Source organism: Gallinula chloropus, assembly GCF_964237585.1.
Source record: "Gallinula chloropus genome assembly, chromosome: 8".
Classification (NCBI taxonomy): Eukaryota; Metazoa; Chordata; class Aves; order Gruiformes; family Rallidae; genus Gallinula; species Gallinula chloropus.
Genome location: NC_140093.1, coordinates 140,012 through 282,203, shown reverse-complemented (window position 1 = coordinate 282,203; position 142,192 = coordinate 140,012). Strand labels below are relative to the sequence as shown.

Below are 142,192 nucleotides of genomic sequence, written 5' to 3'. Positions count from 1 at the left end.
TCCATGTTTTTCACCGCCAAGATGGCGCACTGCCATTGATTCCTCCCTCCCTCCCCTCCCCCGCCCCTGCCCGTCCTTCGCCCCCGCCGCCGCCCCGCTCCCGCCGGCCCCGCTCCCGTCGCCCGCCCGGGCGCCCGCACCGGCGTTACGTAAGGGCCGAGCGGGGCGGCCGGCGCGCTGCGGCGCGGCCTCGGGCCCGGCCGACCCGCCGGCCGGTGCCGAGCCCCGCCCCGGGCGCGGCGGGGCCGGGGCAGAGCGGGGCTGGGGCCGGGCCCGCGGCGGCGGCGGCCTGGGCAGGGCCGGGCCGGCGGCGGCCGCGCAGTGCCGGGCCGTGATTGGGGCGGCCGGGCCCGCCGTGACGCTGCACTTTGAGGCCGCCGCGGCGCGGCCGGGCCCACCGCCCCCCCCACTTCCCCCCCCCCCTCCCGCCCCGCCTCAGCGGGCCGCGCTCCCCGCCCGGGCCCCGCACTGTCCCTCTCTCAGGGATGAATGGCGGCGCGGCCGCCCGCCGCCTCCCAGCCTGGGCCGTGCGCCCTGTGCCATGCCGCGGCCGGGCCGCCGCGTGTCGGGGCGGCCCCGAGCGCTGCGGGGGCCGGCGCCCGGCCGGGGGCGGTCAGGGCCGGGGGCTGGCGGGCTCGTCGCGTCTGCGAAGCCGGCGCCCCTGCGCGCAGCCTCGGGCCGCCTTCGGCGGGGATCCGCGGGCTGGGGCGGCGGAGCGCTCCGAGGCGGCGGTGGGCCCGGGCAGCGTGAGCTGGACTAACAAAGGCCTGCTCGGTGGAGCGCTTCCCGGTGGGAGCCGGGGGAGTTGCTGTCCCGCCCTCTCGGCGTGAGTCGGGACGCTCTCTAAATAGGAATTAAGCGATGCCATTCTGCCCTGCTAACTCTGGACTCTTTTCTTTGACAGCCAGTAGAAATAGATATGATTGTAGGAAAAGACCGGGAGGGTTTCTTCACCAATGGTCTGACCCTTGGTGCAAAGAAGTGCTCTGTGATCAGAGATAGCCTGTATGTTGACGGTGACTGCACAATGGACATCAGGACAAAGAGTCAAGGTGGTGAGCCGACATACAATGTTGCTGTAGGCAGAGCTGGCCGAGGTAAGCATGACTTTCTTCCCTTTCAGATCACTGAGGTAAGAATGTGTCCATGAGCATAGACTCTGGCCATTAAGAAAACCAGGCTCCTGCATTTAATGGTCATGAAGTGATGTGTGGGGGTGGCTGGCAGTGGCCCTGCTCACTAACGGGGTTTCTGCCCAGGAATCACAGTGGTTTCAGTGATTGCAGCTGGGTGGGAAATGGTTAAACTGATGACTGACAAGCAGGAAAGGGCAGACGATGGCTCCAAGCTTGCCAAGTGCAAGATAACTTGGTGCCTAAAGCTTAGGGTAGGGTACCACAGGTCAGTAGTGAAACTAGCTTTTTCCTTGTAAACCTCTCAGTGGACAGTTTGTTCTGCAAAGACAAACTCCTCGTGCGAGCGGCTCCTGTTTGCCTTTTAACAAGTTCTACACTAACTCTTCTTGCACTTCCTATTGAGCTCTCTGAAGTCTGGCTGAAGGCAAAAGAGCCTGTCAGACACTTGCTTCACGCTGGTACGCCAGCTCCTTGTGCTCCTCATGTAATTCTAGTGAAGCATTCTGTGGGGGAGGCACTCAATAATGGAAGTAGAGTTGTGGCTGGAAATACCGGCCACGAGTCGTTCGCTGTGCTGTCAGCAAGCCTGGCCTGGTGTTTTCAGCTGGCTGTGGAACAAACGGGTGAGCAATGGCTTCAGCCTCCAAGAGCAGAAACAAAGCTAGAGGAAACCTGCCTGCGGGCCGAAGCCGGGCAGCGGGGCCACGGGACGAGCGCTCGCGGCTCCGCAGCCAGGCGAGCGGAGGTGCGGCTCAGCCGCAGGCCGCTGCGGGCCGGGGGCACCGGCTGCTGGGGGGGCTGAGGGCGCTGACCCCCGCTCCTTCCCTGCGCCTCCCTGGCCGGTGGGCACCGGGCCTGTGGGTGCCTGGAGCCTCCTGCTGACATCTGCTGGCAGCCAGCGGGGCGGCCCGTGAGCCTCAGCTGGTCTGGGTGGGGGCAGCCGGGCACCTCACCAAAACTAGGGGGTGAGAGAGGGGGCGGGCGTTGGAGCCCTCCCTGTGCTATGTCCTGCGTGAAAGGCAGCTTCGCAGTTGGAACGTTTTGGCCTGAGTCTGACCCCCTGGGGATTTTTCTGGTAGGGAGGCAGCTACGGGGGCTCTTGTGCCAGGGGTGACTGCTACAGAGGAGAACGTAAGAGAGTTCCCTCTGCTGCCCTTCAGAGTCACAGCCCTACGTGTACTGCTGCTTTTGTCCCCAAGGCAGCTTCTTGCCTTGCTGTTGGTTTCTTTTGGTTTAAGGTGCAGCCAGGGTGGGTTTCCTGGCTGGGCGATGGAGGGTGGTGCTGGGGCTGGAGAAGCACCATAATGCTTTTTTGGGACAGTTGGTGGCATTTTTCCTAGTGGGGAACTCTTCAACTCAACATCATGTTGTGTGACACCCCGGGGATAGCCTGTGCCTTCTCCCAGCCCTGCCTACACCTGTGTTTTCCCCAGAACTCCTGTTGAGCTAGCTTAGTACCCAGACACTGCATCTGGAATGTGAGTGTGTTTATTGCGCTGCCTCAGACTTGCATTATTTCCTTGTCTAACACACTCTTTTTAAAACTTTTTTTTCTTTTCTCTTTCAGTCTTGGTCTTTGTAATGGGCAAAGAAGGGGTCCATGGAGGCGGATTGAATAAGAAGGCATACTCAATGGCAAAATACTTGAGAGACTCTGGGTTCTAGTTGCTAGGCAGACTGTTAAGTATTAGGGGAAGATTGCTATTAAACTTTCCTGGCGGTGAGCTTTAAACCTTACATTCTGGAAACTTTACTAGCAATGCAGGGTGATGGGGTATGAACCTGTGTCTCCTTTGTATCCCTTTGTTGGTGGGGAAAGGTGTTTTGGTTTTTTTTTTTTCTTTAATTCTGTTCATTTCTGTTTTGTTTCCTTGTGTACTCCAGCATTGGTTATAGTCATGGGAAAGGAAGGTGTCCATGGAGGGACACTCAACAAGAAAGCATATGAACTGGCTTTATACCTGAGGAGGTCTGACGTCTAAGCAGCCTCTCCCCATCCACCTAGCAACTGTCTTCACCACCACCCAGTTGTGTTCAGTGCTACCAGACTGTAGATGGTAGTTTGTGTTTTTTATTTACCCATCTCCTTATGTCACGATTCCAGTTCCCCCTTGTCCACGTGTATGTTAACCACTGTGTAACCCAGCCCCATACCTGGCACCATTACCGCACCACGGAGATGATATGCATGATACCTTGACAAACTCTTGGGAGTGGAATATGCCAAGCATAGGCTTTGCTTTGTCTTAGCAATTAGTGTGATATTGACAACTAAAACAACTTTAATACTAAACAAGGTGCCGATTGTACAATCTAATTTGATCAATGCCTCTTCAGCACTTTGAGCAACGACGCAGCTCACTAGTCTTCCTTTCACAGAGCATGGTTGGGAGGAAAAAGTGCATGCATATCTTTACTTCTGTCCCTCACTTTCTTTGTTTTTTAAATCCACATTTGTTGGCTTACACCCATTTTTATAGTGCCTGGTTTGTTTAACCAATTTGCCACTCAAGAGCTATTAATGTCGATTAGTTTTGTCGTTGCACTTCACTGTAGGCTCAAGTCTTGTGTCTCCTCCACGACGTCTGAAGCTCGTACTGCTTTACAAGTGCAATCACAAAACTAGGAAAGGGTACAGATGCACTTCCTCCCATGACCTTAAAGCCACCGTCCCGCCCCGCCCCGAGCGAGCCCCCAGAGACATTCCATCCTTGCAGTAGCTCAGGCACTTTGTTTTTCTTTTTTTTTTTCTTTTTTTTGTTTGCCAGCTCCTGTTCTGTAGTTGAAGGGCGAAAGGCTGCCGTGCGGACATCAGACATCCCAGCGTAGCCATCTGGAGTGTGTCTGGTCTCAGTTTTTCATAGGACCAATTTTACTTTGCAGCTTGGGGGTCGTGGGGTTTTTGATTTGGGGTATTTGTTTTGTTGTTGTTGTTTTGGTTTTTTAATATGAAACTGCAATGTCATTGTGGGAAACTGCCACCTTCAGCTACACTGGGAGCTCTGGCTGACTCCAGTCTCTGCCAGAGCACTCGCTGGTAAAGAGTTTTGCTGCTCTGAAGCCACTGTTTGGGTGAAGGTTGGCAGTTTGAAAGCTCAACTGTCAAAATGATGCCATTTCAAATTTAAAATCTCATTTGGCCTGTCACGCCCTTGCTGCAGAAATCATGGAGTGAGCTGCCTTGTGCGCCCGCCACCCGACATGTCTGTAACCAAGCTCTCCGTTCAGGCACGGTACTAACCTGTGTGTCCATGTAGAGGGAACTGCAGAACTCTGTGTACAAAATAAAGGGGAGGTGGTATTGGTTGGAATAACTGACTTGGCTGTCTTGTGATGAATTTTTTAATATGTATTCTGTGCCATACTATTGTTTAAAAAAAAATGAACTGTTGCTATTGTGAGATGGATTTTAACCGACTAGGAGGGTTTCTTTGGAATGGCACTACCTTAGGGACGTTCTAGTATTGCTTCTGTTGTTGGGCCTTGTGGATAATGTACAGATTTAAACAAATTCTTGTTGCTGATTTGTCCATTTCTTTCCCTGCACTTTGTTACATCTGGGATACAGTCTAACTCATCTGATTTAATATGCATTTCAAAAAATGCCATAACTATTAAAAACACCTTGTTTACAGACAGATGAAATAAATTTATTCCAACCAAACAAAATCCGGCTCCTGGTAGTTTTTTCACCCCCACAGGACTCTCTTGAGGCCCTTGGGCACACGAGGCTGGGGTAGCACGGGGTGTGCGTGCAGGTGAGAGTGCTGCCAGGTCAGGGGTCTCTTAACTCCCTGTGTGGGGGTGTCCCTGTGCATGAACACCCCCCTGCAGTCCCTCAGACAGCAGCAGGAGGAGACCTTTGCCATGGGATCTGTTTGGTGGGGGCAGAGCGTGCTCGCCTCAAGTAGGGGAGGGAGAGATGTCAGGTCTCTTTACCTCAAAAGAATTCCACTGTGCTCCCAAAGCCAGGGGGTTAAACAGCAGTGGGGAGTTGGGGGGGACAAACAATGGGAGCTGGGGAGGGAGAGGAGCCCAAACTGGGGCAGGTTCATCTTCAGCTGTGGCTCTGCTGGATACACCCTGCTTGGGCACCCCTGTCACACCACCTGCCTCACCCCTTCTTCCCCCACACTTCAGGGTCAGCATTGCACCTGTGCCTTAGTGTGTCACTTGCTCCCCCTCTGACTGAGACCTTTACAAAGCACTGCTGCCAGCCTGAACTGCAAGTGCTAAGGCTGGAACAGCCTAGAAAAAGCCCATAGCCCTGAGCAAGATTACACTTCGTAGTAACCAGTAGAGAGGATACAAACACCTGAGTTCCCCTGCAGTTGGTGTGTGAGTCTCTGTACCTCCACTTTGCCGCCCTCGCTGCAGGCCTGACTGCAGGATGAGTTCTTCCTGGCTGTGGGGTGTTTCCTGGCCCCAAAGCTCAGCTGCACAGCCAGAGTTTACTGGGGGCAGCTCAGGGCACCAAGTACCTGCCATCCCATTCCTTCTTGATTTTAACAATCTCTTTCCCCATTGCTCCCCCCCCCAGCAGCTGTCGGCAGGGCTGGTGCGTGGGGCCCATGTGCTTTTTCATGTTAGGAATCAACAGTTGCTCACATTATGTTTTCAAATGCATTTGTTGTCCTGTTCCCACAGCAGGATGGTGCCTGACATGCTCACGCAGACCTGGATAACCTGCACACTCAACACCTTTCAGTGTTTAAATCCCATTTCCAGGTGACTGGAGAACTTTAAACCCAGAGTTTATTTTCCTCTGCTAAAGATTTGAATGCTGAAATTGGCACCTAGGTCAGAGCAGTGCTGGGTTTTTTCTCTTTCCTTGCAAAAAGTTACTAGCAGAGATACAGTGAAACTTCCAGGGAAGGGGATGGGGGCTGGAGCCAGACCATCCTTAGGGTCCCTTCTACCCCCCAGCCTCTGTGCTTCTATGAGACACTTTGTCTCAGACTTCCCAAAGAAGTGATGTAGCTGATTTTATCTGCCCACTGGCCCTGTGCAGGGCTGCACAGCTCTTACCCCCTCCTGCACCTCTTGCCCCCTCTGGCCCTTCAGGTTCCAGCTGCTGCCCACACTGCGTCATGGCTCGGTGCCGTTCCAGCCCTTCCCACAGATGCAGAGTGTGTGAGGCTGTTAATCCACTCACAGCTTCTCCCCTCAGGGAAGATCCCTGACCCACACTGTTCTCTGGGGGTTGTGCTCATGGCTTTTTCCCTTTTACCCATGAAAACGCCGTGGGCTGCAGAGGCTCCGCTTGCACACAGCTCCCTGCGATGGCTCTGCGGCTCCCACTGTGGCTCCCGGTGCCTGCCATCTTATGGAGACCTCCGGCTCACTTACAGGCTGGAGAATTATTGCGTCATTGCCATGGCAGCACTTCCCCACCATAAGGAACAGAACACCTGCCCCCCCCCCCCCCATCTTTTTGTTGTGTTTCAGTTTCTCTCCTGTAATCTGATTAAAAGACCAGAACTCAGAACAGAGCTCACGTGTTTTACAGAACCTGAGGGAGGAGGAAGGGCACAGAAACCAAGCACGATAGAGAGAGGCAGAATTCCTTCAAAGGCTGATATTTTTAAGGGTGGTTCTCAAGTTATCAGACTGGGGAAGATGATTCACTACAGCCTGAACTGCTTTGCTCTCTGAAGGTTTACTTCTACTCCCCATTCCTTAGGGCTCTTCCCTTGCAAGGCAGGAGCTGGAGAATGGTGAGGGCTGCAGCTGCTGGCAGTCGGGGCTTTAAGAGTTTCCCATGCTGACTTCCAGACCATTCCAATCAGCCCCATCTAACAGTTAATTGTCAGGGTGCTTATTTTTTGCACCATAGCAATTCAGGGACAGATTTTAATTGTACCAGCCATCATTACCCAGCCTTCCAAAGGCTCTTACCTTCTATAATAAACATGTTCCTTAGAATCTTGCTACGACTCAGTACAAACACCGAATGGTTCTGACCTGCTGATCCTGTTGCTTTTATAGGCAGCTGATTTTTAATACTGACAATACTGTTTTCTATGTAGGCACCTGTTACTGTCCAGACACTGGGCCCATCCCACTCCGAACACTGTGCTATCAAGGGGGTGAAGAAAGTTGTTTGGTTGGTTGTTGAAGCTTTTTCTGCTCCTCAATTACTGACCTCCCAACACTTATCAGACCCACCATTTCTGCCCGTTGCTGTTTACTGGACTGCATCCCCAACACCCCCCACTGAAAGCTTACCTTCCCCTTCGAGGGCAGGTTTTAATCTCTGTCCACTTCTGGCTCCTTTTCCAAGGAGTTTGTTCTCACCATGCAAGGAAAGGTTCGTTGCAAGCTTGTTCTGTAAGGAGGCATTTGCACTGGTCACACGAACGCTGATTTGAGATGCTTCGGAGGTGCCATGAAACACTCTGAAGTTCAGGCACCAGTTAAAACTGCTTAGAAGTTATTTTCAACTAGGCAGTTGAGAACGAACCTCTTTATAGCACTGACATCCTCTTCTTGGACAGCTGGAGCCTGAGGTCGGACAGACTGATGTATGCCACCAAGAGTGTTCTGCTTACGGTCGGGAAGCAGCAAGTGCCGCTTCGTGTGGGTCACAGCCCAGAGGAAAATCCGTACCCATCTCTCCCCGTGGGTATGAGCAGCCTGTATGCTCTGAGGCAGAGGATTTACTCAGCAAGTTTTAATGAAACATGCAAGTTCTACTTAGAAACATGAGGAGACACTTCACCTTCTGAACTATTTCTAATAATAAAGTGCTAACCTTTAATTTTCATTTTCGTTCTCACTGGCAATGGCAGCTGACAAGTGAACTCTGATCTGTGGCATCACTACAGCACTGACCGCGGAGGCCTGTCGAGATAAAGCTGCATCAGTACCATCAGGAAGTTCAGAATTCTGTGAAACAAAGGTACAGCAGATATGGAATGGAACAGGGTATCCTTTGCTACAGGCATCTGTCTGTATATCTGGAGAATAGGAGGCGAGAAGCCCATCAGAAGAGCAGAACATTACTTGTCACTGCAGCGAGCGACCACCAGTTACACACAGCTCACGTTAAGGAAGCTCTCTCCAGTTCTCAGCTCTGGGTCTTTCTAAGGTTTGGGGTGCCTGAAACACAATTAGGAATAAGCAGGTGCACTGGGAGCATACCAGCAGCAGGAACCTATGGTAAGACACATCCTTCACTCAGTAGGTTTTCAGAAACCAGTTCTCACATTTGGATGTGCCAGACACGAGCACCAGGAAGGGGAGTTTCACACAGCACACCCCTCCTGCGCTGCTCACCGTTACCCCACCATCGCTGACAGCAGCAGGCTGGAGAGGAATTGCTCGTTATTACCCTTCTGCCATGCTGCACTCTGAACAATCAGCTGTCTCTGCCCACAGTCAGTCCCCCAAGGAGCCTTTCCACTGCCAGGCTGAGGGTGCAGCCCAGACGCAGGGTGGGAACCACAGGCCTCAGCCCAGGCCTGGCAGCTCCCACCCGCTGCACAGGCTGCAGGGATATCGACAGCGCTCTGGTCTGCCTCCCCTCTCCCCCACCAAGGTACACACACAGACCCAGACTGACCCAAACTCCTCAGCTGAAGGCAAATGAAGACGCAGGTTCCCCCTGTAGCCCTGCGCTCCCTCCCCAGCGGCACCGGGCTCTGCACGGTGACGTGAGTTAATGTTTCCTGAGGGATGGTTACAGTCCCCTCCTGGAGCCACAGTAACACATACAGGGTACACACTGGGTGTGAGTGGTACTGAAGTTCAATGAGTTCCTTTGGATACTTAAAGTGGAAAACATGTTTATTAACATTCTTTCAAGCTTTCCTTATTCGAGGCCATATAAAAAATCTCGCGTTTTGATGATACGTCCGTTTCACCTTTCTACATAGTTACAGAGGTATTACAGATCCTGTACTCCTCCTTGATACACCGGTAAGTACTGAGTTCTGTTAAACAGTTATAAGCACTTGTTTTCAAATCAGGTATCTGAGAAGAACAATTTCTCTATGTACATAGTTTAGCAGACTAATGCAGCATAAAATGCTCTTTAGTAGGAGGTATACGAGTTGAGGATCAAGAGAATACTTACCTAAAATTATTCTTCTACATGGAACAAAACCTCTGTTCTGGTCACCCCCAACTCCCACATCATCACTGGAAACCAGGCTGCATGGCAGTAGCAGGAAGGGATAACTGATGTGTTTAAGGTGGACCTTACCTCGTGAACTGCTCAAACTAAACATATATTCTAAATTCTGTTATCCCAGGATTTGCTCAATGAAACTGCTTAAACTCAGCTACCGTGGCAAATTCCAAAGGATCATTTGGAATCGCTGCTTGGAGAAAGAAGTGGAATTTCTTCTGCTTTGTTTTGATACACCAGCAGATAGAATACTGATCTGTTCTACGTTTTTCTCTCAGTGGTGGCAAGGTTTTTTAGGAAAACTCTTACACAAACATGCAAATACATTTTTTGTTGGGCTTAAGGGGTAACACATACCATACATGTAATAAATATTGCTATCAGTATGACCCAGCTGTAGCTACAGAACTGAAAAGAAATTACTTCCAGATAAATCCCATTTTAACAAGGTACAAGTAGAATCTGTGTCATGTTGCTACTGAAATAAACTATTAACATTACCCATTAGCATCGTGAAGTCCAGTTAGACTGCTCATCCGGAGAGGACAGAACGTGTGACCGAATACCCGAATCAAAAATAAATCTATCTGTAACGATTTAACCATAGAATACTACATGAACTGCTGCTCCTACTGAAGAAACCAAACGGATTACAGGTTAAAATATATTCCCTACATAAAGGTGTGTGAAGCATAGTCTTAGGAACCCTTTTGTTCATACACTATTCATCACGAGTCGTCTCAAACCGTGTTTGCCACTCTGTACTCCCTCTCCTCACTGGGCTGTAGCTGCACCACTACGCTCTCTTCGGCCCCTCCGGTCTCGGCGTCGCTGCTGTCAGTGTTGTCATTCTCATCTTCCTCGTACTCGGAGGACTCAGTCACGTTCTGATGGGAATGAGACTCTGACAGAGCCCCGAACGACTGCGTGCTACCTGAGGCTAACGGCCTAAGCAAGGGGGTATTTTCAGAGACTTCGTTCTCCTCTTGGCTACTGTCTGTTTCAGAGTCAGAGTCCCCCTGAGAAGGGACCACTTTCTGCTTACACACGGGACAGGTTTTTTTGGTTTTTGTCAGCCAGGGGTCCACACACTTGCAGTGATAGGCTGTGAGAAGAGAAGAGACAAACACAGCATTACTGATGTGAAAGGAGAATGAAACCTGCTCAAGTGGTTTTATGTTTGTTAGTGCAGGAGCGATTCAGAATTAACTCACAGAATGCGTAGCTACCAGCTTGCTGGCACACAGACTGCCTGTCCTCACGTACACAGCTCCTCAGGATCTCCAGCCATGGGGTTATACCCAATAAATACCTGTTTTCCTTGATGAGTGGCTCTGAACAGTCCCACAATGGGCCACGCCTGACAGTTTAAAAGCTTCCTGAGGAATTACAGCTGCCTGGCAGCTGATGTGCCCACCATCATCATCCCTCAAACGCCTCCAACCTCCAGCATCACCACAGCATTGTGCAGATTTCAATCAGGCCCACAGCTGGCACTGCAGCTACACTGGTCTTGTTCAGGAAAAACAAGTGAAAGTTCCTCCTCCCAGTATTGAAAGCTTTGCTCTATTTATGAGCAGACCTGTACCTGGCAGAGAGCGAGGTATTTAGGTGGGCACGCACGTTGTGCTTAGTGCCTGTCCAAGCAGGCCAGCAGCATGTTCCCCAAGGGAGCCAACGGTGGGGTTTTGGTTTATCTGTCACCAATCTCTGACACTGCCCATGGGGTTTAGGTAACTCCACAGTCCCAAGCTGGGACAGGTGCCACATGTCCCTGTTCTCCTCTGAGAGCTCCCTGTTTGTCAGCCTGTTCCAAAGTTACTGTTTATATCAAGGAGCTGCAAAGCTCAGCCTGTCATTTGCTGTGCTCCCTGGGGATGTAAGGTCGTAACATCAGCTGCCTCAAGCTGGGCAAAACCATGCCCAGCCCAGACAGCTGAGATGCAGCTCATGCACCAGGGAGGAGAAAGGGGGTCTCAAGCTAAGAAGGGTGAATTCTCTCTGACAGGTTTTATACAGCTTTTGTAAAGAAAAAAAAAGAAAAAAGTGTAAATTCAGGGACACTCTTGGGCCCAGACCCCTTCCAGATCTCTAGGTGTAAGTGCTTTAGGTACCTGTATGCAGCTAAGAGCAGTCTTGTCTCCTGGACAGATGCACATACAGATGTACCTCACCTCCTGCAGTGGGCTCTATCTGGGAAAGCCTGTTTCGACAGCACACAGCTTGTCCCAGAAAAATACTCCACTCAGTTTTGCACTGACAACACTGACTTCCAAGGGCAGAGGTCTGATTGGCTTCAGGCCACAGACACACTGCATCCCTTCATCACATCGCTGTCACTCAGACCCAAATTAGGATTCATGGTCTCGGAGAAAAATCAAGCTGCTGGGTTTTTGTGGTGGGTTTGTTTTGGGTTTTTTTTTAACGGAGAAGGTAACTCTGGAATGCATTTGCCTATTAAACACAGACAGTTAAGGGACAGCATCCAGCCTGCGTTTTCTTTCATGGGTACCTCCAAAGCAAAATTCAAGTGGGCATGCAAGCCCTTGTTGCTTTCAAGAAGAGGACAAAACCTTTGCTTTCCCCCGATCTGCGTGTGCACTCCTCAGAAATAGCAAAAATACATTTTACAAATCAGCCAACAAACATACTCACTGTGATTTACAGCTACGGTGCTTCAGAGAGCCCTTCAATGCAAGCACCAAAGCTGAGGCACGGGCGCTTACCGTGGGAACAGGGGAGGATTCTGAGCTTGTCTCCATCCTCGTACTCGTCCAGACAAATGGCACACACGTCGTACTCATCTCCTGCAGCGCGTAAGTGACAATCGGGTTAACTTGAACAGGTTTGAGGCAGACTTTTCCAAACACCTGCATACAGGTTCCCCTGGTCAGCGTCACAGGATGGAGAAACCCCTGCCTGGCTGACCTGGCTGTTCCCCTCCTTATCAGGGACGTTCACTTTCTCTTTGGGTTAATAACAGTGTTTTCACCTGTGTGAAGTGCTATCTCCATAATATTCTACCATCCTTACTGGAACTAAGAATTTAAATTACAGGATTCACTTTACCATACAGAAATTAATAAGTTACTGAGAAAACAGAAAAATAACAAAGGCAACTGTGTAAACCCAGAAAAATAATCCAGAGCAATGACTTGTCAGAGGAGAAAGTTCACATTATTCTCTAATTCAAACCTCACAAGTAAGATGCACGTTACTAAGAGCACAAACATCACATACACTGCTGAGATACATCACATGACAAAGATAACTGCTTTCAGAGGTCAGCGTATTGATGCTTGGTTTTATCAAGGGCTTTTCAGCACAGTCCAAATGGTTCTTTACGATCTCCTGGACGACACCAGCCCTCTCAAGTCTGCAGTTACACCACCAGCCAGATGCAGCCACCATCCCCGTCCCCAGCACGGCGGGGGAGAGAATCGGAAGGGTGAGAGCAAGACAGCTCGTGGGCTGAGATAAAGACAGTTTAACAGGTAAAAAGCAAAGCAAACCCAGGAACTCATGCAACCCTTCCCAGGGGCAGGGAGGGGCTCAGCCACCCCAGGACAGCAGGGCTTCATCACACCTATCAGGGGCTTGGGAAGACAAACGCCATCACCCCAAACATGTTCCTCCCCATCCCATTTCTTTGGAGAAATAGGTAACAAACACCAAGGAGCATATCAGTCACACTGGTATGAGATGCAATTAAGGAGGCATCACCTGAGACAGCACAGAAGAGGCTGTGAACCTGCAATAATGGTGCGTGAATGAAGCTCAGTGCTGCAACATGTGAGAGCATCCACTTAGGGATTACAGCCTGGGAATTTTTATCTGAGATTTCGTGTTATACACTGGGAGGAAACAGAGCGTACTGGCTGATCACTACAGCATTCCAAACACAGTACAACTGGGAAAAAGGGAAACACAACAGTCGGCAGCACCAAGGGAAGTCTTTCCAGAAGCACCAAGTACCACTCAGGAGTCGAGCATGGCCACCTGCGAGGATGAGCTCAGCAGAAGCAGAAGAACATGACGATCGCATGACACACAACTACCATGCAAGGACAAGGGGAAAACAGCCCGATGATTTTAACCCAACGATCCGAAGGCTGACAGGGGACTTGGCTGCCTCCCCAGAGAAGGAATACCACAGGCAGAGGAGAGAAGGGGAGAGAAAAGCCATCATCTGACCAGGAATCACAAGGCTGGGAATGAAAGCTCAGCCGCCGGTGTGGTGATGTTCCGCACCACCCTTCCAGGGCCGAAAGCAGTCACAGTAAAGGGCCAAACTCCCCCAACCCAAACCTGGTTCTAGGCCAGGACTTCAGCTACAGTGCTCTTTACGTGACCAAACAGCAGCATACCAGGAGGACACAATAAAAGCTGCCTGCCTGAGCCCACCTCTCCACCCCCCCGCAGTGCCCCCGTCACACAGCTAGGAGCACGTGTCCCAGCAGCCCACACTGATCCATGCACACATTTGGTTGGGGGACAGGATGGTTGCAGGGTGAAGTGACGTGCTATGTGTTTGGCCATCCTGTCACCCAGGCAGTCACCTGCTCGCCATGTGGCACCAGGCTGCCTGCACCCTGATTCAGTGCCCTGTCGGCAAAGGCACCAGCACCAGCGCCGCACAGGAAGGAGACCATACAGCTCACCTTGCCCAGGGGATGGGCACCCCAGACACAGCACGCAGCATCCTGGGGTGGCACAAAGGACAGCACCCATCTCTGCCTGTGTGGGCTAAGGATTACAGCAGCAGTCCCAGGGCTCTAAGCCTGACTCTTCCTAACCCACACAGCTGCTGCTTAACTTCCCTGTGCTCATTTGCACCATCTTCAGGGCTAGCTACAGCTGTGGGATTTACCATGCAGCAGAGGAGCCACGGAAGTAAGGAGACTTAGTTCCCATCAGAACGCAGAGCTGGCTCACTCCTACACCAACAGACACATGGGAAAAGGCACACAGTAAAGCAGAGAACCCCTAAGAAAACGAGGCCCCCATGATCTGGTTGCCTCAAGGTAACAGAAGGAAGGGTTGAGATGGTGTATCTTGCTCCCCGCGCCCCTCGGGGCAGTTCTCCCCATCTCCTCTCAACCTCTTACACTTCCTTCCAAATCCCACCTAATCTGAGTACATCCATCCCACGAGTGCTACCTCATCACTCATCCTCACAACTCAATTCCCCACTGTGTCACCTTAATCCAGACTAACTGTGGTACTATAACTTCAGCTGGGTCTGGAGAACAGGTCTCCTAAGGGGCAGCTGATGGAGCTGGGGCTGCTCAGCCTGCAAGGGTGCCCTTATTGCTCCCTACAGCTACCTGAGAGGAGGTGGTAACGAGGCAAGGGTTGGCCTCTTTTCCCTAGTGACTAGCAATAGTACCAGAGGAAATGGCCTCAAATTGCACCAGGGTGGTTCAGACAGGAGATTAGGAAAAATTTCTTCATGAGGCTGCCCTGGGAGGGGATGGAGCCACCATCCCTGGGGGTGTTCAACAGCCAGATAGACAGGGCACTTGGGGAGATGGTTCAGTGGTTGTGGTGGTGCAAGGCTGATGGCTACAGTTGATGACCTTGAAGATCTTCTCCAGCCCTGATGATTCTATGATTCACTGCTACACGTCACTCCAAGGTTCGATATTGTGGCATGCCAGGACTAGAGTTGACAGCCACAGCAAGAATCTCTTACATCCTAAATTCACCTTTCACCAGACACATACCACACACCATCGTCTCGGTGGCACAAGGCTCTTTAGCGCCAATTTAAATGTTCTTTTCAAATGGCAATTCCAATGTTACATCCCAGAGCGCTGTCCAGATTACATAGTGAGACCTAGTGGGGACCAATCTGAGCCACCATCCACATTCCAAGCTTGTTCAGAAGCGCTGATGTAACACACAAGTTGTTTTGGGGAAAAGGTGGAAAGAATGGGGCAGATTTGTGTGCTGGGTGGCCACAGCAGGCCCACATTTGGGTGCTGAGCTTACCCTGTCCAGCAGCTTGCGAACGAAGGAAGCGGGCAGACTTCGCATTACTCAGAGACATCCTCTCAGCACAGGAGCTAGAAGAGGTCAGAGCTTTCCCTTTACTGTAACAGAACTGCATGGCAGGAGAGAATTTCTGGAAACAGCTCAAAACTTGGTTGGGTACTGTGCTCTTCTACAGATGGCAAAGTTCACTACGTGGGGTACGTGGAGCGAGTGTTCAGAGAAAACTGTCCCCTGATGCCACTCGGCACGGCTGCTCCCTATCTGTGCAGTACCCACAGGGACACCGAGAACATCGCAGTAGGAACATCAAGAGCTGTGCACCAGCCACGAAGGGCCTGAGCTTTCCAAGGAAGATGCAGACAGCTAACAACTAACGCAGCGAAGTTAAGGCACGAAAGACATCAATTGCTATCATCAGCTTGAATTGAGTATCACACAAAACTCCATTTTCAGGGAATAAGAATCAGCAAGACAAAGTTGTTCAGTGGCAGAACAAAGATGTGCTATTTTTTGGTTTATGTGTTCAGAGCAAGACCATTAATAAATACGACATAAATGTTAAAAATTCAAGACTTAAAGTTCCAAAAAGCAACTTGACCAGGATTTTTCACTAACTGGGTAACAATATACTTCATCAAGCAAAATAAACTTTCTCTGCAGATGTAAAAAACCCCAACAAAGCCCCAAACCCTTAAGCATTTTTTATTCCAAAAACTCCAAAGTAAGTGCAGTGCAACAGCAATTTCCATAAACAATCTTTGAATTGCATGACTAGTCTCGATCACGTTTAAATACTTCCTCATTAAAATACAAATCACAAAGCCCAACTGAGTACTTACAGCACTGGCCCAAGAGCACTCGCACATTCACACAGGAACAACTGCAGCTTTGGCTCTGAAGGGAGGACAAAGCTCACACCACCAAAGAGAAGGCAAGCACTCCTCTACCTCGATGCAGGATTTCTGCAAGCCTTCTTTTTCAGACATTAGCAAACACGAGCCAAGAAGTGAAACAGCTCATTACCAACAGGGCATTTAATTAGTCTGAATTTGTGGTTAGCTGGGTTGTTAGCAGGTGCATTTTCCATCATTCCGATGTCGAATACCACTGACTCACATAAACTCATCAAATACAGGGTAGAACTCTGTGGTTCAGAGTTACTTGACCACACAACCCCATATCGTTGTGCAACAAGCCTCTGAAGTCTACAGCAAGTAACAGTGGAGCCTTCAGGATTTTCAGCATCAAGCACGTGAGCACAAATCGTTCTGTTCTGGGGTTTTCTAAAGGTGCTGCCACACGTTTCTCTTTAAACACAGACCTCTCGTGCTGTTTATCCAGACTGTCCCCTCTACAGAGGGGAAATACAGAACAGCATCTGACAGAGGGTTACGACTGTCACATGCTCTGCTAACGTGATTTTTTAAGGACTTCAGTATTTCAGAAGTACACAAAGCAGAAACCTGGCATCTATCAGGGATTAAAACAGAAGGGGCACACAGCACTGAAGGGCTGTCCATTCTGGCACTAGGTACGTATGTGGAAGGTGTCAAGGGAAGTTACTTGCACACAATCCTTTTATCCCCTGTGCAAACCAAACTCCCTAAATAAGCAAAGGAATGCAAAATAAGCACTTCCTTTTTACCAAAGTATCAGTTAGTTATTTTCTCATATTTTGATGGCCATGACAATTTCTACTGAATCTATCTCTTGCCTGTGCCTGACAAAACATCTAACCTTCCTCCCTTCCACAGGTATAAAACCAAGAGAGTATTTTAAATCGTACTTAATTAGGGAGCAGACACGAAACGAAGGCACACATGATATCCTTAGAAGGTGGGCTCTTCACATTATTAAAAGGGTTTCTCTATCTGTGGGTATACGATAGATGCTAAAAAGTATTCACATCTATGTACTAACAGACTGATGGCTAATGCAGCAAAGTGGTGTTACCTGCATTGTTACAGATCACACTAAATAAAACAGCTAGCCAGCAGTATGGGTACAATTAGCAGAGACACAGCAATTTGGTTTAATTAGAGGTTTGCTAAAGCTAGTGGTTTGACAGGGATGTAGGAAGGGAGGCAAGACCGCAGAGGTTAATAAAGGAGCAAATGTGCACTACCAAAGTCACATGATGCACATCAGTACACATGTATAAATTACATGGTTTTCATTACATTTTGTTGTGGGTTTTTTAAGCAGAAAGACAACAAAAGGAAGATTAATGAAAAAAAAATCATAGTGTTGATAGAGCATTGCAACATTAACTATTCAACTTATGTAAGAGCACCGCAAAGTAGTAAAACAGTCTCACTTCTATTTTGTAGGGATGCAGAAGAAAGCAGACACATTATAATCATTTTATCTGGGCATGCAGTAAATGAGAGTAAGAGTTGCAATAGTTGATAGGTGTACTCTCCACATAATACAAACCTATGATGGAAAGCAGTCCCTTGAGGGGCTCCAGGAGAGCTGGAGAGGGGCTGGTGCCCAGGCCATGGAGGGCCAGGCCCAGGGGAACGGCCTTCAGCTGCAGGAGGGGGATGGAGAGGGGCTGGGAGGCAGAAATCCTTCCTGGGGAGGGGGGAGACCCTGGCACAGGGTGCCCAGAGAAGCTGGGGCTGCCCTGGGATCCCTGGCAGGGCTCAAGATGGGTTGGATGGGGCTTGGGGCACCCTGGGCTGGGGTGGTATCCCTGACTGTGGCAGTGGGACTCTGGAGGGGCTGAAGGCCCTTCCCACTCAAACCAGGCCGGGGTTCTGTGATAAACCCAAATTCTCTTCTGCTTCCCAAAAGGAAAACTTCCAAGGCTTCTGTGGTGGCACAGAAGGTCTGTAAAGTTTGGTTCATGTAGACTTTGTTAATATATATCATTCAACATAAAAGGCACAGCTGATGACCACCGCTGGAAAGTAACACTGCTGTAATCCGGCATTTCGGAAATAAGCACAGCCGACATGAGAACCACTTACAGACACAAGCGTCCTGGTAGTTACTACACCACACCAGGGTCAGATAAAGGAAAAGCAGGAGAGACAGCAAACCTCAGGGGCAGGTAGGAAAAGTCAGTGGGATTAAATTGAGTCCATCGCTGCCAGATCTATACCACTGAGTGAACACAGTGAAATACTTCACCTATTTTTTTTTTAAGAAACACTTCCTCTTTTGCTACGACACCCCTTTCCTCTGCTGTTCCTATTACTCAAACAATGGAGATTTCTTAGAGGAAAAAGACCAACATTATTTGAACATAAAATCTTTTTTTCCCCACTAAACATACATAACAAAAGTCCTGAAAAATGAGAGCACACTGTACTTGAGTGGGCCCATCTCCCTGTGGCATGCCTAGCGAAGGAACCCGCTGTGCCGCAGCGAGGCCTCGCACCCATTTCTAGGCCGGCTAAATCCCAAGTACTCCAATGCGGAGGTTCTCCAACACGGAGGCCGCAGGCCGGCCAGCAGCACAGTGCCCAGCCACAGAGCTGTCCCCGACCCCTGCCAGGGCCACGCACGCAGGTCTGCGGCACCCAACGCCCAGCTCCGTCCTGCTGCGAGGCGTTCAAGGTGCCCCCAGCCCCGTGGCTTCATCCACACCCTGATCACCAGCTACAGCCCACTGTGCTGCCCCCAGACGCTTGCTGGGCCTGGGGGAGGGAGGCAGGCCCCAGCAGCAGCCAGGGCTGGATACGCCAGCCCCTCAGCTCCAGGACACGGGTGGTTTCCCTGCACCCCAGAGCCGCTGTGACCAGTCTCCATGTCAGTCACCCCCATGACCGCTGCCCCTCCAAGAACAGACGATTCCACAAAAGGGACACTTGGCAGACATCTTTTTCTCATCTTCTACTGTATTTTAGAAGCTGGCTCAGAACCACCAAAGCAATCAGGATAGAAGAAAGGAAGTATGGGAACTGCTGCAAAATATAGTATCTCGCTTAAATCAACTGTCTGTGACAAGCCCTTAGCAAGCAAAGTTTTAATCTACTTGGCACACAGAAATAAACATTTTCAGAAACATGGAATTATCCATCCACACACACATGTACTTGGGAACAATGCAAAAATAGAACTGCTGAGCCTTTGCTAGACCCTGTGACTTGGCTCCTCTGTCAGACTGTAGTCGACTGTGTGGGCAGGCGAACAGGTCCGTAACAGGTGGCAGCTGGATGCTTGTAATCCCAGTTGCGGGTTCAGGGAATAAAACCAGTTTAAGAATATGTACTAAGAGCTGCACTTACTCTGCAGCAGATTTTTACATGCCATTGAAGCAGATGTATTTCCCCATGAGTGCTCAATCCTATGTAATATTTCTGCATAGAAAGATGTGTACACAAACATTCGATACAGAGCTCACTCTTTGTTACATATGTTGGGGTCTTTTTCCATGTGTACACAAAGCATGTCAAAGCTGGCTGCCTGAAGTTAAGCTCCTCTTTCACATTTAAACACCTAACCAAACAGAAAACAACTCCCAAATTGGGAGGTATCTGGTATTCTCTTCAGGTGTCTGGACACTCATTTAAGATCCTAACTTCCAACACTCAATGCAGAAAACAACTGGCTTGTTTATTTTTATTTTCTTAATTTGCTTACACATCTGTCTCTCGCAGCATTCTTTATCTTCACTAAATCCATGGTATTTTCTTTTCCACAGGAGTGAAGGTCACACAGTAATTTCACTACAGTTAAGATCTAAAAATCTTCTCATTCTTGGCCTAGATTCCAGTTTAGTATACAGTTAAGCTAGCTTGGAAACAAAAATATGTGTTTCTGAAAATGAAGTCTACACTACGCACCAATGCAGAAATTTCTAACCTGTACTTGTTCCAAGCTATTGCTCCTCCAAACACTCAGCTTTGCTTATGTGCAAGTTACAGGCACATTAAATAGATTTGTCTTTTCTGCTGTGTATTCACTCCCATCAACTTCTGTGTGACCAAAACATTTTGTAAGGAATCACAACAAAACTATCCAAAAACTCTTTCAGTGTAGAACACGGGCTTTGGCATTGTGTACACTGCATCCTATGGAATCGCTCAATGGCAAGGCTTGTCCATCAGGACTTTGCAAAGACAGTTGGCGCCACATCTTTTGTTACCACATTCTCTCCTCGTGACAGAATTGCAGAGTGCATGATCTAAAGCCTACAGAAATTAGTAAGTAATTCCCATGCATTACAGTGCTCTTTGAATCAAATCCTGTTCAGAGACGGTTCGTGCGTTTTCAGTGTGAATTCTTTAGGTATGACAGAGCGCAGTCACCCCTGTGGAACAATCATCTTCACATCATCATTTGCCTATTAACCTACTGAATTCTAGAAAGCCACAAAAGTACATTTTCCATTAAAACCCCTTGTACAGTACAGTGCAGCTATTTACGAGGCAGCGATTCACAGTATTAAGAACAGTGCAGGAAAGAGAAGCACCAGTGCCAACAGGGTCTTGGCTTCAGTATTTCACTAACGTTATGACCTGTTCCAATTCAAACGAATTTAAGAACACCCAGCATTCCTAAAATCAGGATTATCATCCACGGGAGTTGCAAAAGGTATGACTTGGGGATACATCAGCAAGAAGCCTGAAGTGAGAGGATTTCAGGATACTGCTTTGAGAAATCCTTTCACAAAGAAGCACGAAGCAATACATTTCCATTGTAATTGCCAACAGTAACTGCAAGGGCTGGGGTCAAATTTTGTCCTCTTGGTAAAAGGACTTAAAGTAACGTAAAGGATTAATTTCATAGCAGAACCACCAAAGTGATCATTTGCTTGAAGAAACACAAGTAAAGAAAGAAAAAAGCACCCGTTGTTTGGTTTTCAGGAGCCCCTCATGCAGCAGGTACCGGGATGTTCACAGTGACTGACTGAGCTCCAAACAAACAATTCCTCTTGTGTAAGGTTCAGCAAACGGAGAGAGGAAGGAGAATGAGGGAAACAGCAGTGAGGTACTGTCACACTGGCTACTCAGTCATGTAATCCTGAGGCAGTTATTACAGAGGTACACAGTTAACGGACTTTCTTGAAGCAACCTTTCCTTTGCAAATTTCTCTTTGAAGTACAACATAATTTATACTCCATAGGTAATAAAAACTAGGAAACAAAATTAATACTAGCTTTATTGGCTTATGATAATTTTTTAGAGGCAATTTTGAATCTGTAGCAAGGTTCAGGACAGCCCTGCAGAGGGAAACACTTGTTTCTCCTCTTCCCCACCTCTCCCTGAGGCTGCCTAACATGGCACAGGTACCGCCCCCGCTCAGACTGAACATCTGCTCCGTACGAAGCGAGAGCAGTGTCGTTAATAATGCAGGCTGCTTTATCAAGGGCAAAGAACAGTTAAAGCAGCTCTATCGCTGAATCCCGGCACACACCCCAACATGGGCTCAGTGCCTCTGCAAACACACATGCTCCCGACTCGTGTTACGTAGTAATCCATCATTTCAACTGTTTTCCAACTTTTCTTCCCCTACCTTGCAACAGCTTGTATGAATGAACAATCAGATGGGAAAATGGTAACACATTTAGCAAACAAAATGAAGAAATGTAGCAGGTTGGGATTTTTTTCCTGCTTTTAAGGAACAGACTACAACAGAGAAGGACTTAAGGCAGCTTTTCTGTTTCACTGAATAACTTAGTACAGCTTTATCTCTCATCTTGTCATTAAATTGTTCAGAAAATAAATCACTGAAAGATCACAACAGCAAGTATTCCAGCATTAAATCTGATTCACACTTGGCTTCATAGAGGCACAGTGACTGGATGGAAGGAAAAGCAGGTAAATTATACCCACAAGACAGTTTTGTTTTTATAGTTTCTCCAACATCAGACAATTTATGTGCCACTAGTATTTATCTGTTTCCCGACAAATAATGGGGATAACACTCATTGTTAATGAGCACAACAAGGAAGCTTTGTGGAATTTCTGTACTGATTTTGTGGTATATTAAGTAACATTTAAATTCTCAGCCACAGTCTGCATATAACATCCATTCTGCTCCCATCAAGGAAATGTCAGAACTCTCTATTGCAGCGGGAACAGGGTCAAGTTACACTTTCACTCCAAAATCTATTTCTGGTGTATACTCAAAATTATCTCCAAAACTACAAACCCCCTCAATTTAGAGGCTTTCTTGTTAAAAAAACAACGGGGTTTAATTAGACAGACAAAGAATGATCCACTTGCCTTTCTTAAATTTATGTACAGGAAGTTTCTTAAGCTGATCCTTCCTAAGCCGATTCCTTCTTGCTCTGTGCCTGTCTTGCACGAATTTTGTGATCTGGGAACAGACATAAGACAATAAGCAATAAAAATGCAGTAAGCAAATAAGCAAGCAAGAAGCAATAAAAGAACAAGAGATGTTTCAATTTATGAGTCTTTGCAGTTAGTAGGTCAAAGGGGAATCCCAGCTCAACCTGAATCCCCTATTTCCTTGCCTGGACTCAAGGATGAAGCCAAACAAGTCTTATTTTGAAAATCATTACACCACAGTCCCTTTCACAGCCTTCCTCATTCCATTTTTTAGATAACCAGTATTTTGTTTGAATTTTCAACTTAGGGGCACCATATGCAAACTATCAGCAAAGCTAAAGTTGGAATACAGATGGTCTCAGAATATTATCTCTGGTGACCACTCTCCTTCAGAAATACCACCTTGCCTTACCTCCAGCTGCTGACCTCCAGGATACAATGACAGGGGTATACATTCACCTAATTAACTGAGACCAAGTCCTCTATGATCAAGGTTATCATCAGAAGGTCAGACAAAGCTTTGGTGAATGTTACATCACCTCTAGTTGACCACTTCTGCTGTTTTCAGAGAGCTGCTGTGATGTTCACTGTGCTAAACGTGCCCAGGATTGTCAATGAAATACCTGACTTGCAGTGCCAACACTCTGACACAGAAAGAAATATTTTAAGAAAGTGTTATAGAACACCTGATGAATTAATTGACTTTTATCAACAGGTAAAATAATCAATTGGTCAGAGAACAGCAGAGATTCCAAGAAGCGAGATGCTAAGTATTCTGCAGTAATACATAACTGCTATTCTACTGTTTATAGGAGACACATGCCCAGCTGAGAACCTTGATGGGTAACGTATGTCCTGTAAGATGTATGCTACATGCTGCAGCAGGTTCTGAGACTGCTGACTGGTCACTGCACTGGCAGTAACAAGCAGCGAGACCTGCACTGCGGAAGGGTGGGACTGCACGTATTAAGCAGTAGGAGGTTGAGAAGGTGGGACATACTCAGTGCACAAGAGTGCAAGGACAGGTCATTCTTTATGGAGCAAAACAAGTAAGTGCCTGTGCAATGGAAAAGCAGCAGTGAGGGCAATTCTTTGTAAGCAGTTACATGTCAGGTAGAACATTCTACAGGCTCCCAATATCCCTTTGCCAAAGTTCTGCACCAGTTTACTGTACTGAGAAAAAGGACTACAGACAAGCCTGGTACAGGTACATACAGTACACAAGGCTGTGGCTGCTCCTTTACTTTATCCCTTCATTTAACTTCAGCAAGTGACAGCTTTATGATGGCTTGTTTGAAAGGAAAAAAGTGTTATTAAAAGAAGGAACTTACCATAAATATGACGATGAGAATAAGACAGATCCCTACTATTATTAGGAAAGGGATTAAGTAGTACTCCAAAGGAAGACTGAACTCTGGAATTAACACAACGTGACCACTGTGGGGAGAAAGAGGGAGTATTTCCAAAAAGGTTAGAGCTTAATGAATTAAGTAATAAATATGATTTAAAAAACCCCATGTTTCTAAGAAACAATGTTTCTTCAAACATTTTTGGAGTTAAAACTAGTCCTAACTTCAATCCTAAGTAAATCCAAAGCAACCAGAAAAGAACCTCACAGCTGCTTTGATAGCAGAATGATACAAATATAAACTTTGAAAGATACTGTGAAATCGTTTACTAAAGCATTTTGGGTTATAGTTTCTAGTCACGAAGCATGGTGAAGTGCACCCTTTGTCCTCTGGGCGGTCAATAAATTACAGTACAGCAACCAGAAGTCTTCCTAGAGAACCTGATTCAGATGCTGGTAACTGGTATCTGAGCACTAGGATCTACTGAGCCTTAAGGAAGTAAACCCCGTTATTCTTCTATTGGCCAAGCAGTCAAAAATGCTTAAGAAGTTACAGTGTAAAAATGTGTCAGTAATTCTGTAACCACCACTCATGTGGAGCCACACTTTGCTTATCAAGCAGTCTCATCATCAAGGCACCTACTTAAGAGTGACACAATCTAGTTCTGATTTAGTGAAAGGACAGCAGAGACCTGAAGAAGCAAGATCGTTGGACTGATAATATGAAACACACCTCCTTTTCCATCCTATGGAAGATATGTATTTTAACCTTATTGTTCTCAAAATGCTTTTAAAATTTTAGACTTAAAAGCAAACAGAAGCTGTGCAAACCTAATCATGCATCCCATTAGAATCATCTTAAATGCCTTCTGCAGGTTCAGCCAGCATAGGAAGTCATCTTCAACTTGTTCTAGAACTATTAATAAAGGATGATATTTATTTTTAAAGACCAGCATCTGACTTCAATGGGAACTGACATATATTGCAAAAATAACACACCCTTAGATCAAAAATATGCACTCACAAACATACCAAACTCCTAAGTTGAATGCTCTATCAATGAAAGGAGTAGCATTTGACAAATATATGGTAACTGTCTTGAAGGAAAGCATTTAATAATAATTTCTAAAATGCTTTCTGCCCATTACTCTCAGGCAAAAAGGCCAATAGCCTCCATCATAACAAGATCTTATTTTAAACCCATAAATACTAAAAAGAAGCAATGACTTCATGCAAGGAGCAACACCACTGCCCATGAGGTAACTTACCCCTTTTCATAAGTAAATTCTTCTTTAAGAGAATTGGCTGATGTCTCACCAATGAAGACAGAAGGAATGTCAATCTTCTTTAAAATCTCAACTGTAAGAAACAACAAAAGCAGGAGAATAGAACTATTAATATACAAATGCTCCATGGGCACTCCTAAGGCCTCAAACTGGAACATTACAACATTATCACAGTGTGAACACGTTATTTTAACATAGTGACACACAGACTGATGCACATACATGCTACACCTTCACATCAAATAAGAATTGGTATTACTTTTCCTACTGAATATTTAGGGACTTTATTGCAGGTATAGAAATCAAGATTCTTAATGGAAAATTTAAATAGAGTATAAACCCAAAATATTTTGACAAAAAAACCCAGAAGCATCATCAGAATAAGTTTAACCAGGACATTGAGGCTCTGAGTAAAACTGATGAGGTCGCACAGCTCCATTGATTTCCAGAATTTCTGGCAATTTGTATTATTTTATGATCTGGTACTGTAAGAGTTTTACTTAGTCTTTCTTCCTTCCTTTTCACCCTAAACAAATACATACACACTGGAAACAGCTGTGGCTAGGAAAGGCCAACAAGAAGGAAGAAGAGAATGAACAGATCTCCCATCTTTATTTCAGTCTCAGAAACTGGATGGAACTGTCTCCTCTGCTCACTAAGGCAGGCAATCAACTCAGCAGATGCAGTACAAACGAGAAGTTATTTAAAGAAAAGTCACATTCTAGAAAAATCTCCCTGGCTTCACTTTATATTGATTTGCACCTCTGACTAATGCCTCACATTTAAAGGTCAAAGTATCCTCAGCTTAGTCAATACCAAAGCATTCAGGTCATTTCTCATTTGATTTCTCCACGAAACCTGAAAGTAAGATTCACACAGGCTGGGAATTCATCAGAACCACTCCATGCAGCTCTCCGGGCTACTCAGACGCATTTAGTTTGCTGGAAGTTAATTTCCCAGCTTGCTCAATGGTGCTTCCACTTGTAAAGATGTTTCTGTTCTCATTTACATTGTTTCACATTGAGCAAACTTAGAAACTGGACAAAATAAATGCCACAAAGGAAGTCATAACAGCACTGCTGACAGAAAACACATACCACGAAACACAACCAACACTTTGCCTAGATTACAAGATGCTCTTAACCATATTCCCTCCATGAAAGGTTAAAATCAGAACAGCCAGCATCAGAATCACTCAGAAAATGGCACACTGGGCTGTAAACATTCTTTCCCACTGAAAAACTGAAAACATGTACATGTAACATGTATTCACAGGAAATCAGAATCCATTTGCCCAAGGAACAGAAAAGTGTACACAAGTGCAACAACAAAATGGAATGACTAAGGAATACTAAAAAGTCCTATTTTAAAGTCTGATTTCCATCCAAAAGGAGTTTTTTTTACTTCTATATTTCTACTTAATTAACAACACATCAGCTATTTTCTGCATCAGTCATATAAATCTCCCTAGTAAATTCTACCATTTAACCCAGAAAAGCTGAACTAAAGTTTAAAGGGAAAACCAGAGAAACACATAGAGGATGCCACAAATAATACACGAGTATGCATATGCTCTTACACAAACATCTCCCACTTTAACCTGTTAAAAGCAGGGTGATTTCTCATTGGGGTATGTTTTTTTCTGGGGGCTTTTGTTGTTTGAAGTGAGAAGTCATCATGACACTGATCTCTGCACTGTACAAACCAGTGGGTGAAATGATTTTCAAACAGGAGAGAAGAAGTGATACCTGTACTTACTGTCGTTGGATCCCATGCTTATGAGGTCATCGGAATCAACATTGTGAACTATAGCTGCCTTGTACCCGGCCCTCTGTGCATTTAAAACCTGTAAGGCATACCAAGTACTTATTAGAAACACTGATGCTTCAAAATAGTACTCTAACTGGTCTGGCTTCTCTGAGACAAGGTACAGGAGGTTATAAATGCCATCCCATCTTCATTTGCACTTTGAAAGCAAGTGTCACCTTGCAAAATAAAACCATAACATTATTCTCACACTCACATAATTATTTTTCCAGAAAAATCTTTCAATATTGCCAGCAGACAGCTTTTACATATTTTGAAAACAGGATTAAAATCTTTCTATGGGCAGTTAAAAATAACATTTAATCATGGCTGAAAATTAAGGCACTAACTTTGGTAAGCTAGAGATTGCCACTCAATGGCTCATGAAATCACGCAAGCAGTACCTGTTCTGTGCCTTTGCAGATGTGGAAACATCCTACCTGACAGCCCAGGTATCAGAAGCTTCCTTGTGGAAAAGTACTATAAATACAGACACACAAATGGAAAGATATTGTCTACCAGCTAAGACTGATACATACTGGGGTTTCTGTCAATACAAGCACAGACTAAGATCTATGTAAATGCCATTAGGTGCGGCAGCTATCCCCAAAGTAAACATAACTCTGTTCCAACCACACATCTAGCTGTTGCTTAAGAGGCATACACAGCAGTGTGGAAACTCATCACACGACACGAAAAGCACCAGAGAATCGTGAGGAATATCTGGGTTTCATCCCATATTCAACTCCTGCTTAAAACTACATAAGAAACTTAGCTATAGCTGGACAGAGTTGCTCTGAGTTGATCTAGAAGGCGACATGGTGACAGCTTTTATTTCCACTTAGATGCATGTATTGAAGACACTGTAATGCAAGTAAGTATTTGTGTAACGGGTGAATATACACCCAGTAAGTATAACCAAACAGATGACCACAGCTTTAAGTACCTTTGAAACTGGAAAACATTTGAAGCATTCAGATATTATGGCCTCACAAGTGCTTTATTAATGACCAACACGTGCCCCCCACCCCCAATTTCACTTCTCAAGAGACAAACAAGGAACATGAGTTGTAAAGGTAGAAAACTTCCACTGTCTATTGTTTTAAAAAAAGTTGTCGAGGTTGAGGTATGAAGCCCTCCTGCATGCTGCACAACAGCAGAAACAGGAAAACAGACAGGAGAGGAAAAAAGGCACAAGGATTTTAAACCAGTCCAAAGTGAAAACAAAGAAAGGATTAAAAGCACTGAACATCTTCATATCTCAGCTTGTGTGACAGCACAGCAGTGATGGAGTCACCACTGGTAACGTACACTGCAAGTCACCCAGTGCTGAAACCAAAGAACAGAGTAGAGAAGTCAGAGAACCACAGAACATCCTGAGTCCAAAGGGACCCGCAAGGACTATGAGTCCAACTTGAGCTCCACACCCAGCCAGCCAAGTCAGAGCATGAGACTGAGTGCACTGCCCACCAAGTGATCTGAGCTCTCAAGCTCCATCCCAGGCTCTCGTGTGTACCAAGGCACACTCTGGTCAGCACTGACACTCCTCTGTAGCAGTCTTCTTTTGTCTGTGTGTTTTATTTAAGATCACATGCTGAACAGCCATTCATTGTATGTCCATTACCCACTGAAACGTGTCCTTCAGGGCAGGTACTCAATAGGAAACATTTTGGCTCCCCACATGCTTTTGCCTCTTAATTATAACATAGGGCCTTTGTTTAATTGCTGGATTACAGAATGATGATATTCCTGTAGAACCACACACAAATGCACCTTCAAAATACGCAGTTGGCAGGGAGCAAAGGGTGACATCATCACAACCACAGCCAGGCACCTTCTGCTCGAGCTACCACGAACAGGCTTACCGACACCATCTAGCTGCAACAGGCAGTAACACTTCCCTGTTCAACTACACCGACGAGTTGCAACTTCACAGGGCCCAAAGACAGAAGCATTAACTGTGCCCCGAAACTGAAGCATTAACCCATTTTTCAGACAGACCGAGGCAGGACAGCACTGCTTCAGAGAGCTATTCCTTACTGCACAGTAACCTTCCACTATAACAAAATGATAATCAACTCTTTACTGCCTCAGAGTGCCATCAACTCAGATTCCCTCCCCATATTCCTGACAAATATATTCCAAACAACAGAACAACACTCTTGGAAAATGTGGATGCACTGGGAAATCCCAATAAAATTAGAATAATCCATTTTAGATGTAAACCTAAATGCACAGCTGGCCAATCCTACATCACTACAGAAAACAACCACTGAGCATACATAAAGTGATGTAGTAAGTAATAACACATTTGCTGGCTTCTGTGCCCAGAGGGGCAGTTTTAAAACAGCAAGGTATCATTTATGAGAGCTACACACAGTCCCAGGCCATTGAATGAGGTTTTTCCATAGGAGCAAAATTTTATGTGATATTTTGCTGAACAAACTTTTTATGTAGGCAGAAAAATGTCATTACAACGTCCTTCAGACTCACTCAAGGCCAGACCCTAAATGCAGGCTTGAGAAAGAAGTTCTGCAGGAGCTGAAAGCACGGCACCACCCTCTCCGGATGAGTCCCTTCCCACACTGGCCACCAGAACAAACAGCAGCCAAAACCAGTTGCACAAGGGAGACGCCACTCCCAAAGGCTTCCCCTTGCCTCCAGCCTTTATCCTTTCCCTACCCCTACAGAATTTTTCCTGTAAGAAATCATTAGCTGCTAACAGATGGAAGGAGAGACAGCTTCTGGCCTAGTGAAAATTCACACACAATGAAGTCAAGAAGCAGCTATACACATGTATTTGTAGTCTTCAATGTAAAACAAAGAGAGGTGGGACTTCAAAAATAAACAAGCTCCAGCTTTGGTTAACATCTGCATCCTGCCTGTCAGATAGCTGATGTTCCCTCATCTCCTCCTCTGTGAACCCTAGCAGCAAAGGGTCTAACTGGCAAGAAAAGCTGGTCACTGCTACTGAATGCTTTCTATTGTAACACCGCAGCGCTGCTCATCCTCATTTGCCATAAACTGGATCACAAACAGGAAATCTTAAACTAAACCATATTACAGTACTGCTTTATCTGCCTGTACACAATTCCCTTCACACATCTACACCACTGGTAGCTACACATATTTTTCTGAAGCACCAGTACATTCTTTAAGACCTTGAAACAGGGTGTGTGTGTGTGTAATTGAAGAGAAACATCTTACCTTAATATCAAAGTTGCACTCAAGTCTTCGAATCAACACAATAAAAGCACCAGAGGAGTTGTCTTTCAGAGGAGGTGGGGCTATAGGCTCACATGCATTCTCTGGCTTTGAATTTATTAGGAACCCCTAGAAAACATGAACAGAAATGGGAGTTTCATTTGTCTTTGTCTTAACAAGAGGGTTGCAAGACAAGTATAAGGAAAGAAAACTACATTTATGTACACTAACTACACAAATTCTTATTATCAACTGAGCCCTGTATCATAGCAAGATCTGTGCTACATACCAGACTATCACAACCTTTACATCTGTAAAAAAACACAAAGCTGGAAAGAAAAAGCAGTTTTTCTAATTACATCACCTGAAGTTCATGGCTCAGACCTTGCTGTGTAGTTCAGTGTCAATAGGACTGCAGAAGCTACACAAGGAGACTGAAGTGTAACAGCCCAAGGAGCACTAACAGAAGCTTAGTGCTTGGCAATTAAAAGGGGAAATCAAGGAGAGAGGTGTGTGAAACCAACACTGAACTGGCAAACAAACCCAGTGGTTTCCCATGGGAAGCAGGATACAAATCCAACAAACCTGTTACAGCTGCAAGACTGACAGAAGTAGGAAATTCTGACAATATCAATCTTGAAACAATCTCTGGATTGTTTTTAGGTGACTGAGTTAGTACTCCACCACTGAAAACATTTGGAGCAGCAGCTCTCCTAACCTCGTGCTTTAACATCTGGGGGAAACTGCTGCAGCTTCTGTCAGAGCCAATATGCTCACCCCATCCCAAAGGCACCAGTGCCTCTTCAGGGAGCTGTGATTTCAGGGCTGGTGACTCCCCACAGCCCTCTCCCTACTGCCCCAAGTGCTCTGTGAACTGCTGCAGCAGAAATTTATGCCAGACAAATGCCAAAAGAACATCAAGCCTAATGCACAGCACTATTTGCTCTAGCTCTGAAGAGAGCAGACCCTCCCTCTTTCCTTTACTAGAGTACACCTGCTTCCTTGGTCAAATCTCTAGATTTCCTGAAAAAGGAAATATTAATTAGGTTAATATTAATTAGTTAATACCTCAAGAGTGCACACCTAACCCTTCATTGGAAACACGTCTTTTCAGAACAACTTCCTTCTGACGGTGTGTGTGCAGTAAGGTCACAGGGCAAGAGAGGTTTCGGGCGCTAACGCAACAGCAGAGCACTTAACATGGGAATATTCCTGCAAGATTCAGGCTCATTTAAATCAGTTTTAAAGCAAAAGCAAATTATCATACAGGGAAAGAGTGGTGAACTGCCAGAAAGTAAGAATACAAGCAATTTGTTGCAAACAAAGATCATGAGCTGCTGCACTGCTGTGGGCTGAAGACATTACTGCTACAGCACTCAACACGTATCTAAAGCTGTTGGTGAAAACAGAGTTTAAAGTGGATGTGGAGAGATGTCATCACCTGTGCAGAAACAGTAATTACTATATATATTTGTGTTATACAATGTATAATTATATAGAAATGCACATGTAAACTGGCAGTTTAAATACATAATATATATGTAAGTTTATATATAAACTGACAGTTTAAACATACTTGTTACAAATAATCTTACATTTTATCCATAAATATTTGTTATTCATAAAGTTTAACCTACAACACAGAGCAGCAATTTTGGTTTACAGAATAAATTGTTGCAATGACAATATTCCTTTGGCAGAAAAGCTGTGCCAGCAATCTGTTCTTGGCCATCTTTGTGGTTATAGGCACAACACCTCGCAGTCTGCAGCAATTCAATGCAGTAACCACACACATTCTACATGCATTTACTGACAAATTTAGGTCATAAAATCCCAAGCAGGTTTAGGCAAGGGCCCTCAGACACCCTCAGTGCCCCCTTGCCACAGGCAGGGACACACACCCCAGTCCAGGGTGCCCCAAGCCCCATCCAACCCATCTTGAGCCCTGCCAGGGATCAGCCCCAGCTTCTCTGGGCACCCTGTGCCAGGGCCTCCTCCCTCCCCAGGAAGGATTCCTGCCTCCCAGCCCCTCTCCAGCTGCCCTTTTTCAGACTGCAGGTTCCTGATTCATACACCACACTCTACATACATGGTTTTGCACAAAGCATTGATTCTTTTTTAACTGCATTTGACAGAAGTTTCACACAAACGACACAATGTCCCGTTACAGTCAGACACACACAAAGGCTAACTAGGACTAGACTGGATTTCACTTAATGCATCTTTTCCTAAATATCTTAAGCTGAGGAGTGGTTCTTCTAAGGATGCAGGCACAAATGGTTGACCACTTCATGACTAGAACACACAAAACCCAAACCTATGCTTATACTTTGGCACCAGTTATCACAGAATCTGACAGACTGTGGCTTACAAGTTGTATATCAATAATCTTTAACCATAAGCACTGAAAAGGTGTAACATTTTGATTCTATTTCAACCAAAAGCAAAGCATTTTTGAAAGAATTAAAGTCTTAATGCAAACAAAAGAGTTTTATAATTATGTTCAGGACAAACTCATTTCTACAGAGGTGATGACATCTACCTGAATTAAGACAGGGAGCTGTGTAACAGTTAAAAAGGTCACAATCAAAGCTCCTTACATCTATTTTTGATGTATTAAATGGGCTCACTACTTGGGCAAATCACTTAATCGCCCTCTGTTTCTCAAAATAGTCAGTAAACAACTGTACAGCTCTAACACCACTTGTGCCCACGATAAAACCCACCAGGGGTGAAAACAAAGTCTTACTGAGGTTTCATTTGCAGAGGGGTTCATACAGCAATTTATGCCCCCTTGGGATTAGAAGAACACCATGCAGCTGAAGAGTGATCCAACCTCATACCTTCAAACCAGCTGAGGATTTTGCTTGTTTATTCACAATCACTGTAACACCAACAGTGCTGCAGAGCCAGACTGTGGGACCATACAGGCTACAGAGAGCAGAGGAAAGCAGTGCTCTGCCCTCACAGCCTCCACAGGTGCACTACTGACAGCAGTTCCCCATCACCAGAACGTGGCAGGAGGTCTGCCTGAGTATCTTCACTGCTTGGAATTCATGTACAAAATAAACATAAGTGTTTCAGTCAGAAAATACTCAGTCACACACTGTTCAAAGTGACAAGCCAGGCAAGTCGCTGCCACAACACTGACTCCACATCACCACTGCCACAATAAAACCAACACGATGAAACTTCAGCTGCACACAAGTTGTTTGGATGGATAAACTAAACTGCCTTTCTTGCAGGTGAGCGTTTCAAATACAGAAATTGTACCTGAAATGAACAGAGTTACTGACACTGACTGCAAGAACGTGAACATAAAGTAAGCACTTCCTGTCACTGCACAGGCATCTCATGTCAGACAAGGACCCAAGCACAGCATCCCCTCTGCTCCTGAGCTCAATGCAGCACACCAGCATCAGCTACATCATCCCACCAGCTGCACAACCTCAGCAACTGATTTACCTCAGCTGCTGTGAAGGCCACAACTTCACTGGACATTCACCCAGCTTTTAGATGTTTTTCTGAGCAGCAGGACTGACACCAGTTTACAGCTTTAACATCAGCATATATAGTTTATTGTAAATAAGATGGGGAGGCAGAAAATAAATTATTTTATGCAGATGAAAGTGAATTTTTCTTTACATCAGTTACTGACTACTGTCACCAGAATGTAGGGACAGCTACTACCTTAGCACAAGTCAGAAAAAGCAGAACATGCCTTCTCATCGTTGTGCATGAAGCTGCATTCATTTCACCTTCTTCAGAGTCCTTTCCCATTTCACCTTGAACATAATTTCCCTTCTATTAATTTCACTCAGTTCATGCACAGATCTTGCATCATTCCAAGTGTATGAACCACACTAGACACATGGAGGAGGAATTACCCTGCTGTTCAAAGCATGCCTGCTGCTGTATTTCAGAAGGTATCAGGTCTTCAGAAGTTCTAATCTAGTGCACACTAGTGGTGAAGTCCCACACGTACTGCCAGTCATAGCCATCTTGGACTTTTTTGCACGTTAATCACTCTCCAGAGTATGTCAGCATAGCATTTCCATTTTCAGCTTTGTAAAGTTTGGAAATGCTTACATCTTCTGTTTTCTCTACTATTAGTTGCATTTTACAGTTTAATATGGTATGATATTTACATACTTTTAGTTCTTAAATATCAAAGAAAATTGAATTAAAATAAAAAGTACTTTTTCTACTAATTGAATGTGTTATCACTTACTGGTGCCTCCCCTTAATAGTCCTGCAACCAGCTTCCAAGTCATGTCACAGCACTCCTACCCCAATATCATTTCATCTGCAGCATAAGACACTGTAACAGACAACTAACAGAAACTTGTGTTTACTCTGTTGTTAAGTGGGGAAAATGCAGATAGCACGTACACAGCAGCATTAGTGCAGTGCCTGAGAGAAGCACTGGGAGAACAAGGTACTCCTCATCTGCTGTGGGGTGTGGACTGCAATTAAAAGGCAGCTTTATAAGGAGAGGGTGTGTCATTAATCACCAGCTTCCTGGCACGGCACCCAGTGATGGAAGAACTGCAGCCCTTGAGATACTCCACTCAGCTGCTTAAGAAAGGTGAGGAGGAAGTAAATTGACAGCAGTTCCTGTACTTCCCAAGAAAATTAACTACAGTTCCCTTACACAGCACCCTCACTGCAGGGCACATTCAAAGGAGATAATACCTGCTGCCTTTCCACTTTACAGTGTGAAAGGGCTCACCAATATACAACCCTAGAGACAACAGCATCCACTGATACCTGTGCAAGGTAACTGACATCACATGTTAGTAGTGCCACCAGCTCCAGAGGAAACAATGGTCTGCCAAACTTACTTCTGTAGATTTACATCATTCAGCTATTTTTCTTTTTTTTTTATTAATATATTTAAAGCAATTCTCTCTGATGTACAAAAGGTCAGATTACCAAAACTCTCTTCTCCAGACTCTCCTACTGACAAGCCACAGTTCATATCAGACCCTGTGCTCAAGCAGTAATCAGTTCTGGTTTTATTCTTCCATGGTACTGTATTTTTTTAAGCTTACACAAGTGTTCAGCAGATACAGTCCTCTCTCTCCATACATATATGCATGTATATTCAAGATACATATAATTGTTTTAGGTTGTGGTTTTTGTTTTGTTACCTTCAAGCCTTCAGCTGGCAGTCTGTAGCCAAATCTAGCAGGTAGATCATCGAAGGTCTGCGTTCCATTTTCAAGGTTATACTGAGAAAAATAAATTTTAAAGAAAATTCAGATTTGTAAGGAGAGGAGTAGGTATAGAAATAATCTAGAAATATGCAGTGTTGCTTAAAATATTTATCAGACATAGGCCCTCTTATGAACATGTCAACAAAATCACAAAATTGCTCTTTCCACTTCCGTATCTAGTTATCAAAACAGGAAAGTCAGTAACAGATCTTTTGTGAAATTGCCTGTATGTTAAATCTTTCTTTCCACTGCCTGCAATTCAAATATAATCATATTTATGTAAACCACCCAAGAAACCAAACCTAAAGAGAGGTTTTTTTTGGGGGGGAGGATTTTTGATGATGGTGCTCTTGTTGGGACTTTCTGTTCCATTTTGTTTTGTCTCTTTGAATTCACTTGCACACAGGGAAGAACAGCTTTTAACAGGTGGTGTAGGCAAAGAATATATTACCCCTTCTCAATTCCCCATCTATTGGGTTGGCAGCTGAAAGCTGTCTCTGCAGCAGTGTTTTATACTATGAACTTGCACTTCACAACTGAGGAACGCTATAAAGACCTGTAAATCTGAGAAAGCTTTATCTAACCTTTCCTTGTTCATCATTCATAGTTCTATGGTATGTCTAACCAGTTGGTAAGTTTTACTGAATAGTTCAATGGCTCCAATATTTGTCTATTCATTGTATCATCCAACTGACACACAGAATAGTCACCCAAGGACTGTGTTTACTTCAGAGGCACAAGGCATTTCCTATTAGCCAGACTCTGACCCGCTTCAAAATAAAACACTACCACGATTTATCTCAGCTCTTTCAGAGGAGCTTCCTTCCCACAGGCTGTGATAAAATTGATGGGGAAGAGGTCGGAACAGAGCCAAATTTCAAAGGAGCGTTTCTGTTCCATGTAATCAACCTCTTCTCCTGACCTGCCATCCAACCATCACACCGTACAGCTCCACGACAGTGTGCTGCCCCCCTCCATCCTCACTGCTGCCCCATCTGCCTTCTTCAAACGCCTGCCTGAGCTCGTGCTATTTCAGGTTTTCCTTTGAATCACATAACAAGCCTGGACTTAAACTAGAAACAGACACAAACCTGTTTATTTTTACCCCTTATTTAAAAACCCAAAACAAACCAAATCATCCTTCACATACATGTGACAGTACTTTACACAAGGATAACCCTTCATCTGAGGCTGCAACTAGGCAAGAACACAGAAGCATAGAAAACCAGACAGAAATCAGCACAGAAAACAATTTCTTTTGTTGGCAACCCCAAAACGTCTGCTGGAATTCTGCTCCCTGCCTCTCCTCCCAAGCAGCTCTTAAGTATGTCACTGGCTCCTTTTTGCAGCAAAGTTTTAGTGTCTAGTTCATCTCTTCATTTCTTACTTGAAAGATGTTCCCAGAATAAATCTGCAACTTCCAAATATCCAAGAATAAAAAACACTTCACTTTTAGATTAAATTATTATAAAGTATTGCACAAGGAAGCTTAAATAGAAGAAATTACATTAAACTTCCAAAATGCCCTTTTTTGTTATTTTTTAGGTTGGTGGAGGTGTTTCTAATATCTTTTCTAAGGGAGGAAGTATCAGGAATTAAAATTATGGTTTTTTATGAAAAGAGGAAGCACAGGCTTGGTGAGAGAAGGGGAAATCAGGTTTACAGGAGAAAGCCAGTTTAAAATTTCACAATAGAAGGGTGACATCAGTTCCAGGAAAAGTAATTATTTACCTGCATTGTTTTGTAAAAAAAAAAAGGCCTAGTAAAAAGTAACAGATTAGCAACAACCCAAAGATCCAAAGAACATAATTCAGTATTCATCAACCCCACAGTGCCACAAACTTTTTTGTATCTTTATTTTAATATTTCACTGCAAGGGTTTTTCACTCTCCTCTTCTAAATTAATTAGTGTATCAACAACTCTCTTGGATATCACTGTAACTAGCAGAGAACACAGAGACTACAGTCCTTGGGTTTACTTACTTCGGTGGCTTAAGCTAACACACAAAGACACATGCAGCTTCCTCCTTCAAGCTACACAAAGCCCAGGAACAGCTTTTACCCTGTGTTCCTTACACCATTCAGCCTGATCATTTAAAATCCAGCATTCTTAATGACAGCAGAGATTATCAGCTATTTTAAAAAAATACATTTGGTGTAACACATACAGCAACTCCACTGCAGGGCCTCCAGCACACACATACACTACACTGACCACTGAGAATTATTTCACTTTTATTTTTATACAGTTACCCTAAAAATGGCATCCAGCACTGAAGCTGAAACTGCTGTCTAAACCAAATAACCATGGAGTTATTAACAGGGTTATAAGATGCTCTAGGATATGTGGTCAGACCTGAACTTTCAAAACAGCTAAGAGAATTAAGTCCTTTCACTGTCACGGTGTCTGAACTCACTTCTCCTGTAACCTGAATTGAGAATGTAAAACTAATTTCTTTATTGAACTAAACTGCTGAGGCAACTCCACTCCAAGCAACCTTCTGTAACATTCACTCTACTAGCACATTCATTAATAGAACAGTTTAAAAGGCAATTGAATTTTATACCAATTTTATCTGTGTAGAAAAATATACTTACTGCTAAAATATCTGCCTCCACGGGTAAAAGATTCAGGAAAGCAAATAACTGCACAGTCAAAAGAGTGTATATCTGAGTGGCAGACAACATCAGCATTCCTATTGACAGCAGCATATTTTATTAAATACCTGCAACAACAACAACAAAACAGAGTCAGGCACATAGCAAGTATTTTCTGTCCTTTTACTGGGCCCCACTGGTCAGCTACAGTTTATGCACTGAAGAGGCACAGGAAACATTACTCTGCTCTTGCTTTTGAGAAGCAGGCAATCATCAATTTCTGTCATCACTTCAGAAGCAGGAGTCCCTTTTCCTAGGAGAGTGTAGCCACCATGGGAAGGCAAGCACAAAACACAGCTGTCCCAGCAGGACTTCAAAAAGCTCCACGCAACCCCGAGCGAGGCAAGCAGTACACAGGAATAACCATCACACTTAGACAGTCTTCATTTTAGTCCGCCCTTCCTCAAGCACAAATCCAACCCAGGAAATACACACTTGCAAAACCAAGGTGGCACCAACAGGCAACAAACACAAACCAGTTCTATCGACTCCAGCGACACGCTCGACGCTCGGATGCGACTCGTGGTCTGGACACCAGGCTTAGTCTCCCGTGTGCATTTCTGAGATCTTTGAAAAGAGGAACACGGGTACCCTGCAGTCTTCTGTGCATTTCACAAGCTCGGGACGTTAAAAGGAAGTTAAATCCACTTTGTTAATAATTTCTCATCAAAACCAGCAGCAAAAAGCAACAGTTTGTGTCTGGAAATAGAGGGACATGTTTTCTAACATGAACCCTTCTTTAAAACCGCTGATTTATCATTAATCAAAACAAACCAAACAAAAAAAAAAAGCACACAGGGGAGGGGTTAGTAGGAAGCAAAATAAACTTTCTGTATTTTCCTTTGACACAGAGATGAAAAAAATCCCAAACTCTTAAAACCAACCTGAGGGCCTGAATGCCCTCCTTGCGTGAGCAATGATCCCTGTTACCCTTGCTGCAGTCAGAGTGTATCGTGCTACCCTCAACAAAAAACCCCAAACCCACAGCACAAACCCACCAACACCCTCCCCCAAAACACCAACCCAAAAAAATCCCCAAACAAAATGAACATTTGCACACACAGAGCTCTGAACTCGCTCTCCAATGTAACCCATGGATTAACTGCAATGGTAACAGATTTTATTCCCTAATCTCTCATACCAAAAAAGTCCCATTTTACAATCATACCTATATTGAAGCCAGAAAATTTGGTCCATCAAATACAATACCAAAGTTTTAAGCTGTCATGTTTAAATTCTGAACATTTCTTTCCAGCAAAGACTACATCTAACACTTAAAATAATAATCATCCTCAGTGCTGCTCCTACTGGAGACCCGCAACACACTGAGGGTTACTTCCCACTTCTTTCTTCCAAAGAATTATCTCCCTGGCCCCAGTGAGAATCCCAACGTAGACAACAAACAACTCAGGATTAAACACCATTTCTGCGACCGACAAAGCCTGTTCCTTCGGACCACAGGGTTTACTGAGTGTCTGAGAGATCAGTGTCCTCTCAACGCCCACGTACTATCACACCAACGTGCGTCTGTAACACGTTCCGTACCACCACTCGGATTCACAAAAGCACACTTGATCTGTACAAGCACACGGACATGGGAGATGTTTTCTGAATTTGCACTTTCAGAGGACACCCTTTAACCACTCAGTAACCTTGATTGCTCAATAGCAGCACTTCCCTCCACAGAACCCAGAGACAACAACTACCCTTCCCTCCTGTGTCACGCTCCCACGGTGTGATGGTAGCGCCCAGGTTTGGGGACAGGTACCAACCCCACACAAGCTCGGAGGGGAAATCCTCCATGGATCCACCTGGACAACATCTGCTGGACTGGATTAAAACCCAGTGACAGAACTCTTCACACCAGAAGTTTATTCCAAACAAAACTACTGGGATAACACATACTGTTTAAACAATCCCTTTTTGCCTCTGAAGAGGAACATCTTCACAACTGGCATTCTTGCTCTTCAGAGCAAGCAACAGTAATGGGGTATCACCCTGACTCAGCCTCCCACTTGGGATACAATAAGAGAGGAGCCTACAGCCTGATCAGCACCAACCTCCAGAAAGTCTCTAGCATCAGGAATAGCCTCTGACTGAGCTCTCACTTCCAAATGCCTTTCACTGCAAAAGCAGGACCCAATGCCAAGGATCAGGACCTCTGTCCTCCGCTGACAAGGCACATCTGACCATTTCTCTCTGTATTGTCCAGTTATAATCCTCTTAGAACTATGATCAGCTGTCTGCAGAGGAACTTCAGATTCCTCTTCGGCTTAGTTACAACACAATTACACACAGGCATCTCTTAAGAACACAGGAGTAAAAAATACCTTATAAGAACTCACACCTGAACACGATCAGGCTGCCAAAACCCAACATTCAAAAACCCCGTGAGAACCAGCACACCTCCTATTTCAGAGTACAGGACAAGCAACAACTGGGTCCTACACTTAGCATGAAATCTAACCACTTGCACTGCTGAATCTAAAAGAACAGCTCAGTTCACCAATGGATGATAACTAAGTCTTTCTAGCAATTCTAGCCTCCCAGTAAGAAATTATTTGAAGTGACATTAAAATAGTGGTAGGACAAAACAGCAGCAAATATAACAACATTGGATCCAGTATAACAGCTGAAATAATTCAGGGACAAGTTTCAAACAGTGGACACTACATTGTACCAGAACATCTGGATCTCCTCTAACTTCTTTCATTGGAAGAATTAAAAGTACATCACAAATCACTAAATTCAACTGGGTCATCCAAGCTGTACATAAGATTGTTGAAAAACTACAAAATGAGGCTTCTTATTTAAATGGTTCCATGTGGATTTGTCTTCATCTGACTGTAGAGATTTCACTGTGAAAGTTCTACCTTTGATGACCTTGCCAAGAAGTCACAGCCAAGACTACCCACATCTCTTTCAGAATGGAGAAACACCTAAGAACTCCTGTTTTCTGTCCTGTCCTTCTCAGGTTTTTTAAGCAGAAAGCATTGTCCCATGATCCAAGGTCCCCAAGATTAAATCAAATCTAACTCTACACTACTGGCTTTAATTAAACTGTCACTAACATGAAGATAATTAAAACTCCTTATTCCACATGGGAAGAAACAACTGATATTTTGAAAACCAGTTCTCATGATTCTGACTTGGCCGCTCAGGCATATGATGTTTTGTGAAACATTCAGCTGGTTGGCAGACAGAAGTTACAGTCACAGGAGCCTGTAATGAATTATGAAATGCATGAATTTTTTTTCTAAATTAAGACCTACCAATTCCTGTCATCAGCCTGCCCAAACAAAGAGGACACTGGTGAAACTGGAAGGACAGAAGACCATTCAAAAAATTACAATCACTTTTACTACAACAGAAGCAACAACACGCTTGAAGCTATCAAGATATTTTAACCAATACAGTAAATTCAGCACATAGCTTACAACACAAAGAAAGCATTACAACAGTAGTCAGCAAGGCTAGAAAACACCAGAAATAGTACTGCCCTTGCAAACGACATGCAAAAGTAGGTGCAGTCTTCTCTGTCAGTTACATACACACGGACTCTTCCAGGCCCAAGAGCTATTGTCTCAAACACAGGCAAGAAAGACTCTTCCTGAAACTGCACTGCTCATTTGTACACTTGACTCTCAATTGAAGTGGGGAGCTTACTGTACACAGAAATACACATAAATGTAATTAAAGCCCATGCCATAAACCACACAAAAGAAGTTTGATTTGATTCTGCATTAATATGACTCTTCAACTCTTCACACCTGATTTTCCAGTGTCTACAGACAAAGTTCTTACGTAACTTGAAGCATTTGAGAGTCTTTTTTACCCCTTTCCACTCTGCGTGCTAGAACTCACAAAACAAATTAAGGTCACTAACTGAGGAGGGAAGAGCACGGGGGCTGCTGTTATCACAGCGTACCACGAGCAGCAGGACACACGCTGACCTGGGACACGTCAGACAAGGTACTGCCCATCAACGTAAGGCAGCAGGAGTACTGTATGTGCAACACACACTTTTCAAGGAAGAGGAGGGTAAAATTTCCTCTCTCATGTGAAGATAAGGATGCATAAATAAGCCTGATACAAGAGCCAATGATATGGGACAGATACACCTATCCCCTGTACCAGACACCGGGAATGCCTTGCCTACCTCTCAGCAGGTTACCAGTGTTGTATTGATAAGAAAGAGTTGTGAAGTGCAGGGTGATTTTAACCTCAGCACACCGGCTCACAGATCAGAATGGGCAACCCCTGTGGAGAACGTCCTTCTGGCTGCAGCCCCTGTGTCCCATCACAAGCACCAGCTTCACACTAGCCAATGTGAAGGAGGCTCAGGAGCACATTTAAGACAGATATTGTTAAGAAGTTACATGGCTCAGACACAGAGCAGATAAGAATATTCAGACCTTTTGGCAACCACCCACAAACCAAGCGCCACAAAGCACATATAAACGTGAAAATTTCAGAAGTGCCTCAATCAGCTCAAAACATATTTCATGTTAGAAGACAACCCGGAGTAACTCCTCACACAGCAGCGCTCATGCTTCAACTGTCTGCAAAAAGCAGCTCCCTCCCCTCCCACAGGGAAAAGCCCGACTTGCACAAGGGCATTAAATACATTTAAATTCTCTTTTACTGCCAAACAGGATTACAACGCTCTGAGCACAACGATACAAACACATAAAACCTCCATCCTGCCACAAACTCGGGGAATGCATTCCAAGTATTCTGGGCTGCCACGTCAAAACACACCCAAAGTCCACCTTCCAGGAAAGACCCACCAGCTGGGGACGGGCAGGTGTCCCACAGGCAGCCCCGACCGCTGCCGCGAGTATCCCCCAAGCCCCCCGGTCCCCGGCTTATCTCGCCCTGACGGCACCGCGCCGCACGGACCCGACACTCGCCCCAGGGCTGTGCAGAGCCCGAGAGCCATGTGTGCGGGGCGGGCCGCGGTCCGGGCCCAGCACGACGCAGGAATCGTCGCTCTCAACCCGCGTTCACGTTCCCACCAGCGGTTCGGCTGCCGGACGGGCTCCGAGCTCCCCCTTCCCCCTAAACCAGCACCTCGGCGCCCAGCCCGGCTCGGCAGCGCCGCGCCCAGCGCAGGGACTCGGCTGCCGCCGCCCTGGAAGCGACGCTCGGGGGGCGCTTCACCCGCCTCCTTCGCCCTCCCCCCGCGCAGACCGCGACAGCGGCCGGCGGCAGAGGGGAGCGCGGGGGCACAGCGCGGCGGGACCGGCCGCGGCTCCGCCTGAGCCGGGCGGCGCCGCCTCACGCCTCGAAGGGTGGGGGCAAATAAGCGCTGCGCAACGGAGCGACGGGCCCGGTACCTCCTCAGCCGCCGCGAAGCCAGGGCGCCCGGCGGCAGGGAAGAGACCCCAGGAGACCCGGCGACCGCGCCCCCCGCCCCGGCGGCCCTCACCTGCGGGCCGGCACAGGGCCCGGCGCCGGGAGCCGAGGGCCGCACCTAGGCCGACTCCATGGCGCTCCGACAGCGCTCGGCGGCCACGGCGGAAGTCCCGCCCCGCTGCCGCGCACCGAAGGACAGCGACGGGCCTGGCGCACTATTGCTCGCCCGGGCTGCCACTCAGCCGCCCGCGCGTGACGCGGGGCGCGGCTCTGCAGCCGGCCCCGCCCGCGCGCTGAGGGCGGGCTCGCTGCGCCGGCCCGGCCCGGCCCGTCGCGGCGGGGTCTCCTCCGGGCTCCGCTACCGTGAGGGACGGCCGAGTAGGCCCCGCCGGTACGCAGGCGAGCAGGTGCCGGGGAACAAGCGGGGGCGCCTCTCCCGCCGCTGGCCTAGCGCCGGGCCCCGCCCTGCCGCCGTGAGGGGGTTGGCCGGGCCGGGCGGGGCGGAGGGCGGCGGCTCCTCTGCCTGCCTCAGCCGGGCGGGCTGGGCAGGTAGAACGGAGGGCCGCGGGGAGGCCGCTCGGCAGCTGCTGTGGCGGGCAAGGCAGGCTTAGCGCATCTCGTCTGCAGGCCCGGGCAGGGCAGGACGATGAGACACGAACCCAGGCCTTCATCCCGCCCCGCCCCGCCCCGCCCTCCCTCCTTCCCGGGCCCAGCTCTGTCCCTCAGCGGCACAGGGGAATGGGGTTTGGGCTCAGTCCTCACACTCTTCCCCAGCTCCAGCGTGGGGTGCCACCCACGGCAGACAGTCCTCCACGAACTTCTCCAACGTGAGTCCTTTCCCACGGGGCTTCAGCTCTTCCCCAGCTGCCCCAGTGTGGGTCACTGCTGTGGGTGCAGTCATCAGTCACAGGATGGCTCTCAGTCTCTCAGGCCCAGCCTGCCCCACGGAGTCCCAAGTCCTCCCAGCAAACGTGCTCCGGTGTGGGTCTGTCTCTCTCTCTCACTCATCTCTGTGTCTCTGTCTCTCTCCCCAGGCTGCAGGTCTTGCCAGGGGCTCGCTCCAATGTGGGTCACAGCTTCTTCCATATGTCTCCCCCTGCTCCAGCGTGGGGCCTCTCCACAGGCTGCACATGAGGTCTCGGCCTTTTCCGTGGGGTGTGGCCAGACACCCGATCCACCATGGGTTTCTTTATGGGCTGCAGGGGCATCTTTCCCTCCAGCACCTGGGGTGTCTCCTCACCCCCATCCCTGGCCTTGGTGCCTGCACAGCTCCTCACACCTTCTCATTCCATTCTCTGGGTGCAAAAAGCTGCTGCTTGCAGGGTTTTTTTTTTCTTAAGTGTGATTCCCAGAGGCACTGTGGCTGGTACTGATGGACTTGTCCTTGATCAGCCATGGATACCGCCTTGAGCCCAGCTGATGTTTACTCTGTTGGGCCTGGGGGAAGGCCAGGCTTCTTGCAGAAGCCACCCCTGCAGCACTATCCACCCCCCCTCCCTGCCCCATTAACTTTAGCCCAGCTCTGTGTTTAAAAAAAATCCAATACCAACCAGAAAAAGACACTTCAGAAATGTAAACTAAACAGAAAATGTAAACAGGAGGGGGGAAGAAGGGAGATATTTGTATAATTAGTGTACTTGCTGTGTTATTCCAGTTACCGCTTTTGTATCCTGCAGGGCTTGATAATATCTCATACTTCATAGTCAGTGAAGGTCCTTTCCCTTCAGTGCCTTCACTTTGCTTTAAACAAACAGTATTTATAGAACAAGAATCCCAGCAGTGTTCCTCCAAAGTTCTCTTCTATACAGATTTGTGTCTTCCTTTACTTACTGCTCCCCTTCATGTTGACAATAACATTTTGTCTGGGCAAGATACAGAATGTTCCATCCACGCAGAAAGGATCTGCTGGCTGGAGTGGTGACCACTCAGAAACAGGATGACTTTTTACTCCTTGACCAGATTTGTAACAGGTAAAGCAACTTAATTGTATTTGAGATGTTTTGCTTTTGAACTGGCTGCTGAGTTTCACAGCAGGTGAGGTGGGGAGTGGAGTAAAGAACACGTGAGCAGATATTTCTCAGTTCCATTTTGTTTCATTGTGAAGGAAGGATGTAAAAACCACTGTGATTTCTAAAGGTTTTTTTTTTCCTCCAAAATATGAAACACAGGGGCTCTTAATCAATTTATTAATTGATCATTGCTGTCATACTTGAAAGTCAGATGTACTTTTACCATACATGTTGGATTGGCAGCTTCTGTCAATGTTTGGGTCTGTGTGGCTCTGCAGCGCTCTGAGAGCAGTACCAGAGTGCTGGTAGATGTGGTGACGGAGGAGAGAGGGAGGGAGCTCATGAAAACCACCTGGGATTTTCAACTAACACATTACAGTTTCTAGGTTATGATGCCAATCTTCCCTGTCAGGAGAGGACATTTCAGCAGTGGGAGATGACATCTGGAGTTCCTTCCCCAGGTGCGTGGCGAGGTTACAGGCAGCACTGGCAGTAGGTACAGATCCCTCTAGCAGCTGCAGCCAGTGGAGAGCTAACACCCTTCACATGAGTTACTGGGGACAGTCTCTGCATGTACCTTCTTTCCCCCTCAAATGACTAAGCATTCTGCACCATGGCTGGTTTTCTGAGCTCACTCTTGAGCCTGTTTTTACCTTTCCATAGCTACATCAGGCCGCTTACGTGCTTCGAATGCTGTGTGGCAGAGCTCAGGATTCCCAGGCGCGCTGGGTGGCTGCTGAGGAAGGGATCCCACCTGTCTTGAGGCACTGCAGGACACCACAGTTTTGCAGCTGGATGGTATCTGCCTACTGAGCAAATCCTCCTGCAGAGTCACACCTCTCAGGTAGGTAGGTAGGTAGGTAATACCTTTGTATTGCCTATCAGTTCATTACACCTTTCCACTATTTCAGTGTGCTTAGTTCTTTCTGCTGGCCATGTACACTGTGTATTTCTCTGCTCTACCCCACTGACACTGTTAGGGCACAGAGGAAACGAGCTGCTGTTCTGAGCCAGTTGTCTTAGTTCCTGGAATACTTCACCTGCAGATGTTCAGGGGTTTTCCTCCTTTCTTCATGTGTGTAATCTCCTCCGTCTCATTTCTCTTTTTTCCTCCCCTCACTTTTATACTTGTTTTACAAGCACAAGCTCTGTATTCCTTTCTCCTATTTCTAAACTTATTTTATGGTCACCTTTAACTTATGATTTCACAGAATGCACCTGCACTATGTTCTTGAGATACGCACACTCACATACCCACATGTTTCTTCAAGGTAAACCGTAAGTTTTCTGCTTTCTGGTTTAAAGACATTATCCAAACACAACGGAGATAGAATGTTATGGTAAAGATTAAGAACAGAAGTTGTCCCACCTAGGATTCACTTCTTAGTTTTTGGTGTGTATGGGGGGAAGCCAGAGTTTTTCATTACATGATGTGTATGTTCTGTGGAATCTGGGTAAGAAGTAAAACTTGTCTGTTACTCACAGTTCCCTTTAGGCAGTGCGTTAACTCCTGTGAGGCCGATGGGTCGGCCAGCCTGCGGCAGGAGACGGGCACGTCTGCAGTGGCACCAGCGTACGTACACAGGTGCCGAAGGCTGCGTAACCCAGAGCAGCACAGCCGGGCTGTCGGCCAAGAGAAGAGTAGGCAGAATTCATCTGTTTTACTGAGGTCACTTTGCTGTAAGCACACACAGAGGAAGGTGTCGGTTTCCTGCTCCATCTGGGATGCCCTGTTTTGGCCAGGACAGAGCTAATTTTCTGTCTAGCAGCGGCTGGAATGGCGTGTTTGGGAGCTGGGCTGGTATCAGCAGTGCTGGTAACACAGGGGTGGTTTAGCTGTTGCCAAGCAGTCCAGGACTTTTCAGTTGTTCATCCTGCCCTGCAGACAAGAAGGTGGGGGGCACCCAGGGAGCTGGGGTGGGGGGACAGCAAGGACAGGTGACCCAAACTGGATAAGGAGGGTATTCCATGCCAACTGTGTCATGTGCAGCACAAAGAGGGGCTGGTGGAGGGGGAGCACACAGCCCCAGGACGTGCGGTTTAGGGACAGCCCAGCTTCGAGGAGGCTCTGAGCTGCGCGGCCCGGTGAGACGCTGCGCCGTGCACAGCAGCTCCGTACGTGAAGCTCCGAACTGCCCGGCCCAGCCGCGGGATCTGGGCTCTCCTGGGTGTCTTTTCCCTCTTCCCCCGTGCTGCTCGGCGCTGGTGCCCGGCACGGTTCGGATCGGGGCGGGGCAGCGTCCGTCCCGCAGCGATGCCGCCGCGTGACGTCACGGCGCGGTTCCGGCGGGGACCGAGGGTTCCGCTGCCGGGACGAGGCCCCGAGACCCCCCGCGCCGCTGAGGGCCGGAGCTGGGCGGTGCCCCGGGGGGCCGCCCCGTCTCGGGTCCCGCCCCGCCCGCGCAGGCGCGTCGCGGGCAGGCGGCGCCCCTTCCGGGCGCGCGGGGATGCTGCTGGTGCTGTCGGAGGAGCAGAAGGCTCACCTGGGCTGGCTGCCGCGGCTGGGCGGCGCAGGTCGGGCAGCGCGTCTGGCGGGGGGAGCGCCGGGCCGGGGTGGCGGCGGCAGCGGGGCGCTAGACGGGCGCGTCCGCGCGGGGCCTGTAACGGAGTCGCCTCCTCTCGTTTCAGCCGCCGGCGAGCTGGGGCGCCTGGCCTTGGAGTTGCTGCTGCGGCGGGGCGCGGCGCCGCGGGCCTGCGAGGCAGCCGCCAGTAAGAGCGCGGGGCGGCCCGCGGGCAGCGGGAGGAGCGGTCGGGAGCCGGCTCACCTGGGGGCTGGCGGGGGCCGGGCCGGGCCGCTGGCGGGGGCCGGGCCGGGCCGCTGGCGGGGGCCGGGCCGGGCCGCTGGCGGGGGCCGGGCCGGGCCGCTGGCGGGGGCCGGGCCGGGCCGCTGGCGGGGGCCGGGCCGGGCGGGAGGGGCCGCCGGGCTGCCGCGGAGCTGGCTGGGCGCTCGCCGGGCGCCCCGGGGCGTTTCGCGCGGTACCTGCGGCCCCGTCTGCAGCCCTGGGGCGGTGACTGAGCAGCGCCCTGTGCTTCCTTCAAAGGGAAACTTAACGTTGGCGTTGACGCCGTCCAGCATGGGGTGGAAGGACTGACTTACCTCCTCACTGAGAGCTCCAAGCTCATGGTAAGGACGCCTTTGTGTAAGGGACTCATGGGTGTGCAGGAGGGATGTGTTCTGAGCTCTTCTGGCTCTGAAAGAGACCAGCGTTCTGATGGCACGCATTCTTCTGACTTAAAAACACGTCTCGCACTGTTCTCTTGCTGAAGCAGTGTGCCTGTGTGGCTGGCTGGCTCCTGTGTTCCGTGCCTGAAGATGGAACTTGACAATTTAACAGTGTACAGCAAGAACACACAGTAATTTAGGCTTCAGGATTAAGCTCTGTCTAAATAACAAAACTGGAGTGAGGAAGCTTTTGTTGTTGCTCAGCTCCTGTACAGGCTGTGTGCTGTTCTTGCCCCTGTCAAGCATTCCTTGTGTTCCCTGATAGACTTGTAGGGCCTTTTCAGCTCCTGACAACAGAAGCTTCTTGGGTGGGTGTGTATAAGCAGGTCTCCTTTGGAAAGACTTTTTACTGTAGATACAGGAGAGCATTTGTACAGTGGAGACACAGAGAAGGGATACATGGATGAGTAATTCCAAATTAACCTTGAGCAGGCAGGGAAGGGATTGAAACATTGCTGAATCTGCCCTCCAAGTAAGGTGACCTGCAGATAAGCCGTGGTGTGTTACAGTGGAATAGAGCTGTCCACAGAATGTTTGTGGTACGAATGCACTGAGAAGGTGTGACACTTCCTGCTGAACAAAACTGCTCTCTCAGTGCTGAACTGAGCTGCTCCAGTTCAGCCCAAGGCATTGGCCCACAGGATTTGGCTTCCTGGGGCCATTGTTTCTGTGCCAGGAGCCTGACGCTGTACCTGTGGCTCGCATGCGTGCGTAGATGTTCTGTTCACTTCAGAGTGTTTGTCACTTGAATGTCAGCGTTACACTGACGTGCTGTTGGTAAATTGATGCTCAAGGAACCTGCTTCCTCAGGACAAAGCTCATGTGTTTGGGGCTGTTCTGTGGTGCGTTTTGGTTGAAATGTGAAGATGTTGAGCATTGTTCTGCTTTGAGACTGGTCTGAAACTGTTCCTGAAGCTCATCCAAGCCAGCAGTAATACATGAACAGGTGTTAGCAGCTGAAACCGTGGATGGCTTGGTTCATCCCCTCACGCATTCCCACGAGGAAGCAACTGTGCCATACCATATGTGTAACGCTTGCTAACAGCTCTTCTTGTTTCTCAAGAAATGATCATTCACAGCCCAATATCAAGGCCTGGGTTCTCGTTTCTAGATTTCTGAGACAGACTTCCAAGACTCCATTCAAGTTCTGGGATTCTCAGATGACCTGAACAAGTTACTGCTCCAGCTGTACCTCGAGAACAGGAAAGAGATCAGAAGCATTCTTGGAGAGCTGGCACCAAAGCTTCCCAGCTACCACAATCTTGAATGGAGACTGGATGTGCAGGTGACTTTGTGACATCCTCGGTGTTCTGTATTGTACTTTACGGGGTTTATAACATCGTAGGAACTACTAAAAATAGCTTCTGTTACTCCAGAGTAATTGAAGCAGGAGTTTTTCATGTACTTGATGTAATTTTGTTATCACACTGAAGACAACTCGTTAGGAGATGAGCAGGATGGGTAACGATGCAGAGTGTTGCTGCTTGATGAAAATACAACTTGCAGCTCCATTGACATTTACAAAGTGTTAGTGTATACTAAATCTACTGGGTCTTAAATTATCACCTGATTTTCAGAAATACTATGGAAGCATGAACTGAAGCAGATTAGTGTCACCTAATGTTAAAGCTGAATAACAGCCTGTGTGTGTCCCAGCTGTGGGTGAGAAGGGTTTTTAAGCAGGTCCTGCACACCTGCTGTGCATTGTAAATGTGGAGGTTGATAACTGCCATCTTTTGTTTCCCTGTTCCCTCTTCTTCTGAACTCCCTCTTGCAGCTTGCAAGCAGAAGTTTGAGACAACAGATTAAGCCTGTTGTGACTATGAAGCTGCATCTCCACCAGGATGACGACCAAACTGCCCAGGTGTTGCAAACTGACCCTTCCACCCTCCTCCACCTCATTCAGCAACTGGAGCAAGCGCTGGGGGAGATGAAGACCAACCACTGCAGGAGAATAGTGCGCAACATGAAATAGCTGCTGTGCAGAGTGGTTTGTGAAACAATGAGAGGCAGGGCTCACAAACACATTTTGAGGGGAAATAAACGTCCAGATCAGATAAAATGCTTTCCTGTGCCGGGATCCTGAGGCAGCAGTTCTGGGCTGGGTGTCCTCTGGTGCTGACTCTGCATCCTTCCCTGATGGAGATAGCTGGCTGTTTCTGCTTTACTTGCAAATGTACAAATTCAGCATACAGTGCTGACAATTCCTTTAGCTCTAAGTTAGTATCATCCTACTTTAAAGAGTCAGCTCTACCTGCATTAGAGCTGTCAGTATTACGTGAACCTGTGCATTTACTTGTACATTTATCAAGGAGATTTTTTTCCCTTGGTTTTGCTTCTGATTGGAAACTTTTTTTTTTTTTAATAAAAGCCCTGTCCTGGTGGGATGGTCCTGGGTCCTGAATGTTTCTGCAGTCTAGATGCTGGTACGTGTGAGTACGTGTGGGATGACTGCCCGAAGGCTGTGGGGGGACCTCATTGCAGCCTTCCTGTCCCTGAAGGGAGCAGAGGAACAGGAGGGGAATGGGCTTGTTATAGGGCAGAGACTGGCAGGACAAGGGGGATGGGGTGAAGCTGGAGGAGGGAAGGGTGAGAGGAGATATTAGGGGGAAGAAGTTCTTCGCAGAGAGAGTGGTGAGGGGCTGGAAGGGGCTGCCCAGAGAAGTAGTGGATGCCCCGTCCCTGGGGGTGTTCAAGGCCAGGTTGGATGGGGCCCTGGGCAACCTTGTGTAGCTCCAGGCCTGGAGGTTGGTGTCCCTGCCTGTGGCAGGGGGTTGGGGCTCTGTGACCCTTGTGGTCCCTTCCAACCCAGACCAGTCTGGGATTCTATGATTCTGTTCCTCCTGATGATTTGGTGGCTCAGAGGCTGGGTGTTGTACTGGTGGTTTAGCTCTTCAGGTGTAACTGAGTCTCTGTTTCAACAGGACTCACTGTAAGTCTTGTGCCTCCTGCAGGTAGCAGGTACCACAGAAAACCCAGTGCCCTGATCACAAGTCACTGATTATATGTCGAGGTGATCTCAGAAATCGCAACAGAAAAACCACGGGCTGGGGGCAGATGAAGCGTAGTGCCGAGTCCTGCTAAATCTGAGGGTCAGGTTGAGACGTTCCCCTGTTTGGGTAGTGTGCTTATGAAGGGGAAACGAGCAGCGCTGTGGCATGGATGATGCTTTTCCACTTTTAAGAAAAGTGCTCAACAGGTTGTGTCAGAAGTTGCTTCTCAGTTGTATTCCAGTGCCAGACTGGAGCTTTTGTGACTACAGTGAAATAACTTTACTCATCAGTGTTGTGCTGTTGCTAGTGAGGGTGCATCATGAAGCCCGGAGAGAATATGGGAGAGGCCAGAGAGGTAAGAGACCCTTAACATACAGATTCTGTGTGTTTACACCATACATTTCTGTATCCCTTGTGTTCCCACGTTCACAAATACTTTATTTTCTTACTGGCTTGATGTTTTCCTACCTTTGAGAGGCATTATTTCATGTAACCCAATGGCAAAGCTGCTGTAATCAGCAGTGGTTGCTGCTGCTGCAGGTCTGTTTCCTAGAGCAGGGAGTGATGCCTTAGGGGGTGCTGTGCATGCTGTGGGGCAGTGGTGTGAAGCTGCAGCAGGAGCTGGCAATGTCCTTTGTTTACTGTCCACATGAGAAGTGGTTTTCCATGCAGCTGGACTGGTCTTCAAGGGAAACTGGAGCAGCCTCTCCGCAGGCTGGTGGAGCTTTTCCATCCCTCCTGCCATAGCCTAGAACTTGTGGCAGCAAGGTACAGGTTTTAGATACAAGCCCTGAACGGTCTCCTGTCTTGTCTCACTGCTGCCCTGTGAATCCCAACAGCCCTTTCTGTCTCTTTACAAAGAAGCCCAACAGCTCACTGGCATCATGTGAGCGCTGGCAGTTTGCGTGCTGTGTCCTGCAGCACATGCTAGTGGAGCAGGGGAGGGTTTCCCTCTGTCATCACAAGTAGAACAGAGCGTGCAGGGGATGTTGTGAGGACAGAATGCCAGTTGACAGCTTGTGTTTCCTTTTTGAAGGCTATTTCGATGGTCTTGTTTCCTCTAACAAAGAATGACCCAAACAGAGGATGGAGAAGGTTAAACTTCCAAGCTGGATGAAATGGAGAGAAATTGACACTCTGGCAATGGTCCATGAACAAACTTGAGCAGAGAAGTAAGGATGGAGGTCCTTTGCACCAGGCATGTTGCTTTCGAATTGCAGCTTTCAGTTTGCTCTGGGGAGAGAAGTACTGAGCCTGAAAGAGCAGCTTCTCTGCAGCTAATGATTTTAGCTTAATTAGAAAGGTGGGTTTGCCTTTATGTGAGGTTGGCAGGGACATTTCTACAGCTCTGCACACTCCCCTTTCCCTCTTGCAGTGGTGTGAAGGGCCCTGGAGCCACAGGAGGAGCAGAACTGTGTCTGGGATGCGGGGATGAGCTGAGTGCGCAGCAGTGACCCTGCTGCTGTCAGAGCAGTCGCTCTGCTTTGAGTTACGTGTTGGAACTGTAGTGTTTCTGCAGCTGCTGTGTCCTGTGTCGTAGGGTGGGGGAAGCTGGGCAGTGGAGAAGCACCTTAGGTGTGGGACAGTAAGTATTCACTCCTGGCTGTGACTGTTCAGTGCAAACACTATCCACATTGAAGCTGACACAAATACTGAAGCTGCTTTAATGCAACTTGTTTCCTCCCATGGATTTGCAACTGCTCTATGGAAACACCTGAACAGGACACTGAGGGTACAAAGCATCCACAAGTTCTTAATTAAAAAAAAAAGCAACATTGCTACTTTGGTCCATTTTATTTTTAATTGGCTGCTTAGAATTTGCTCGTATCCAGGTACCAGTGATGCTCAGTCTGAGGCCGTTTGTCTACTGTCCTGTTTTTGCCAGTCTGGGAGAACTCCTTGAGTTTGGAACAGAAAAAAGTGACTTTCCACTTGCCTCTTAACATTTTTCCTCCCAAAGCTGCTAATCCCATTCGATACGTGGGCAGTGCAGCATTTGAATCTTGAAGCAACGGGCAAACATAGTTAAGGTCTGAGTAATCTGTGAGGAAGTGGAGTGTGTTGCCACTTCATCTTTAGAGCATGAATGTAGCCCGGTGCCCTCGGTAACTCCTGTATGGTGTTCTCAGGGCATGGGGCAGCTGGGTGGTGCAGAGCTGCCTCTCCTGTGCCACAGAGTCACCTGGGCTCCTGCAGAACTGACCTGTGCCAGGTCCTGGTGCTCTGCAGACCCCTAAACTCTGGTGAGCTCCGTGCCAGCACGGGGTTCCCAGTGAACAGGTCAGCTAAATATCCAACTAGTTTATGCCTAAACGAGATTGTTTTCCTCCAAGCAGAGCCAGGCTGAGCCCTCAGCTGCGTGCTGCTCAGCAGGGCTGTGCCACTGTTTCTTCCTGGCCAGGCAGCAGAGGGCAGGTTTGTTATCCCATTAGCGACACAATCGCTTTGTGTTTGTCTTCTGTGAAGGACTCTCCACAGTCCCCAGACCTGGAATGTGTTTCACCTCACACTTTCCAAGCGGGTGCTCAGTGTCAAAACAGTAAAACTCCCAGTTCTCAAACACCATGAAACATTGTCTCTTCAATTTGGTAATGTGCTAAGCCATTTGGCAATGAAAAAACCTGATGTAATTTGGCATGTAAAATGTTGATACTCCTCTAAGCAATAAGTAAATCAAGCAGCAGTACCTTTTCCTCTGGTTTTTAAAACCCCATTGCATGAACTCTGTGTCATCCGTGCCCAACCTGTAAAATCCATTAAGTTTCCAATCCGAGTTTTAACCAGTCCCCCACCTCTGAAGTGCATTTAGACTCTCCTACAACTTCATTCCCTTGCAATTTTGCTTGTCCCTGCCACTCTTGCAAGCTCTTACTGTAATAAATACTTTTTAACATCTTACTTTTTAACTCCTTTCTAGTTAATTGAATGTTCTTTGAATTACTTGAGGAAAACTGTTTCCATTTAAACAGCTACAGTGTTAGTTTTAGCCATACCTCTATGTAAGCAAAATCAGCATCTGAATTTTGGATTAGGCCTGGAATTATCATTTAACAGAAATGAACTAAATTCTGTCTGGAGTTTATATTTTGAATGTAAAGTGCTGTTTATGAGATGTGTCCGTGTATAGACTCAAAGGTATGGATGGTGATTTTCATCTAGTTTCTGTGAGAATGCCTGTTTCCTATGCTGACTCTGTGATATTAACAATAGATACTGTGTAGGAAAGGAAGTCCAAGATTAGGAACAACCTGGGAAAGTCCCAGGAGTAAAGCTCTGCTGTTGGTTACTTATCTGGAACAGGGGAAGGAAGTCTCCTGGCGCTGGATGTGGTCAGGGTCAGATACATTGCAGCACAATCTTTTTTTTTTAAATACTTCTGCTGGTTTCATTTTCAAGGCAAGTATAAACTCTGGCAGTTTGCTGCAGTTGTATCTTTAAACCTGACATGTCACTCACCCAGTGAATTACTGGTATCAATCAAAACAGGGCTCTGGGCTTCGATGCCTTTGAGCTGTGGCAGGTTTTAAACGCTGCTGGTGGTTCTGCTGAGGGTGGAGTGGTGAGCAGGCTGCTGCTGTGTGCATCAGAGTGTGGGGTTTACTGTGACTGTGTCATAGAGTTCTAGAACATGTTTTAGGAATCACCGTGACCGTCAGCTCTATGAGTTGCTTATTCTGGGCTCTTTATGACAACTTACTCTAGATGTAAGGACAGGCAATCCTCCAGTCCACCTCTCAAATCCATTAGGTTTGTAAGAGGAAAACCACTCCAAATAACTGCATCCTGGTTGTCCTGAAATGCAGGTGAGTCTGCAGGAGAAAACCCTCTCCATGTATGTGCAGTTTTCATGGTCAGAAAACTGTATCTTTCTGTAAGTTAAATTAACTCTGCCAGGGGAAGTACCTTTCATGCTGGTACAGATATCAGTACCCTACTGCTAAAGTTTACACAGCTATTCCAGAATGTTCTTTCCTTCATAGCTGCTCCTGTGTGCGATGGGCAACATGCAATTCTATATGAATTTTAGGTGAAGCCATTTATTGGCTGAAATCACACAGATTATAGACACTTGTTACTGCAAATGTGACAAGCTAAAAACCTGCTAATTGGTTACACACACTGTTTACACCCCACTGATTGGTTAGTGATTATAAAGAGTTCTGATAAATGTATCTTATAGCTAAACATCGATAGTTTACCTTTGATGCCTAAAAGCATCCACACACCAGCTGTCTGACCATCTTATTATGGCTGGTTCTTAACATGTTCTGTTACTCCCAAGTTCTTTCCATATCTTCTTGGTTTAGGGCAGTCTGTACCCCTGTCATCAAGGCCACTGTGTTTTGAGAATGTGATTATCAAAATCCTCTCAGCATGAGGAACTTTTCTGTCTCATGGGAACACGAGGATATTATCAGGGCCTGTGTCTTGGTGAGGAGGCCAGGCCACTGGCAGGCCTGCTGCCCTCCCTGACACCTGTGTATTTTAGTCTTGTCAGCAGGGTGATTCTTCTGGTACTGTCAGCAGCGTTCATGCAGGGAGCCAGACTGGTGGAACTAGTCCAGAACAGCTCTTACCAGTACTGTGTTAAGGATTTTTTTCTTCTCCTTTTTTTGCAATTCTGGACTCTCATCCTGAAGCACCAGAGCTGATCAGGTCCCAGTTTAATTTTACAGGACTGTTTCAGGACTTAGTTATCCCACAGAACTTGCACAGATATTTTCCAAATCTCTCCCAAGTAACTGAAGGGCTGGAGACTGTCGCCAGCCTTGTCCAAGTAAATTCATTTCCTAATTAATTTACTTCCACAGTGAGCTGCATTAGCAAACTCACCTCTATCAGCAGTTTCAACTACCTGAGCCAGGCTGCCCATGGTGTGCCCATGTGCTCTGCTTCACAGCCTCCCTGGGAGGGGGTACGCCGGCCCCAGTGAAGCAGTCCCGACAGGCAGCTGTGGTGTGGTGGCTTGAGGTGGGTTCAGCTGTTGCAGAGCAGACACCGCAGCTCTGCCCAAACCCCTGCTGCAGACTCTGCAGTGTCAGCTGACTCTGGATGTGGGTGAGTGTCTGCATGTCCCGTGGCGTTGCTGTGAGGGGAACAACCTCTGAGACACAAACACTGCTGCGAGTTCCTAGTCAGCACAGCTGTTTCTGCAATCATGTCGGAGCAGCATCTGCTGTGGATGTTCACATCACTTTCCTGCCAGTAAAATTACATCAACTTACAAAACAACATGAACTGAGCTGACAGAAGTTCTTTCTTTTTAAAATGTATTTATTTTTTCTCCTTTGCTAGCAGACTGTGTCTACATGAGAGGTGCTGCTGGCTTGGAGATGCTGGCTGAGGAGGTATGCTGACACAGCTGCTCTGGTGAGACTTTGTAAAACACACCAGGTCTCTGCATTAAATAAACCACATCACAGCAGCCTACGTGGGACACGCTTTCCATGTGTTCTGAGGTGCCAGAAAAGCCTCAAAGCTGTGAGCTACCTGAGAAACAAATAGCTGTGAAATGCACACAGGTGAAACCCAGAGTCTGAAGCATCGACCCCTGTTAAAAAAAACCACTTGCTGAAGCATACCTTTCCAGAGGTCCTGTGAAAATGAGAACATAGAACCATTAGCGAGAGCACAGTGCACAAAATTACCTATCCAACAGTAATCAACTGCCGCAAGTGCAAGTAAAAATTCATTTTCATGACAAACTGTATGTTTGTTAAAAGTGCAAATGTGTGTGATGCACACGTATACCTTTGTACAGTGAAGCTTCATGCAAGGTGTTTACTTCCATTTTATTCTGTTCTCCAGTACTCATTTTGGAGGAATAGAAACTTTTTAAACATGGCTCTTCATCACTGAAGTACATGAAAGCAAACAGATGCAGCTAATGAGCACATAAAGTCTCTTTGCATAGTGCATGCCCAAGCAGAAGGCAGGAACTGTGCAAGCTCTTCCTGGTCTGCACTGTGTGATTGTTACTCAGTTACCCAGAAAGCAGGAGGTTTTCCCACAGAATCCTGGATGTTCTGTTTCGCAATAAACATCACACGTGCACCTTCACCTGTGTAGGCTTTCTCAGAAAAAACATTATTGTAGGAATACAAGGCAGTCATGGGTCTAGATTAGAGATTACAATGTATGGTGTGGTTTCTTTATACCACTAGATGCTCATTGTGGAAGGGTACTTTTGAAAGTGCCCTTTCTGGTCTGGTTCTTTGGCTTTCCACTGAAGTACAGGCTGAACCTGCTGCTTGAAAATGTGTGACAGTCAGGGTATACTCAAAGCACTGTACTGTTACAACTGCTTCAGCTGAACAAAGACTAACTATACTGCTCCAAGGCGTTTGAACAGCACATGAAATTGAGATAAAATAATGTTACTGTCTTCTTTTTTATAATGTATGATCTGGTAATCAGAAGAAAGAAGTAATGGTAAGGAGGTTTTCTACATCTGTGTTTTGGTTCCTGGATCACTTAATCTGGTCCCATTGTGATGGAAGCGTCATTGTCTTCCACGGACTCCAACATATTGAATCATTTTCTATAAAAGCTGGTGGTCATATCCCTTTTTTTGTGTTCAGAGAAGGAAGTTACCATTTAATAAACAAAGAATAACAATACCATGAGAATTTATTCTTGGGTGTTCTAATCACTTTCTGATTAGCAGAGAAAGATGCTTTAGTTTACACCACGTGATGCAATAGCAGCTAATTACAGTATTGAAAGTGCAGCTGTAATACTAATGTTGCTGAAAAAGATGGTTCTAGCTGTAAAAAATACTGCTTAAGCTCAGAAAAGATGTGTACTTACTCATCAGATGCCACACTGTCTTATGGAAGTGGTCTAATTAATGTAGATGAGATGGCACCACGAGTGAGGTGATCAGAGCCTTGCCTGAAATAGTCATGTCATCTGGAAAGGAATGTAATAGGGAGACGGGTGTGTCTTTACTCAAGGATAGAGAGGCCTGAAGGAATCAAAAAAGCCCTTGTAAAAGGCTGCATGGAAAATCACTCATGTTCAGATCATTATCTGTACGATACCCACATGCACATACACACAGTCATCTAATAGCTAAAGGCTTAAAAAGAAACCCTAAATTGCAGCACAGAATTGTATGTAAGATCTGTGTAACCCTGGAGCAGGTGCTGCAATAGCACGGCTGCCTGAGCTGGTAAAATGCTAGCAAGGGACCCAGTAAGGAAACGGGGGAAGAATGGTACAAAAGATAGCATGGAAATTTTTTAGGGAAGGGAAGCATGAAAAAGTCTCAGGAGGACGGGGTTTCCTGACCAGAAACACAGCAGATGGTGGGGGGGTGGGAACCCAACCCCAAAAAACCCAAAGAGGAGAGCTGCTTAGCCAGTGGAAACATGAACAGGAAATGTAAGGAAAAATAAATGTCAGGGAGTGTTTCTTGAAGCAAGGAGATCAGGAAACGCACGTGCAAGGCCTGCTCCACAGAGCCAGCTGATCCTGATCCAGAGTTCCTGTAAGGCACAAACACAGAACCTCAGAAAGCTGTTACCAATGTTAAATGTAACCCTGACTGGGGACAGAGATTGTTCCAGAGTCAGGTCCCAGTTCCAAGCTGCAGAAACCAAGTTCGGGAGGCTCGTGCTGCTTTCAGGTGCTTCGTTCTTTTGAGTAAGAAACAGGTAAATTCTAGTGGCTCACCTGAGGTTTTCCTAATGTAGACCCAGATTACTGGGGAGGATGGATGTGTGCTTACCCGTCAGCGTAGTCTGGACTCTGCCCAAAACGTAGGATCAAAATGAAGACAGGCGTTATAAACCCCACGCTGAGCGTTGGTGTAGCCGGTGTGTGGGGCCGGTGCAGACCCGGCCCCGCGGCTGCGCAGGGCACAGCTGACACGCTACAGATGTGGCCGCTGAACTGACGCCCGTTCTGGCCCACATCCCCACGCAGAAACTGTTCCAAGTACACACAAAAAGGGGGGGTGTGTAATATCAAAGACAAGATCAAAAAGAAGGCCCGTGTCTCGCCATGGCTCTGTGTTCCAGCACAGCCCGAGGGCGGCCGCGCCGGACCGCACAGACCCGCCCCGGGACTGCGGCAGCTCTGCGGAGCCCGGACCTGCCCGCCGCGGGCCGGCCCTTCCCGCGCTGCAGAAGCGGGGCCGCCGCGGCCCCAACGCGAGGGTCACGGAGCACCTTCTGTCAGCGTCACGCCGCTGCCAGGCGTTAGAGCCTCCGAGCGATGAGGCAAAGCGGGACGGGCCGACAGGCCCGGCGGGAGGGGCAGCGCCCCGCGGCCTCTCGCCGCGCCGCCTGACAGGAGGTGCAGCTGTAGCTGCGCGGGCCCCGGGCCGGCCGCTCCGCCAAGGCGTCGGCACCGCTCTCCGCGGCGGGCAGCGCTCCGTCCCGCGGGGCCGCCTTCGCCCGGCCCCCGCCGGCTTCGTGCCGGGATGGCCGCGAGGACGGGTTCCGGCGGGCTCTGAGGGACGCCCCAGCCCGCGCCCCGCCGCCCCGCGGACCCCTCCGCCGCGCGGGAAAGCCGCCCCGCTGCCGCGACGCCTCCACGGACCCGAAGTTTCCTCGGCAGTTGCGTAACTGCGGGCGGGGCGGGGGCCGGGGCCGGGCCCGGGCGGGAGGGGCCGGCGCGGCGCTCGCCCGGCGCAGCCCGGCCCGGGGGCTGACCCGCCCGCCCCTCGGTCGGCCGGCCGGCCGGGACGCCGACGCGGCCGGCGGGGGCGCAGAGGCAACTCCCCGCGCCGCCCGCCCGCCCCGGCAGAGCCGCTCCGCTCGGCTCCGAAGGGCGCGTCCTCGGCGACGGCCTGTAGCGGGGCCGGCCCGGCCACCGCCTGTCCCGCGGGACGTCCGCGCCCGCCGCCGGGGGGGAAAATGAACCCCGCTCCCGCGCCTCCGCCGCCGGGGCAGCAGGTGATCCACGTCACGCAGGACCTGGACACGGAGCTGGAGGCGCTCTTCAACGCGGTGATGAACCCCAAGCCCAGCTCCTGGAGGAAGAAGATCCTGCCCGAGTCCTTCTTCAAGGAGCCCGACTCGGGCTCGCACTCGCGGCAGTCCAGCACCGACTCGGGCGGCCCGCCGCCCCGGCCCGCGGCCGCGCAGCACGTCCGCTCCCACTCCTCGCCCGCCTCGCTCGTGGGCTCGGGCGCGGCGCCGCAGCACGCGCACCTCCGGCAGCGCTCCTACGACGTGACGGACGAGCTGCCGCTGCCGCCCGGCTGGGAGATGGCGCTCACGCACACGGGACAGCGCTACTTCCTCAAGTGAGTGGGGCGGCCCGGGCCGCGCCGGGACACGGCTGTCGGCCGGGCTTCGCGGCGCCGGCCGCCGGGGCTAGCGCAGGGGGGCGAGGGGAGGGGGCGCCGGCCCGGCCGGACTGGAGCCGCGCCGCGAGGCGGGAGGAGGCGGCAGCGTCGTGAGGCGGCGGTGGGAGGCGGGAGGGAGCGCCCAGGTAGGAGCGCGGTGCCGCGGGGCGCCGCCGGCCGAGTCTGGGGAGCGCGCGGGACGCTCCTTCCCGCTCGCGGGTGCCAGAGGAGGACGGCGGAGGCCAAGCGAGGCGCGGGCTGCGGGGCGGCTTCCAGAGGCGGGCGGAGGAGCGGCCGGCCCCGCGCTTGTGCCCTGCCTGGCCTCGCGCCCGAGGCTCAGGCACCGGTTGGTGAAACCAGCCTGGTGTCAGCTGGCCCGGGGAGCCCCGGCGCGCGGGCGCAGGGCGCGGCGTGCCTGTGGCCTGGCGGCTGCGGGGCTCCCGCCGCGGCACCGCCGCGTCCCGGCCGCGGGCGGCTGAGCGCGGCGGGCGGCTGGGGGCTGCAGTGCAGGCGGTGCCCGTGCCTTCAGGGGCGGCGTCTGATGGAAGGGACAGGTTTTGGGAAGTCTCGTAACGTACCGACCCGTCCCACCGGGCCGGAGCGGTTGTCGGTGACACCCGGAGCTCGATTCTGAGCCGCTTCACAGGCCTCAAAACGCGCAATACCTGTGACAGGCGGTGAGGCAGCGGGTGCTGTGTCTCTGCTCCGCGTTCAGTGCGGAGTAAACGCCGCTGTGTTAATCCGGTGCATATGCAGTGACAAGATGTTGACTAGTGAAATAAAACACTTGCTGATGAAGCATCCGCCTGAGCAGACCGAGAGAGCTGAACCGCCCAGGCTGCGGGAGGTCAGTTGCTCTGTCACTGCAGCCCTCTCCGTCAGCAGAGCGGTGCCTTCAGCCCTGTTAATAAGTGGCACATCGACAGCACATGGTGGGACTCAGGAAAGGCAGAGAACGTTTACTGCTTAGGAAAATGAATAGGTGCAGCATTTCCACGTGTCTGTAATGATTCCTTTGCCTCGTGGCTTTGGGATCTCCAAAGGATTACTCGAGAGGCCGGTCGTTGGATTCTCTGCACAGGGGTCAGGCTCCGGCCTCTGTCACACTCGAGTTACTAGCACAGCACCACAGTACCTGCGGTCTGTTTCTGCCGCTCCGTGTGTCGCTGTGTGGGGGTTATAATCGGGGTTGGGCAGTTACCAGGGTCCCAGACAGCACTTTGTATCCACCTGGTTTATCACCTGAATGAAAAGATCTCGTTGTGCTGCACTTGGCATGTATTTTTCTGAACAGAACAGGGCAGAGAAGCAGCAGCTGACTGACAGGAGTGTGCTGCGGCAGGTATTTAGCAAATAAGTATTTTATATAAGTCCTTGCTAGGGTTTGGCCAGCAAGGTGTTTTCAGATACCCCTGGCTAAAAACTGCATCTTTGCTGTTTGGTTTTTGACTGATATTAAAATGAGCTCATCTGATTTCCCCTTCCTGTCACGCATTTCTGACAAAGAGTTTTCCAAGCAGATAGATTCTTGTAGCTTAGGCCAAATACACAAAAAAAAAAAAAAAAAAGCTATGGATAAAATCACAAAGTGTCTTTAATTTTTTCCCCCAAATCCTATCGGCAGTCATATTCTGATTAATAACATCCTTTTTATATATAAAATAAAACTTTCATTATGTGTGTAATTTATTGCCTTGGGCAGTCTTTGTTTTGTTTCTCCAGTTTTATTTATCCAACAAACTCATTTTTATAACAGTTAATTGGAATAACCTATTTCTCTGTTCCTATAATGTATATATTTATACGGCAGTGCTGTTGGGAGTAATACTTAGCTAAACAATAATTACATATAAATTAGAACATTTTGCAACTGGTGCAGTGTTTTTCATGTGAAAATAAATTTTTCTGCAGGAATGTAAGATGATTTATGGAAAGCAGGATTTGAAACTTAACGCGTGGTAATATGTAGGGTTAAATCAGATGATGTGCTTGAAAATCCTGTTCAGTCACATCAGGCAGAGAAAGTTCCATTCCCCTGTATTCAAGGCCTGTCTGTCAAAAAAAAAACCCTTAAAAAAATAAGCCATTTCCAGGTTAGTGATAAAAATTTCTTTACAGCCATTAGCAAAAGAAACTTGAGGAGATTAAGAGCAAATAACTAAATGATGTCTGTTAAAGCCTTTATGATCTGTTGAAGCTTAGAATGTAATTTGTTGTATTTAAACATGTTTTCAAGCATTATTAAACAGAGGTGGTGACGGGACTTTGAATGAGTGGAGAGAGCCAACCTTGCTGACTGGGAACCAGCTACAACTTGAAACAGTCGCACTCCTGCATGTCAGTTCCTGCAGAAATTTTCTGGCTGTGACTGGGAGAAACATAAGTAGCCTGGGGACCACTCCACCCTGTAATTAAATACTGAGCTGCAGAGGAGGGGGGGATGGAAGACAGGCTAATGAACGCTCACTTAGGGCAATGTTATCTAAGGCATTTTTCTGTGTGTGCATGTGTGGAAAAAAATGCAAGTGTGATAAAGAGGGTTTCTGGAAAGACAGGCAAACTGCCCCATGCAGCTCTTGTGCTGTAAGTGGGACTATCAGTCGCTTACTGACCGGGCTGGGCTGTGTACACATGTTCTGTAAAAAGAATTCTTCAAGTATTGCTTTCCACTGATTTGGGTTTAGATGGTATAGCCTCGTGCTTCAAATGAAGAGTATAAGGTTTTAATGTTTCCTTAGTGCGTGTGTGTGTGCGCAGTGCTGCTTGGGCAGATGCTGATTTCATCCCAGAAGGTAAACAGAATGCAGAGAGTAGGCGTTTGCACCCAACAGGTTTGTGAGGCTGTTACCTTTACCACAGTGTTTTTTAAAACATTTCTGTGAACATTTGCCATTCTAGGATGTATTTGCCAGGAAATCCTGCTGGAGGGGAAAGGGAGCTAATCACTTTCAACATTATACTTGAGGTGTTCAGATGTTTTCCTCCTGGTTCTGTTGGTGGAGAAGCTCGATTTTACACATCATCAGATGCATATTACTGAGCGTGTTCAGAAAGTAATGTAAGCTCTGTGAAAAGACTATTTCTGAAAAGGACCAAGCAAGTAATATTAAGACAGTTGAAGTGCTCTAGTGATTTCCAGGTATGGCCTTTGGTGTTAGCTCTGTGGAGGGTGCTGTTATTTATATTGATGCACATGCAGTATTCCTCCTGGAGATACTTTTCTGCCTCAGAAGTGCAGTTACAAACTAGGAGAAGGGGAAGAGATGGAGAGTGCAGGAGGCAGAGACTCTGTTGAGTTCAGATAAAACCGTGTAAAACATAAACACTTCTGCACTAGTGTTCTATGGTCATGGCCGGAGCTGCTCGTGGGTGTGATGCATCCCTGTAAGGTGGAGCTTACATCCAGCGAGCTTTCTTGTGGCCCTTGTAGAGCACAGGGGCAGAGCAAGAGGCCACACAGCCATGCTGGTTTTGGTGTCAACCATTGGAAAGAGATATTTACAGAGGCATAGGGCTTTAGTATTAGTACAAATGACTTTTATCTGGAATTAATGAATTTATCTACTATTTTGAAGAGTTCCTGGCAGACAGGAAAGCTGTGATACAATGCCAAAGTTTAACTGATGTAAATTCAACTATTGCTCGCCTTTGTAGCTCATTTTACAGATGCTTAGGAAGGTCTGAGCTTGAAGTGCACACATCAAAACTAAATTTGCAAGCTGCAATTGACAGCATTAGAGGTCTGTCTCCTGTAACTGGAGTCTGTAGTTCTGATGCTGCTTGGACAGTGATGTTATAAATCCAGAGAACTTCCTGAATTTTTGTGCAAATGAGAATAGTTTCTTTTCTTCCTGGGATCTGCACAAGGTAAGGAGTGTTTTCAGCCTCTTGATTCTGAGACTGGGCCAGATCTCATTTTGGCAATGGTCAAGTGATGTGCTGTTGTCTAAGGGGGCTCTGGTGTAATCCAACAGGAGAGAGGGTCAGCACGTGAACTCCTCAGACACCTGTAGCTCAGTCACTTAATTCCTACAAATTCAAAATATATTTAACACAGAAATAGGAAAATTAATTTTAGGGTCAGAAATAAATTGTTACGTTCTCTGGATTTAATGATCTCTGGTGCAACGTACAAGCAACAAAGCCGGTGGAAGTCATCCCTCAGAAGGGAGCATTAGATTGCCAGTTAGTTTATTGCAGGTATCCAGCCTAGGTGGGATTTTTGCCCAGTTGAGGACAGAATAAGAATTTCAGACTCACCTTATGTGTTGTTCAGGAATAACTTACATTTCAGTACAAAATATTGTCTAAATGCCTGGTAAGGAAGAGTTGTACAGATAAATTAGGTGTGTACATTTTGTAGTACAGTAGAGACAGCAGGACTGGTAATCATGAGAGTTTTTAGTAAGTTTTATTGAAGTCTTGTTGAAAATTACCACTAGGACACACTAATGGAAGCCACAGGCACCCGGCCACGTTCTCACTGTTACATACCTGGTCGGCTGCTTGGCTGCATTAGAGTCACATACCTGTAACGCCAGTCGGAACTTGCACTTCAGTCGTCATCACAGCTTTAAAGGTTTCTCTGTTTAATATGCATGGGCAGAATGCAATCATATTTCAGATACATCTGTGTGAGCTTAATGACTGCACTTGGCAAGTATGTTCATCAACACCGCCAAAGTATAGCCGTAATTGTTTTGTAATCTGCATGCAAATGAGAATTTGTTTTTACTGTCACATGAAAGGAATGTTGTTTCTCAGTAGTTTTTAGGTACATTTCTGGTTTATAATGTTTTCTTACCTATCTGTTCTACTGAATAATGAGTAAACTCTAATGATTGTATTCAGCTTGATATGTAACTTGATAGGAATGTTCAGACAGAGCAAACAGTGGAGTTCGTGTGATCACCTGAAAGCCTGTGCTGATTTTTTTTGTTTGTTTTCAAAGATTTTTCTTAACTTTACATTTTAGAAGTGCATTTGAGCAGAGCATATATACATGCCTAATAAATTTCTCTATGATTAGCTTGTAAGTACATGGGTAAAACAGTAATGACATGGATCTATTTTGTTTTCTTTATTTGAAAGGTTTAATAGATTAAGTTCCATATTCAGCACTACATTAGAAGTAGAGAATTGAAATAAAACCAGACCAGCATTGGTCTCCACAGGGAAATAAACAAAGAAAAAAGTTTGACTGTAGTTATTTAATGTCTTTGTGCTTCTGTCAGTGCAAAGGAGTATGTGGAAGCAAAACACCAAGAAATAAAGGGCAGTTAAAATAGTATGGAAAATCAGTGCGCAATAAATGTGATCAACAAAGTGCAAGCTTGGGTGGCTTTTTTGTACTGCCACAGGCAGGGACAGTCCCCCTTTGTCCCCCTAGCCCAGGGTGCTCCAAACCCCATCCAACCCAGCCTTGAACCCTGCTGGGGATCCAGGGGCAGCCCCAGCTTCTCCGGGCACCCTTGTTTGAAAACTTGTGTTTTCAAATTAAGTGGTGAAATACCAGGTGCCCTATTTTATGGAAAGGGCTTTGTAATTCAAAGCACTGATTTTTAAAAAACTGGAATTGTCTGAAATACGTTCAGTTTAACGTTATAACGGACCATTTTTTGGTTTGTGAGCTTAAAATTTGGGGTTTGGTTTAACGCACGTTTTTGGAGGTAACTGTGTTTGTGGCACATGAAGTGTTGAGAGTCCAGATTTAGTTACAACAACACTGACCTTACAGCAGGAATCCAGTGACGGTGTTTCCAGGGTCTTTGACTGGTCCTGTTCAGAGCTGTTTCACATCTTACTGACTGATAGGTACCCGCTTCAGATCTCGACTGAAGAGGGCTGGTGGAAGGTGCAGAACGTGGTGGTTGAAGTTAACTGAATTTTAGACTGACTCTTCAGATGGTCTGGAGCTGGAGCACTGAGTCTTGTTCATTGGCACTGGTTCTAAATGAGCTATTTAACAAAGTCGGCTTTGAGGACTAACAGTGGACCTGCCAGGCCTAAGCTTCCAATTTACAGGGAGGTGAAAAAAAAGTTACTCATATCTTTATTCAACGTTGAGGAAATTGAAGTTTTTCTCCACACTGACAATTATAAATATTTGGAGGAGATTACTTTAAAATCAGACTGATTCACTGAAGGAGAAGTTGACCTGGATAGACAAATGGCTTCTTTTGACAGAAATTTATAAAGCACAGCTGAAAAGAAAATGTAAGCTAATTTCTGTGTTGATGTTGGAGTCCCTCTTAAAAAGCTTCAAAACCTGCCAGGGATCTATGAGCTACTTTCTTCCCTCTGAATCTGGTAGTAGTAACGGCCACAGAGTTTCTGATGAAAGCTGATCATTATTCATTTTCTGTTCCAAGAGGGTGTCTTTTCATGACCAATAGACTGTTTTCTTAGAATCTAAAATCACGTCACCTGTGGTTCTTAATAAAATTTGGTGGTTAATTGGCGCTTAAAATACAGTACTTAATAAAATCTGAGGATGAAAGCGGATTTGGAATAAAATTGCTTTGAGGACACCTTCAATTTACAGGATATGATCCAATTCCCGCTCTTGTTGGGTTTTCTGAGTTAAATTTCTGAGTTACCTCTCAAGTGTGAAGAATGCTTTAAGCAGGGCTACACTGACCCTGGAAGTGTTACCAAGAAGGGCTTCCTTTGAGGAAATGCTTAAGAAACTTTCTGTAAAGGGCAGGCTAGACCCAGCAGCGGCACTAAATATCAGCATATGCACTTCTAAAATGACTTGAGGAAATCGATGACACTTCTGTACACACCATTGTGTTGATATAAAATTTGGTATGTTGGACTGACGTGCATTTTGAAGCTCGTAAATAATGTGCACACAGAGAACTGCATCGGTTCAATGAAACTGATCTTTATTTAAAGTGTTAAACCTGATGTCCGGGAGTATTTGTGTATTAGCAGATGACAACTGTCATGCATCCATCTCTTGAAAATGCAAGTGCTTTATGCATTAATCATTACAAAAGCATATCCGTTAGAATACTTTTAGAAAGGTGTGGATAGAATAGGTACAGGTGTTAATTAAGAGTGGTACTATGGAAATGTTTTTCAGGAGCCCTCTGAGAGGGTATGGGCTTTGCCAATGGCCTGGGATGCTCTAAGAAAGAAAAATGAGCCATAGGTTTATTTTTAGTTTTTGTGAGCTGCTGTAGCCAGCAGCAAAAAGATGGTCTGCCTGACCGGCTCGAGTCTGTAACTGGTGAAGAGGTCCAGCTCTGAACCCGTCTGACAGCGAAGGGTCTGTAAAGCCCCTCCAGCTTCTTCCTGCTCGCTTCTTGAAGTCGCGTTGGGAGAGTCAGTGGTTGGGCTCTGACTCGTTTCCTGCTTGGGTGCTTTGGATGAAGTTGAAAATTTGTTTTACCCATAATTCCACCTCTTTGATTAAGGAGGTTATTACAGGACAAGAGCTTCTTTGTATCAGCATATTTAGTGCTCGGGGCCTAGCGTGACTAGCAGATACAAATTGTATGGAAGCAATTAAGTCCAAAGGAAATGTCATGTGGGCTGAATTTCAACATACAGACTTGTGGCATTTTTCCCCTTCATTTTAGAGAGAGAAGGAGGAGAGAGGGGTGGGTGTGATGTGTTGTGGAGGGCAGGGATGTTGGTTTGGGGTTTTTTTTTTTTACATTGATTTAATCAAAGTCCAGACCTAGTGTGAATGCTAATGCCAGTGGCTGTTACAGGGATGTAAGACCTGGGGACTGGGCACTGCATCGCAGTATTCCTTACCCATGGCTGTTTTTAAGGTAGATGTGACTGAACTGCACTGCAGAGACAGATACAGACTTGCGTAGATCTCCAAACAGGAGGCACTGTGCAGAAGCTGAAATAACTCTTAGAGTGTAACCACAGATTACTACAGCGTAAGGGGAGGTGTGAAGGAGGAGTTGGCTCTCCTGCGTGTACTCGCAGCTGAGCACATGCACATCAGCAGTGACAGCCTGAGCACAGCGCAGCAGGACAGCCAGTCCCGTGCCTTGTGTGTCTGCCCGTACCCCTGCAGCACCCGCTGGCCCCTCGCCTGCTCAGGACGCGCCTTTTCCTTCACTGGGCATCGGTCTGTCCCTGTCCCTTCTGGTGGTGGTCGGTATTTTCAGTCCTGCAGGGCTACGAATAGAGTGGGCTGCCCGGGCAGGTGGCTGAGTCGCTGTCCCTGGAAGTGTTTAAAGATGTGTAGATGTGGTGCTCAGGGACGTGGTTCAGGGCTGGACTTGGCAGTGGTGCATTGATGGTGGGCCTTGGTGATCTTGAAGGTCCATTTCAACCCGAAAGATTCTGTGGTTAGGAAAGGAGGACACATTCATGGTGTGCATGAGTTTCAATCAATACCGCAAGTATTGCTTTTTTCCACCTGTGATGGATTTGCCTAGACTATCCACTGTTGGCATTGTAATTAAACGTTCTGTGTTCCTATTGGTCATTAACTGATTGGTGATCAATGGTGTAAGCATCACAAAATGAAGTAAAAGTGTCCTGTCAAGAAATTCTTAAAGGTTAGATTAAAGTGTTTTGTGTTTCCAGAGTCAAGATTTGTGTTTAAACTGTGAGACTTCTGCTCATGTGAGATTCCTAAAGGCCACTAGCAGACCTTGGGTTTTTTTTTACAAGTTCTCAAAGCTCCTTGACTGACGTGTTTCCTTAGGCTTCACCTTCACTGTGAAGCCTGTAAATACAGCAGCATCAGAGAAGGAAGTTGGAGTCATTGGGAAGCTGACCTAGGTTGAAGGAAACAGCAGTGCAGTTCCTGTTGTGCTGCACAGCGTGACTCAGGAAATCACGTAACCTCTCTGCTGCCTTCATGTGTGGTATGTGGCTCTAGAAGAATACATTTTCCCACTTCCTAGTAGCTCCTGTGAGATAGCATGTTTAAAGATTGAAGCCCTAGCATGGAACTCTGAAATCTCTCTATAGTGATACTGATAATGCAGGGCATATGTATGAAAAAACTCATCAGCATCCGTTCTTGTCCAGGTAAAAAAACCCTCTCTGTGTGTTGAAGTGGATTTGCTCTGTGGAAGCTGTGCCTTGCCATCTGAGCTGACACCCTTTGGCAGTGTTACCTTCTCAGTGGATACAATGCTTGTGTTTCCACAGCGTGATCAGACTTGAACCACCACAAGACTGTCCTGGTCCTCGGTGGTTCTTGGCCATTCTGTCAGCAACAGGAGTTCAGAATCTCTGCAGAGGGCTACAGGTGGCTCTTTCATATCCTTCCGCTGCAGGACTGTGTACACAAACTAGCTATAGTTGGTGGAAGCTGCAGCAATGCCCCAAACATGTTTGGAGGTAGGGCAGAATTTTTCATAGCAGCAGATCTCAGTGATGCAGGAGGAAGGAGCTTGCCCAACTGGAGTTTCTTAGATCTACAGACCATATTTCAAAGGCCTCTTTACCTGATAAAGCATTTGGGGCATGTGGGTTTCAAGTCTCCTTTAAAAAAGAAAACAAACCCAAGCTCTTTCGTGTCATTCATTTGCCCAAGCAGCCTTTGTGCACAGTAAGGTGCAATGTTGTTTTCAGAATTTTCTCAAAACAGGGTATTTTCAAAAGCTTCAGGAATAGAAATAATTTCTGCTTGAGAGAGGCTTTGAATTGTCTGCTTAGTTGGGCAGTTTGGACAGAAATAGCTTTCCTGATCTTTGCATCAGTTGAGTAGAATTTCATTTGGAGCCACACGGGACGTTAGGTTGTGTGGATACACTTCTCTGCAGCCTCTTGCCAGTGCCAGTATTCACCTAGATTAGATATCTGGGGACTCAAACAAAGCAGGCTTTGCATCCATCAGTACATGAGTGCAGCCTGCACTGTGTGGTCATCGCTGTGCAGCTTTGTGGGGAATGTAGGAAAAGGTCAACATTTCTGAGCTCGCAAGAGCAGAGTTTAGTGTGGGAGTTCTTCACAAAAGGGTTTTTCATTTCATGTTTGGGTTTGACACTACATTTTCCTAGTCATGTTTGTCATTTTGCTCGTTCTATTGTACATAGTTAAACAGGAATGTAGCTGCTTTTGCCTCAAGAGGTTAGGAAAAAATATCTTTGTTTCAAATGTATATGGCTTAATGACATAACTGCACATATCAAAAACGAGGATTTGATGTGAAAACTGTGTACCAGATTTTAATGGTGAATAAATGTGTGCATGTGCAGTCTGCATCTACCTCCCGCAACTGGCAGGGCAGCCCTGCTAGCGGGAGGGTGATGCCAGCGGTTCCTGCTGCCCCTTCGTGCTGCAGAGGATGCACCGATGTACCTAGTGTAATCTTCTCACAGCCGTTCCCCTACTGAAGACCTTCCCATCATGGGATGATCTTGCAGATGCTGCCTGTCATCACCGTGTCTCAGTCCTGACATCACCTAAATGATAGATTATAATTTGTAGACAAAACTAATCTTTTCTAGAGGTGGCAGAGGGTTGTGCTTCTTCATTCCTATTTTACATTTAGCATTTTGATCTTTATCTGCTACTGAAAGACCTGGCAGTGGGGAACCAATAAACTGTGCCACTGCAGGAGTGGAAAATGTAGAAATGAATAGCTAGAATAAGAGATTTTGGGTGAGACTACAGTTGATTGAAAGTGGAACATTAAATGATATTTAAGGCAATTTAAGGTTTTGCTAAAGATTTAACGTGAGAGTAGACATTAAAGGTATGTCTGTTGTAAAAGGTGTCTTGTCAAAACCGGGAGAGATCCATCTTGGTTTGAGATTTCTGACATTCTCAGGATTAAAAAAGTGTCCTTTCTAATTTTTGCCAAACTCAAAAGCAGAAAAACATTGAATCAGTCATCATATAAAGTGAAAAAGAGCAGCACAATTCCAATTAAAAACCCAACCAAAACAAGCATGACATCTGTTTATGAAAGTTTCTGGAGCTACTGATTTCATTTCACTTTTACTTTGATCATATTCTTTTTACATTTATTTGATTTTTAAATATGATTTTTATTAAGTTCCCTCAAAAAATAGATTAAGAATATACAAAGCTCAAAGTTATTCTGACAACCTTGTTAAGCCCCCCCCAGATAATAGTTGGTACAAAGATTGGAGCCTCAGCTGAAGGTCACCCAGCAAAAATCCTGTAAGTTTTTCCACCACTGAGACCACTTGCTATTGCTCTTTTTGTTTTGCTTTTAATTTACATCTGGAAAGGAAAAATAAGGTTTTCTGGGAAGTCTTGAGGCATTTTTTTCAGCATCACTCAGCCACATGTATTTGGACAAATATTTTAATTCTGAATTGGGAGTTCACTTTGGTGTTTGGAGGTTGGGTTTTCTGGGTTTGGTTTTGGGTTTTTTAAAGACAATTTCAGAATGTTTTCTTGTTGTTTGAGAAGTGCTCTTGGACTTGGGCTTCTATGGGCGTTTATAAGTCAGCAGAAACAACCAAGCTGATGTAATGGGAGGGCAGAAGCTTGGCTGTTGTGATAGGGTTTAAAAGTGACTTTATCACCTCTGCAATCTAAAAAAGTGTCGCAGAACACGGTATTAGATAATCTGGTACAGTGAAACATCTCTTGGAAAAGATGCTCTGCAAAATACAATGGGCGATTGTTGCGCTGATTTTATTTGTTGCACATGAGAAGCTTGATCTCACAAATCATACTTAACAGAGATTGCTCCTGTGGGTAGGAAGTATTTAATGAAGCATTCTCAAGACGGAATCCAGAGGCAGAGCACTCCAACCTCCCTGCCTTGTAAAGGTGTGAAACACAGGGTTTGGAAGACGTGCCTGGCTGCCTGTCAGGGTTTGTCTGCGGTGGTGCCGTGGCTTGGGAAGGCCGCAGTGCCTGGCAGTCGTGGGGATCCCAGCGCCTGACGGCTCTCTGTTCAGCTTGCAGTCCTGCTGGAGACACGCTGAACCGCAGCATGAGCGTCCCGCTGCCACCTCTCCTTTCGGGTCCAGCGATGAGACAGGCCGGTAGATCAGGCAGCCTGACTGCCTGCATTGGTGTGCAGGCCTCCCGGATGGCAGAGCCAGTGGCGTGCAGGTGCCCGAGCTGCTGGGGACACTGAGGCGTGAGTCAGCACTCTGTTCGTGCGTGGAGCTCGGGGTGGTGAGACTGTGTCTTTCAATGTCAGTGGAAGTTCAGTGGAAATGATTGCATCTCTTGTCCTCCCAAAGAGAAAACAGCGTCACAGGAGTTTAATCTAGAACTGATGGGTTTTCTCTTGTGTCCTTACTCAAGAAGGAACGCACGACCCATGCTCCAAACCAAGCAGATCCCGAGTAAGCATGGAGAACCCTAGTGACTCCGGTGTGGGATTTTGTTTTCAGTGTTCCCCTTTGCACTATTAAGAGAACGGTTTGCCTCTCAGTTGGTAGCCAGTGACTGTGATTGTATTTTGGTTCCCTGTCCAAGAGAAGATGACATGAAAGTCAGGAGTGCCCCTAGAGAGCACACATGGAGCAAGTATACAGACACCAAACTTACAGTTTCTTCTTCACAGCCTCTCTTTGTGAGAGCAGCGTTCTTATTTTAGGATAGGCAAGCTACTTGTTTTGATGGAACAACTGTAATTAATGTAGTTACTTAAGGCCACCAAAAAGTGAGTTTCACGAAATGCTTGGTCATTTTCCTATGTTTATTAAATAAGTAAATAGTACATTAAGAAGTACACCATTGGAAAACATGCTCTAATTGACTAATTACCTGATTTTGCTTTAAACAGAATTAATTATTTTGGACTTCTTATGAATATAAGAAGATCTATGGAGAAACACAATTTTAAGCAAGCTTGCAGTGACTGAATGATTCATATCATGATGTTTATTTTCTTCCCATGGTAGACCTCCTCTGAGGACAGAGGGATGATCTGACTTTGATTCAGGGAACCCCAGACTTGTTTGGGTAAGAAAGGACTTGAAAGCTCCCTCCCCAGCACTCCCTTGCCATGGGCAGGGACACCCTCCACCAGCCCAAGTTGCTCAGAGCCCCATCCAGCCTGACCTTGAACCCTGCCAGGGATGGGGCGTTCCTGAAATTCTGTTTAATTATATCAGCAGCTAGATCTACCATTTATTGTGAATTGACAGAAACAGACTTGCCATGACATTTCATTGCCAAATACTTGGGGGAAGTTTCATGCTGCTGTGGTTCGTCACCATCTTGTGTTGCAGCACAGAAGGGTACGGACAGGCTGTGGCACCAGAAGTGGTTTCAGGCGCTGTACATTCCAGGAAGCAGCTCTTGCATGGCCTGGGGTTGTGCTAGGTAGAAGGAATATTCCTATCCATGCCTGATGGTCTGCTTTTTAAAAAACACCACATGTTTTAGAGACCCGGCAGATTGTAATGTGGAGACTCTTGTGTTCATTTTTGTTGTTGTTGTTCAAGTAAGTGGCAGAACTTAAGGCATCGTGATTGATTCCAATATTTGATGCAGTATGTTTATAGTCAAACACTGCTCAGAGCATCCATTAAACTTTGAGGTCTTGACATGCTGGTTTTTAGCAGTTACCCCAGGTCTTTCTTGTAAAAGAGACATATTCCATTGAAATGTGAAAGAGAAGCATAGCCTCGCATATAAAACAAATGGGGATGCAATTAAGACACAGGAGCAATGTTAGTTTCCATTTTGTGCTACTTTTCCTGTAGATGCAGACATATGTTTGCATTTCTTTGAGTAGTTTTGGGGTGCTGTCTGGTTTGCTTTACTGAAAGCCTTTTGTTGAGGATATTGTCTCACAAACGTTTCCTTTTCTGCCCGGATGGCCTCCACTAGAACAATATTTTCAGTAGTCTTTTTTTATCTTGGAGAAACAAATGACTGATTCATTTTTCTAGGAAAAACAGGAAACTGTAAAGAAGACAGCCTGAAAAAAAGAAATGCATACTACTACTTAGAATTGAATTTATAAATGTATAAAGCCAACTGGAAGTAAGTCTTGTTAGGCACTGGGGGATATTACAGCATTATAATATTATCAGAAGCCCGTGTGAAGAGCAGTTTAAGATAAGCTTGAAGCTTGTCAAAAACCAAAAACTACCTGCACATACAAAACCTCCAAATTAAAGCAGCTTCAGCAGAGCAGCATGCGTTCTGAAAGCAGCCAGTGTGCACCCACCCCTGTGTTACCTGTCACAGCGTCCAGTACCGCGCTGCACCGTGGCTGGTGCAGATTGTGACTATAACCACCTGCTTTCCAGAGCAGCAGAAATCACCACGTGGGGAAAGTTGAGTTGAAAGTTCTTTCTGGCCTGGATGAGATTGAGATTTTTTGGAAATGGAATTGCATGATTATTGGATAAAACATTCCAATTCATTTCAGTGGGCTGAAAAAGCCCTGGATACTACTAATCAAGTCACTACTCGTGGCAGGTTTTGCTATAGAAATGCTTAATCCTAAAGGCAAATGCTTTCCCATTTTGCATGTAAATCTGTTGCTGAGGCCTTCCTGTACATGGGAAATACCCACGTTCTGCACCTTCCAGAAGCAGAATGATGGCACTGGAGTGACAGTGGGGGGATAAAAACCACATAGGCAGTAACCACTGCAGTGGGATGGTGGCTATAAGTACACACAATCCTGAGCAGTTACCAAGTGCTGAGGTGTCGGTACTTTGGCGTATCACTGCTGCTGGTCTTGTACTTCCCTTGCGGTGTGTCGCTGGCCTCCTGTACATCACCACTGCTCTTGTTCCCCGGGGTGCAGCCAGTGGTGTGTGTGCTGGTGAAACACAATTGCTTTTACACAAAGACTGTTAAAGATTCAGCCCTCGTGTTTTACTACCCATGACGGTGGAAAGAAGCTTAGAAATCTAACAGGAATGCACCCTTACAAAAAGTTACCAAACTTCTGTTATTCTCATGCTTTTGCCCTCTGGCAGGTATGAGATGAACTCCCTAGAAACTGTAGTGAAGTAGCTGTATTGAAAATACGCAGAGTTCAGGTTTTGCTTCTGCAGATAAATAAAATGCTCTGTGGAAAGATCATCTTGACTGTATTTAAAGAGCACTTGCAGTGCAGAAGCACCAGAAATTAGCCTGACCCCTTGTAGCTGGTCTCTCCCTATGAGGTAGTGCTGGGTGAAGCTGGGGATTTATACCCAACTGTGGAGCAGTGAGCTTAGTTCACAGCCCCCCCAGATTCATTACACAAAACAATTCAAATGTATGCCATAGTTTGTAACTGTTTGATACAAAGAGTTTTGACTTAAATTTCTATGTTTGGAATTAAAAAAATCCACAACATTTTAATGAAAATGAATAGCAAATATTTTAAATAAGTGTTAGTTGGTGTATAAAGTGTCTTTCAATATATTTTGTAATGCACTATTGGTCCAATGTGAAATAATTTCTAATATATTTCAGCATACTGGTTTCCAGGGTTTGAAACAGGACTGAAGCTAGCTGATGGGCGTTCCATTCTAGTCCATCACTGCATGATGGTCAGACACTGCTGGGTTCTGTACCCATGCTCCTTTCTGGTTCTTGGTAAGCCAGGAAACTTTAATGCTAACTGGGATCTGGACATGCCTGAGTCCCAGAGGTATTTAACTGGGAAGTGCTCGGTGAGTGGATTGTTATTGATCACTGTGCCCGAGTTAAGGATCTTTATAGAACTGTCACTGGAATCAGGGGATGTGATTCATTGTTTTTACTTAGTAATTTGGAGAGTTGCCTTTTTCTTTATATTTCATGGCATCTTGGTGAGATCAACATAGCAGCTGGTTTTGTTGACATGACATTAGTCATTGTTGTGATTGCTAGATCGTGTTTTAGTCCTAAATATGTTATCATTATTAAGCTAATTCTACTTTCACTTAATGCTTCTCTACTTAAAACAATCTAAAGCAAGATGATGATCACTTTAAACATAAGGGAGGACTGCATATTTGTTCTTCAGTTCACACAGCTGGTTTGGCTTTCTTTCCTGTGTGAGGTCAAGCCTCAGATATCAAGGCTAATTATGCCATAAAAAGGAACAAAAATTTAAATCCAGAGTTGATAAATGGCCTGATCATATGCATGCAGAGCCCAGGTTCTTTTTGCTGTTGAATAATGCCCTTGTTACAAGAGCCTTCAGAATGTTTTTCTTGAGGTTAGTAAAAAATGGAACGGCTGCAGTGCAAATAATGCCTTTTTCTGTGTCAGTGGGAAAGATGTATCCACGGAGAATATTTGAGTGTAAACGCCTGAAATGGGGGGGAGTGAAAGAAGATCCCTTTTCAGAGATGCCTGCCCACTTCAGTCACTGCTCATGACCTGAGCTCTCCACTTACCGAGTGTTTGAAGGGAGTACAGATTCCTAGCTGAGGTTTGCAGGGGGGTTAAACGCATCTCTGCTGAAATACAAAGTGGCGTCTGCAGTTCTTGCAGTGTTGGGGACTGTGCTGGTGATGTAAATGAATATAAATGCAGCTTTTCTTGAGAGAATGTGGGATTTTCTCAGTTGAGGCACTTCTTACATTTTTACAATACCTTATGTGCATCTTTACAAGAAAATTCTGAAGGGCTCACTAATTTGCAACTCAGAAGATTTCTTGTTTGATTGCTGATCAATGCAGTATTGAATTGTGACACTTTTTGTTTAACTCACTCGTCCATCTTGTTAAAAGCCACACCACTGTTCACTGGTAGCTTTTAGCTAGTGAAAGAACCGTTAATGAAGATTTGGGAAATGTCTCTATTGGAAGTGGATAAATAACAGCCATTTTGGTAAGATTTGTGTAATTCTACTGTGGATGTTTTGTCATTTGCTTCAGTGGATGTAAGACAGGAGGGTTCAGTTGAATCACTATGTCTAGAATATCTTCTTAATACAAATATTAAACATGTTTAATAGGTAAATAAGAGTTGGTGGTTTTGGCTCTCAATAAGCAAAATACTGCCTGGAATCAGTTGGAGTGTTAGATTGAAGTCCAGGGTATTTGGCACCTGCGAGAAAGCAGCTGATCCCTATCTGGAGGGGATTTTGCTTTGTAGAAAGATGAAAGAGAAGTGTAAGTAGTCATCAGAAACTGTTCATACAGCTGGCCACAAACAAAGTAAGCCTTATTAGGGGGTAACGAGTTGATTTCCATACCTGCTGGAGAATACTCTCCCCAAAGTGGTTTGCTGCTGGAGTTTGGCCCTGCTCCTCCCCTCAGCCCCCCTGCTCCTTTCTGCTGGTTCCAGGTGGGAATGTGGAATGGGTTTAATTGAGGAACTGAACAGGCAGCTGAGTATGTAGGAGAGTCTTGGGTTTGGGTCCATCACAGGTGCCAAAAAGAAAGGGATTGCTCTCATACAGAATACAGAGAGAAAATCCTTGCTAGGAGAATTATGTCCTTTGGAAACGTCTCTGGGAACAACCACCATTATTTCTGTGACCACAGAGTTGTAGCCCCATGGTTGGACTGAAATTCAAAGTGTGTGTCTTTCTGCCAAAGACACCTTTCACTTGCTGGGGTTTTTGGCTGGATGCCCCTTCTAGTATCAGTCCTTAAAGCTGGTTGGTGCCCCTCAGTGAGGCACGCAGACGATCCCATCCACAGAGGCAGTGCTCAGGGGCTAGCAAGCTGCCTGCCTGCAGTGAAGCACGGCAGCGGGGAGTGCCTGCCATGGCTGGGCAGAGCTCACTGAGGTTTCCCTTCCCTTGCTGCAAGGTGCAGTGAGTGGCTCTTCACGCTCCTCACCCCGTTACACTTTGAAGATGTGTGTGGGCCTGTTAAGCCTTTTTCACAAACTGGACAGCTGGCAACTCACTTCTTCAGGAGCAGAAGCCAGAGAGGCATTCTGCATGAATAAAGGTTGGGGGACTTGAAACTCATGTCTAGCTTGCAAGCAGTTATAGAGCCTGAACAATTATGAGTACTCATCCCTCTTCTCTGTTCTGCCCTCCCCAGCCCCTTGTCATTCGTGTTTATGGTAACCAGGCCCATTAACCTAATTTCTTCTGGGAAGCCTCCTGCTGCACTAATAGGTCCAGTTGTTATTTCCCTGAAACCTTTATTTTGATCCTTTTATTTTGACAGCTACAGTGGTCTTTACTTAGGGTCCTGCATTTTGTTTCCCTGGCTTGTTGCCTCACTCACTACACAGGATGAAAAGTTGACTGTTAATGAAGAACATCTAGGTGCTTCATCTCCTTCTGTGTCTTCTCCTGCCTCACTGCACATGGCCGAACCCGTTCTGAAGGCAGCAGTGCCCTTTGACAAGCTGTGCCAGCCCTGTGATGGCCTTTCCTGGTCCTTTTCCTAGTAATGGGAGATTGCCTGCGAAACAGTGGCTGGACCTGTAGTTTGCTTCTGGCTTTGAGGCTCCAAGTGTGTCTCTAGTAGAAAAGGAATTGATGATCTGTCTGATTTGTGGGCACAGTCAGGCAACCGTGTACTTAAACATTCCTAAATTAAGATAATGTTTAATTGTGGGTGACTAAACTGCCTTGCAAATTACAGACACAAAACAGTGCTGGGTTTTTATGCCGAGTCTTTCAAAGCCAAGTTCTGTAATCAGATGACCTGTAGAACTGTTAAGTCTAGGGGCTCCCAGAAGAATGTGTTACATGTAATGTGCACTTCACACTGAATATGAAGAAAACTCTGCTTTGTTTCAGTTTTTTCAATGTGTGTTCATTTTTGGTAGAAAAGCGTACACTTGTCTGGTTTTGAATAAGATACCTGTAAGAAATACAGAGTGCAATGAAGAAGATATCTATAAGAGATACAGGGTGCATTGTTGGGGGGTTTGTCTGTCTGTGTCTGCCTAGCATGTTTATACTTTCAGAGTATTGTAGTGGTGTTTCCAGAGAGCATACAGAAGAGCTTGGGGGGAACAGTAATCATGTTGAAATACTAAGTTGTTATTTGTCCCGGGTCATTTATTGACCTCATGTCTTACAGCCTGGAAGGTCCATAGAAGATTGATGGCTTCGCACTTGCCTGGGATCAGCAGTTTGTGGCAGCAGAAAGCAATGAGTTGCCATGAGAAAAAAACCAGCAATTCTGTTTTATCTCTCGTGCTTGGCTGGTTTTATTTATACCCTGTATGTCAGCGAATCGGGACCTAAGATCGTGTTATGGGGTCTGTCCAACTGGAATTTGCATTAGGTACTGATGCTGACTTTAATGGAAACAAGAGCACAGTGATATCCCTGGTAGGGGAAGATACACTGGCGAGTAAGAAATAAAGTATGTACAGTCAGCTGAGTCCAGTACCTGAGTGAGACAAGCGCAGATTTCAAAAGTGAAGCGCAGAAAACAATTTTCCCCTCCTTTTTGGTGGTTCAATTGGCAGCGACCTACTGGCTGCCTCTCAAGTGACTTCGTTCTTCCTCTTAAGCTGCTACTCAGTTTCCTCCAGCTGCTGGTTTTAGGAATGGAGATAAGGGCCTGATGAGCAGCCAGGCGTTGAAGTGTCCTCCTACTCCCCTTGGTCTGGCATGACCCCTGGTGCAGAGGCTGCCTGTGGAGACGAGGGAATAGCTCCATTCTCTTCCCTGCTCTGGCTTTGCTGTATGCAAGAGCACAGACAGCCGCACAAAGCTTTCTGTGCTAAGGACAGTAATGTCATCAGTGTTTAGCCGTCGCGTTAGGGGCAGATATCTGGTTTATATCTCCAGTCAGGATTCCGTTATACCCAGGGAAAAGACTGTGATTTTTGTTTTGGCTGAACAGAAGCTGAACTGGAAACAGTAAGGTAATAATCTGTTTACTTTCATTATGGCAAATTCTGGAAGTGCCAATGTATGGTTAAATTTTACCAGATACATTTCTAAATAGGACTACTTTATTTCTCTCCTCTGAACACAGTGTGCCAATAAACATCACAGATCTTCATTAAGATGGCAGAGCTCCTTGCAGATCATCTTAATTTGCATTCTACCAAGGTTTCTTTTGCCTCCAAGTAGTTTGGTTTTGGTCAAGGGTTCATTTTCATTTACTATGTCACTGAATTTGGATATTACAAATTCTTTGCCTCTTCTTTTTGTAAAGACTGCAACACATTTTAAGGCTGTAAAATCAACGAGACACAGTCTGTTGAAAATACTTACAGTGTGAGATTGTAAAGGAGGTCAAGTGGTGAAAGGAGTAGGGGGCATGACTTGGAGGAGCAGGTGAGGTACGAGGTTTGGGCAGCTTGATGTGGTGCCCTGCCGCTGCCCGCAGCTCCCTCCTGGGGCCAGCCAAGCCAGTGCTGGTCCCTGGGGGTGGTGTAGAGGTGCAGCTCCGGAAAAAGGGACAAACCTCCTTTCTGAGAGGGTGTTCAAACACTGGAACAAGCTCCCCAGGGACGCAGTCATGGCCCCAAACCCGCCGTTCAAGAAGCATTTGCACAACGTGCAGGTATCTGATTTAACTTTCGGGTCGCCCTGTGCGGAGTCAGGAGCTGGACTTGCTCCTCCTGGGTCCCTCCCAGCTCAGGTGTTCTCCGGTTCTCCTCCTGTGGGAGGCTGGTGCTCAGCTGCTGGCTGGGGCTGAGCGACGGCATCAAGAGGTTCCGTGTTTCTGTGAAATAATACCACATTTCTTTAATAAAAAGTTGTGTTTCCAGTTGAAACACAAGGAGACTGTTGTCCAGGTAAGAAGCTGGTCTAAAATACTCCATTCCAACTAGAATTTAAAGACTAGATTTTAGATACCAGCTTTTAAGTGGTTTATCAGGAAGTTCTACAGCATTCTATGACACTGCCATTTCCATGGGGTTTTTCTTCCAATGAATGTCAGCATTTTTGTAGCTATGGTATTCTAGTATTTTAAAAGCCACACCTTTTCTGAGAATAGCAAGACTCTTTCTCTGCCCTCTGCCCTGAAATTGTATTTGTTAGCCAAGTGTAATGTGTTGGTTTAAACACTTCCTGATCAGTCACTCTCTTTTGCATTACTGAATAAATAGGCTTAGGACCTGTGTCTGAACTGCTAATAATGTAATGTGCACAGCTTCTCAAACTTCTACCAGTAATCCCCAAAGGAATGTGGACTCCAACTTCCAATTGACCAGTGCACCCCCACTGCAGGTCGGTGAGATGCACCCATGCTGTTCAATGTCTGGTGTTTCTGTGCATTATTCTCAGCCCAAGGGAAGTCTTGCTCATCGACACTGGCTCTCACACTCTGAAAGGCAGATTTCCTTTCAGACACAGTGTTCGATTGGGATATTGCTCTAGTGTCAGAGCTGACAGCAGTTCCTTACATTCAGATAAATCTTATTTCAAATTCTGGCCTCATTTGAAAACTCTCAGACTGCATCTAGAGAGCACCAGTGCAGAGCTGTCACCCTTCCCCTGTCACCCTTCCCCTGTCACCCTTCCCCTGTCACCCTGCCTCGGCCGAGGTCAGCTGTCAGCTACCAGACATTGTTTCTTTATTTTGGAAAGGTTTTGTTTGGGCAAAGACTTGGTCTTTTAACCAGATCCTGCTTTTCATCTGTTTTTCATGGCAAACGATCTCCTTTCCCAGCCATTGCAAGCAGTGAGTGTCTGGCAGGATTTCCTGGATACACAGTGGTTTGCGATTGTACGAGGCCGGCGCTCTGAGCCCCGGTGATTACTGCGGTTATTTGTACTGCACATTCTTCCTCATCTCACAGGCAAGAGAAAGGAGCTCTGCTCCATTTTCTGAGCACACATCAGTGGAATCCGGTTGATTGCTTTTCGTTCCCTCACCTTACGAGGAGGAGGGACTTGGGAAGAGGGGCAACATTCTGTTCTACCCTCTGCCTGCTCAAAATTATGTTTATCCCTAATAGTCCTTTGTCCTTAGTATTGTCACCAGTGAGAAAAGTGGTACAAACTGGTGAAGTAAGATGGGTTCCAGGCCTTTCAAGCTGACAGGCATCTCAGTGTCAGTTTAAGTGCAGCAGATTTTTCTCCCATTGAGGTTATTTTCTGGAGGAAATGTCAAAGGCATTCTGTTACTCTCCTCCTCTGCCCATACTGTCCAGCCTGACCTTTTTTCACTGATGAGTAAGACCTAAAATCTGTGGGTTTGTAGGGCTGGGGAAAAGCTGTTTGGTTGGCTGCTTTTATATACGTGTGCATCTTGTGGATGTTCAGGTGTTCGCAAGAGTGTGCTGTGTGTGGTTGGTGCCGACTGGCAGGCTGGTTAGTATGGACCCAGGCATGGGAGGGCAGGGTTCTCGATGCTTAGGCAGTACAACTCTTCGAAGTAACCGCATGTCCACATCCTCACATACATACTACATATTGCAAATTAAATTCAGAGGTGTTTATTTAACTTCAGGTGCATTGGTTTCAAAGAATGCTTCTTGTTCTACACTGTGTCACACCAAAAGAAGAGCAGGGACCCAAAACTGGAGTGTGGCAGTTAGATAGGCAGCACGAAGCACAGCTACTGCCTTATCCCTCTAAGCGATTCCCTACTCCTTGTGCAAGTATCACTGCCAGTGAAATCAGTACCAGATTGCTTCCACAGCAGCACGCAGCCTTGTAATGTGGCTGTGAGCTGCCCTTAGAGTCTGCTGCTTTCATGAAATACACCTGCAGAAGTGTGATGCCTGGCACCACTGGCAAGTTGATAGACTGTCATCACAGTTAATGATCACAAAGTGGCTTCTGACAATTTTTCAATAAGAAGTTATTTTCTAAAATACTGAGAGATTTAAGGGGTTTGAAATTGAAAATAGTTATTGCTACCTCGTAGACATTATTGTGGTAGATAAATATACATCCAAAGTCATTTTATTCACCCAAATAGTTATATCTGTGATAAAATGAAGGAAGCTTGTTGCTTAGGCATTATTTTTAATTTCTTACCTTGTAACTAAATCATGGGAGAAAACCAGTTAAAGTCTTAATGACAAGATGTAAATCTATCTTGATCTGAAGAATCAGAGATTTGGGGCTTTGAGAAAAGGCAAAAAATGTTTTAGGGACTACTTTGGATCTGCATGGCTGTTGTGCTGTAGCCACTGGCATTTGTATTAGGATATAAAGATTGCTGCCTGTAAAGTTCGGAGAGCAGAAGCCGTTTTGACTTTTTTTTTTAAGCTTAATAAATGTCCTGACCTGAAAGCTGAGGTGGTGAGAGTGATCTCTGAACCCGGGTTGTGGTACCAGGGACGCCTTGCACCAGTGTGTGTATTTGGAGCCAGAGTGCTCAGTTTCCAGTGAAGGATGATTGTATGCTTGGGAAATATATTCCTCAACCATTTCATCTTATCGTTTGGAAACTCTGACCAGGCAGAACTGGAAAGAGAAAGATTGTTGTAGGAAAAAGTTAGGAGCAGCTGCTCTGCCTTTGTGGGAAGAAATCCGAGAGACTCTGGTAGCACTATTCTGTTGTCTTTGTAAGAAAGCACTATTTCCTCTGTGATACCACAGCTCGAAGGTAGGCAGGATTGCAGATGTGCCTGCTTTTGGAGTACAAACCAATTTATTTCTGCAGCAAAAACCTTTTATAGAAGCATCCTTGAATGTGTGGTAATGATCTGCAGCCTGACAAGTTATTTTCAAGAGAAAACAGTCAGTGACAGTTAGTTAAACAGCACAAATACCAGAGTTTCACTGGCAGCATGACAGTGAGTTCAACCCTATTAATTCTCTGATAAAAAGGGCACTGGTACTAGAAAAAAAATTCCATTTTTTAACACACAGCTCTGGAAACATCAACAGTGATTGTTCTAACAGGCCAAGAAAGCAGGGCGTGAAATGGAGATCAAGATGCAGAGGAGATGTGTGGGGAGAATACAGCCCTGCTTGAGAGGAAAGCTGCTCTGTGACTCTGTAGGGATTCTGTGGCCTGTTTTGTTTTAGGCTGTTTGTCTCTTCTCACTATCTGTTCTTGCCTGGGGAGGATTTTGCTTATTTCTCTGTAAGGGGATTCAGTGTAGCTGAATGGAGTTTATTGTTTGTTTGTTTATTTTTGTTGGAATGCAGAACATGTTAAGTTAATAACAGTTTCTCTGGGAATGCCAGCTTGGCATTTGGTTGGCCTGCTTCTCTCTTTCTTCTAAGAAGACAGCACCATTTTATACTTCATGTATGTAAACCCAGATTGTTTGTAAATATGGTCACTTGTGGCATGGATTTTCTCCTGGTAAATAGAGGCATTCACAACAAAACCTGAGCACAGCCCTCAAGCTCGTGTGGAGGACACTTAGTCATTTTTATCTCTGTACCTTTAACAATTTCTGAAACTTCATGACTCTGAAAATATCATATGTGTCTCACAAAGGAATACATTTTTTTCTTAAGGTTATTAAATTTTTCCCCCAAACGAAATGAACATGGTTTTAAAAGACTCAGTAATGTGTCTCTTTAAATAGGAGCGCTCCAGGCACTCATCAAGTAAACAAATGCATCGATGGCATTATGCAGTCCATACATTAAAAAATCCCATAGCAGTGTTCTATAGAATAGTTTCATTCAGTGTCCTTTCTTTCTTTCAAGAATTGGGATTTTGTCCAAATTCTAAAGGTTAAGTTGTCAGTAGAGCTCAAAGGGTGTTCTGTTTCCATTGGTGTAACTAGTTTAATGTTTTTAAGTCCCTGCATATGCTGACAATGGAATCAGTCAGTTACAGGGAAGCTTAGCAGGACATTCTTAAAGTTCTCTTCACTGTACTAAATAATGCTGGAACTGGTTCAGGAAAAGAGCAACTCTTTTCACTGAAGAAGTTATTTTAATTAGTACTTAGCATAGGGTAATAAATATTCAAATACTTATGTAATGCTCCAGCTTCAAGATTAGAAATTGCGATGAACCTGCAGTCCCTGGTTCAATCAGTTTAATAATTACATCGTGTCTCCCTTGTTAAAGCTTCATGAAATTTTCATGACGCATTATCAGTGTCTGAAAGAGCAAGTGCCGTGAATTTTATTAGCCAGGCCTGCGGGTTGAAGTACTGTAGATGGTCACTTGAACCTCCTAGGGTAATGAATAGTTGAACTATTGAATGTTAGTTATTAATTTCTGTACTTCCAAAGGAGAAGTGATTGAGAGATACTGGGCTTTATGTGTGTTTGTGCCATTTAGGGCTATAACGAAAGATCAAATCTTACTCTTTCCTACTATTGAATAGTGTAAATGCAATCGATAGCTTTAAGCTCATCAGCCTAACAGGTATTTTCTCTTCATACTGTGCAAAAGACTTTTTTGCAAAACACTATTGACATGTTGGCTCTGAGTAAGGCAAACGTTTTTGCTTTTCTGATTAGCAGTGAATAATGTCAGCAGATAATTAAAATGCTGAAGTTAGAAAAGAATACTTAGCACCTGTTCTGGCTGCCTACCACCAGTTGTTTCAAGGATATCTATAGCAGCCACCCTGAGTGCTTCACAGCAGCTGGGACTGGGAACCAGCTACAGTAGCTTGGTGCTAAGTGCCAACACGTGCTTTGAGAATGCCCTAAAAATAGGCAAATATCTTCCATTTTGGAGACGGAAGCGGTACTCCTAATGAAAGTCTAATAGTGTTTGTCTGCACTGATGTCTTGTTTCGGTATAAAGTAAAAATACTGCTGTAGATTTCCAGTATCTTTTACTTCTTCCCCTCCTCTGTTAGAAATCAGTAGACCACAACTGGGCAGGCAACAGGCTGAGGCTCACCCAGCTGTCTGGCTGTGGAAGCTGCTGTGGCTGCAGGGGGCCGCTGAAAGGAGCGTTTCCAGCCCTTCTTCGGTGTGGAGTCACACCGTCCCTTGGGGTGTTTAAGGAAGGGTTGGATGAGGTACTTAGGGACACGGGGTAGTGAGTAATATAGGTGGTAGGGGGACGGTTGGACTAGGTGATCTTGGAGGGGTTTTCCAACCGTAATGATTCTGTAATTCTGTGATTGATTCTGTGATTCTAGTGGTGGGTTTTGAATTCCCTGTTCAATGTCAAAGAATCTGTGGTCTTTCCTTCTGTGCATATTCACTTGCACGATATCAAAGATGCAGTATAGTAATACTTTACTATACTGTTGGCTGTTATCTTGTTTTGTTTTGTGGCCCTTATTCTATTTTTTTTGTCTGTTAGCTCAGGACAAACTGCAGTAATTTCATCAGGAATTGGACACATGCCCATAGGGTAATTGTCTCTAAAGCCAAAAATCATTTCCATTGAATTCATATCTTATCTTTTGCTCACCTGTGACTGCAAGACATAAGGTCACTTAAAAAAAAGAGTAACAGCTTATATTTTTAAGAAGTTGATGGTACTAGACTTTAACAGATGAACAAGTCTGTGAGGCTAATGAAATAGTCCTCAAGAAATCTGTTTTTAAAAGAATCTGTCTTCACCTTCCACTTGAGATCATTTTGTGTTTGAAAACTTTTATGTACTATGTAGTTTAGCTGGTAGTTTGGCTAGATTGGCTTTTCAAAATGTTGGTTCCATCTACATCACCATGAAAAATCAGCAAGTTGGTTTCAGTTTCTTTGCAGTCCTTTTCAGAGCCCTAGAACTCCACTGTCCAGGAATAACTGTGACATGAAAAAATGCCAAGGCTCAGAGTGAATTTCACTTGAAGTGAACTGCAGGCTCCGAGGTGACAGTCTGTGAGGAGATCTGTACGGTTCCTGACTTGACCAACCACTCCGACTTTGTACCAACCCTTAAATTATGTTAAATTGATCCAATATGTTAATCATTATTTTGATTAGGTCTGGTTTTAATCTGGATCAGTTCAGTGATTTGCATTTCTGTCCACTCCCTAAACCAGTTGTAGTAACTGAAGTGAGGAGGCAGCAGAGGATGGGAACAAGCGAGGTGCAGAACTGACTGAGGTTGTGTGGATTTTCCCTGTGCTATTTCCACTCGTAGTCATCAGGCGTGCTGGGGCTGTGCTGAACTGGGCTGCTCATGCGGGTCATGATCTCAAGAACCCTTGGCCAGCTGACTTGGGGTACTGGTGGTTGCGTCCATCAGGATCAGCGAGGGACAGAATGCCTGTCGCCTCCTCGGGAGGACACCCACCTGGCCCCGGGAGAGGGAGCCCTGCTTGAGAGCGGGCCTGAGGCCGCAGGCAGGGCTGGAGGGGGCAGCTGTCCCTGGGAGCATCTCTTGTTTGTGTCAATACGCTGCTTTATACCAGCGTGTTTTCACCTGAGGGTGATACCAGGTTTCTCATTTGCTGGTGATGGTTACTGCAGTGCTGGGTGGCTCGGTGCCGGCTGTGGCTTTACCAGGAACTGCTCTGCAGCATGGGGAGCAAGCTCACCCAACACTGCGGGGTCCTCTGGCCCCGAGGCAATTGTCTTAAGCTTAAAAACCTTTCCATCTGTATGGAAGCCTATCTGCCACGTCATGCAGCATCAAAGCCCTGCGAGCGGACTCTTACTGGAGACAGGCTTCCTTTTTGTCTCTTTCGTGTTTACAAGGAGCAGAGAGAAAAGGTTGGGCAATGGTTTGGCTCTGCTTGCAGAGATGTAAACAGATTTCCCAATGTTTAGCAATGGTGGTAGGGCCGAAGGCTGGACATTCTCCAAGGCAGGGTGAGCCAGTGGTCCTGTTTGGAGCAGTTAATGAGTCAGAAGATGAGGGCTGTTGGTGCTGATGAGTCATCAGCTTCCCCCTTGCCCTGAAGCTGCTTTACTTTGATGTGGCTCAGTCACAAAATCCACTACCTCAGTCTGCAGGGCGCAGCCCCGCACAGGGCCCCGTACAAGGCCCCGTACGAGTACTGCAGCATTAGCCAAACCCCGTGTTATTTCAGGTGAGAGTGTGCTTATGGAATAATGTATTTCAGATCCCTTCTTCCTCCTCAACTCCTCTTAAACCTTTTCAGATGAGTAGATGTGAATTTCCTAATGCTAAAAAACCCCCAAAGTTTGACAATGGAATGCAGGGAGATTCGTTTTTGTTGGAGTGAGAAGGAGAATTAGCACACTTCATGCTGCTGCTTGCTAATTTAAACTAACTGAGCGGTCTTGGCACGTCTGCAGTGGAAGTCAGGGATTAGAGCCTTGCAGTTACAAGATCCAGCACACGCACTAGCTCCAATTCTGAAGAACACTGGCATCTGAAAGTGGGAAGCAGACACCCAAACAGGAAGCGTTTCACAAACGCCTAAGGTACAACAGGTGAAACGGAACCAGAAACTCCCAGTCAAATACCAGGTTGTTCAGAGCAGAACTTTGCTTTAATTTTTTTTTCTGATCAGGGGCCACCCTCAGGGTCCGATTTACCCTTTGATGAGTTTGTGCACTGTGGGACTTCATGGGTGTGAATGCATGATTTGGGCACTTTGGGGGCACGTGTAATAGCATGTTCTGTGTCATATTTGGCAGATACTTGTTGTAACTCATTTGAGTTGTAAATATTTAACTTACTTGGTTTCAGTGGGAACAGTATTAGCCCCCAGCTAAGTATTCTTGAAAGTCTTATTTTCAAAACTTCCCGTGCCTGTGAAGACATCAGTTCCATCTGTGATACAGCAGAGATGGAAGTTGAAATTAATCACTTCTTTCCTACCCTGCTTATTTATGAATGAAGACCTTGTTGAGAAGTGGCCTGCTGTGAATCTAGGCTTTATAGCGATAAGAAATGCAAAGACTGCTTCCAAAAAACTTGACCAAGTTTGAGTATGCATTTTGGAGCCATTCTGTCATGTGTGTGAACATTCCTCAAGTAAGAATCTTCTGAAAATAGGTCTTAGAAGTTCATTGTGTTTCTACATAGCAGTTCTCTCTACTCACAGTGAAGCTTCAATATTATAGATTAGGCAAGATATCTTCAAAGTTTGGGGCTCCTCCTCTTTGGAGTTGCAGAGGTGTAATGGAGACACCTTCAAACTTTATAGCAAAGAACCGTTTCTCTAATTCTCTCCTAAAGTCTCTTTGGATAGTGCATGTAGATGATGAACAGAAAATGGCACAGAAAATTTAGAGCTTTAGAGCACTCCTAAAATTAGTCTTTTTCAGAATTGTTCTGGCATTGAGTTTCATCTGCTTCTTTGGTTGTTACAGAAAGCATACTTAAATGTGTTCAGCACTTTTCTTCATGTACATTTTTAAACAAAAACTGTGTTACTGTTCCATCTCCTGTTTTCTTTTCCTCCGTGTTTTAGTGGAAAAAGGAAAGTAAAAACTACAAGGGAAATTGAAAAATGTTATTTGCATAACTTTGGAGCTCTTTTAAGAAAAACTTTTGAAAGCAGAAATGTTTTATCATTTGTGGAAAATTATGCAAAAAATAAAAGCACAAACTAACAATTGTAGAAAAGTAGTTATTTTCTTAAGGGAAGTGGAAACTTCTTACAATTTACAGAAAGAGAATATAGATTTTAGGACCGAATGAAAGGTGATTTTGTCAAGTATTAAATTTGACAGATTTAGTGAACCAGGTTATCTTTCTGTATAGTGTGAAAGCAATACAGTTCCAGTGATGAGGAGGGTAAAACCAGCATGCAGGTCAGTGTGTGAGGAGACACTCTGTCAGGGGTTTAACTCGGTGGTCCGGGATCTTTGTCCGGTGCCAGTGAGAAGGTGTTGGGAGAATTAAAAACTGTACTGACTTCAGGTGGGTCACCCATGCAGTCGAGGTCAGCAGCACAGGCAAGGCTTCTGGCCAGTGTTACATTTGCCTTTGTATGAAGCTTTGGTTTCTGTCGCATTGCTGTAGGCTGTGTGATAGATGCCAGGGAAGAACATCCTCCTGAGATTAGTAGTTATGGGCATAATAAACTGAGGAACAGATGGATTGATAAGTCCCAGATAAGGATATTTAGGGGTTCTCTCCATAGTGTTTTTCTTTCTTGTGTGCGGAAACACATCTCAGGTTTTCATTGCAGTGAAATTTTACATGGCCATTCTGCCTGGCTCTGAAGCACCTCTCCCCTCCTCATGAACCGGCAGCTGCTTGGATGGGAGTCCAGCAAGGGCACTGGCCTTACAAAAACAAGGCTGTTCTGAATTGGCTTTTGTCGGTTCTGATACCCAGGAGGCTGTAGGAACCTCAGAAGGGGCAGATTTCTGTCACTGTTACGTTTTCTTTTATTCTCATTTATAAATGAAAAATCTGTTGCCCCAGTATAAATCCAGTACCCTCCCAGTAGAATGAGGGGGTTCTGTTCCTGCAAGGGTTTAACATAACCTTTTCAACACCTATGTGGAAACAAAGGAGGGATTTACATAAACCAGAGAAGGAGGTTAGCTTCTCTGTCCTGAGACCAAGTCCTTTATTTTAGAATCTTAGTGGTCATTTTAAGTGATTTTAGGGCATAGGGAGTTTTCAGTTCTATCTAGTTGTTAAATAAGCATTGCCTAATGTTCATCAGCCTTTTCTGTAGTAACTGGATAAAACCAAACCAGCTCACTGGTCATCGTAATAAATTCTAGTAACAACCAGCTATTACTTGATCTTGAATCATAATATCAATGCCATATTTGAGGGTTCTGTTTCAGACACTCTGTCTGCCTGTTTTTTAATGAAGAAATGCTTGTACACTGCCAGGATGGCACCAAGAAGGGTAAGCAAGGCCACTCCTGGCTCTGGCTACTGAGAAGCTACCGTGTTCTACACAGAAAATTCTTAAGGCTTATTTGTTTTGTTTTAAATGCTTGTATTTTTAAAACATCTTTGACCCTTAAAGTTTTTTTTATCAGCTTTTTTCATTTCTTCTGTAAGTTAAAAAGGATTGCTAAATGGTTGTCATTGCCCTGCTTCTCACAGGGAACTAAGGGACAGGTTGTTCTCTGTATTAAAAGGGTAAAAGAGATAGTGAATACAAGTAGTACTCGTTTTCAGCTACAATTTCATGACTGGTTTGCTTTGCACAGCGATTTGCAGAACAATTTTGTCTTTTCTTATGGGACATATATGTGAGAAGAGGCTCATGATGCTGATGGAAAAGCAAATGGCAGAGCTCTTCCTTCTACTCCTTTGGAGGCAGGACATTTTAAGTGGGTACATTTAAAAAAAAAATCCAAAACAACAAACCCCCAAAACATGAAAGGGACGGAGAATTGTCCCGTGGTACAGCGTGGTGAAAAGCTCCTTTATAGAACTACAGCTCATTTCATCCTAATTTGATGGTCAGAAGCCAAGTGTTTCAACAGGGAGTGTTACGCCAAATGTGTTTCTAAAAGAGTAACCATTGCTTGACTCCCTGGCTTTTAAAGGACATTTGAGGACAATATTAACATACCACTGTTCTTAAAAAGTTTTATTTCCAAAGTCATTATTTGGACGTGATTTTGCTGTCAGCACTATATAAACTGTACTGCTGAGGAATATTGTGATGAATTTTTACCTGAGCACTATAGGATTTAAATTTTTTTACAGTTTCAATAAAGTATACTTGGTGACCCTGGATTGAAAGTGCAACACAAAATAGTCTGTAGTAGTTGTAATAGACTGCCAACTGCAACCAAACATTCCTGCAACCTTGCTCTCTCCTAAGTACTTGCAATGCTGTGAATCTGTGCAAAATTAAAAGGGTCTGACCAGCTTTCCATTGGCATCTCTAGTAAAACTTCTGGTAAATTCAGTGTTTCGGGGTTGAAGCTGAAATGACAAATCCCATACTTTGAGCAATGTCTACTTTTACTACTTGCTGACCTGTTTTGCAAAGAATAGCAGGTTAATTTTGCTTCTGTCTACACTGTATCTTTACAGGGGTTTCTTAGTTCTGTTTTTCCCAGAGGTGAAGGCACTTTCTCCTCAATGCATCCCTGAATGGGACATCTGAGAGTCTCTTGATGATGCTTCCTCCAGACCAGAGCAGCAGAACTCTCTTCTGGTAACCTCACAGTCACACAAGTTACAGATTGCTTAAAGCAGCTGACTTCATAAATACTGCAACTCCTGCTTTAACTTTTCCTAACTGGAGTTTGTGCTTTCAGTTTTTTAGAGATGAACATTGTAGGAAAAAAGCCTGATTTAATTTTAAACCTTTTTGCTTAAATTTTACCATTTTTATAAGTTAAAAAGCAAAGTTGTATTTATTTAATCACCACAGCTCATGCTTAAAAGCACGTTTCTCACTATTTGGGGAAAAATCTTCTCTTTCACATGTTGGTGTTCCAAGATTCACAGCTTTGATTAAGAGTAGCCTCTTTATTTGAATTACAGTGCTAGAAAAGCCACAAAATTGAACTGGAAGTAAAACGCTTTTCATTTCATTTAGGCACAAGTAGGATTTAGCAGAAACACTGCCCAGCTTAAGGGTACAGCCCTGTCTTTAGTTTCTTCATTTTGGTAAAAGATCACTCAACTGAACTGGGTACAGGAGTTCTTGACCTTAAAGTAAGAGTCAAAAGAAGAAAAGCTGAAGAATGACAAAGGTTTATTGTGTGAGACAGAAAGTGTTCTGATGCAGGGGAGAAGCGAAGGTGGGAGGTTCCCTTGTGAACGGTGTCACACAGACACCTGCAAGCTGTGAGGAAGGGAAGCGGCTCAGCAGCTGGAGGCTGAGATCTAGACAAGCACCGAAGTGAAAGTGTGATCTTCAGTTACAGCCTCGGAACTCTACGCTACGTGTAAAATATTAAGAGAAGATGATGGCAATGGACTAAATAAAGTGTTGGGGGTTGCCATTCTTTAAAAGAAAGGTTGACGTTGTGTGCCTTGGGTTTTTTTCTCCTGCATATAATTTACATTACTTTGGTAATACCAGAGACTTCCTGTAAAGAGCTTGGACACGTTAGCGTTAGCATCAGCACAGACAGACTTGCTTGTGAAACAGCCCTGGTGATAGCTCAGCCTGGAGGAGCAGGGTGGTCACAGGTTCATGGCAGTGCTAACAATGTGGGTGAACGTAGTGATGATGAGTTTGAGACTTGAGCTCAGCAGAGATGATGTGAAAAGCTCTACTGGAATGGTTTTCGACACAAGATATTTATGTTTTTATTCTTCTTTTCATGTTCTCTTAAAGACTTCCCTCTTAAGGTTTTCTAGCAAAAACCAGCTAATGGAGGAAAACGCACCCAAGGCCAGGCAGTGGTCGGCAGCCTGCTGAGTCAGCTGGGCAAAAGCTGGATGTGGAGCAGGCAGTGCCTAGATAGATACCAGGCTATTGATTGCTTTCAGACAGTTCCTTCTTGTTTTCTTGTTTAAAATAGAATTACATGCTGATCCTTAAAACCCTTGTCCTGATAAGTGTCTTTCAAAACATGCATTTCAGTGTAAACATTCAGTTGCACCAAAACTACTGTTCCCTCACCACTGTGTTCTGTGGCAAAATACCTTTTACAGAGACCACTCTCTGCAATTACCCAATTGTAAAATCTCATGCAGATGTATGGGTTACTCCATCGTTCTCATGGTAGTACAGGTACCTGAGGGTTTCTGTACCAGAGTGGTAGAAATGTTTGACTACAGTGCAATAAAAACTGTTAGTGCCTTTGCAGAGAAATGGGTGATTACAAGAGTCATGGGGACATAATCTGCTCCCTTGGGTAGTGAGAATGTATTCTGATACCCTTGGAGACATACAGACAAACTAGTTTTCATGGTGCAGTAAGGAAGAAAGCAGTTGGATTTGGCAAGGCAAACAGTTGTCTTTTCAAAACTCAGTTAAATGACCACGTATCACAGAATGAAGAATAGCCATGTATTTGTGTATGCAGAAAAAGGCTGGTCGGACAAGAGTAAACAACTTCTGGACAAATAAATACTCTGGAAGATGAGTATAAATATCAGATTTTCAGTGTCATAATGGCATTCATCAACTGTTCAAGTAGAAGTAATTGTTCAACAGTAGTGCATACGAAGGTAGAATGGCAGGGACAGGAGATGGGAAGAAAAAAATAAATGACAAGATGATAGATAATTTCAAGTGGATTAGGAAGAGAGGAGGAGGGTAGAAAAATGTGGGATAAGAAAAGTCAACAGGAGTTCCATGAGATGCTGCCTAACCGTGTATATAGCGTACTTGTGTATTCTGTGTTAAGCTTTTGTTTTCTCTTTTCTTTCTCAGTCACATTGAAAAAATCACAACATGGCAAGATCCTCGAAAAGCCATGAACCAACCGCTGAACCACATGAGCCACCACCCTACAGCTACGTCCACACCTGTACCACAGAGGCCCATGGCCATGTCTCAGCCGAATCTTGGTGAGTACTGGATGTCATCTGTCTGGTGAAAGTGCAAAAGAGAGAGGAGAGCCACCTTTTACTGATTTGTCTCCCAGAGTAGTTTTTGCTTCAAGAAAGGCAGCTCAGATTCTGCTGTCAGGCTTCGCAGTGTGCTCTCCACTTACTCTCTAAGGCCTAAGATCACAAGACTATGTCAAATGGGGGGGCTTAAAAACCACAGACCACACTCTTGTTCAGGTTAATCTTTAAGTTGGTCTCATGTTTTCATGATTATTCATGTGCAGCGTGGTTCATCAGTCCTGCCTCTTCATATACGAAGAAAACAGTAAACATTTGGCTGCCAGCAGTCACCCAAAGCTGTAAGGCATTATACATATTTATTTTTGTCTCAGATTTATAATAAAGACTTAGGCTGTTGCTGAGGTAACCAACCTCAGTCCTTTTTCTACCTTTCTCTAAACAGGTTGGATATATTCAGTAAAAGGTGCTGGTTACGTTACATGATTTGGTGGACAGTAGCAAATTGTATCATGAAAGTAGGTATCTGAAGAAGAGACCAGAGTAAAATCCAGAGGGTTAGGGAGTACTGCAGTGTGTCATCCCCCATGGTAAAACTAGCACTTGCTGTGTGCGTGGTACTCACACCACAGCTGCCTTTGGGTCAGTCTGTTTATAGCAATTCGGAAATGGCCAAGAGGTAAGAATAGGACACTGGGGTTTTCCTGTTCATACTGATTCCTGAGCTTGTGTTGACATCTGTTACATTCGCTCTAATTAAAAATCAAAGGAAGTACCATAAATCAGGGCAGTGTACAGCAAGTTTTTTACCTCAGGTTGTCAGTGGAAGTAAATCAAAGCCAAATCCTGAGCTGAAATACTTGTATACTGAATTTTAGAGGAGGGTTAGAAATAAAAGGGTGCATCTAGTTCAGAATCTGTTCTTGACGGGGCTTTGAGTGCCCAACAGGGGCAGTTCCACAGGCTTCAAAATCACTCACATCAGATGCAGGCTGCTTTTCAGTCGGTACCCTTCACATTCATGGATGAGGTTCTACTTTTCAGTAGGTATTTATAGTGCTTGGCACGGTGGTTCAGATCAGTGACTGAATTTCCTAAACACTAATCCCACTGGGAATGGTATGTAGAAATTTCCACAGCATTAATATTTATTTCATCAAGAAACTATTTTATCAGTATGTTTTGGTGAACAACTTCTCATTCTTGTGGCTTTGCAGAGGCACACTGTGACACTTTGGGAGCAAGCAAACCTGTTTGCACAGCTGAGCAGCACCCTCAACACTGTATTATTAAACTCAGTGTCACAGTCCCTGCCGTTCCAATCCACCTGTTTTGAACACAAGTGTGACACTATTTTATTATGAAATATATTAAGACAGATTTAATTTAGAAACATATCCATACTGAAATGACAAGATTACAGTAATCTGAACAGAATACAAAAGCTCCTGAATGCTTCCTGTGACAGACTGTAATACATGTGAGTGTCACTTCCAGTACTAAAGTCAAATGTCTCTGCTTTGAAATTATCTTGGCCAAAAGGAAGGGCCTTGCAGCTCCTTTCTGATGCCAACAGTGTTACTGCCAAACCTGCTTTCTCGTGTCTGCTCTGCCATGGGAAGCAGCAGTGTGATGGTCTGACAGTCAGATCTGTAAGCTAGAAGTGACTGTGCCAACATTTGATGACATCAGAGGAGGAATGGAAACTGGGTACCAAGTTAAGCCACTCTTCTGGACATCATTTTGCAACTTTTTAGCAAATGAAGTCTGTGCCTTAGCGTTTTTGGGTATTGTGGGAATTAAAAGAAGTTTTTCTTTTGAAGATGTGCCATTTGAAAGAAAAGGATTTAAGTATTCCAGGTCTGCTAACTGGCCTGTGCTTCCAATTGCAAACACATGTGTTCTCCTTGCTGTGCTTCTTATGAAGAGATGGAAAATACAATCTGTTCTGTACAGCGTGTTGCTTTGGTTTGTAAACTCCTTTCAGCTCTATTTGCTGGGAAGCCTGTAAAGGCACTTACAGATTTTCTATCAGAAGCACAGAGTGTGAGTACATGACTCCAGGTCACAGCACGCCGCTGCTGGAGACACGGAGAGACATACAGTGAAGGCTGGTTGAAGCTGACAGACATGCTTTCAAAAGTCTGTCCTATTTATCTACCTTTTTTCTCACTGTGGGTTTATGTTGCCTATTTATGATATAACGGTTTTCCTGTAAGTTCAGCAGCCTTAGTTTTCTCATTAACATTAAGAAGATTGCTTTCCAAATGTTAAATAAGAAGGGCACCTGAAGGTATTGCATCCATCGATGCATTTAGTTCAATTTATGGAGAACTAACACATGCGAGGCAGGTTCCTGTGCTCCTTTACACCACCACCCCCCTGAATTCACTGAAGTTTCGTGAATGGAAAGGGAAATCTGTCCCAGACACTGCAAGCATGTCGTGGCAGGTTAGCATAGCTTCAGACTTGTTCAGTCGGCTTTTTCTAACTACTTAACCTTTGTGTTCTTCTAAGACAGTTTGTAGGTGAATATTCTAAAGAGAGGATGGCATTAACAGGAATGTTTTAACTATATATTTTGCTGTTGGAATGCAACAGGGAAGACGATCAGCCTCTGACTGAAGGCAACCAGGAACGCTGTATTTCTTGAACCTTCACAAGCGCTTTGTAAATCCCATGTGCTTGGTGCTGATTCTGCACATGTGCTGACTTTATGCAGAGTCTTTTTCAGGTGATTGATAGTGTATTAAAAATCTGTTGCCAGTCAGCTCCATTGATATGGTAGAATCAGAGACGGTATGTGGAAGGAGGGGTATTGTACACCCTATTTTAGGCATCTAAGTCAGTCCCTGAATTAGGAGACAGAGCTCTGTGGACTTGCTGCGAATGAAAGGAAGGAGAGAGCAGTGCCAGTGCCCCTAAGCAAATGGCCAAGCTACAGCCTGACTTGGAATGACCACACTGTTGTCTGGAACATAGCTAGAGAAGCTGTTCTGCCTTCGTGGCAGTCACTGGCGTAGGGTTGTGAAGGGTGGGTTTTGGCTATGTGTAGCAAGATTTAGGGGGAAAACATTAGAGCCTTACAAGAGTTTCTTTTGCAACAAGTTTTAATTAAATGCTGCTTGTTTTGTAGTCTTTCTCTGTTATACATTACACAACACTCAGAACCATTGTTATTTTCATCCTGCTTCCCTCAAACTGTGTGAAGAGATTTCTTTTGTGATTGTGCTCCCCATTCTGTTGGTGATGCACAATCTGGTCTGCATTTAGATGTTTTTTAAGTTTAACACTTTGCAGCTTGTTTTGAAATAACACCACAAAGCCCCTCTGACAGTACTTAAATCTTCTGTGTAAATCAGGCTGAGTTTACATGCCCACATTCCTTCAGAAGCTCGTGCTGAAAGAACAGAGCCTGCAGTGATCAGCTCCGAGGCCAGGGTTTTATGCAATCAGGCCTTGAAAACCTTTGTGACAGTTCAGAGGGACCTGGAGCAGTTCTGGTGGTCTTGACAGGTAGGAAACGGGCACCATGAGGACAGCGGGTGTTGTGTGGTCAGCACTAGGTGACACAGTGTCACAGGTGTGGTGCACGCTCAGGAGCAGGGCAGGTTGGGAAGGGTGCTGTGTGGGCCTTTGTTTGCACCTGATGCCTGTACTTCCTCCTGGTCAGATCGTGTGTCAATGCAGAGCGTGAGAAAACAGCGCTGCACTTCTGTGGTAGGAACTGGTAATATTTATCTCCATTTTATAGATCAAGCAGCTCGGGCACAAACCAGTGGAAAGCCCAGTGTCAGTGTGTGTGCATTGACCCTGAGAGTTCACCTATATTAACTCTCTGTGGCAAATCCCAGGCAAAGAATTATGTGATTCTTTTTCCCGCACTGAAGAAGAGGAAGCTGCTGACCTTGGAAGGTAACTCTGTCAAGATCCACCAGCCAGTGTGACCCAAGCGACACAGGGAGGATGGTTTTACCTTCTAAATACACTGCTGTTCTGAGGTGGAAGAGGCTATGCATTGCACTATAGAATTTAATGTGGAGAGCCTCCTACACAGACAGCTGTTTGTGCTAGAGAAATCCATCCATGAATCAGACAAGTTTGGCTTTCATCTGGATTGCCAACGGTGATTGAGTTGGGTCTGGATACAACAGGGGGTTATGGTACTTTGCCTCTGCTTTCATCTTTTTCAACCAGCCAGGAAATCCAGCCGATAAAACAATGCAGTAATCCTGTCTGAGAGCAATAAACACATGCACCAAAGTTTCCATATCCTGCCATGATAAAAGAGGTGTAGCTGCTATTGTTTGAGGATGACAGAGGGCAGATTTGATCACCCTGTTGAGTCAGGCTCTGGAGGTAGGAGCACAGAAGCTCGCAAAGTGTTTAAAAACAGGTGGTATGTATTTTAGTGATAACCAGTATACATGAAATGGTCTAGTCGTTGCAAGGCTTGGTTTGCATGGGCTGGAAATTTGGCTACACTTGACATCATGCTGAGAGGAATGTGGTTTTGGTTCAGCGTAGCCCATAACCTTACACCACCTGCGCAGTGGAAAGACGTCCTGTGCCAGGTCATTCTTAATTACTGGATATCCTGAAAGGAGCAGACACAATTCACGTACTTGGTGTGAGTAATTTTGGCACGTGCTCCCGGTCAATGAAATAATACAATTATTTGCAATTAAAACCTCTAAGAAGTAATTTATCAGGCAGATTTCCAATGGAATATTTATTTATGTTTTAAGGATAGAGACTAATAGTTCCAGACACTAAGGAATTAACTTCAGTATCAGTTGAATTAAATCCAGATATCTCAAAGGACACCCACCTTTAAACCAGCAACTGGCTGTCTAGTAAATGGAAAACATTAAAGGTTGATGTGTTCTAAAGAGCTGTTGATGTAGTTCCAAAATCTAGCAGTTCTTCATTTTATCATAAAGAAGTTCCCGTTGACGTGAGCATTTCCCTTCAAGGTTAGTAACCCAGAGGTACCACTGCAAGACTGGACTGTCATTTTCAGTCTCAAAGTGAATGAAATAAAAAAAGCTAAAGATTGTAAAGAGAAACTTTGTCACTGTGAGGGTGACAGAGCCCTGGGACAGGCTGTCCAGAGAGGTTGTGGAGTCTCCTTCTCTGCAGACATCCAAACCCGCCTGGATGCGTTCCTGTGTGATGTAGTCTGGGTGACTCTGCTCTGGCAGGGGGTTGGACTGGATGATCTTTTGAGGTCCCTTCCAGCTCCTCACACTCTGTGATTCTGAGATTGCAGGAAACAGCAGTAAAAATAATTTGATGAATACTTTAAATAACAGTGTTCATCCATAATTGGTCATTAGCATTAAAGCTGTCTCTCCAGTCAAGCAGCCCCCTCTGTTATTGTATCTGTTGCTGATTTATTGTTAAAAGTGCTTACAGAGTAAATCTCTGCTTTTAATAACTTCCTGCTGGATGATAGCTCCGGTGCTGCACCTGCGGGTTGTGCGTGTGGGTTGTTTCAGGCTTGAATCATTGATGACAGGAAAGATTAGTTAAATGTGAGCATCACAGAACTTAACAGTTGAAACTGCTGAGAAATTTCTGTATGGCTGCTCTCATCCCAGAAATCTGAATAAAGGAGTCTCTGTGCACTGGGTAGTACAACTTTCTGGTTTAATACTTTACAGATTTTTGGAACAAAATGCAGCAGAACTGAAAAGCAGCATTTTTTGCTGACCTTGTTGGAAGGCTAATGCTGTTTCTGGGAAATAAGTGAAACAAGCAGTTCTTTGTTGGCAGAAGCAGGGAGAGAAAAGGAGAGGAGCCTACTCTTTTTCCCTTCCCCGTGTCGTGACTAAGTCCGAGCTGTACTGTGGCTGGGTTGCTCTTTCTCTCTAACCTCTGCAGACATTTGGTTTTCATCAGACTGTTGCGTGACACCTGACGCTGGCCAGTTCCTATGAATTAGGTCTGGGCTGCCCATAAACAGAGCAGAGAAAAAGATCCACAGTTGCATCCAGACACTTCTGACACCAAGATAATAAAAGTTGTTACAATCAGTTCAATGCCTGTGTCAGAAACAATTTACTTTTGCATGTTTTGGCTCCTGCAGTTTGCAGTCTCTTGCCCACAGAATAATCCTTGCTTAGTATATATCCAGCAAAGTCATCAACAGAACAGTCTCCTACAATGTCAGAAAACCTAATTCACCGGAATATCATTATTAATTCAAAAGATTTTTTCCCCCATTTTTCATCTAACTGAAGAAAGAAAATAGGTCTCACTTGAGATGTGATCTAAATAGTTGTAATTCCATGTACTGCAATGAAACTGTGGCCTCATAGTCCAGGTTTGGAACTTGGCTCCACATTTTTACTTGCTTTCATGTGAGCTGGAAAATTGTGCAATGGCTGTTTATTGAAGAGACTTACTTCATTTTGCAAAATAAATTTGTTTTCCCCCAAGAGATCTGAATTCAAGGCCACCCTGAGTGTGTCTGCTAGCCTGGTGAATAATTTTCACCTGCTGTGTTATATCCACAGAGCAGTAGGTTTGAGCTTTTTGTCTTCTCCAGCATCCTGAGTGGAAGGTGCTGAAGAGCACGTCAGTCCTGCATCTGCACAGGAGGTATCCACAGAGCGCTTGGTTTGCCGTGCAGGTGCTGTGCCTTTGGGCTGGGCTGGGGTTAATTTCTGGGTTTGGGATGGTGGCTGCAGTGGTGTTGATAACGCCGTGGTGTTTTGGCTATTCCCAGCACAGCTTGCAGAGCGTCAAGGCCTTCTGTTTTTCCCCTGCTGTTCCCACACTGCAAGTAGGCTGGGGGTTCGAGGACATTGGGAGGTGACGCTGCCGGACAGCTGAGTGACCTGAGGGGATGTTCCATGTCGTGTGATGCCAAGCTCAGCAATAAAAGGTCAAGGCAAGGAGGAGGGAGACATTCATCATTGGATCATTTGTCCTCCCAAGACTCCCAGCATGGGGGTTTAGCTGCCGGCTGGGGGTCCCAGTCCACCACAGCAGTTTTCAAAAACCAGGGATGGACTTTCTGCCCCTTTGCATGACATTGAACCTCCTGTGCCCAGTAAGCCCCAAGCTGTTGTATCTGCTTTGTGTGCTGGCACACAGGGTACAGCACGTGCAGGTTTCTGCCAGACATCTGAAAGCCTTGAGGCCAGGCATCTTCCTGGCGGTCAGATCACCACCAGGTCCGTACCCGTCTGTCACAGCTCCCATGGCAAATGCATTTGGTCGCAGCCCGTGCAGAACTACTGCAGTAGGTTTTCTGAAGCAGCATTCAGGAGCTGCAGCTGCTCTGCCCAACTGCAGGATTTCTGGGAGGATCATTCCTTTTGGAGGTGTAGGAGTGCTGTGGGTTTCACGTGAGCGCTGTCAGTGCCTGTTTCTGTGCCTCTGGTGTTGTGTGTAATGTGTAGCATCACTTCCTTTCCTTTCTGTCCATCATTTGTCTCAGGTATTCCAGCTGATGCTAGTTTTGGTGGGAACATGTAACACTGGTAGATTTTCTTTGTGCTCTCTGAGCTAGACACTTCTTTAGGTCTTCTGATTTTCTGGGTCAGAATTTCTCAGAGATAAAAGCTGTTGCTGTAGGAAGCTGCAGTTTTCAGCGTAAGCCTGTCTGCATTCCACTAGTAGAGTCATCTTTCTTTATCTTGAGAGCATTGTGCAGAGGATCCCAAATCTGAAACTGTGACGATGTAGCCCAGGTCTGACAACGATCCTCTCAGAGCTGGTGCTTCTCTGCTGCAGTTACTGGGGTCCAGGAGACCCAGCTCAGAGATTGGATGACATCCCTGTGCTGCTGGAGACGTCGTGTTGGGTGACAGACTGTGCAGTACTCTCCTGAAGACCCGATTTGAAAGGCATGATGTGAAGATGCCTGCATGCTTCCCAGGAGGACCAGAAGGTTTGTTGGTGTGGGTGCTGCACCACCTGCAGGTACTGAAGCTGCTCTGGACCTACACGGCCCCGCATAGAGCCGAGGACTCTTGTGCACCCCTTCAATGCAGCGGGTCCTGATCTACTGAGTGGCAAAACTACTCTGTGCTCTGAACAAGATATGTAGTTAATCCTTTGGAAATGCATCATGTTTCACTCCTGGCTTCCCTGGAGGTGTCAGTGCTGCTCTTAGCACCGTAAGCAGGAAGGGCTTCAGTCTGGGTAAATCAGGAGCCCATTCAGTGTCTTTTGGTTGCTTAATACCCAAAGTACTGGACTTGCTTGTGCAATTGCAGGCATCTTCAGTGAAGATGACTGATGATGACAATCAGTGCATTCATGATTCTTTTGCACAACAGATGCCCAAGGGTACCTCTGGCACCAAACATTTTAAACTAGCTCTGTTCCTCAGTGTTCTGACTGTGGTGTGCAGTCTGGGAACTTTCACCACCCTCTTCCTGTGCTTCCCAAAGGATGTTCTCAGTCAGCCTGTCTCTTCTTAATTCCCAGCTCCCTTAGCTGGAGCTGATGCTCTTGTTCAGCACTAGTGGCTGTTACTGTTTTCTTCATTTTCCTGGATGTTTCAGTCACATTTTCCCTGGTACCTGAAGACATTTTTCTATCATTTAGCAAAATGCTGTTTTCCTGGGAGCCACACTCATGCTTTTCTGGGAATGTTTCCCATCTTGAATCCGTGACTCTTTATGTATTTAGATTACCCATTAATTATTGTCCCTGTGGTGTATCATCATTGCTGCAGAATGCCCTGGGTTTTGGGTTTGTTTGGTTTTCTGTAATACATATAAAAAGAGAATCGCCTAACAGTCTCATGTTTTACACTATTTTTATTTCCAGTTGATACTTGTTTTGAGCTAGGTTAGATTCACTTAGTGTGCATTGTATGTGTGCATGCATACATCAAAAAACTAGCTGTGGCTTCACTAAAGTACACCACATATATCCTCAATTTCCTTATGGGGCATTATGGTGATTGCACTCCAGACTAATTCAAGTGGAATCGTGCTGTTGTGGAGCTGGCAGGACCAAACCTGGGCCTTAGCATCTGCACCTTTATAAACTGGTTTTGAATGGTGTTAAACAAAGAAAATGTACTTTATCACCATATCAATGCTTAATTTACTTAAGTTAGACTTCATCATAAACATAGTCTATCCAGATAACTTGACAAGCCACCTGTACTTGTTTGAAAGCACAGATACATGACTCATCTATACTGACTGTTTCTGAGTCTGTGCGCTTGGGGCTGCCGTGACAGTGGGTGTCTGGTGTTCAGAACCCAACGGAGACATAACTACATCTCATTCTTTATTGAAGCAGCTTCTGCTGGAGAAGTGTGGTGTCAGTGGGTTCAAATGTCCTGCAGTAAGTCTGACTGATCCAAATCAGTGGTTCGTTAAAAGCCATTCCAATCAGTGGTAGCTTTGAGCAGATCTGGGTTTCTGTGGCCCTGTGTCCGAGATTGAGACCTGCAGACCTTGGGGAAAGGCGCTGTCTGAAAGAGGAGCAGAGCCAAATAAGGCAGGTGGTGGAGTTGGAGGATGGCTCCTTCCCACTCCTCTGCCTTCTGCGCATCTCCTGCACTCAGACTCGTAACACTTTGCTGTTGTTACAGCTTTACCAAACCCAGATGATGTAAATAACTGTTTTTTGGAAGCAGAATGGGTTTCTGTTGTTTCTCAGAGATGTGATCACATACTGCTGGTGTGTTTGACTTGCAGGAGATTCGGTGTGATGTAATTTCCATACTCCTAGTGTCAGGTTATGCTCTACTTCAGTCCTTGTACTGAGCTTCCTGTAGTTCCTTGATGGTATGTAACCATGGGGTAGTACTGCTTGAAAGAAACATAATTTACTCCAAAATACAGAGTTCATTGGAGCAAAGTATTCTGTGAGAGGAGATGCCTGGGAGGATTATTTGGGACCATAGCTCAGGGAGAAGTATTCCTCAGCACTTTCACACTGTCCTGTTCTTTGCTTCCGTGCAGCAGGGATACAACATGGGTACAGAACAGCTGGTGAGGGAGGAGGAAGTATTTTTTATAGCAAAGGCAACAAATAGCCCTGACAAATAGTACTACAACTAGTAGTAGTACTAGCCTAGCCCTGTGTGTATCCCAGACACAACACACAGGCTAGTCTTCTTTACTTAGCTTTGCCTGGTTCTGTCACTTGCACGTGCTGCTTAGATGAAAGCACTTTTCTTATGGAGAACTCACTGTATTGTGATAATCCTTCAGCCAGCCTGGATTCTTAGCGTGGTTGTGCTGTTCACTCAGCCATTGACATGCCAGAAATTTAAGCATGTGCTTGTGCATACAAGAGGAGTTAAATTCCTGTCTAAGTGCTTATAGTCCTGGCAGTTTAATACCAGATTGGCACTGATGTAATGCATATAACTGGTACTTACTGCAATGTAAGACTAGACTAATTGCATCTGGAAACGTGGTTCCATATACTTGAAAAGTGGTTTTCCCATTAGGAAAGTGGCTTGATTTCTGCACCCAGCTCCCATTCCTACTTTTCTCAGCCCTGCTGCTTGCTAACCTTTCTGGGTTTTTACCACCAAAAAGTTACTGATCAGTGCTGGCTTTGGTCCATTGTTCCTGCAACCACCTTGTTTTTCTCACCTGGGGTCCTACATCCATGGCATGTAAGCATTTTCTGTGTCTGCTTCTGCTGGGACCTGATCTAGACAGAAAATACCTTCTTCTTATCCCTGGGCAAGTTTCAGTTTGCTGTGTTGCCACAAACCCACTTCTGCCAGCTCAGAAAGGGGCAGCATGTGGGCAGGAGTGAGCAGCTGGGTGTGGAAGAGGCAATCAACAGCAGTGCTCTGGTTTCACATGGAAGCCTGATGTCACTGTGTGGATACAGCTGTTGGTGGACCACACATCAACTGAGTCCCTGAAAGGTTGTATTCCCACAGGGCTGCTTGTAACCAGGGTTATTTCTTGAGCTGGATTTGCCTCTGAAACTAGAATATCATCCAGCTGCCGCCTCAGAGGGTGCTTCAGTCTGTGTATGTGCTGGGCCTGTGTGGCGCTGGTCACCCGCCAGAGGAAGAGCCTGGTTCAGACCTGGTGTGAGCACGTGTAAGTAGTCCTGTCACACAGCGCGGGGCAGAGCCATTGCTGTCCGGAAGTCGTACTCCAGATGCAGAAAGACAAGACAGCTCCTGATCTGACAGAAAGCTGGATAGCAGAAAGTCAGCCTTTCACAGAAAATCTTAGAGCTGGCAGAGTGAGCCAAGCCCAGCGCTGGACATCACACATGTGAGCCAGGCTGAAACATCATCAAGCCTCTTCCTCCGCTGCGCCCCTCAGCCGTGCGCCCTGCGCTGTGTCCTCACAGCCAGACCTGCACACAGTGTAAACACACCAGGGCCTGAGAAGCACAGCACAGGGCTGGGATCTCAGTTCTCAGGAGGGAAGAACTAGGAGTGAGCAGCAAAAGGAGGATGCATACCTTGGTCCTTCGGACCATCTCTCTCCCAGAGAGCACGTTAGTACCTGGGGTGTCCCTGTTAAAGCTTTGTTAATTATGATGTGGCGCTACGAGTGAAAGAACACTTGCAGAGACGACAGGTAATTGTTAAAGCAGTGTGTACTACCACTTGTAACCCAGACTGGCTGTAGGTGCTGTGGATGTTCTGTACTGGAATATGGAACTGTTCATTCTGGTTCAGGACAGATATTAGGGGGCATTGCTGGGAACTGATGCATTTTACACCAGCAAAATAAAGGAGGAGGCACGAGGAGAGGCTATGCAGTTTCCCCTCTCTGTCTCATCTTCCTCCTGTTTTTTCCAAGCCTCTTCCTAAGTGGGAAGCATTTCTAGGGAGAAGGGGTGTTTCTGTTTCCAGGGTGATACCTGCTGTGAAGGTGCAGGATGATTCATTTTAGCTTGTGGCATGATGACCTGAGTGCCTGGGGAGCTGCACGAAGACTTGCAGTTTCTTTCCTAACAGTTCTCTGAATAAAAATGCCCATCCAACAGAGAATTCTGCCCGTATTCATGGTTTCTGAATTTGACCAGAAAAAGATTATGTTGATCTAAGTAGCATTAACAGTCTAAGGATCATTGTCTGAGCAGCAGCCTTCTGTCTGCAAGTTGAATGGTTTAGCTGGTTTACATGGGTATAAATCAGTTTTGCTTAGGAAAGGTCCAGATTCTCACCTGACATCTATGGAGCTATTCCCCAGCCAAACCTCTTGAAATCCTGCCAGAGGTGGGGAATTAATGGGTCATTTCCAAATCTGAATAACCTGACAGGTAGGTTTTCTTTGTCAGACATTAACCTTACAATACAGTGCTTGCATATCCAGAACTCACAGGAGAGTTACAAATCCTCTTGTGTTAAGTCAGGTCTAAAATCAGACACCCTAATCTCTCATTTATTAGACCTTTTTCATTTGCAAATGAGTTGTAAAACTGTAAAATCCAGCCTTATGTGATTTACGTAACTCCTGAGAGGACACTGCTTCTTTGGGCACAGTTCTCAAGCTGCTTCCACTACTGCAGTGTGTGAGTGCCTGTGAGGTGAGGAGTGCTTAAAACACTTCTGAGAGACACAAGAATAATATTAACCCTTGTTTATTTATAAATGAGTGTGCAGAGATTGTGACTGGTGCATGGTAATACAGGAGGCTACAGCCTGCCAGGGCACAGGGCCTCCTACAAGGTTTCTTCTTGACTGGGACTGGAACATCTCTCATCCTTTCACTCAAATAAGAGTCTATCTCCTCCACTGAGCTCTTTATGGTGGTAATTTTTCTTGCAGTAATTAATTTAGATCTGTCAATAAAGAAAATGTTAAGACTGAAAACACTTTTACTAGCTTACTGCATATTGTAAGCACACAGCTGCAGAGGAATTTTCAGTTAACAAAACATTTGCAGTATTGTAAGTGTTCATGGTCTAGCCACATGGATATTAAACAATGATTTATTAAGCAGTTCCTCATACCAGATCCCAGTTATCCCAGTCATTTGAAATGCATTTCCAGTAACTCAGTGCTGTAACATGTGTCCTGGACCCTCTCCTACCTTGCAATACAGCCCCCTTAACCAGCCGTGGTGTGTCTTCTCTCCACAGTGATGAACCACCAGCACCAGGTGGCAGCCAGCACAGCCCTGTCGCCGCAGAGCCGCCCTCCCCAGGCGCCTCAGCCCGGGATGCTGAGCTTGCCCAGCGCCCTGACCGCGCAGCAGCAGCAGCAGCAGAAGCTGAGACTCCAGAGGATCCAGATGGAGAGGGAGCGGATTAGGATGAGGCAGGAGGAGTTACTGCGACAGGTAACACCAGGGATGCTCTTGTAATGTCTTGAGTGCGTCCCAGTTTTCACCAGGTACAAGTAGCAGCTCTGTTTCTCTATGTCAGGATTAACCGTGGTTGCAGGGAAGGGTAACCAAAAAGGTAATATAAAGAGAACTTTCCAGTTTTTTCTCTAAACTGTCATTGGACAGAACACAAACTGACAGTCTGCCAGGAGTTAGAGACATGGTGTCTGTCTTACCAGCTGTAACAGTGTCAGGACCAAATTCTGTGCTGCTTCTGCTTACAAATCTTGAGCAGTTATCACTGATTGCTTCCTAGTTTTGCCTTTGGGATGGTGCCATAATTTAGGGTACAGTCTGTTTATACTGTATTTAGAAATACAGCCTGACACTTCATGCAGCAGGTGGAAGCACGTTTGTTACTAATGATGCCAACTGGCCCAACTTTCCTGATGATCTGTTAGAGGACCATGAGTTGCTGAAGTGTTTTTAAACAGACTCGTGTAAAATGCAAAAAGAAGCCTAAAAAAACCCTCACACTTGGGTGCCCTCTGAGGGGGAGTAGCAGAGCATATCTCATGGGTTGACCAGCCACAATTAAATGAGGAGTGACGTACACTTTTTCTCCCAGTTCTGGAGGAGAATGACAGTGATGGGAACAGCCCAGCGTCACAGTGAGCTCTGGAAGACTCTGTGGGTAGTGAAGAAAGAGACACGTAGATCCTTAAAACCTTTGGGTCAGGTGTGGAGATCTGGATGATCAGAGCAGATTTACAAGAAAGGAGGAGTGCTGGGAAAGGATTTGTCAACTTCTGGAGGCAGCAGAGAAGCCTCAAATTAATGGACAGCGTTTTGGTTTTCTCTGTGGCCTTTGCTGGTTTTGCTGAGTATGTTGGGTTTGTCCTTTTTTTACATAGTATCTCAGTAAAATTAACGGAAGAAAAAGTCCTTAATGCAACGACTGAGAATTTGGGGTGTTCTTTTTCCATTATTTTCTTTCAGAACAAATAATTTTTAATTGCATTTTACCAAAACATCACTTTTCCAAAAGTAATAACAGACATTATTACCAGCACTCACCAAACTAAAGGCTATTGGAACTGAATTGAAAGTGCTTTGCTTTTCTTTTTATACAGAAAATGAAGTTTGTTGTGGGTCTTTGTACTACTACAGACTTCTAACAACAACGATATGATTGTACTTTCCATGTACAAACTATATGTCAGTCAAATTTCTCTCCAGTTGCACCACTGGAACCATGGTAACCTCATCCTATGCAGACAGAAAGACCACGTGCAGGGTGAATGTGGATGCTACCACACAGTAGGAAGCTTCTGCAGAAGAGAGATTGGTAACAAAATGAAAAGGGATGTCTGATGGGTAGAAAATATACAAAAACACTTCACAATGAGATATTAGCTTTGTTTTATATTATGTATTTCCTCTAAATATATAAGAACTTTAAAAACCCAATTGCTTAACAAAAGCAATTAACAAAAATTCATGAATACATTTTCAAACTGTACAGCACCATCTAGCTGCACCTGAAAACAGTGAGCATTACAGTTAGGTGCTTTGATAGCTCCTGAGCACCACGTGCCTTTTCTGTGCTGTGCTTGTCCCTGCCACTTTGGTCAGTGTATGTGCACGTTGGAAGTCAAGCAAGTGCTCAGTGCTCTTGCTGAACTGGGGTGGCATCTTGTGCCCATCTGCAGCTTCCATTACCCTTAATTTTGGGGAGGAACATTATGATACATGGCCTGTGTGTGCAGAAGGGTGTTCAGGGTGGTGGTCTCTGGTTTGAGCAGCGATCTCAACTCTTCTGCATCCCTTCTTGCATTGCTGTCAGGAGCTCAGAACTAACAGAGATGGGCATGAGAAGAAAGTGGGGATATCTGGCACGAGCTTAGTCATAATTGTCATCATGCTAGTAATGTGTATAGCTGTTTTTACTCTCTTTGGCTCTGTTCTTGCTGCAGGACAAGAGCAAATTAGGCTTCCTAACAGTTGTGCCATTAGCACAAAGGCTGGTCTCCCTGCTCTGTGTTTTGCTTTGAAACCAATGCACACCCATTGCTGGGCAGCTGTGCTGTACGTGATGAGGCTCAGCACTCCACACCCGTGGTGTGTGTTGGAGCCCCGTGTTGTACACACAGGACAGGATCACTTTGCCTCACTCCAGTTCTCAGAACTGGTACAGCTGCCAGGGAAAAGTGTATTTTGCTCCTAAGGAAGGCAAGACTCCAAATCCATCCTTCCTCAGGGAAGCTGTGAGCTTCCTGCCTGCAGGATGGAGCACCCCAGAACCTCAGCAGCTGAGAAGAACGCAGCAGGTCCCTCTGGAGCTGTCTGTTCACGTACAGTTACCCCTGCCCTGGCCTTTCACTGCTGCTCTCCCAGTGTAACCTAAGGGAAAACTGCTGAGTGAGTGTCTGCATTGCTGCTGGCAACTGCGAGGGGTGCAGAGTGTGAGGGAGAGGAGAGGAATTTCTTTGGTGGGTCACAGGCTGCCTTTCAGCCTGGCAGCAGCTGCTGGCTCCCCACAGCCGTTCTGGGCAGCAGCTGCTGGGGTGGAGCGGCACACCCAGCCGGGATGGGCACGCGCTTTGCGGGGCTCCACTCAGGGAGTTCCCTTCCCTCTTCATTCTCTTCCTCATTTCGCTCCTGAAGCCTGGAGAGCTGCAGACTAAGTGCACGCAAGAAGGGCGTCACTTCAGAAAACCAGCCCGACAGCTGGTGTTTCAGTGTTCCCATACTCGTTTCTTTCATTTGGAAAGAGTTAATTGTCTTTTTTGCTGATGTGTTTTTGCCAGCTCTCCAGAGGCAAAGGAAGAATCTGCTTGCTGCTCAAGAGCTGGTTGGAAATGGAAGTAGTTAGAGGTGATGTCAGTACAAAATCTCTGAAGGGGTGCTGCAGGGAGGGTGTCCCAGCACTTCTCTCTGCACAAGTGCCATCCTGCACCCTGGCTGGAAGGGTGCAAGCTGTCACAAAGAGGCAGCACTCCCTCAGAGGCCCCTTTCTGGTCCCCTGAGCATGTTCCATAAATACCTGCACAGAAAGATGCAGGGGCTCAAAACAGGCTGTAGATGGAGCAGTGTATGGGGATGCAGAGCAAGAGTTCCCACTGCTTCATCCTCGCAGAGTGGAACTTTCCTGGCTGCTACAGCCTGCACAGAGCAATGCCCCTGCTGTGCCTTTCCACGGCAGGGACGGGCACGCAGCCTGGCTGGTTGTGGCACGGGAAATACCCAGACCTGTCTGTTTCCACAGGAGTTTGGGACCTGGCAGGCGTTCTGCACTGCTTTCCCAGTCGTAGCAGGCAGCCAGTGCCCATTAATGCACTCGATCCTTTGGGATCCTTTGGGATCGAGTTATCAGTGTGTTCACTGATAAACAAGTATTTACATTACATGGTGTAATTATCTAGTAAGTGTTAAAAATAAATATTCTGAAGATTACTAATAGCTTATGTATAATTTGTGTATGCTATTACATTTATCAAGTGACAGTTTTAGTGGTGAAGTTTCTGTTTCTAATTAAATGGGCCAGAGTCTGTAAAAACATTCAAACCTCAGGAGATGGGCAGACTGGTCAGCAGGTCCAGGGAGGGTCTGTTCCCCTCTCCTCTGCAGAGCAACAGCTGGGGCTGGGTGTGCAGTGCTGGGCTCCCAGTGCAGGCCAGACTGGGAGCTGCTGGGGAGAGTCCAGGGAGGGTATGAGGATGATGAGGGGCTGGAGCGTCTCTGCTGTGAGGGGGGCTGAGGGAGCTGGGACTGTTCAGGAGACAGCGAGGGGATCCCATCGACACCCACCCGTATCTCAAGGGGGTGTCAGGGGAGGGGTCAGACTCTTCCCAGTGGTGCCCAGTGACAGGCCAAGGGGCAGGGGGCACAAATCAGAGCACAGGAAGGTCCTTCCCAACGGGAGGAAAAACTTCCTCGCTGTGTGGGTGCCCGAGCCCTGGGACAGGCTGCCCAGAGTGGGTGAGGAGTCTCCTTCTCTGGGGAGCTTTAAGGGGCTTGGACTAGAGGATTTCCAGGGTTTCCTAACAGCCCCTACTGTTCTGTGATTCTGCCTTCAAAAGCATGTTCATCTTTTCCATACTTGGGAGAATAAATGACTGATTCAGTGGAGAAAAGTGTTCTACTAGGATTTAAATTAAATATTTGCTTTGCTTATTTAATTTTATATTTAAGAAAAAAGATGAGTAAACTAGGTAAAAACAGAGACAGCTTAATTATTTTAAAGTCTTAAGACACTTGTTTGGAAGATCTCTGAGGAGGCAAGGGACCTCTGTATAGATCTCTGTGCCACTAGATGTCATGGGTGTTTCACAGGGAGAATGCTAGGCAAAGTTACTGTTCAGGAAATGTTCTGAAGCAAGTTTCCTTTGGTTCTCATTGCTCGTTTCTCATCCTAAAGACAGTGTACCTGAGACAGGTTATAAGGCAGAGGCTTATTATTAGGCAGATTCTGAAGATTACTGGGTCAAAGTCTTGGTTCTGTGGTTTTCTTCTAACATGTTAAGTACTTTATGGTGGCAACTTAGATTCTTCTGCTTTGCTGTGTGGCACATTGTCTCTTAATGACTCACATAGTTTCAGTGCCCGATTTTACTCGCTTGCACCAGTTTAAGAACTTTCACTTTTAAGGTAAGCTGTTAGAAATGGATACGTAGGAGATGAACAATGAGTCTGTAGGTTATAAACTGCTTTATTGTTGCTACTCCAGCTCTCAGACAGCTTGGCCTCACTGAACAGTGGACTGGTGTGGTCACTTGAGTGCTACACAGTGGTAGTGTGCGTGTGAAGACCCGCCACTGGCCTGTGAAAGGTGGGCAGTCTGTCAGTGATCTGCTTGCGATGTGCAGACTAACAGTGTTCTGTGACAGACAAGGTGTCTGAGGTTACAACACAGTCACTGGGTTTGGATGGGGCCACTCCCCATGGCCAGCGAGTTGTGGCCTGTCTGCGGTCACCGTACCTGAGGCAGGATTGGTGTTGCCCTGGCTGGCTGCCCCTGCCCCTCACCAGGGTTTGCAGTTAACCTGGCTTAGTGAGGCTGATGAGCGAGTCCTCGGGCACACCTGCCCTGGTGGAACTCCGGGGCCGGCCCCCAGCAGTAACGGAGGTGCCTCCTGAGGGGTTTAACTGGTACAGCCGGGCATGAAAGCCGCTGTCTGCCTGTGCTCTGGCTTCCCTCACACCAGTGGTAACATGTGACACCAGTGGAATCGTGTAGAATTACTTTCCTAAGTAAGAAGTGCATGTATTTGCTCATCCGCTTGTCAGAGGACGGCGGTACTTGTGAGCTGTTGGCGTAACCCTCCCTTTGTATGTATTTCCTCACCAGGAGGCTGCCCTGTGCAGACAACTGCCCATGGACTCGGAGAGCATGGCCCCGGTTCAGACAGCTGTGAGCACGCCTGCCATGGCACCAGACATGAGGCCTGTTGCGAGCAATGGGTCTGATCCCTTCCTGAGCAGGCAAGTTCACGTCCTCTGCACGAGGCAACCACATCTGTTGCCTTCACTGCACCATCAGAGCTGCTGCTCTAGTTTCTTGCCTCATCTTCTTTCACACTTGCTGTGATCAGGGTCTGACCTGGGGCTTGTCAGTCCAGCTTCCAGAAGGCACCTGAGAGATTGCAAACAAACTGTGGCAGCTTGTTTTAATGGTCTCGTAGGTGCATGTAGAAGAGTGGGTAGAGCAGGCACCTTACCTACCTGTAAATAAACTCGTTTTTTTCTGACAGCCAGCAGTGTGTGTGTCTGGAGAGTTATGTCCATGTGTGCATTCCAGAGTTTACGAGTGGTCTCCTTTATGCTGCCCATGTAACATGACTGTGTTAGTGCACAGCAGTTGAGAATGAGGCTTAATGACTCCGTATTTAACCTCACACCTAACCGCTGTGCTGTCTTTTTTCAAGCACCATGATCAGGGACTACACCTGTCAGTACTGAGGCTTTTTCCTGTCTCCATTTACAGTGGGCCATACCATTCCAGGGAACAGAGCACGGACAGCGGCTTGGGACTGGGCTGCTACAGTATACCAACCACACCTGAAGATTTCCTCAGCAACGTGGATGAGATGGATACAGGTAGAATACTTTGATGCAGCTTAAAGTGCAGCTTGGTGTTATAACCAGGAATGTTTTAGAGTCGCATCACTGAACAGTAATACCCTGCTTTCCTGTGCAGGAGAACAGGCTGAGGCTGGGGAGGAACTGCCTAAAGGGTACTTGGTGCCTCGAAGTTCCTCGGCTTTAACTGAGGTCCCTTTTACCTTAGACTGATACTAAACAGAAGTTGCAAAGTGTGAGCATTAATTTATGTTCTCATGCCATAGTACAAGGGATGATGAGTAAAAATCTGGTCTTGGGTTACATTCTTGGTACAAATCACTGTTTTCTAGCTCTGGGAGATCAGTCTCACTGATCAGCCTATCACAGTGGCAAAGTGTCATGCTTGTTATTACTAATTTATGAAAACAGTAACACATTATTGCAGAGCTTAATTGCTGCATAACACCTTTGTGACTTAGGCCCCATGGGCAGCATTCACCCCTGTGCAGGACGGAGGGTTCACGTTGGACTCAGTTGCATGGCTCCTGGTGCAGAGGGTGGACTTTGAACAGTCCTGCTTCCCAAGCTTAAGGGCAGCAGCTGATGACTTAGAGCGCTGCTGGAAAGGACCTTTTGAGCCTTTGAGAGCAAAGCAAGGACACAAAGTTAACTCTTACAAGAATATTTGTCTGCAAGCACACACAGTGCTGAGGGAATGTGGGTAGATAGGAATGCTCACAAGTGTTTATGGGGAAGGGGTGTCTAATTTTTATAGCAATTGTGTTGTTTTAAATTACCCACAAGAAGATTTTGGTATTTCAAAAGTTCTTTATTTTTCCTAGGAGAAACCATAGCACAGACAACAATGAACATAAATCCACAACAAACACGTTTTCCTGATTTCCTCGACTGTCTTCCAGGAACAAACGTCGACCTTGGGACTCTAGAGTCAGAAGACTTGATCCCTATTCTCAACGATGTGGAGTCAGTACTCAACAAAAACGAGCCCTTCCTTACCTGGCTGTAACCATTCAGTGCTGATTCAGCCTGCAATGCAATTCAACATTTAGTTTTCCTCTCAGGATAGAGGTTGACTATCTGAAAATCCTCAAGAGATACAACTAACTTTTGTTACATCATCTTTATGGTCAGTTTAATCTCTGCCTGGATTTGATTAACATTAACTTAACTATTATACACATACATACATACACACATATATATAATACATGTATGCATTTATATTTCTTCCTCTGTTTTTTTTAAAAAAGCACACTACACATCTGTATACTTCTTTACCTGTTTAGACCAGGCAGAAATGCTTTGCTTTAAGGACAGAAGGTGGTGGTGTTTGTGCACATCCTTGACTGATCTCCTAGGTATGATTAGTGTCACAAACCCTTCATGAATCACAAAAGCTAACTACTAGGTCACTTGGTTCAAAAACGTGCACAGCATCAGACCATGAAAGCAGCTCCATTACTATGTTTATGACAATAGTATCAGAAGCTTTTTAATTAACTTAAGCTTTAAAAATATATTTTCATTCTTAGTAAAACTGTGATGTATGGAATGTAGATTAAATCTGATCCATATCAGCCATAGTAATTCTCACTATATATTTGTAAAGGCACAAACAGTACTATTGCAGTTTCTTTTTTCAGTATATTACTGTATAGTTTTCAGAAAATAAATACTTCTGTTCTGAAAGTACCAGGATAGTTTAGCAACATTTTTACACTACAATATTGTTGCAAAACAGACCAGACTGGTACTGACTGCTGCCTTTTAAAAATAAAGCAATGTATTATATACAAGCATTTTTTAAAAGATCTTAGATTTTGATGTTTATTATGTTAAGCACTACAATTTTTTAACTTAGCACATGAACAAGCAATTTTTTATATATATAAATTCTGTGCCAAATATCTTAAATGCAAAAACATGCTTTTAAAACCAGGTCTGGAAATGTGGCACAACTTGTTGATGCCATATGTAGTGGGAAAAAACCCTTGCTCATACTGTTTTCAGTAATGTTTTTAACTGACAATATCAAAATACATGTAGTTGTATACATGAGAAAAGGTGGTGACTTTATCAGGGCAATACTAAAGCAGTGTTGTAACTGGTCTGGTAAAGTTGCTTAGTTTTAAGTCTCTGGCTTTTTGTAATCGGTGCACAGGACACAGGGTGTGTTCTGTGTATTTTACCTATTGTGTATCCTACACACTACTTAAGGGGAGGTTTGGGACTGAGTAGGCATCAAGGACATTAGGCTTGCAGTTCCCCTGGAATGCAAATGAAGTCCTAAAATGCTTAAATATTTTGAATTATATTATTTATAATCTAGGAATTTAAGCTTTGTATATTAAAAAATATGTCTTTTTTATGAAAGGCATTGAAACTTTTCTCTGAGCTCGATGCAGGTGGTGTAGAGAGAGGAAGAGATGTAGCACTCAGAGTAAACGTGTGTTTGCCAGGTCTCGTAACACTTCACGAGACCTCCCTGATGCACCAGAGTACTGATCACTAAAGACTTTTGGCCATCTGGTTGGGTGAAGGTAGGTGAAAAGGTCAGAGATGAAGTGGTGGGAATACGGGCTGGGGTTGGAAGACAAATGCAGAACCTTGCCGGGAAGGCTGGCTGTGGGGGGATACGCAGACAGCAAATACCTCTGTGTTCAGGGAAAAACTGAATGGGAGAACTTGGTACAGTGAACTGCTTTGTCAGCAGTGAACTGCTGGGTGTACCTGGCATCAGAAGGTGGGAAAGAAAAAGCACAAGCACCAAAATAACGGGAAAAGGAGATGGCAGGCATAGACCTAACGTCATGAAGTTGTGTTACATAGGGGAAAGTCGCTCTTTCCATGGCTTGCTTTGTTGGGGGGTTTAAATAGCGATGTGGCAGCAGAGCTGTGTCTGTGCAGAGCTGAGTGACGGAATGGGCATTGTGTTTCTTTTACTCTTTCGGAGGAGTTTTCTGGGTTTTTTTAATTATTTTTGCTAGCACTAACTGTTGAGATGGGTGGAAGTTCTTTTCAACAAACAGGGGACCGGGCAGGGCTGACCAATAGCTCTGTAATTGTGATCAGTCTCTCTCTTGTAAGGAATTCTTCAGGTGGTCAGCCTACATGGAAAACAGATGGTCCTAAGGCTTTGTGCTGTAGTGACGTGACTGACTTTGGTAGAAAGACCCGGCAACTTTTGGGCACCTGGTTGTGATGCCAACTCGTACGGGCAGCTCGCCAGCACGCACGATGGGCCTCGCGAGCTGGGAGCCATCGTGCGGCAAGGCGGGGCTCTGGCATGGTTCGGGGGGTACTGCTCGTCTCTAGGTCATGTTCAGGAAGCACAGTTTGTTCGTTGGCTACTAAATCTGTACTGCTGTAGGTTCCAAGATCCCTGAGCAGGCGAGGCTCTCGGCTGGCACGACGCACTAGCCTGCGCTGGCTTCTGTTCCATCACCGAGGGCTGTACTTAGAGTGAGAACTGACAGCTGCCTCGTCAAGTCGCATGAGATGTTGATCAGAATTACAAAGCTACAAACTGGATTCCTCTTTCACTGGTATTTCAGGTGGTGATGTGTCTTGGTTCAAAGCCCTTACATAGAACGAGGAACCGTGTTTCTGTATTACTTCCATAATAAGCCAGCACAGGAGAGTGCTGTGTGAAGCATTACTTCCAGTGTAGAACAGCTGCCAGAATGTTAGGTCAGATCTTTCCTCAGCCATGAGCCAAATCATGGGTAAGTTAAAAGTGATCCTTCACACTGTGAGCGTTTTGTTCTGTGACGGAGGGGACGGACCAGATCAAGTGCAGCAACAGGAAAATCTATTTTTTAAAAGTTCTCTTTTTTAAAGTTTTTATGTTTAAGGCTTACAGCAGAATTTTTAATTATTCAAAGCATATGTAATTCTTGTGAAACGGAATTTATGGCTGAAAATACTCCACTGTACTATTTCAGGTTTTGAACATTTACTTTACTAAGTGTACACTGCCTACTTGTACCCTAAATGCAATGAATGTGCCAGTGGGACAGTTCTGGTGCTGACCGGGACCCAGGGTGGCACACGTCAGCCTGCGTGACCCAGCAGTGATGGGATGTTGTGCATTAGTTTCTATTCCAGGAATACTGTTACAGCATAACTTGGGAGGGACTGGGTTTGACTCTTGGAGAACAAACGCTGTTTGGGGAAAGGATTAAGATGGCTGTTTTAAATACAGAATAATATGGGTGTTCAAATAAGCTTGTTTCCTAATACACTACATCCATGTACACACTAGTGCTTTAACTTTTTTATTTACTTTTTTCATTCTGTTACATGACGTGTGAGCATTTGTTTTTAATTTCAAGTACAGATTGTCTGTGTCAAAAGCAATTGGATCAAACTGTTGTATCCAGGGTTTGGTTCTGTTGGTTGGGGTTTTTTTATTTCTTTGATCTTGTACATGAAAAACAAATACAAATGAGCTTAAACCTTTTGGACGTGTATTGGTTTATAAAATTGTTTCTTTTTTTCCTTTGGAGGGTTTTACTAAGGGCCTCCCAGGGACCTGTGTGTCCGTGCTTGGAATGAAGGTACAGACACACTGTTCTGTGCAAGAGGCATACGTCTGGAGTTAAGTGATGATCACGTAGCAAATGGAACGGGTTATTTTACCGTTAAGTTCCAGTTCGTTAGTCGTTGTGGCTGTTAGGGATGGTCAGTTTTACTGATAGTGCTTATGTGTCCCCCAGTGCCACCATCACTTCGCTGTTGGTGGAACCTTGTCACTCGTAATGCACAAACTCATAGAGTCGCGGACAGGTTTGGGGAAGGGCCCCCAGGCCTCGTGCCACAGGCAGGGACACACACAGCCCCCAGCACAGGGTGCCCAGAGAACCATCCAGCCTGGCCTTGAACCCTGATGTGTGCGTATCACTGCCGGGGCTTCCCCTTTCGCATGGGTTTCCGCAGAGCTCTGTGGGGCACTACAGTGAGCATCTTCCCCGGGCTCCTCCCTGGCGCTCAGAGGCTGCTGCTCCCCGCACCATCAGCGCTGCCTGTGCCACCCCAGCGAGTTCTAACGCCTCACGACGCGCAGGCCAGAATCGAGCCGTACCCCGGAGGGGCTGTTGGCCTCTCAAAGCCGGCATCCCTGTACACGCCGGTTTAGGATCTCCCTGGGACAAGGAGAGAGAAGGCGGCGCGGGCAAGGCCAGGGCCGCGGCGAGAGGCGGCAGCGTGAGGGGGCGCGGAGGGAGCCGGGAGCGCCGAGGTACTGGTGCTTCGGCCCTGGCCGCTTCGCTTCGCACCGCTCGGCCCAGCCGGTTCCTCCGCCATTAGGGAGGAACCACCTGCGGCGGCCGCTCGCGGGACGAGTCCGGCCGGAGCCGCGCAGACGCTGCAGCGTCCAACCTCTCCTCAGGAGCAGCCCCGCGAAGCGGCAGGGGCGAAGCCGCCGGCAGGTAGGAGGGGCTGGGCGAGAGAAGCCGCGACATCCCCCCCGGGCTGAGGGCGGTGGCTCCGCACGCGGGAGCTGCAGCGGCCTTGCGGGCTGGCACCACCCGGCCCCTCTCCCGCCCTCCAAGGGCCGGCGCGACCCGCGGCTCCGCCGCCCGGCGCTGCCCCGGCGCGCGGGCTGCTGCGGGCGCCCCAGGCGCGGCCCGGCAGGCAGCGGGCGGGGCGGGGTGGAGCCTTCGCGCGCTGAGGCGGCGCCTGCTCCTTCCGCCGCCCGGGAAAGGCGGGAGCGGCCTCGCGCGAAGCTTCCCCACGCAGAGGCGGCGGAGACCTTCTGGCACCTCTTTCTGCACTTACCGGCCCCCGAGTGATGCCCAGGCCAGTTAGCACGGTTAATTAGGAGATTAGTTGTGTATTTTTCAGTGCAGCGGCGGTGCGCGGGTCGCGTTCTGGGGCCTGCAGGCGAGGCCGTCCGTCCTCCGGTGAGGCCCGGCCTAGGGCGGCGGTGGGTGCGCGGGGTCTGTGAGGCGATCCCGCTGCACCGGCGGAGCTTCGTCATTGCGCCTACACTGCGTGTCCCTCCCGGTGAAAAAGGAATTTGGCAAGAAAACCCTTGAGAGGTGCGTGGTGCAGCTGAGCACCGGGTACTCACTGCTCCCCTCGGGACTGAAGCAGAGTGGGAAGGAGAAGGTGGAAGCTGTGGGCTGGGAGAGGGGCAGTTCATGGGAACAGCAGAGGGAAGGAACAGCTTGGACTTGCAGCAGAGCACACAGGGCAGTTTGTTCCCTGCCAGACCTGATGCCTAGCCTGTCCCTGAGCAGCAGCTGGGCATGATGCCACATGGTATGGAACACCACCCCTTTGGCTGCCGTGGGTCACCTCTCCAGGCCCTTCCAGCCAAAAACCAGGACAGGTGGTTTACCTGGGGTTTTATTAATGTTCATCACTGTGATGCCTCTGAGGTAAAGGCCTCAACTGTATTGGTGCCACAGATCAGTCAGTCTCTCCATCCTCGGGCAGGAGCGGTTGTCCTGGGGTTGGCCGTTACTTGCCTTGTTACTAGTTACACAGTGAGTAATGTAGAAGCTGTGAAGGGAAGCCAGAGTTGAACTAGGGACAGGTGATGAACATTCAAGAGTAGAACGATGCTAGAAAACATCCTTTGCTCTTGGCTCAGCACATGTGTTTTAACTTTGTGTATGTTCATAGAATCGCAGAATGCTGTAGGTCGAAGGGACCTCAAAAGGCATGTTACTTCCTAATTTTAGAAACAAGACTTTTGCAAACAGTTGACATTTAAATTATGTATCGTTCTCTGACAGGTGACACTGTACTGTGGTTAATGTATCACCTTGTTGCTGTCTGCTTATTGGAGATGAGCTAAAGCAAGCTCCAGCTGTATATAGTTGAGCTGTGAAGCTGTGTATAGTTAAGCTGTTTAAATAGGGGCCCATTTTGTCAGGCAGAAGTTGAAATGTGTGAGCTCAAAAATCCTGTGTGTGGGCCCCACATGTTGTAATCTGAGTCATTAAATAACCTGTGTGTTTCTTTTTATGTTAACTCTTGGCTGAAGCAGTGCCATGCAGTGTCAGAATGGCTGTGCTCTCAGCACTGCAGTCAACCAGCAGCTGAGCAGCCAGCTTTTATGAGTGAATAAAGCTTCAGGTAACATGTGCATCTCTGAGATTTTTACAAATGATAGTGATATATTTTCCTTTAGGCTACTAGGGTTTGTAGTAGCTGCGAACAGTTGACATTTGTGCACACTGAGTGTGGTGTTGGAGTTGGTCGGGACTGCTGAGGTCAGTTTTAAGGCTTTCAGTTCTCCCTGTTCATGGTTCCTCTCTTCCCATCATCTTTCTGTCCTTGTCTAGCATTGTTCTCTCTTTATCTGTGACTCCTCTTGCAGGAGTACCACTGGCCCATTACATCTTTCTCTGTTACCTCAATCTGTGATCAGTCCCTGCCCTTGATTTTAGTGTAAAAACACAGGGACCAGTCTGCAGTTACTGCAGAACAATTGCCTGTAAATTAGATGCTAGGGGAGAGCCTCAGATGTGGACCACAACTGAATATTCAGGGATGGTGTTGTTGGCACTTTGCAATGCTAGATGTGAGCTGTGTTTCTGGTTCCAGTTTGTTAACCCTTGTTCAATACATCCCAAGGTCAAGGTGCAAATGTTGCTCAGATAGCAAGATGAAATGTGCGCCTCCTCTCAGTAGCTACTACATATTAGCTCATGGTAGAAAACCTCCATGTAGTTGTGCATCTTACAGGCACTGACCCATGAAGCACCCTATGGTTTTAGGCATTGCAGCTTCCTGCCTGTTACTTTGTATCTCAAGTCTCCCACGTAGATTTATTCTGTTTATTAATATGCCAGAACTGTCCACTATGCAGCCACCCATCCCTCTGTTGAATGCTGATGAGAAACATTCCCTGTTCCCAAAGGCTTCACATAAACAAGACAAATGGGAGGCGAGGTGCAGGACAGCTGGTAACCACAGATGAAAGGGTAGATGTGAGATGGTTGCACCAGTGGGTGGTGATATAAAGGGTACTCTCAAACTCCCTAGCAATGCAGGAGAACAGGTGGGGGAGACAGCTGTTTCAAAAGAGGGGGTTTCATTTTGTGTAAAGCATCTTGCTGAATGTATCACTGAGGTTGCTTTGCTTTTATTAATGTAACTCTTGGTACCTAAATGTAGCTATTTAAAATTTTTGTGTTTTGCTAATCAGCCTTTAGTGCCTCTGAACACTTTGGGTTCTTCAGATATCTTTAGTGTGGGTACCGAGTACATGAAATGCACTTTCTGAAAGCACAGGCCACAGAATCATTACTTTAGGAGGAAAATTTTAGGGAAGAGATTTGGCAAATGCTTTCAGAACAGTGCGTGGTGCTACAAAATGATGAAAATGTTGGATCTCTGAACTTACAGATTTTTAAGAACAGGTCACACAGACATCTTACAGGTTATTACAGTGTTGCTTGAACCACTTTTGCCTACAGAGGACGGCTCCAGAGGTGCTTCACAGACCTGTTTGTCTGTGACTCCAAGTCATCACATAACCTTAGTTAGATGAGAGATCACAGTTACTGCTGTGAACAGGGGGCTAAAAGTCCCCTTATTTCACAAGTAGAAACAGATTTGGTCACTGCCTGTGAATATGTCATTAAATTGTACAGGCTGTGTTTCTGTACAAGAGATTCACAACAAGGACTACAGGCCATACTTCAGCATCTAAATAGATGCATATGTGGAAGTTTAAAGTTTTCTCATCATGTGGCTGGATTTAAATAGGGAATGTCCCTCTCCTTTCCACGGGCACCAACCTGATATTGTGTCAGAGATGTGGAAATGTATTTGATTTTCTAGCAAAGAGGCTTTGGTTTGTATTCAAAGATGATGTTCTGCATGAGGAGTTAGCTTGTGCTCTTACACCACCTGTGGGATTCACAGCAGTGATGGTTCAGGTTGAGGTTCATCCTTGTCTTTGTATATCACGAGTTTTGCTGTTAGAATAAAAGGCTAGGGTGATGTCCTGTGCCTGGACTGCTACTCTGACCCATTTCAGAGCAGTGTGGAAAGTCGCACGACTTCAAATAAAGGTGAAGCAGCTTCTCTATGAGGGAGGGCTGAATATACTAGAGCTCCTCAGGCTAAAGGAGAGGCAATTGAGAGGAGATGTGAGAGAACCTGTGAAATTGGGGAAGAGGGAACAGGACTGTCTGCCTGCTCTTTCCTGCAAGCAGGAAGCAACTAGGAGGTATTGTACAGAAGGAGCAGGTGGCAGGGCCAGAGCAAAGGAGGTTCTTCCTGTAATGTGAAGTTATACTGTGGAAGGGGTATTGTGATCCAGGAAACAACCGGGCAGCTTCATGGAGCAGAAATCCCTCAGGAAGAGTTCAGTGAGAGAGGGGACCTTTGTCTCAGGAGGTCCCTGGAGCACAAGGACTTTGCTACAAGCCTCCCGTGTCCTTACGCTTTCAGCTTTCAGTTTCATTTTATACATCCGTATGGTGGTGTTACATTCCCTCTGGTGACTGGTGGGAGGAAAATTCAGTATGAATTAGTGAAGAAGCTGGATCCCCGTGATGCTGAGAAATGGACGTGAGCTGGCCTTTCTCAAGCAAGCGTGAAGCAGGGTATTGTGGTACCCACTAATGCCCCAGAGTAGGCATCACAGCACTCTGCTACTCTGACCCTGTGCTTAGAGTGCTGCTGAACACACCCATGTGTCAGACACAGACAAGAGGAGAGAGCTCACCATGAGGTTCACAAATCTCTTTGGTAACAGGGACTCTTTACAGAGAGCATTTTAATGATAGCAGGTCTGGAAGAGTCAGTCCTCGCTTTTCCACGTAACGTGAACATGTACACAAAAAAGTTAGCTGTGCATTATTTCCATCTGATACACACAATGTAGACACAACTGCATTACAACTGGGCTTGTACCAGCAGCATCTGGTGATTCCCAGTTGACAAGCTGACTCAGGAGAGAAAATGTTGTGCCCAACAATACTCTTAAATGGAAGCTGTTTTACAAAAGTAAATATGAGAGTTGAATTTAACTTATTTTATTCCGTGATGAAGGGTTTCCAGAAGGCTAGAGAAAGAGTCAGGGCTTCACAGTGTCAGCATGGGAAGCGCCCTTCATTCTCATCTTCTTAGCCAGGGACGATGTGTCGGAGGGCTGCCGGATCAGCTGTGAAAGGGAGGGTTGTGGTTGTCTGCAGTATTCGTGTTCTTTAGACAGTCCCATCTCCCTGGAAGAGTAAAAACATGGTGGTCATCTAGTGTTTGCTGTTCCCCTGGCTTTCAAAGTTTGTTGTTATTTCCCAGTGGCTGTGGGAAGGTGTCAGAAAAACACCATAGATATGGGCTGAGATGGTGTCTTCAGCACCCAGGACCCTCTAGGGTCCAGCTGTATGTAAAAACACAACCACCATGCTTAATGAAGGTTAGTTTAGGGTTTCCCCTTGTCAGTGGTCGGGTGTGTATATGCCTGTCACGAGTACACCAAATATTGAAAGAAAACAGTGGCTCACCCCACAGCATCCGCAGCATTTGCAGTCCCCACAGATGGTTCCAAAAAGGCCGTTTACCACCTGAATGCCACAGAGCACCACCTGGATCCCACTCATGATGAGCAGCAGGGAGAAGAGGGTCAGGTTCCACGGGACGATGTCTTTGGGTGACTGACATGCGTTCCACAGCGTGTGGTTAGAGAGGTAGTTCCTGGGGAGGGAGCGAGGCGTTAGGAGGAAGTCTGTGCTAGCTCATGGGGAAGGGGCCTGTCATGCTGACAGACTGTGGCTCTGGTGAGGTGCTGTTAGCCTCGGTGCTGTGAGAAAGGCTTCCCCTCACCACACTGGTGCTACTTGTCTAGAGCGTGGTTTTGCTTGAGTTTCTAGATCAGCTGAAGCAAGTGACTTGAAAGACAAGGTGTCAGGAGGGAGCGGTGAGAGGTCCATCCCACAGGAGGACAAACTTCCTCACTCTGTGGGTGCCCGAGCCCCACGACAGGCTGTCCAGAGAGGTTGGGGGGGGGGGGTCTCCTTCTCTGGGGAGATCTCAAACCCATGGTCCTAGACATGATCCTGCGTGACCCTGCACCAAATCTCCAGAGGTCCCCCCAACACCCCAAAAGGCTGTGCATTTTGTTGTTGTTGGCTTCTTTGAAGGTCATTAGTTTTAATTTGCTTGCTACTCTACATTTGTGCTTTTGAACCTCATGTAGTATTGCTGCCTCTTCCCAGACCTTCTGTGTTCTAGCCAAACAGTAGAATCCCAATTTTTATACAACAGATTTGTAAGTTAAATTGTATCACAAACTTAAAAACCGCATAACTTCTTTTTTCTGATCGCCTTGTCTTACCCATCCAGGAAAGGATAGACCCAGCCATTTTCAGTATTGCATTTAGGGCCTCTGTTTATGGCTACTGATGACACAACAAAGCAGTATCCAGCTCCCAGAACTCCAACTGCAGCAAATAGTATGGAAGAAAACATCTGATGAAGAGAAAAATAATGTTATTTTTGTTCTCATTCGGACAATGGAATGTGTCCTATTAATGTGAATGAACATTTCCTAAACTCAGCTCTGAGTGGCCCCAGTAGGCAGCTCCTGAGCAGCTGAAAGACGCCAGTTTGCTGGCACAGACCAGCCTGTGCAGGGATGCAGAGTTTGCCTGCAGACAGAGGGGCTGGCGTGGACACAATAGATGGCACTCCTGCCTCGAGATGCTCTTCCCCTAACGGGCCTTGTCCAGAGCCCTGCTTCACTGAAGTGCCTGCGTGTCTCTCTAAAGAGACTGTAAGTGAGACTTCAGCCTTACTTGTAACACCACCTGAGACCTTAAAAAAAATAATCTACAGTACTCTTCACAAGCTAGCTTTGGTATCCTTGGTTGTATTTGGACTAAGTAATTAAGTTTTCCTTCTTGAGCCCCCCTTCAGGTTTCATGTCAGTATAATTTCTCTCCTCTCTCTCTCTTAGGTACTGGTCGTTGTTAGCTCAAATAGTGCGGTGGGAATGGATCAGAAAGGATGCCTTTTATTGTCCCATTACAGCATTTCATATATGCTAACATATAAGTTAAGCAAAAACTTACATGGCCTGCCTGCTTGAATTCTGAGGCACCTGTAGCCATAAGAGTTTATAGGTAGAGGCGGTGCCTTTTGTTGTATCAGAGTGATACAGGTGGAGGCTATAAAGAAACATACTTTCAGACCTGTGAGCTTTTATTTGGAACTGATGACAAGACACTTGCATCTAGCGCTGGCATTGCTATGTTGATCTGTCTGCTGTGGCTAACAGACATTGTGTAGTAGGCATAATAATGGTGTTTCTGCTTCCACAGAAGAACAAATAAAGTTCTCTGCCATGCTGTGGTGAGGCCACCATCACTCAGTGCAGTGCATTGGTACTTGCGGCCACACTGGTTCCCCAGTCTCAGCCAGCTGCACTAACATGAGCTGCCGACCTGGTCCTGCTTCATGGGCAGCACCCAGCGCATGGTGCTCAGCCTCCCCATGCCAGCAGGAGGGAGCCCAGGCAGTGAGCACCCGTGGCTCGACACCCCGTGCCAGCCGCGCCCCGGCTCGGCTGTGCTGCAGCGGGGTGCCTGACTGCGGGTGGTGGTGGCTTCGTAGTCTCTGGGTTGCAGGGGCCTTCAGAGCTGAGCTCGACCATGCTCGCTGCTGGCAGCAAGTTGGTGATACAGGGTGGGGAAGGGAAATGTGGCTCCATTCCCCACGCCCTGCCTGGTTCAACCTGCTTTATTGGGATTGCATGAAGATAGCACCAAAGATGGGGGACTAGGGAAGGCTCCTTGTTACCCTCACAGTCATGATTCTTTTCCTACTTTGTTTTATTTAACTTGAAAACCTGTTCCTTTATAGAAAAGCATAACAATTGCACCGAACAATTTATGTCAAAAGGACAGACCATCCTGGTAGAAATAGGTTTATTTTTTCTCTAATCTCATTTTTAAACTGAAGCTCAAAAAGTCTGCTAGTGTCTGAAGGGATCCATCTGAAGCTTCTCACTTCTCATGTGAAAGGAAGCTCTAAAGCCAAAGCAGAGCCCCAGCTACCCGGCTCCGGTGACTCCTGACATCTCTTCCACCCTGAAATCTCCCTGCAGCCCAGTGAGAGACTCGCAGCCCATTTTGTGGGTCTGCAATGAGCTGGGAGTGTAGTGCCCAACTGCCTGACCAGTTCCAAAAACTGCCAACGGGAAATGAATAAAGGGAGAACTGTTACACTCCGCAAAACAGCGTGCAGGGGCGTCAGCCATTAGTTCTAATTGCGATAGCCACAGCAAGGATCTTGTGATAGCAAAGCACAGCAAGGCAGGACCCTTGTGGTGCCTGTGGCAGAGTGTCAGAGGCATAATACAGTTTTTACAACCTGCTATTTCTACTTTCCAGCTCTCAGACAAATGGTAGCGCTTTGTGTCCTACCTCTGGGCAGCGTCTGTCTATCTAGTCTCTCCACAACTGTGAGCAGAAGACATACATTTCATATGAGAAATAGCCTAGCTTTTACTTTTTTGCCATGTTTCCTGTCACTTACCGCAAACCTCTTTCCACAGCTTTGGTTACCACAGCATCCACAGCAATCATTATTCTTAAGGCCCAGAAATACCAAGGCAGGAAAGATCATCTAATGATAACAGAAATACAGTTTGAATTGGGATTAATTCCAGTCACATTTGCTTTTAAATAAAACAGTTCCATTTTTTTTTCTTATCACTAAATTATTTATTGCAAAACTGTTGCATGGCCTGTGACGTTTATCAAAGAGGGATCTGCAGTGTGGGAACCTGCATTCGGGGCCCTAGAGGAGGTTCAGCAATGCAGAGTCATGGTGGGGGGAGGAAAGGTGAGGCTGTCTGGATTTACATACTCACCAGCACACCAGATCCCACGATGCCTCCGAAGCACCAAACCTCATCTGTGATGTGTAGGCTGTCTTCAGGCACTTCTCCTCCAGGGAAAAACAGCAGAATGTTGGCGAGGGTGCAGAGCACGGCCAGGGGGATGAGTGTGGTTCCCAGGCACTTGGCGCAGCCTCCCGTGCACATGCTTCTTGAAAGAAAGGGCAAACACGAATAAAGGTGGAGGGAAAAAAAGTCTCTCAGAGGTTCTCAGAACTGTTGTATGAAAAGGAGCTTCTTGGCGTGCTTTGCAAAGTCCAGATCCTGCTGTGCTGTAGATGAGCTGAGCCCGTAGAGTGCCTCCCCCAGAGATGTTGCTGCTGTGGTTATTTATACGTTCTTGTAGCCGTGATGTCAATTTTCTGAACGTCTGTAAATGAAATTACGTTCAGTGCAGCCTCTTGTTTTACAGCCTCTGTTAATATTTTACTAATGTGGATGAGACACTTTGCTATCTGGGCTGAGGTCAGGGGTAGATATCCTTCGTAGGTCTGGATCATCATTTTTACAGCACAGGGGCCTTCCTCATACTACAAAATACGTCTTTGCAAATGCTGACAAAAAAACATAGCAGTTCATCTGATGTTGGTAACAGCTGTGAGCAATGCAAGAGTGCTCGTGAGTTCTCTGTCCTTTGGGAGAGCTGAGCTGGTCACTTGTGATTTTGAAGCGCTCGGCCAGTTTTTGCAATAGGCTCTGAAGTATTGCGGAGGCAGCACTTGGCAGCTGGTGTCTTGAGTAAAGGTGAAACCCAAAGATCTTCAGTGGATGTGCTGCTTATGTTGGGTGGTTTTGTGCTCTCTAAGGATAATGTGTTCCCTCAAAGCCCAACATTTTGTCTGCACTCAGGCTAAATTTTGGTGTAAAATTATGCAGCACGTGACAGACTGACCCCTGAGCTGGAGCAGAGCTGGCTCAGCCTGCAGCAGTTTATTCAGGAGAGCACCTCCTTTAGAGTAGGCTCTGCAGCTCTTGAGCTGATATGGGATACCTCCTCTTTCTTATTTAGGCTGGTTATGTTGTCCTGCAGAAGATGACTCTCATATCCATCGTTCCTGGCAAACACTGAGAGATGAAATTCCATCACCATCCCCGTGTGGACCTGAGAGTTCTGTGTGTTCTGAGATGGACAACAGTTTCCACTGCTCCGAGAGGAAAGCTCAGGAAATTTGCATTCAAATTGGAAGTAAGACATCTTAATATGTCTGAGGCTTTGCTTTGATCCACATAATGGATTTCTGCTGAATGTTCAAGACAGGCAGCCCAGGAGCATCTAGAATTTCACCTTGTACCATGAAGTACATGATACTGAGGTGTCCAAAGCTGGGTTGAACTGCTCGGAGCTGTGGCTTCAGGTTACGGGGCAATGCCAATTGAGCTAGTTTTCATAGACACCATCCTTATAAGAATGACACAGCTGAAAGAAACCCAAGTCACTCTTCACCTAGACTGAGTCCCTCATCTGGTTCTCACGTGTGGCATGGACAGTGGACGCTGGCTGAGCAGGGACAGGGACATCTGGAGCCATCACTGATGCTGAAGAAGTATGTTTGGAACCAGAGCCTGAGCTTCAGGCTTCTTTGCACAAACAGCCAGATGTAAAGCACTTTTATCAGACTGGAGGGCCAGAGCGAATGTTTTCAGGCAAGTATCTTTTTTAAGGTGGCAACAGTAGTCTAAAATCCTATTTAAGTATAGATGCAGTGATTGAGGTGTGAGGAGCAATTGGAAGGTTTGTCAGCTCTCAAATGCCCTTTTTCCTGAAGGTACCAATAGGATTGAACAGAGAACATGTACTGTCTCTGGCAGATGGTGTGTTTGGGATTTGCTCTAAAATATCCATAAAAATTAAAGATAATTAGTTACTACTAAATTAGGGGTGGCACTGGGTACACTCCTATAGTTCTCAGAAGCTCAATTCAGTTGGAGTGCAGGTCAAAAGGATCATGGTCTTGGATTTCTGGTTAGAAGATGAAACCATGAAACCCATTTTCATGTCCGACTCCAGACTAGACCTTTGAACTGCATACTTATTTCAGGGAGCCTGCTTTCAGACCAGGAAAATTGTCATAGCATGATTTAATCTTTGCAGGTAAAAAATGAGCTCCTTTGTGTACCATGCACTCCCCTGGACCAGAGCGGAGCACTTTCTATAAGGAAATGGTAATTTTTCCAAAGTATTCTCCTCTGTGCACTAGGAACCAGCTGGGCAGGAGTTAAAGGCTGCCTGGTTCTTTCATGTGTTCATAGATAATCTCATCTGTTATTTCCTTAATTAAAATAAGTATTTGCATAGATCAAAGGAAGTAGGAAATACTCACTGAAAGTTGTTATTATTGGGAGAATTTAAGGAACTCCCAGTACCAGTCACTAAACCAACTTTTAATGGCTTGGGGAGTAAAAATGGTGCGTTGTTTACTGAAGGACCACTAAAACACTGTGTTTTGGATGCCTGTGCAATAAATGCTAATTTCTCTGTTGAGGAGTCTCTCTGGAGTGTGTGGCTCCACACATGCAAGGTTGCAAGAATAGATTATGTTGTGAAAAAGAAACAAAAAAGTAAATTTGGACTGAGGTAAAATTCTGTAAAGGCAAAGGAACTAACTTATTTTTTGTGTGCTAATACAGAATTTTTCAAATGAGCCCCAGACGCTCACAGAAAAGACTGGATGAAAAGCCAGTGGGGCTGCCCAGTGATGCTGTGGATGCCCCTCTCTCATCTCTGGTCGGAGACGTTGGGCGGATGAGATTTATTCACCAAAATTGTAAGTAGGACCACATAAATAAACCTGTCTCACCATTGACCTGTATGTAACCCTGTCTGGTCGTGAATACGTAAGGACCAGTATTTAATGCAATCTGGGAATTACTGAAGGTGGGTGGACGTCCTCATGCTTGGGCTGAAGTATCAGGCTGTCAAGACTGAGTGAAAGTATGGGTAATGGATTGGGGTGATTCAGCTCTCATTACCGGGAAGCCACTCTTTACAGCAGTACAGTAGCTATATTTAGATCTCTTCCTCTTTTATACTCCATAGAAAAGGCTGCTTCCGTGTTCGGGAAAACCAGCTGAAGAGCTGCAGGGTAGTCTGTAAATATACCTCTAGCCTTCTTCGGCCTCAGGGCCTGGGAAAATCACAATGAAGCCAGTAAGCTGTTACTGAGAAAGGTTATAAGCTACCTGACTTGTGAGCCTCTTCTGGAAGGTTCGATAACACTGCAGAGATGTCACTGAGTGTCACCATTACTAATTCTGTTCTCTGATAACTGTGAAGCCCATTACGGTGATATAAAAGTATCAGTATTGCTCAGAAGATGCAGAAACTGAGGGTGGAGGTGGGTGTGGTAGGGAAAAAAGACATACCTAAAGTAGAGATGAGCATTTGTAGGTTACCCCCTTCTACCTAGTTTGGGATTTTTAATTCCTAGACTACAAAACACCAGCAAAATCCTAAGATGCGGAAAAGGCTTGGGAGGTGGGACAACATTAGTAGAAGTAAGTGAGCCAGGTGGGGACTACAGTCAGTCCTAGAACCACTAGAATTGCAGAACACTGGAATCAGCAGTTTTTCCTATTCAGACAGGAAACCAGCACAACAGTAATGGTGTCAAATCCGTCTCTCTTCTTTGCCAGCTTATCTGGAACGACAGCGCTGGTTTCTGTAGGAATAGATCAGGTTCACAATGGGGTGCGTTTCGTGTCAGAATACATTAAGTACTTATTTCCATCCTATTCAGATTCTTACACACAGTCAAGATGCTTCATTTATAAAAATGCGAAGCAAAAACCCAACCAAGCTCTCCAAAGCAGCTCCTAGGGAATTTTTCTTTTGTATAGCTAGGGATGTACTTACTCTTGTAGGCAGCATGTCCTCTTGTTTTATCATCTGCCTGGTGTAGACTGACTGTTGGTGCCATTACACTTTGGCATGAAAGACTTTTTATGAATCACACAGGATGATGAAAGGTGGATGTTGCGTCATTCATTCAGCTACACACCTATGTTATGACCATGTTGTTCATTCAGATACAGCACATGGAGATTCCCAAGTGAATCCTGTGGGAGCTTTTGTGTCTGGCAGTGGTGTAAAATTTGCCATTAAGCTCAGTTCAGTGGCAGTACTGCTCATCTGGCATTCTGCCTCTAACAAGAACCTGAATCAGAGGTCTTGCAGATGTCTTTCTGTTGGACACATATGTGGCAGGGATGTTGGGATGATCTTTAAGGTCCCTTACAACTTGTGCCATTCTAGGATCCTGTGATTCTGGACCAGACAGCTGGGTTTTGTTTGGGTTCTTTTGGTTATTAACTACGTGATAAGTTAATTCTCTGACAATTACATACTCATAGTCCAAATTCTTCTTACACATCATGAGATGGTTCTGTAATTGAAATAGTAGATAAACCAGATGATACAAAGATGAGACATTTACGAGACATCTACAAATCTGAGAAAGTTCTTGGACTGCAGCAGATTGAGCAACACCAGCCTCCTGACCTTAGGCCTGTAGGAACAGGAGGTGGAATGAATTACCTGTCCGTCACAAGCATGGGAGCTTTATGCAGCAGTGTACAGAGCTACAGTGATATGCTTATGTGCAAACAACTAATAGCAAGGTTAGCGTGGAGTCCATCTTATTTTGTACTAGTCACAAAATTATCCAAGAGCCGTAGTTAAACCCAGCTTTTATCCTGTTCCTCATGCTGTCACAGCCTCTGCCATTTTGCACTTCACTTTTTTCTAGTCTGCAAGGAAGCTCCACTGTCAAGGTGACACACAGATAAAATGTCATACCTTTAAATCCTGGGTGAAAGAAACACTGCTAAAAATTAGGATCAGTGTTGAAGGAGGAGATGGAAGTACGACCCTCTACGCCTGCTGTGCACCGTCTCTCTCACTGGTGTAAACTGACAATAGAACTAGCTCTAAACTACAGTTTTGAATGATCTGAACACCTGACCAGGTGAGGTTAGCAGACTAACTCGTAATGTGGAAGGGGACCTGGCTCAGAGTTTGGTTAGTGTTGCAGGTGCCGTGGACAGAATGTTGTCCTTCACTGTTGCAGTGTGAATGTTGCTCACATAAAACACCTGGGGCTCATCTTTCAAAAAAGACTGGATGGCTGGATACAGGGTGTGGTTCACATCAGCTCCATACCACTGGCACTAGGAGTTCCCATGGCACAAGGATACGAAGAACTTGTCCACACAGCTCCCCTTCCCCTTAGTGTATCAGAAGTCCCTGGGATGATGCTAGATACTCGTTATTCTTTAGTTGACCTTTTCTTTGGCAGACTTCTCTGTGTTGATGACTTGGATCGTGCCACAGACCATGTGTTTCTCCATATTTGGGATTAAAAGGTTGATTATATATTTTGTGATTTCTGGAAACTGCCACATGGCACAAGGCTACAGGAAGGACTGAATTAGAAATGCTCTAATTTTCAGTAGCTCCCTTCACTAAAATGTGTAATTCATACAGTGAAGATGCATCAAGGCCTGAATATATCCTCCATAGATCGTATTTTTAATTGCGTAATATGTCACACTTTAGGATAGTACACATGTTGGGTTTTTTTTTGTTTAGAAGGAGAATATTTCATATCATATATACTTAAGCCCATTCAGTAAAATGCAGCAAAGCCCTTGGCTTGTGTAAGGGCTGCTCAGCAGGAGCTGTCACATTTCTGTGTTATCAGCACTGTTTTCAAAACAGCCCCATTCCCGCTGCTATGCAGAAAATTAACCCTGTCCCAGCCAGCACCAGTGCAGCGTGAGTGAGTCTGAGGGCTCTCGGTGGGAAGAGCAGGTCTGTCAGGGCAGGGCAGGGGCAGTGGCTGTTCCAGCGATGCCTGCCGAGCGCAGTGTGGCACTGGCACGGGTGGTGATTCACCAGCAGCTTCTGGGCGCTGCACTCTGCGTGTTCCCTGCTGTGATTCCGCTTCTGTGGCAAAGATGCAGAACTGGAAACCTCTCCGTACTTCTCCTGATACGTTAAACAGCCTTTGATGGCATTCCCAGTGAGTAGAGAGCATCTGCCGTTTGGCTCCCGGTTGTAGCATGGTGACTCAGTAACGGGTAGGGAAAACCATCTGCTCTGGCTGGAACGTGAATCTGACTTCTTTTTTTCCTCCCTTCCCTATCAGACTCTTTTAGAGTTGTGAAACTTGGCTTGCAGTAGGAGGAAAAGGTTGTCAAACTGCATCCAGCACCCTGCATCTGACTTGCTGTACATGGCCCAAAGGCAGGTGATGCCACCAGGCTCTTGGCAGGCTTTCACCCTGAGCTCCGCAGCACTCCTGCTCTTTTCCTCCTACTGCACTCCCAACACTGTCAGTGCCGCAGAAAGCTTGACAGACTCTGCTGCTCAACTGTGTTCTTGTTTATGTATGGCCTTTGTAAACTACCACCAACCTTTCTGTGGGGGTTTAAGTTACACTTGTCAGCAGGGATGGCTTAAGGGGCAGCAGAATCCAGCCTGAGCTGGAAAACAAAACTCAGATTGCCTTTAAGGTTTTTCAGGGAAAAACTGAGTGACTTACAGACTTGGTTCCTCTGAAAATGGTTCTTCCCTTCCGTTCTAGCCCACATGTTTCAGTTCTGGCCGCCTGTCTGGGAGGAGGACCAGTGAGTCCATTGTCAAGCATTAGCCACAACTGCTTGTCCTAGAATAAATACTCCATTGTGATGGCTGGGGTGGTAACTGGGGTGGGGTCATGGAATGTTGTGTCACCCTGTCCTGTTCAAACACCATTTTCCTAGCAATCGTGGAGTCATGAGGGAAGGCTCTCCTTTCCGGTGTGCTGTGAGAGGGTGTTCCCTTCTCTCCTTACCCCTAAGCCATACCATGCTGTCCTTATGGACAAAGAATAGGGAGGGAAAGCCACTCAGATTGTTTTGGTGGTTTCTGGAGGATGTAAGCAGCGATGATACCTGACCAGTTCTTTGCCTGGTTTCTTAAAACACAGACAGGCAATAATCTTGAAAACTAGTGAGGAGTGACAGGAACAGATAATTTGATAGATATAAAGGATAAATACAAACACAGCTGCATGCCCCATGGCTGTGTGTGAACCTGCAGAGTGAGAGGTAGCTGGAAAGGAGGAAGTTCAGTGCCTGGAAGCAGTGATCCAGATATGGCATACATGGTAACCCAAGGAGTAAATCAGCACACACTAGTTAAATGCTCTTTCCTCAGTACCTGGGCTACCTCACTGAGACACCACTTCTATCACAAGAAATTCTGTTTCTTGTTGCCATGGACTTTGTGCTGATTTTGGTAATCAGATTTTGATTTTGTTAGATAGATGAACATGGCTTGACATGTATTTTGATGTATCTGTTGATTTTTAGTGGTAGATATGATCAGTTCTTGTGTCAGTGACTGAACTCATTCGAAGACACCAATGGCTAAGTTCTTGCTCTTGTGATTTGAGCAGCTGCTTCCACATTCTTAATGTAGTTTGGATATGTGGAGGTTCAGAAACTCCTGTGAGAAGTACTGGCCCTGCCTTCAATTAAGCCAGGGAGGATTCTGCTATGACTTTATGAGTAGGATTCAATTTACAGGAGCATAGCTGAAAGCAGGTCTGTCCAACCCTCTGCTGCTCAAGTAAATCTGTGTGTATGTTTTAAGTTGTGGTTCGGCCCAGCTGGCAGCTGAGCCCCACAGGGCCACTCACTCATTGCCTGCTCCCTGCTGGGATGGGGGGGAGAGTCAGCAGAAGAAGGTGAAGCTCCTGTGTTGGGATAAGGATGATTTAATGAGACAGCAAAGGGAGAGGAAAGTAACAACAATGAGGCAAATAAAAGAATGTTTGAAGTGAGTGATGTGCAATGCAGTTTGCTCATTGCTTGGAAGTCATGCAGAATGGAATACCCCTTTGCCTGCTTTGGGTCAGTTCTCCTGGCTTCTGGTGGAAATTAACTCTGTCCTGGCCAAACCCCAGGCAGTGTGTTTATATATATCTCACACCTACGGGGACACTGTTCTCAAGCAAGGAATAGAGAAGGAAGTTCCCTCATAAAATCACTGAGCGTGCTGGTGTAGTTCTGTTTGTATTGTGCTGTTCCGCTGAGGAGTGGAGAGAGCCTGGCGGGCTGGGGTTCCTTTTCCTGGAGGGAGAACAAGGAAGTCTGGGCTGAAAAGAGTCTCCTGTCCCGTTGCCCCAGTCTCAACTGGGATTGCACTGGTGCTGTTGCACTCTTAAGGGCACAGGACAGCCCCCGGCCTGATGCCAGTGCCAGGAGCCCAGAGAGAGCACAGTGAGAGACCCGGCTGCTTCGCGCTGGTGATCCAGATGAGCCAGTCCTCTGTGCAGCGCAGGCCGTGCAGGTAGGCAGGATGCTCTGCAAGCAGGCTGTGTATGAGGGCCTGTGTGCATGCAGGGGAAAAGCTGTCCTCACACCCTGTGCATGCAGGGGAAAAGCTGTCCTCACACCCTGTGCATGCAGGGGAAAAGCTGTCCTCACACCCTGTGCATGCAGGGGAAAAGCTGTCCTCACACCCTGTGCGTGCAGAGGAAAAGCTGTCCTCACACCCTGTGCGTGCAGAGGAAAAGCTGTCCTCACACCCTGTGCATGCAGGGGAAAAGCTGTCCTCACACCCTGTGCATGCAGGGGAAAAGCTGTCCTCACACCCTGTGCATGCAGGGGAAAAGCTGTCCTCACACCCTGTGCATGCAGAGGAAAAGCTGTCCTCACACCCTCGGCTGCAGGTTTGACACAAGGGAAATGAATTGTGTTCTTTACTTGCAAACTCCTCCGTCCAGCCTTGGGGGCTAGCTGTCCACATGTGAGGCAGGCATGGAAGGGCAAATGCCTAAGAGAAGTGCAGCGTTGTGGGCTGCCCCATGACGGTGCTTCCCTCTGCCAGCCCCAGCTGCCGTGCTGCCTGGAGCTCTGAGGGCAGACCGGCAGCGTGCGCCGGTTCCCTCGTATCTTGTGTGGCCTTTGTTCCCTTCCTGATATTTCTGTTCAGATAAGAGCTGGTGACAGATGTAGCCTGACCTGAGTGTATTTTAAGTCACACATTGGCATCGTTGTGAGTATGGCAAAGCAAAGTATTAATGAGGAGCATGTGAGAGAAGTGGTCTGGAAGGCATGTTGAGCTGAACCAAGGCTGGACTGATGTTCTGTGTGGGCAGCTCTGCCATCAGTAGTCAGGGTCTACATAGGGTTTGAGCTGCCAAGAATGAGCAAGTAAGTATAGTGTCTACTATAGTTAGATCATTGCCACTTAGAGTGGGAGATTCTTTGGCCACTCATGACAGTGGAAACAGGTCAGATGAAGCAGTCTGAATTCTGGTGTCCTATTCCAAGTAAAGCTTTTCTCCCATCACATGGCTCTCATATCTGATAGCCCAGTCCTTTCATATTAGAGAACAACAGTGAAAAGAAGTTTTGATTTACACTGGTGTCAGACATAGGTTTAAGTTACTGACGTTTTCATCTGAAGTGAGATTACACAGAGATCAGTTCTACTGACTAGGCTTTCACAGCTTTACCATAACTCCACGTTACACTTCTTTGCTGTTTCACTGTTCTGTGGTCACGTTCTCTCACTCTCCATTTTGCACACCTCCATGGCCCTTTCACCAACATTCCCAGAAGTGCCCTTTTCTACAGGGGACATCTTCTGCTGAGGCTTTAATTATCCCTGCCTTCATTCTCTTCAAGGCATAGTCCGCTAGTAGCAAATAGGTGTGTGACCACTATGCAATCTCAGATGCTCCTCTGATTTGTATTACTTTTAATTAAGTTAAAGTGATGTAACTACGTGCATGTAATGCTGTTTTTACTCCTGTTGTATTTGTCGAGTCTTGTGATATTTTATTTTTGTTCCTTTGCAGAAGTGGTGTTAGGTTCTGCTTTTTCTGTAAGCCACAATGCCTGTAGCAGAAGGCAGAGGGGTTTCAATACTGCTGCAGGTTATCCAAGCACCACTGAAATACCTTTAATAATAAGTACTGAGAACTGAGAGTCCACCTGAGGAATCTTCCAAAATGGGAGAACAAAGGAACGTATTTCTTTAGGGTTACCTGTTAATGACTGGGAGGTCAGTGGGTGGTGTGTGTGCATATGTACTTTATAGTTTCGCCATGATGTTTTTGGTCAAGTCCGACAAATTAAAAAGTTCATCATTATTTACAGACGTCAATTATGTCTCCCTGAGTGCACAACTGTCTGTCAGGCACTGTCACTCACTGTCACTCTTGCTGAGTATGATTTAGGTTTTATTCTTCCTCTCCACCTTACAGACAAGACAGACAGGCAAGAGATGGGTAAGAAATCATGCCAGCTCCTTCAGGTTTGAGACACAGATTGAGCTGACGCACGTTTGTACCAGATGCTTTTGTTCTTGCAGGGGATGCACTGGTTCTCCTGCCTTACGGGGACACTACCACTGCTCCTGGTTTTCTGTAACTTCTTTCTCAGGGTGGCTGTTGGTCGCTCACATGTCTTCAGAGCACAGCAGCATTCATCCTGCCCCAGTGCATTTCTGGAGTGCAGCGATACACAGCGTGACACCATGTGTGTTATCCTCAGCAAAAGCAGTGTTTTCTGTGCTTGGGTCTGCTCTTAGTTTCTCTTTCCAGCAGTCAGTGTGTGCTTGACATTTCACAAGATCATTTCCATTGCAAGTAACATTCGTACATGTTCTGTATACATACAGAATATATATATATATGTTACATACATATATATACATGGAAACATGCAACATTGAAATTGCCGTTGCTCGAGTGGAATCTCAGCTGCAACTTGAAGTACACAGTTGCCACCAGCTTCGGTGAGGGCAGATTTTAATCCCTGTATTGTTTTTTCTGACAAGTTTTTCATGTCTGTCTTCTTAAATTATTGTACTTTTGCACCTCCTGCAGCAGCAAGCATCTTTAAGTTTTCACCTCTTAGGCCTCTGAGCTTGGGAGTCCCTTCTTTGTGTCTGTAGTCAAGCAGATCCTTGTTATCTGCTCATGTAGAGGCTGGAAAGTTTTGCTGCTTTTTTTGCTCCTCCACTCCCGTTTAAAGGGCCTTTCAGACCGCCTGGATTTTGGTCAGCCCCTCTGGCACAGGTACCTGGAAGAGCAGCAGTGCTGCTGGCTCAGCACAGAGCCCTCAGTGCTGGAGGGGGAGATCAGTCTGTCTCTGCCTGGCGCAAACAGCGAGTGTCTGCACGGTCTTAAAGGAAGGTAAGTTGCAGCGATACAGCTGGGGTGTTCTTATCCCTTGCTAGATACCAGCACAATTGGGAGGAACGCCCTCCTGTGAACTCATTAACTTACCTTACCTAGGAACAAATTGTGGCCAAAGTGTCCCCAAGTGTAAAGCAGGAATAATGCTGCAGATTTATTTGCTTTTGCCTTGGAAGACAATGCCCACCTCTCTTTCTCATCTTTCTTGCTAGACTTGGAGGAGATGAAACCAAAGGAGAACTCCCTCTTAGTTTCTGCTGCTTGTTTGTATTGCTGGTGACCAACACTCCCTGTATGCTAACTCTTCAACGGCACATGGGCTCCTGGGGTAGTAAGGAGGGGCAAGCTGCACATCACTTGATCCGAGTTCTCCCTCCAGCTGCATCCCTGCTGCATGGATTCATATCCTCCATTTGTGTTGTCTTGGTGAACTGCTCACATGCTTCATGAAAATGATGCAATTGTGGCCCATTGGCTCTTTTGCCATCTTTCAATAAGGGATGTGTCTGCCTTTGCTCTAAAATCCTTTCTGTGGAAAAGGTTCATGTATCACACAGGAAAATAACTGTCCCTGGTTTGCAGGAAAGAATTCCTGTAGTGTCCAAAATGTTAATTTTGCATTATTGACTCTTGGAATATCTGGGTGTTATAGGTAGATTCAGTTTTACTTCTGTATCACCTGGCTGATACGAGGGCACTTCTCATTACAGATCGTAAATTCCCTATTGTGCAGGGAGGCAGAATGGAGAGGGACAGGAAGGGTGTCTCTTCGGTGTGTCTCTTCTGTGGAACTTGTTCATTCACATTTCCTCTTTGGGTCAAATCTAAAGGACTCAGGGTTTTTTGATTTGTTGAAATTGAAGAGTTGCTTTGGATCGTATCTTCCATGCTGTATGTCTCATCTACTTAGATGGGATTCTATACAGCTTTTGATTGACAATAGGAGTGCTATTATGTACTGAATTAATTTTAATCCATTGGGTGTGATACTGAGTTGCTTAATGCCTCATATTTCTCTTACTCATAGCTACAAACATGCTTCCAGCTGGCTAGACCATCTCCCATGCTGGTTTCACTGGGGACATTTGTTAAGAATGGGGTTAGAGTCCATGTTTACACTTAATTTCCTCTTCAGTTGTTCATTTAACAATCCTCTGCTTGAATTCTTTTCAAAAGAGATATTTTCATGACGGAATAGCATTTTCTTCCACACTGAGCTCCTCTGATGGCAGGAATCAGGAAGTCCTAACGGAATCCCCAGTTGTGTTTTTAGCTTTAGGATGCCTAGAACTCACAGCTGTGACCTTTCCCTTTGCTTTTCCAGAATAAATAGCATGTTTAATTTGTAGTTGTACATTAAGGATCTAGTTACATACCCTGTGTGTTGTATCCATGGTTCCCACTGAGTTCTGTGGGAGGCCTTCTTGGAGAGTTGTCCTACCAAAATCTTTCTTCATCCAAACTTAAGATGACACATGATTTTGCGGCAGAGGTCTGACCTTGCCCAGGACCTGACCTGGCTGTCTCTGCCTCTCCTGTTGTCAGTGTTCGGCTCCGTAGACTCTTGGAGCAGAGTCTGAGCAGTTTGACTCTGCTCTGCTGTAGTTGCTCCTTGATTTCTCAGTTACCACATTTTAAAATGAGACAGATCATGCATGGTAAGTCTCACTTCTCACCAGCGCTGTGAAGGTTTGTGTTCTTTATATGACCCTCTTGAAGGTGTATAAAACCTTGGGGGTTTTTGTGTGCAGTTTGTTGACATGCATCCAAAGAGAAGCCCATGGAGGCAAGGATGTGGCATGCTGTTGCTGTTGTTGGGCCATTGCTACCTTTTTTTTAGCTTGGATTTCCTGGCTAGGGTTTTGGTGGGAGGATGGGACACCCTCCACACCTTCTCTCTGGCTCTTTGCTGGTGCAGCTCTGAGAAGCTTGTCCTGCTCCTGTCATCGGAGACTTCATGTGAGGGTGGTGCACTGCTCATGCTCCTCTCCTGCCCTCCACCTCTGTACCTCACAGTCACGAAATTTGCATTAGGTACAGCAGCAAATTGGTTACTCAGCAAATAGACATCCAGATGGTCCGAGGCATACGAGCTGCTGTGCATTACATGCTGCTTGTGGCTGGTGATTATTGATTTGTTGTTATCAGATTTGCCAGACAGGAGTGGAATCACTCATCACAGCGTCCACATTAAACTCCAAGTGATCCTCAGCAACAAGAGCCTTACCTCTGGGTGTGCACGGTCCCTCCTTAGAGCACAGCCCTTGCCATTGTCACTGTGCAGTCCATTTTGGGCAGGGCTCTGTTGCTGTGTGGTTACTAAACAAAAGGGTATTCTAGCTGCTCCCTAGCTGCTAGAGCAACAGCTCATGAATCAGCTGTTGCTCCATCCCTGGAAGCTCGCATGGCTTTCAGGTGCAGTACATCAGTATCCTAGCAAGAGCAGAGTTGGAATATGTTCACAGGTTTGGTTTTAGTTATATGCTGTACTTAAAGTTTCTTTTATTTCCTGAAATTTGATGTGGACCATTTCATTTGTCAACAATAGTCATTGAAACCATTCATGATACAGTTTTCCAAAAGGGTTCAGCAGTCTGGATTTGAGAAGTGAAAACAAAGGTTAAACTTATATTCTAAATCAGATCTTTTTGTTTCAAAACAAGGAGGACAAATCCCTGTTGCTTTTTTCAGCAGCAAGTTATGTTCCGTTTTATAGATGGACCTTCACTTGTGTGTGCAAAGCAGACACAAATCCTGAATTCCTGTTCACCGCTCCAGTTCAAACTCTGGGTGGAGGCTGAAACACTGGTGTGAGACTGTGCTGATGCATTTCTCGATGAAGCCCAAAGCCTGCAAGGAATGGAAGGGCCACTGTATTTTTCTTCTTGTCATTGAAATGATACCAGCTACATTTAATGAGAGGAGAAATGGTTTTACCAT

The 142,192-nt window shown here is 46.1% G+C and overlaps 5 protein-coding genes across 6 annotated transcripts in view; 3 read left to right on the top strand and 2 right to left on the bottom strand.

Moving 5' to 3' along the window:
* Positions 1 to 5,098, top strand: part of PFN2 (profilin 2) — a 5,829-nt gene extending 731 nt beyond the window's left edge. Inside the window, exons 2-3 of one of the 2 annotated variants that reach the window (XM_084267425.1) lie at positions 905 to 1,097; positions 2,704 to 5,098. In XM_084267425.1, the coding sequence (XP_084123551.1) occupies positions 905 to 1,097; positions 2,704 to 2,801 (291 nt within the window). In that variant the 3' untranslated portion in view covers positions 2,802 to 5,098. The remainder of the gene's footprint in view (positions 1 to 904; positions 1,098 to 2,703) is intronic. The other variant, XM_084267426.1, reaches the window with a different exon arrangement.
* A 3,808-nt stretch (positions 5,099 to 8,906) lies between these two features.
* Positions 8,907 to 43,544, bottom strand: RNF13 (ring finger protein 13). The gene is made up of 10 exons (XM_084267137.1): positions 43,464 to 43,544; positions 37,973 to 38,100; positions 35,309 to 35,389; positions 30,159 to 30,284; positions 26,904 to 26,991; positions 25,128 to 25,218; positions 23,843 to 23,948; positions 22,446 to 22,539; positions 11,994 to 12,074; positions 8,907 to 10,372 (listed from the first exon to the last, which is right to left on the bottom strand). Exons 2-10 carry the CDS (start codon positions 38,084 to 38,086, stop codon positions 10,008 to 10,010), a joined length of 1,146 nt encoding a protein of 381 aa, XP_084123263.1. The 5' UTR covers positions 38,087 to 38,100; positions 43,464 to 43,544; the 3' UTR covers positions 8,907 to 10,007.
* A 4,297-nt stretch (positions 43,545 to 47,841) lies between these two features.
* On the top strand, positions 47,842 to 51,004 carry COMMD2 (COMM domain containing 2). The gene is made up of 5 exons (XM_084267373.1): positions 47,842 to 47,913; positions 48,028 to 48,108; positions 48,441 to 48,523; positions 49,734 to 49,907; positions 50,400 to 51,004. Exons 1-5 carry the CDS (start codon positions 47,847 to 47,849, stop codon positions 50,595 to 50,597), a joined length of 603 nt encoding a protein of 200 aa, XP_084123499.1. The 5' UTR covers positions 47,842 to 47,846; the 3' UTR covers positions 50,598 to 51,004.
* Positions 51,005 to 60,479: 9,475 nt separating this feature from the next.
* Positions 60,480 to 115,196, top strand: WWTR1 (WW domain containing transcription regulator 1; the record flags this gene model as incomplete). The annotated part of the gene is made up of 6 exons (XM_084267377.1): positions 60,480 to 60,871; positions 94,735 to 94,871; positions 107,922 to 108,121; positions 113,457 to 113,590; positions 114,093 to 114,205; positions 115,012 to 115,196. 6 exons carry the CDS (start codon positions 60,480 to 60,482, stop codon positions 115,194 to 115,196), a joined length of 1,161 nt encoding a protein of 386 aa, XP_084123503.1.
* Positions 115,197 to 124,175: 8,979 nt separating this feature from the next.
* Positions 124,176 to 128,353, bottom strand: TM4SF4 (transmembrane 4 L six family member 4). Its single transcript, XM_084267247.1, has 5 exons — positions 128,031 to 128,353; positions 127,694 to 127,783; positions 125,493 to 125,626; positions 124,663 to 124,852; positions 124,176 to 124,380 (listed from the first exon to the last, which is right to left on the bottom strand). The coding sequence occupies exons 1-5, from the start codon at positions 128,202 to 128,204 to the stop codon at positions 124,363 to 124,365; spliced, it is 606 nt and encodes a 201-aa protein (XP_084123373.1). The 5' UTR covers positions 128,205 to 128,353; the 3' UTR covers positions 124,176 to 124,362.
* Between the last annotated feature and the right edge of the window lie 13,839 nt (positions 128,354 to 142,192).

Bases quoted from the DNA above. Each gene is read 5' to 3' on its own strand.
- RNF13 (XM_084267137.1), bottom strand. From the start codon at position 38,086: ATGCTGCTGTCAATAGGAATGCTGATGTTGTCTGCCACTCAGATATAC. The intron at 26,992-30,158 runs GTAAGATGTTTC...TATGCCTTACAG, and splicing joins AGTGCAACTTTGATATTAAG to GTTTTAAATGCACAGAGGGC. The intron at 25,219-26,903 runs GTAAGTACAGGT...TGTTTCTTACAG, and splicing joins AAGCATGGGATCCAACGACA to TTGAGATTTTAAAGAAGATT.
- TM4SF4 (XM_084267247.1), bottom strand. From the start codon at position 128,204: ATGTGCACGGGAGGCTGCGCCAAGTGCCTGGGAACCACACTCATCCCC. The intron at 125,627-127,693 runs GTAAGTGACAGG...TCTCTTCATCAG, and splicing joins GCTGTGGAAAGAGGTTTGCG to ATGTTTTCTTCCATACTATT. The intron at 124,853-125,492 runs GTAAGACAAGGC...CTCCCTCCCCAG, and splicing joins GTCTATCCTTTCCTGGATGG to GAACTACCTCTCTAACCACA.
- COMMD2 (XM_084267373.1), top strand. From the start codon at position 47,847: ATGCTGCTGGTGCTGTCGGAGGAGCAGAAGGCTCACCTGGGCTGGCTG. The intron at 48,109-48,440 runs GTAAGAGCGCGG...CTTCCTTCAAAG, and splicing joins GGCCTGCGAGGCAGCCGCCA to GGAAACTTAACGTTGGCGTT. The intron at 48,524-49,733 runs GTAAGGACGCCT...TCTCGTTTCTAG, and splicing joins CTGAGAGCTCCAAGCTCATG to ATTTCTGAGACAGACTTCCA.